General features: G+C 38.8%; 2 protein-coding genes across 4 annotated transcripts; one reads left to right on the forward strand and one right to left on the reverse strand.

Annotated features, from left to right (window-relative positions):
* Positions 1-1,567: 1,567 nt before the first annotated feature.
* Positions 1,568-74,201, forward strand: LOC136879052 (glutathione S-transferase). Of its 3 annotated transcripts, none has more exons than XM_068228938.1 (5): positions 1,568-1,747; positions 2,051-2,189; positions 31,894-32,061; positions 42,345-42,487; positions 73,780-74,201. In XM_068228938.1, exons 2-5 carry the CDS (start codon positions 2,054-2,056, stop codon positions 73,945-73,947), a joined length of 615 nt encoding a protein of 204 aa, XP_068085039.1. In that variant the 5' UTR covers positions 1,568-1,747; positions 2,051-2,053; the 3' UTR covers positions 73,948-74,201. The 3 variants fall into 3 exon arrangements, with proteins under 3 accessions (XP_068085039.1, XP_068085038.1, XP_067008891.1); XM_068228937.1 differs by having other exon boundaries at positions 1,569-1,736; XM_067152790.1 differs by lacking the exon at positions 1,568-1,747 and adding an exon at positions 1,765-1,940.
* LOC137501861 (uncharacterized) lies at positions 63,138-64,076 on the reverse strand. Its single transcript, XM_068228968.1, has one exon. The coding sequence runs from the start codon at positions 64,074-64,076 to the stop codon at positions 63,138-63,140; it is 939 nt and encodes a 312-aa protein (XP_068085069.1).
* Positions 74,202-117,455: the final 43,254 nt, after the last annotated feature.

Genomic DNA, 117,455 nt, shown 5'->3' on the forward strand with positions numbered 1-117,455 from the left:
ACACAGTTAATGACAAGCAAATCACCACACCATTAAAAAACGAATTAGCGCATAAATTAAAATGCTTGTTCAGGACGAAGTTACAGCGAGAAATAACTTTGTTCTTGTTTCCATTAAATTTCTGCTCGAAGTACGAAAAGGTGCACAAGAATGTCACAAATTCCAAGATTTGTAAACACAATTTAAATATATAATCATCACACTACACAATAAAAAAATAAATTTACTAGCGCATAACTAACAGATCTCAATATCAAGCCAACAAGCACCTCATTGCAAAAACATTGCCAACATTTACGACAGCAAAACCATATAAATAAAATTGGAAATGCGGCAATTTGTGATATACAGCTTCCTGTCAGTGGGTAGTAGGCCAGCGGTCCAGCGGCATTACGGTGAAACTTTCCAATTACAGCCTTAAGCCCCATTCACAATGCAAACGTAACGTAACGTAACGTAAACTTAAAATTAACGTTAACTTAGAAGTTAGCGGCCATCTTATCTAATGGATCCATTCACAATGCGCCGACGTAAACTTAACTGCGAGTCCGTAAAATTAATGGATTGCAAACTCCAAGCTCTTGCGGTTAATTTTACGTTAACTATAAGAACCAGCCAATCAGAGCAGAGGTAAACATTGTGTGTTGTGCACGATATAATGACTTCTTTCGGCGAAACACTTGTAATTCTCTTTCAAAATAGTCTTTGTGTATACGCTATGTATGATAGAAGGAAAAAGAATTACAAATACGCTGTACCGAAAAATAATAGGTGGAAATGAATATCCTGTAGTAATGAAATCTGACAATAAAAGGCGGGGGACAAGCTCGCAACGCTGGCAAACGGACGAGAGACAATCCCTGTCATAAATAAAACAGTGTCCCTGTATATTTCTTAACATTATGACGGACTACTAGTTTACGAAAACGATATCATATAAACAACTAGATCCAAACATCTTATCGGGGTGTGATAGATAGGGTCATAGATGTCGGTAAAGGATACCTTACATTTCTTTTTTATTACAAAAGGGGAAGCAAATCGTAAGAAAGGCAAACAGTTCAAGTTTCATCCGCATGTCCAAAACGAACTGATGAGGGTCATTTCTTACAGTAGATTACCGAAATCGCCCTGAGATAACCTTTTTTGCTTCAAGGGATGAACCCATTTTCTGCACCGTTGTTTAGATCGCTTTTTCAGGTACCGTAGGCCTACACAGCTCCCAGGAGCAAAGCAATAGATGTTTGAAGTAATAGGAATTCCGCTACCACGTTGTTTGATTCCATCGAGGTATTGAAATATAAAACTGCGAGATAGCCCAAAACCTGACTTCCGTACTAAATAACATGGCAGTGTTTTGATTGGCTGCTGTGTACGCTTTACGTTAATGTTATGTTCCTCCATTGTGAATACCACAAATTTTACGTTAAGTTTACGGTTACGTTTGCATTGTGAATGGGGCCTTATGCTGGGCTTCACAAGCGATTGTCAAGGCCGGTATTTAAGGAGCGCAGCGAGGGATCCAGTTGGCCGTGGGGTAACATTTTGTACCGGTACCCAAGAACCTTGGTCTTTCGTTTCAGCACTTCCGGTGTCCTGTTACACTGCCCGTTTATCGCTTGTTTCGTTGCTGTTATTCTCTTTGATTTCTGTTATAGTGACATTTGTTCAAGCCGAAGGTATTCGTTTGAACTAAACTTGAAGCGTTGTACGATACAGATTTGGGTACCTAGTCGGTGAGTAGCAGGTAAAGATTTAAAATTTTCGTTCTGGCAGTCATTTGATGTAGATGTGTTCCCGGCAATTTGCCACACAAATTTGCCGACGTAGTTCATAGGACGAGCGGGGACTGGTCAATTTAGTTTCAGCTCCGATCAGCCGCATTATGGTTAGGGCTTGACTGCCTGCTACGGGTGTTTAATATTCCTGTATACCAAGAAGTAAGTTTAGTAAACGATTTCGGCACCGTCATAAGTAATGCCAGTATCAGTAATTTCAGTCCCGTAGAATATATACGTCTGTATTGAATTGTTCTCTTTTTTTTTTTCAGACAATGGCTCCTAAATACAAGTTAACTTATTTCCCTGTGAAGGCACTGGGTGAACCCATTCGATTCCTGTTGTCCTATGGAGGAATGGAATTTGAAGATTATCGTTTTGAAGTAGAGCGCTGGCCAGAATTGAAACCCAGTAAGTGTAATTGTGATTTTAGTTATCTAATCTAAGGGTATGGCAGGTGTGTCCCTGGCTATCACAGTGAACACATCTATTCTCTACAAAGTATTCTACGTAAGATTTATACTATTTCATATCCATTATGATGCAATTAAACTTATGCTGCACATATTGAATTTGTACCTGAAATCCATTTCCAACTGTCGATTTTATGAAGGAAAAACAACAGCATTATCAGTCTTTCCTCTGCATATTTTTTCCACATGTGAGTAACTCACTGGATCCGGTTTATCTTGAAAAAGTTTGTTTAATGTTTCTGGGGTCGTCGGCGGCTGTAACTCGATCTGGGTATATATAACTTTTCCTGCATACATTGAGCAGTTCGACTCAGTTTATGGATGTGTTTGCCATGACTAAACAGACCAATCCTGGCATAAAACATACGCCCATACAAATCACACTGAATGAATGAAGGAAGGAGGGCAGGGTTGTAATTGACAAGAGTTTTTTTACTTGTCGCTTGACCTCTTGATGTCTGCAGCATTCTCTTTCGAACAAGTTGATCGGTGGATGTAGTGTTCCGCCACAGTGAACGGTCCACAGCACATTCTTCCCATGTCTGTATATTTTTACCAGTTGCCTTCATGATGTGTTTCAGCTGGTCCTTAAAATGCTGAAGAGGGGCTTTATGAGGTCTACTGCCGGAGCAGAGTTCATCATAAAGAATTTGGCAGGGAAGCCTGGTATCACCCATGCGGAGAACATGGCCTAACTATTTCAGTTGATGAGCGATGATTGTTGCCTCAATGTTTTTTAGCTGCGCTTTGTCGAGAACTGGCATGTTGGTCAGATAGGCCTCCCACTTAATATTTAAGATTTATCTCATTGTTTGTTGGTGGAAGTGCTCAAGGTTTTTGATATCACGGCAATAGTGTCCATGTTTCACAGCCATACAGCAGCGTGGAAATGACAACAGCTTTGTACACCATGATTTTGGTATGCAGTTTTAGGTCATTATTCATGAAGACTCTGTGCATTAACCATTTGAATGCTGCACGAGCAGCCCCAATTCCTTTATCATCTTGTTCGCAGGTACACCATTTAGACAAAATGCTTCCAGGATATGAAAAGTGATCAGCCTGCTCCAGTGTTATGTCTAAGATGGAGATACTGAACTTGGGAAGAGTTAATCTTGGAGCAGGTTGTGCAAGTAACTTTGTTTTTTCGCATTAATTGCAAGACCAAAGTGGTCCCATGCAGTTTTAAAGCAGTTGACTGACTGTTGTAGTTCTGCAGGTGTTAGAGCAGGAGATGAGGTGTCATCGGCATACTGCAGTTCTGTCAGTCAATCACTACTGATCTGCATTTAGGGCAGTCGTCCAGGTGGCAGATTCCCTATGTTGTTTTCCTAGCCTTACAGCCGGCTATCGCCAGTTCACTCGTAGGCGCCGTCATATGCTGTTAAATATGTTCATTAGGGTACAAGGAAGGAGTAGAGGTGCGAAAATACGAGGTTTTTGTATTATTACCTGCCATATAGAACACTGAAGAAGACACTATATAGGACTGGTAGAGCACATGGCGACCATGTTTACTTGGTGACGGAGGGGTGATGACGTCATACCTGACGTCACAGGGTGTAAGAGAGAGACAGGGAATTAATATCCGAAAACTAAGTGCCCTAAATTGAGTCTAATGCGGAACTTTGAAGCTGATTGCTGGTCAATTTTTGGGAAGGGAGCTTCGTCTCAATTTCTTGCTGTTAGACTCCAGTTCTACTGTGACCCTGGAGGGGGAATGTTTGATGCTGCTCTATTTAGACTCGATTTAGGGCACTTTAAGCAAGCTCATAATAAATAACAGCTTACTTGGAAGGAGTGAAAGAAAAAGCATTCAACAACAATTTGAACAGTGTCATGAAGCCAATCATTTTTAAAACCTTTTAACTGGAAGACAGACATTTTTAATGTAACAAAGTGAAACTTTTAACAACTATTCCAGTGAATAGAGATAGATTTTAAGCTGACCAACTATGTAATCATCCAATCTCATTTCATTAACCCATAAACCCCCACATTGTTTTAACATCATTTTAATTTAAGTTGTATTCTAGTAGTCTTTAAGAGAATCAATGTACTTGCAAATAACGTGTTCAGAAACTTAGCGATTCACCTACGCTTAACAACAGCTGAAGATGTTTCCAAGTGAGAATGAAACATGTACTGTTTACAAATAAAAATTTGCTAAAAAGCAAATAAAAACTATCAAAAACGTGGAAGATTTTCAATTATTGTAACTCTCATGAAGAACCTGTCCAGACATGTCGTCATGAAGAGCTTGAACAAATTCCACTTAACATTCAGGACATCCAAAATGTCCTTTCTGCAAAGCGGGTCGTGATACCGAATTAGTCTTTTTCCAGATCATGGAAAACTAAATACAGAGGCTGCTCTTGCTCTCCGCATTTTTCCTGGAGTTGTCTAGCACAGATGATCATATCTGTTGTGCCTCTGGAGGTTCGGAAACCACATTGAGACTCTAGTAAAATCCTCTCTGAGATAACTTGGAGCCAGTTTAGTTGAATTCTTGCGAGAATATTACCTGCAATCGACAAAAGCGATATACCACAATAGTTCCCACATACGCTACGATCGCCTGTCTTGAAGATAGTGATGATGGTAGCATTCTTCAAGTTGTCAGGTACTTCTCGAGTATCCTAAATCAAGAGGTTGAGTGTGAAAAGTTTAGTCTTCAAGGGTATACCTCCATTTTGTATCGGTTCCAGAGGGATGTTATCACAACCAGGAACCTTTCTTGGTTTCAGTTGATTGAATGCGTTGGTGGAGTCTCTGTATATGGGTGGAACTTCTAAGGGACATTACGGAGAAAGTCCTCAGCGACATTGGAGGCACGATTTAGAAGCACAGAGAAATGTTCCTTCAATCGCTTTAAAATTTCTCCATTATCAGTTAAAATGATGGAGTTGTCAGCAGTGACCCTGATGAAGATCGAATTGGACCATGTATGTCCTTTATGCCACCATAGAAGTTTTGCAGGTCATGGGCATCAGATAGTCTTTGCAGTTTTTCAGCTTTTTTGTTGCTACCAGTTATTTTTGATTCCCCTAATTTGTGCTCGATATTGTCCTTTAAGTTCCAAGAAATGTGATTGCTTCATATTGGAAGACGGATCTTGAAAATGGGCTTCCCGTTTAGCATTGATCAGACATTTAATTTCTTCATTATTTTTATCAAACCAGTCTTGTCTTTTTTCCCTCACAAAACCAGTTGTTTTCTCTGCTGACTGGATGACTAGCCAGTTTGTTTGAGATTGCATTTCTGTAATCTGTAGCAATGGATTCAATTTGAAGTTAAGAATTATCAAATTTCTTTCTGGGCAGTTTCTGGATGGATCTTTTTGTTTTGCGACAGATTGAGATTCTCAACCAGCAAAAAAGTCCAGCAGTCATCGATCTTTCTTGTGGCCCTTGTAACAGACATCTTTTTTATCACATTGCCTGCCGGGCTGAGTGGCATAGACGGTTAAGGCGCTGGCCTTCTAACCCCAACTTGGCAGGTTCGATCCTGGCTCAGTCCGGTGGTATTTGAAGGTGCTCAAATACGACAGCCTCGTGTCGGTAGATTTTCTGGCACGTAAAAGAACCCCTGCAAGACTAAATTCCGGCACCTTGGCATCTCCGAAGACCGTAAAAGTAGTTAGTGAGACGTAAAGCAAATAACATTATTATTATTATTATTATTGTTACCTACCCCGAATATAACCAAATCACAACTTGAAGATAGAAATAAAATCATTCAACTCAAGCAGGCTCAAGCTGTAAGACTGCAAGAGAAAATAATAATTATTAACAATAATAATAATAATAATATCATTATCATCACATTGCCTGGTGATGATATAGTCAAGGATATGCCAGTGCTTTGAGCGAGAATGCATCCAAGTGGTCTTGTAGCGATTAGGCAGGCAGAACTGTGTATTAGTAATGAAGAGTTCATGTTCAGCACATAAACCAAGGAGCAGTAGACCATTGGCATTACAGTTGCCAAGTCCATGTTTTCCCATCACATTGCCCCATAATTGGTGATCTTTACCAACTCTGGCTTTGAAATTGCCTAGTAGTAAGAGTTTGTCTCTTGGTGGTACTTTGGTGATAGTAGTGCTCAGCAGGTTGTAGAATTGATCTTTAGCTTCTACATCAGCATCCAAGGTAGAAGCATATGCAGAGATGAGTGTCATAGATTTAGCTCCAGAAAGTGGGATTCGGAGAGTTTTAATTCTTTCGCTGGCAGCAGTTTGAGTTAGCTTATAATCATTCACCAATGTGGTCTTCACAGCGAATCCAACACCATGAATGCGGTGTCTCGCTCATCTTTTCCCTTCCGGAAGATTGTGTAGCCTGAGTTGAACTCTGTAAATTTACCTTTGCTGGACAGTCTGGTTTCACTTATGGCAGCATTATCAATGTTCATTCGTCCAAGCTCATGGGTGACAAGCACTGTTCTTCTGTCAGGTCTGTTATTGTCTTTCAAATCATGTAGGGTTCGAACATTCCAGGTTCTTATCAAAGTTTTGGTAATCGCCATTTTTCAACCGCATAAGGGGTGCCCCACCAGGTGCGGCTTCCCAGCTGGCTGAGAGTGTGATTACTGATGTTTAGCCCACATTTTCTAGGGCCTTCCCCGTTCATGATGGGCTGCGGTGATCCTAAATAGGCCTGCCCAAACACAGACGCAGGACCGAATTCCTCAGTAGTCACTGGGTTTCAGAAAGACGACCATCACACATCTGCTGCCAACGTGCAGGTCCGAACTAGATGCTTTCAATTTCACCCAAAAGCCTGCCTCCACCATCCGTATCCCCTCCCATCGCCGTTGGACTTGAGTTGAAGGGCATGACAGCAGGAAAAATTGCCACAAAATGGATCGCAGCTTGCAAGGAACTGACCCACACACTATGATTTTGGAACTCTACCTGCGGTACAAATGAAATGCGACGTGCAGGTTCTAGTATCACGACTGTAACAGACTGCCGCAGATTCAAAAACCCATTGAGTTGCACCTTCACAACCAGCCTCTACGACTGTTGAGAACCACAAAAAGGAGGTTCCTCCGTGCCGTTGGGCTTAAAATACAGATGATGGGTTCCAAGTGTCATTTCCTATACTGGGGTACCATCACTCCACGCAAAGGGGACACCCATTTCTTTACAAAAAACAATATGTATATGAGTTTCCACCTTATCAATACAAATTTATTTTACATTAAGCAGGTAAATATAGTCAAGACTAGTTTCGACCCCTAGGGGGTCATCCTCAGTTGACAAGCGTTAAAAATGTATTGTTTACAAAAACATCACATGTAGTGGTAAAAGCTTAAATTAATTTGAACCGATCATTAATGTTGGTATGTCTGGTACATGATTGACTGGTGTGCATCATCCATGAAGACACATATTATTTTTTATGCTACTACCATCCAATTTTTTAGGTTATACAATGTGGAATATACATGCATTTATGCAACTCAACAGTGGCAAGTTTAACAATGTACATTTAAAGTTGGTTCATAAATTACACATTGGCTATTGATTAGGACATTGGTTTGAACTGTTTTGTACACATAAATATTTTTACGGACCCATTTTATTAGAACACTATATCTAAGACTATTATGAAAAATTCGTCAACCCCATTTGTTCCAAAACAATGTACATGTTGCACCACATATCAATAACATTAATGTAATGTGTTTTTAACCAGGCATATATGACATACATATACCACTGTTTTAGCTATATGTCCATTTTGACAGCATTATTTAATGCCTATGCTAAGCAAATAGTTTTCATTTAAAATTTTAACCTTATACTAAGACTCAATCAAGAGTAACAGGCTTTACAAACTGATTTTAGCATCTAAGATATATGCCAGTAAGGTGTTACATTGATATTCTAGTCAAAAGTGTTCAAACCAATGTCCTAATCAATAGCCAATGTGTAATTTATGAACCAACTTTAAATGTACATTATTAAACTTGCCACTGTTGAGTTGCATAAATGCATGTATATTCCACATTGTATAACCTAAAAAATTGGATGGTAGTAGCATAAAAAATATGTGTCTTCATGGATGATGCACACTAGTCAATCATGTACCAGACATACCAACATTAATGATCGGTTCAAATTAATTTAAGCTTTTACCACTACATGTGATGTTTTTGTAAACAATACATTTTTAACGCTTGTCAACTGAGGATGACCCCCTAGGGGTCGAAACTAGTCTTGACTATATTTACCTGCTTAATGTAAAATAAATTTGTATTGATAAGGTGGAAACTCATATACATATTGTTTTTTGTAAAGTAATATCTATCAATACGGAAATGAAACTTATAAACAACACAAGGGGTCACCTATCCGAAGCCGTTGGCCCCTATGTGGGAGTAGAGTTATTTACTGCCGCTTGACACTTGGCGTTAAGTTTTTACAGCTGGTTGCCAAGCCAACTAACCCTCCTCCTCTCCCATTCTGGACTTGGGACCGGACAGTGGTGGAGTTGTTTGTGGGGTAAAATTCTACTAAAGATGAAAAAGAAAGGTTAAGAATCAGACGTGGAGAGACTCCCAACATCACAGTGCGCTATTCAAGGCTACCAACTGATGTCCATTGTTGCCAAATGGTTATGTAAAATCCTGCTGTGAAGGCATTAAAAAACTGCCAAATTACAACAAAAACATCTTGAGTTCAGATAATTTTTGTTTGAGTGCCCCAAAATTAGAAAACTGTCAAAGAAGTTCATTTGTCCAAAGTTGAAAGTGATACTTACAATAAATGCAGTTCAGGTTCCTCAGTATGAGATTCCAGTGTCTGACGTCGATGTACCAGGCGTCGAAATACTGTAGCCTAAGATTGAAGTGTATCTATTTTCTTTTAAAAGTCAGTAGGAACCCCATAATTGTAACAGCATTTATCCACTCTCCTGAGTTCCACTTAAACAGCAAAAATAACATGAAGATGATTGTGTCATATCGTTCCTACTCTGGCAAACTAGCGAATCTGCAAATTGTCAAAAGGTTAGAGGAGCTGAAAGAAGTTGTGATTACTCATGTCATATCAATTTTTATATTTAATTATTGGTTTCATGTGTTAGGCATAAGGAACAAGTTGCAGATGTGAGACTTTGTCAGAGGGTAGACAATATTTAACCAATAAAATCTACACCAAAACTTCAGAAGTACAGATTCCCTAGTTTGTCACTTTCGCTAGTTTGCCAGAGTGGGGACGATATCATATTACATGAATAGGTTTTATCCGGATTTATCAGGCTAAATGTTCACTCTACCTCAGTGTTTGACATGGTAATACAGGTGGTCTCTTTGCTAGACTTGAATGTTTTGCTATCATTATAATTTGAAATCTTACTCCACAATGAATTTGAACTATTTGTTTTTACAATGCTTAGTAAAGCTAAAGGTTCCACCTATTCAATACGTTATGGTAATGGTCTATTTAGAACATCACATATTTATTTTAACTTATCATAAAATACATCTTTGGGACCGGTTTCGGCAATCCACTATGCCATTATCAGCCATTGAGTTTTTTATAGCAAGGAACATTCAAAAATTTAAAAATATGCAATAGCAAGTCCTATTCTTACATGAAAAACATTAAAAATATAGCTAAATAGCATAGGCCCATTGTACTATACAAATAACATGTCTTTTTTGAAAAATACAATATTATTTAGTGCATCTAAAATTATTTTTTATATATAATTGGAAAAGTCTATGATTTGGTGTAGCTTATGTACAATAGAATCATGTAAAATTGATAAAAGATTCTATTTTTGCCATTTAAACCACAGTTTTAAAAACAAGAAGTCCTATTTTACATGGAAAATATTAAAAATTGGCTAGTTAGTATTAACCTTTTTTTATGTTATACAAGTAACATGTCTTTTTAAAAAAATATAGTATTATTTGGTGCATCTAGAATTGTTTTTAGGTGCTTAAAAAGACTATGGTTTGACATAGTTGATACACAGGAAATTTTCTATAAAATTGATGAATGATTCTATAAAAACCTCTGTCATTTTTTAAGCACAGTTTCTTAGTTCCTCATAATATACGACTTGTACTGTTTTAGATAAATATTTTTCATGTAAAATAGGACTTCTTGTTTTTAAAACTGTGGTTTAAATGGCAAAAATAGAATCTTTTATCAATTTTACATGATTCTATTGTACATAAGCTACACCAAATCATAGACTTTTCCAATTATATATAAAAAATAATTTTAGATGCACTAAATAATATTGTATTTTTCAAAAAAGACATGTTTTTTGTATAGTACAATGGGCCTATGCTATTTAGCTATATTTTTAATGTTTTTCATGTAAGAATAGGACTTGCTATTGCATATTTTTAAATTTTTGAATGTTCCTTGCTAAAAAAAACTCAATGGCTGATGATGGCATAGTGGATTGCCAAAACCGGTCCCAAAGATGTATTTTATGATAAGTTAAAATAAATATGTGATGTTCTAAATAGACCATTACGATAACGTATTGAATAGGTGGAACCTTATTAGCTTTACTAAGCATTGTAAAATCTTGAGTCAATACGGACAAAAAATGAAGTTTTTAATACTAAATAAATTTTAACTATTTACCGTATAATCCTGAATAAGACCCGCACCCTAAATTTGAGACGTCAAAATAGGGAAAAAATCAAATAACTTACATACCTATTTAATTTTCTTCAAATATACCACAAATATAAATTGAAGCAGCTTACTTCTTCCTTCTCTTTTCCCTTTATGCTCTCGCAGGCGTCGGGTCCTTCCCATACGAAGTCTGGTCCAGCGCCAATCTTCTCAGTTCTGCTGGAGTCTTTCTCCTCTTTCATGCCAGGTCAAAGACGTAGGTGTCCCACTCCACCCTTCCCCCTGTGGGTGGGGGCGGTAGAATAACACCCACGGTATCCCCTGCCTGTCGTAAGAGGCGACTAAAAGGGACCCCAGGGGCTCCGAACTTTGGAGCGTGGATTGGCGACCACGGGGACCTCAGCTGAGTCCTGGCATTGCTTCCACTTACTTGTGCCAGGCTCCTCACTTTCATCTATCCTATCCGACCTGGATTTTGGATAAATTAAGAGCCCTGGACGATGAGGTTCATGACCTCCTGGATGTCACCGCGTACGCTGATGACATAAGTACATGTGAGGAATACATAGAGAACGCCAAGCGCGCTATCATTCGCATTTCACATGGGATGGAGAAAAAACTTGAAAGCGCGATGTCGAATCTTAGACTCACGAACACACAGATGGTACCAACACTTGCCTTAGCTGTTCCCTCAACCACGTTAAGACTCCCCTCAATAAGACTAGAACCCTTCTCAGGTAATATAGAAACATGGGCACGTTTCTGGGAACAGTTTGAACAGTCATTCGGTAAGGACACGTCACTATCTACTATTAATAAACATACCAGAGAAATGGAGATACTCCATCATAAAACTCCTATACAAGAGCAAAGGCAAGAGAGATGATCCAAATTCTTATCGAGGTATAGCTTTGGAGAATACAGGGCTCAAACTCCTGTCCACTCTAATACTTAACCGACTAACAGCTCTAACAGACTCGCTGATACCTTATGAAGAGTTTGGCTTCTGGAAAGGGCGCTCAACCACTCATGCTATCCATTGCCTAATAGGAAACATTACTGAAGCTCTCCGTCTTCCAAAAGGAAAACTTCATGTATTGTTTATAGACTATGCTAAAGCAAACAAGTGTAGAGTGATATGGTTGAAGTGTAAAGTCATCTAGTTGTTTAATAAGTTGTAGTGTATTCTTTATAGATTTCTTAGACTGAAAGGTGTAGTGTTTTTTAAGGAATTGTTGAGTGAATTGTGCTGCTTTATACAAAGGACTAGGTCTAAAGTTTACAATAGGGCATATTGGGACATTAGTCTTATGTATTTTAGGTTGTGCTTTGACGGTGGGAAGTCCTGGGTTCATGTTAATAATATTTTTTTTCGCTGTCGGTTAGGAGAAAGGATGAATTTTTAAGTGTCTGTTTGAGCTGTCGTTGGATAGCTTGGGTTGGATCTTTGTTAATTATTGTAAAAGTACTGTCCGTGAAAAAAAAAAAATTTGTTTTGGATACGTATTCTGTTTGATTCATTATTACAGCGGTATTTCCTTTAACGATGGTTTGAGTATTTTTTATTTTTGTTTTGGGTTGACCTGTTATTTTCTCCTGCAGTCTTACAGCTTGAGCCTGCTTGAGTTGAATGATTTTATTTCTATCTTCAAATTGTGATTTGGTTATATTCGGGGTAGGTAATATAAAGATTTTCTTTAATTGTTTATTAGCTTCGTGTCTGAGTTCATCCTGTATATCGTAAGGAATCTTTTTGATCGCTGCTTCTGTTTCTATTTTTAGTTTTTTAGCAACATTTAATGGGTTATAATTAGGCCAGTTATGTTTAGGGCCCTTAGACCAAATAGCAATCTCTTAGTCATTGAATGTTGCGTTAGATAAGTTGATGAATGGGGAATGAAATTCGGTTATGCGGTGACTAGCAGTGTTCGAGCTGATCGAGTTATTCGATAGTTTGTTGGTTGTGGTAGATTTGTTAATAAGGGTTTGAAACTTGTTATTTAAGGTGGATTGTTTTTGGACAAGTAAAGTGGATAGTTTGCTGTATACTTTTTCTTGGAAAATATTCCATTGTGAGTCTGATAACAACGGAACACGTAAATGCAATTAAATACAGAAAATTCTCCGCAGTAGGTCAACATATGCACAACTATAAACACAAATTTTATGGCATAGACCACGATATAGACATCATTGAAGTAATAAACAAAGGCCCTATACTTGATTTAACTGAACAGTTTTACTTTTCACTCGATCAGTACCATAATCCAAATTTAAATCTCAATGACCTCTCTGAAAAACCTACGATTTTGTTTGATACGTTTATTAAAATATTGAATAATCTTAAAATACCCCAAAATCAATCAATCTTCGAAACAACTCATAACACGCTTACATATTACCCCTACCGCCGTCCGCGCCCACCCGATCATAGTCCTGCCTCCACCGCTCTTCCCCTTCCCCCTACTTAGTAACTCCGCCCCACCTTACTCCATCCGAATGTCCGCCTCTCCACATTCAGACTGTTAGTTCTTCTCCGATATATCTACTATCAACTTGGCACCTGAGGTGAGTCTTTCATTTCGCTAATATTACCCTTTTTTATTGATTTTCATATAATTCTAAATCGCGTTTCATTTCTTATAGGTTCCGGCTTGGTTCTGGATCTTTCTAAATCATTTTATGTATCTACAACTTGCATCATAAGATCTTCTTTAGAGTCTCCCCACAAGCATATATCATCTGCGAACAATATACTGTAACTTTCATTTTCTTACCTCCAATGCAGTGTTCTACCCAGAAATTTTTGTCAGCTGGGTGGCAGGAATGAGTAGCCGGGCGGAGAATACTACGTAAAAAATGAACATGCTAACATTTCAGTTTATTCCTCCCAGGTATTGACAATAATATCGGACAGGTATACATTAACTGCAAAATATAACTATTTTAGTGTTATTATCACGAACAAGATATAAGAATACTTCAAACTTCTAGCGTTCTACTGCTCGCTCTTTTTATATTTGATTTACAAGTTGCTTTACGTCACACCGACTCAGATACGTCTTATGGCGACAATGGGATAGTAAGGAGCTAGGAGTGGGAAGGAAGTGACCGTGGCCTTAATTAAGGTACAGCCCCAACATTTGCCTGGTGTGAAAATGAGACACCACGGAAAACCATTTTCAGGGCTGCCGAAAGTGGGGTTCGACTACTGCTCGTTCATAATCATATAGGCCTAACACCGGGGCTTACCACTCGGTTGCTGTGGAGTGCCATACGGGTTTTGTGACGTCGTGCGAAGTCGAATGCACGCATGCGATTCCACGTTAATCTAGACAACTGCTAGAGTACTACACTACATGACAGTCAAGCTAAACATTTAACCTCCGATGTAATTGGAGCAATTATGCTGATAAAAGTGATATATCGTGTAAATAAACAGTTTTACAGTATGTACAATTTAATTTGGAGCAACCAGTGATTCAAATATGTATAAATATTATGTAATTAGCAATTACCTAGGTTATGTTAGCCGGGCGGCCTGTAAAAACGGCAGGGCGGTGCGCCCATCAAAAAGGTCCTAGGGAGAACACTGCAATGGTTTGGTGAACTTTTCTCTGGATCTCGTTCATCACAGTGATGAAAAGAGGAGGAGACAGAACACCACCCTGTCTTAACCCAGATTTTATATCAAAGGTTTCAGTCATTCCTACAGGTGTTTTGACTTTACTTCGGGTATCTTCATACAAATTCTTGATCCGGTGTATCATGTCATCCTTTATTCCAATTTCTTTCAGTGCTTCCCACACCTTCTCTCTATTCACTGCATCAAATGCTTTCTTGATATCCAGAAAGGCTAACCACAAATCTCGGTTGTGTTCATAGTATTTTTCCATTAACTGACGGACTGTAAAGATTAAACCAGTTGTTGATCTCCGCTTCCTGAATCCATACTGTTCTTTGAAGAGGTTCTCTTCAATAAGGGGTCTGATTTTACGCTCTATAATTCTTTCATAAAGTTAACCAACTTGAGATGTTAAAGTGATGCCTCTATAGTTGGAACATTTCTTTCTGTCTCCTTTCTTGAAGATTGGAATTATGATGCCTGTTTTCTAATCGACTGGTATGTCCCCTTCTTTCCAGATCTTACGAAAGAGTCTGTAGATCCCTTTTTTTCCAGAAATGCCCATTGCCTTGATCATTTCTCCATTAATTTCATCAGCCGCTGCTGATTTTCCAGTTTTGATGTATTTCCAGGCATATTCTGCATCATTCCATGTTAATTCTAACCTATTGTCAGAGGCAGACTTGCAGGAGGTAGTACCGGTACTGTCTTTTTGTGTAGGCTGCATGCAATTCACATTTAGTAATTCATCAAAGTAAGTCCTCCAAGTCTCTTTGATCTCATCTTAAGTGATCAGATTTTCATTATCTCTTAGGTATTTGGAGTGTTCTTTATATCTTTTTCTATTTTTCATCCCATATAACATTTTCTTATTACCATTAACATCCTCTTTCAATTCATCACTCTACTTGTTCAACCACTTCTCTCGTTCTTCTGTAACAACTTTGCTTGTTTTTTTAGCAACCCTGTATAGTTCCTTATTATGATCAGTCCGGTTCTTGAAATATTTTCTGAACATGTTGTTCTTGTTCAGGACAGCAGTTCTTGTTCTGTCATTCCACCATGGAGATTCCTTCCATCTTCTTGTGCCACTGGTTCGTCCACAAACCTTCTCAGTTATCATTACTAGATTTTCATTCAGATCCTTCCATTCCTCCTCAACTGTTCTTTCATCTGTCTTTGGTATCACTGATTTGATGTTTTCTTGGAACTGTATCATTGTCCTTCAGCTTCCAGGTCTTGAGTTTCTTTACCTGTGTGGTTCTTACTTCTTTTAACTTGTTAAACTTTAAGTATCCAATGAGGAGTCTATGATCACTTTCCAAGGAGACACTAGGAATCACATCAAAGAAAGGACGATAAGTTCCACCTTTTCAATACTATATATTGTGTGAAAGTTTTACATTTTTGTTAAAACATCACAATTTATGTATATTCGGTACTGGTTTCAACAGATTCTCTGTCATCATCAGCCAAGAACAATGATACAAAGACAAGTTACATTGATCATGACTCTTATGTTAAGATTTCAATAGTAGTTATATACATGATATGGTTAAAATAGTATTTACATATATAGATTGGAGGTCAGTAAGATAAAAAAGTCGTGTTTCTATAGGTGTACACCTTAATATTTCTAAGTAAAAGGATTAACTTGTTGAAAGAAATTCTGTTCTTGTAATATAAAATTGTAGTAGAGTGTGATTATTGGCTTAAGTCTATAATGCTTTTAACTGATGACCGGCCGATTCATTTTTGAAGGCATGTAGCCATGTTTGACACATTGAAAAAGTGAACAAACATTTAGTCATGTGTTGTTCCGCATAAAATATGCACAATAAAATTATATACAAAATTCGAATGGGGCTTGAACTTGGACTTGAGAAAGAAGATTTATATTAAAATGTTCAATGCAAACAAAAATAGATGCATTAATTTGTCACTGCATGTTGATGTTGACAGTCAAATAGTCCATTGAAAGTTCTATATATCGTCCAGAATATTCTTCCCTCTAGTTGGTTCCATCACTTTCTGAGCCAGCTGTCCTTCCCATATCAACTTATTTACTAGAGCTGATAGGACTGCATTTTGCTGATTTACGTACTTTTTTAAAATTTTCTTACATAAGTTGAGGCAAATGTAATGGAATAGTATAACTTAGAAACAGTTCTCTAACTCATGGGTAAATAATGGTAATTTCGAGCTGACTTATTGGTATTATTATTATTATTATTATTATTATTATTATTATTATTATTATTATTATTATTATTATTATTATTATTATTGTTGTTGTTGTTGTTGTGACTTGGGAGGTGTGGTTATAAAGTTATTTACATCTATTAGTATTAGTATTATTATGTAGTTATGTACAAAATTGATTTGGTATAAATCGTGATCGTATTATGTGTGAGGTTATGTCATGAAACATCTGCTGTATATGTATTAATATACGTTTATTTAAAGTAAGAACACATGATTAAATGATTTATTAGGCCTTCCTGTAAGTATAATGTATAAATCCAGCATAATGTTGTAAAACACACTGTAATAGTTCAGAACAATGCAACTTGCCACTGGAATTGTGTAGGAAACTCCTTTCATGTAAATAGGTTTTTGGAGGCTATCGAAATTACACGAAAACATTTTGTCAAATTCTTCTAGAAGCCTGACCAGGCAGTGTATATGAAGGGGCTGTCTTGGGAGTTGAGTTGTTTAACGAGGCTTGTAGTGGAAGTCGTTGCCGAGTGTTTGAAGTATGTGAACTTTGTTGGATTCGTAGTTGGTTGACATGCAAGTGTTGCAGTCTTCTTCTCCTACTTCGTAATAGTGTTTTGTTCAAGAAGGCAGTTATTAGTCGTGTGTACGTGTAGGATGTGTATATAATTTGTAAATAAAAACAGCATTTCGTATGTGCGTCTTTGTAGTTATAACAAAGTAGGAATGCTTATAGGGCAGGGCTGATATGTAGTTTTAACCACCACACGGCACTATAACCTGAAAAAATAGTGGACATATTTTATCAGCACATGAACACTACAAACACTTAAATAAGATAAGAACATTAAAATGCACATGTGAGGAATGATTTTAACATTAACACTAGAACGGCCAGGGCAGTCATTTTGACCGTTAGCGAATTTCAAGGTATTTCCACGTTCGTAATTTTTTTACGCACGAGTTTGTTCTTTTGTGACTTAATCTTTTAGGGTTATGTACATTCACGCCAAAAATTACATCCGTAGATAATAAGGGAACACCGATATTGTCCCTTATACCTAGGAAGGCCATAAGCTGTCATTTTGACCGCTTCACTTCCTTGATACGGAGAGCTCTATTCTGCTCACTGCTTGCTTCCTGTGATATATTTACAAGTGGTGCTATAGGGGCGTATGATGTAACTAAATAGTATGCCTCTAGCAGTGGTTGCGAGTGGACGAGTTAGTGCCCGTCCCTTGTGTCGTACAGTGCGTAATAATGGCTCGGCAGCAAAAACTTACTCCTGTTCAATTATTAGCAGAACTTGTAAAGCTAGGAGAAGATGAATTAGATGACGAAGATACATTATCAGATATAGACGCAATGAGTGACTATGAGGATTTTATACCTCAACAGTGTGATAATATGTCGGATAGCGATGGTGATTCGGCTGATGAAAATATGCACACAGTGGACTTCGCACCTACGATAGACGCAGTTACTCCTTCAACCATCCGTGATCAATCTTGCAGCAGAGGACAATCTCTTAGCAGCAGGCTTGACCAACTTTACATCGGTAAAGTTGCTGAGAGACTGCCTTGATATACTGTGAGAGTAGTGTGATCTTCCTTCTGAAGTACGACAGTCTTGTACAGATTCAAAGTATAGATAAGAAAAGTGTTTTTCCACCAATCAATACACAATTTATTTTAAATCGATTAAACTAGTACCGGTTTCGGCTCTTTAACGGCCATCATCAGCTAGTACACGATTTGTTTCAACCATTAGACAATTCACAAGTTGTTATTGTATTAGACATCCGGATGTCTAATGGGGGATGGAAATGAATACAATAGCATGTAATTAAAATATCAGTAGTCAAGGTAAAAAGTTACAATAAGTTAGAACATGAGTATGTAGGACATATTAAAACATATGGGTCATAATATAAAACACTTAAAAAGTTTTAACACATTAAAATTTGGTAAGTATAGGTAGACACTTGTTAAAAATTTTTAGTTCATGTTACATAGGTTCCATTCTTCTATCTTCTGTGGAGTTCCATTGCTTTTATGTTGTGTTGATTTTAGCTGTGTATGGTAATCTTCGAGAAATTTCTGAAGCTGGTATGCGTCATATTGATAAGGACCTTATTCCAATTTGTGATGTACTCTGGCAAGTTTTAATATAGTAAACAGCGGGTCTTGAGTTTGAATTAGAAGTAGTTGGTGGCAACACCTCTCTTGTCTATGTTTGTGGTTGTAGTTTTAGTTGTTGTGGAAGTCTTGTGCCGATGTGTTTGAAGGCTTGTTGTGTTCTACCTTGCGTCTGGGGCTCATATTAGCTGTGGAGGGGGATGTAGGTGGAGGGGAAGAACGAGTGGCCGTTGGGGAAGTAGGGGCGGGGTCGGGCTTGTGATTCATTGGTTTGTTGGAGCGTGTGTTTACTATTTTGAGGTAATCATTCTTTAATGCCAGAATGGCTTTGTCAAAAATAATGCTGGTTTTATCAGTAATATCATTAATGTTATGATTGGGGTTAGCGTATTGGTCTAAAGAAATGTAGAAATCTTCGGTTATGTTGAGCAGTGGGCCCTTGGAGTTTATGTTTAGTATCGTCATGTCGTTATTGATGTTTGTGAAACTGTGCTTGGATTCTTCTACATGTTGGCCTATTGATGAGAAATGGTTATGTTTTACTGCATTTATATGTTCATTGTAGTGGATGGTGAAGTTTCTGCCTGTACTTCCTATGTAACTTGTGTCACAGTTGTTACATTTGATACGGTAGACACCTGATTGGTTGTATTTATTGTTATTATTGACTGTTTTTAGTGTTATGTATAATGTTGGTACTATTGTGTGTGGTTTTAAATGCTATTTTCATGTTGTGCTTCTTGAAAATATAGTATATATATGGGTGTTGTTAAAGGTAAATAAGGCAGTCTTTTTTGGGTTTGGTTGTTTTTGCTAATTTAGTTTTAGGTTGTGATTTTATTTTGTGAATGATTTTGTTGACCATTTCTTTGCTGTATCCGTTATGTTTAGCTATGTCGTGGATTAACTTCAATTCATTGTTTTGGTCTTCTGACGTCATTGGGATGTTAAAAGCTCTATAAATCGTACTATAATAGGCTGCTCTTTTTTGTGTATTGGGATGGAGTCATTTTTTATGGTATTTGAGGTGTGTGTGGGTTTCCTGTAGATCTTGTAAGATAAGTGGTTGTCGTGTCTGGTTATTGTTAAGTCTAGGTAATTTAGTGTACGATTATTTTCGGTTTCTTTGGTGAATTTAATTTGGGGATCTAGAGTGTTAAGTTTGTCTAGTATAGCTTGTGCGTCAGTGGATCTATTATCTAAAATTACGAAGATATCGTCAACAAATCTGCACCAAAAATGTATATTATCTATTTCTTTGATTGACATGTGTTCTAAGTAATCTATATATATTTCTGCTAATATTCCGGAGGCAGGAGACCCCATAGGTAGGCCTTGTTGCTGATAAATGGTATCGTGAAATCTGAAATAGTTATTGTATATGGCGAATTCAAGTAAGTTTATGAATTCGTTTATTTCTAAGGTGCTCAAATTGCTATTGTTTTTTAGGTTAGATTCTATTATTTTGATTGTTTGTTTAACAGGAATGTTAGGGTACATTTTTATTATGTCAAATGAAGCAAGGGTGTGGTGTTCGATCTTTAGCTCTTTGGTTCTGTTGCAGAAATCTATTGAGTTTAGTATTGTTTTGTTTGCTAAAAATGTATAGTGCTTTTTTAAAATTTTTTGGATGAATTGCGATAATTTGTAGGTTGGACTGGCTCTGTAGTTTATAATTGGTCTCATAGGTACGTCTTCTTTATGTATTTTTGGGTAGGCTTTCGCGGATGGTAATTGGGGGTCCATTGTTATGAGTTTAGCAGATTCAGTTTCGGTGAGAAGAAAGTGTGTGTTTTTAAGTAAAATTTTTAAATTCCTTTGTATGTTATTGGTTGGATCTCGGCGTTTAATAGAAAAAGTATTGTCTTGGAAACATTTTTTAGTCTTTGTTATGTATTCATTTTTATCCATTATAACCGTAGTGTTGCCTTTGTCGGCCTTCGTTACTAGTAAATTGTTCTGTTTTATTTTATTTTTAAGTTTAAGTTTGATCTATTGGTGGTATTCATGTTTAGGTTATTATTGTGAATGTTGTTGATGTATTGCGGGATCTTTCTGCTGATTTCGTGTCTAACTTCGTCTTGTACGTCATATGGGATCCTTTGTAAAGCAAGTTCTGTTTCGGTAATGGTAGTTATAATATTCTGGTAGGATGATGCATTACCCCAGTTGTGTTTGGGTCCACTGCTCAACATATCCGTTTCTACGTCAAATACGGTTTGCGTAAGATTTTTTATAGGCGGATGGAATTTATGTTGGGAATTCTTGTTAGAAAGAGAGGGATCCTTGCTTTGGATTATGGTTAGTGGCTTTGGTTTACTTTGTTGTTTCAGTGTTTCCAGTTTTTTGTTTAGTGTGTTTTGTTTCTTTATGGCTAAGTCTTCTATTTTTTCTCTGGAAATTCGTTGAAAGTAATTCCAATAGCTGTGTGGGAGTTCATGGGATGCTTCCAGGTGTGTTGAGTAAAGTTCATTATTAAGGTGTTGTTTCTTACGATATAGGAATTTTATTTCTTCTTTTAACCAAATTTCATTAGTCCTGTTTTGTGTTTTGCGTGTCTGAGCAGTTCGTCTGTGTTTATTATTGTATTTCTGGAGAAATTTCGGTGTTAAGTTGTTTGAAAGGCATTCCTTCAAAAAGGCAATGCTTTTGGTTGCGTTCATTAGTTTAATTTTCAAGTTCTGATATTTAAATGCCTTACGTTTTGCCTGGTTGGCTTCCGTATTATTATTTATAAATTTCATTTTCCGTATTGACAGATTCAAAGTATAGATAAGAAAAGTGTTTTTCCACCCATCAATACACAATTTATTTTATATAGATTAAACTAGTACTGGTTTCGGCTCTTTAACGGCCATCATCAGCTAGTATATGATTTGTTTCAACCATTAGACAATTCACAAGTTGTTATTGTATTAGACATCCGGATGTCTAATGGGGGATGGAAATGTATACAATAGCATGTAATTAAAATATCAGTAGTCAAGGTAAAAAGTTACAATAAGTTAGAACATGAGTATGTAGGACATATTAAAACATATGGGTCATAATATAAAACACTTAAAAAGTTTTAACACATTAAAATTTGGTAAGTATAGGTAGACACTTGTTAAAAAATTTTAGTTCATGTTACATAGGTTCCATTCTTCTATCTTCTGTGGAGTTCCATTGCTTTTATGTTGTGTTGATTTTAGCTGTGTATGGTAATCTTCGAGAAATTTCTGAAGCTGGTATGCGTCATATTGATAAGGACCTTATTCCAATTTGTGATGCACTCTGGCAAGTTTTAATATAGTAAACAGCAGGTCTTGAGTTTGAATTAGAAGTAGTTGGTGGCGACACCTCTCTTGTCTATGTTTGTGGTTGTAGTTTTAGTTGTTGTGGAAGTCTTGTGCCGATGTGTTTGAAGGCTTGTTGTGTTGTGTTGGAATAAGGTCCTTATCAATATGACGCATACCAGCTTCAGAAATTTCTCGAAGATTACCATACACAGCTAAAATCAACACAACATAAAAGCAATGGAACTCCACAGAAGATAGAAGAATGGAACCTATGTAACATGAACTAAAAATTTTTAACAAGTGTCTACCTATACTTACCAAATTTTAATGTGTTAAAACTTTTTAAGTGTTTTATATTACGACCCATATGTTTTAATATGTCCTACATACTCATGTTCTAACTTATTGTAACTTTTTACCTTGACTACTGATATCTTAATTACATGCTATTGTATACATTTCCATCCCTCATTAGACATCTGGATGTCTAATACAATAACAACTTGTGAATTGTCTAATGGTTGAAACAAATCGTGTACTAGCTGATGATGGCCGTTAAAGAGCCGAAACCGGTACTAGTTTAATCGATTTACAATAAATTGTGTATTAATTGGTGGAAAAACACTTTTCTTATCTATACTTTGAATCTGTACAAGACTGTCGTACTTCAGAAGGAAGATCACACTACTCTCACAGTATATCAAGGAAAAGTTGAGCAAGAATGTGCTTCTGCTAAGCACTCTACACCCAAGCGTTCAAGTCAGTGAAGATAAGAAGCTCCCTAGTAATACTGAATTTTTCGACATGATTATATTCTTGAAGTAATACAAGAACTAAGATCTGATTTTGTGAAGACAAGATCCCGGTTGATTGAACTCCCTACATTTCAGCCTGAGCCTCATATTCAGGTTCAGTGTGCAAGTCGTAAGGGATGACAATGTCAAGTGAACTCCAATTGTAAACAGATAAAAACCTCTGACACATGTTCTTTGTGCAACAAAGTACTCGGTGGAAAATGTTCGTGTAAGGTAATAACTTGCATAAATTGCTTGTCATGTGCCTAAATAAGCTTGTAAACAAATACTGTTATTTTTATCATTTTTCACAAAGGCATTCAATAGCAAGTCCGAAATATTTCATTGTTACCTATTAGAAGTGAGAGAATATGAACAATTATTATTTAACAATGGATTGATCTGTACACAATACATTCTAATGGTTAACTGTTGTTTTAAAATAAATTATTGAACATTTTCATGTTTCCCAGATCCTGGATCCTAGGTATATGTCAGTAAGCAGCAGCGGTCCAAATGACCTCCTGCGGCCTTTATAGGTATGAGGAATGTTCGGCCGTTCTAGTGTTAATACATTTGAGAGAAAGATCTGTGGAAGCAGTAATGATATTTAAGATGAATCAAAACAAAATTTAGGAGTTCGTAGAATCACCACAAGATGGCCGAATATATAAAGCTCACAGACATCAGAGCGCAATATAAAGGAGATCTTCACACTTGAAGGTTGTATGATCCTGCAGGGTGTTGTGTAATTATATTGCCGAGAAGAATGCAGCGGGTACGTGTAAAGTTGTTGCATAAAATATGGCATCCTCTTGTCAAATAAATGTTCGCTTGTTCATATATTCCATACTAACATTTTCTTATATGCAAAATATTAAAAGGTTTAAAGATATTTCCTATAAAATGGAATAGCAGATCAATATTAAATGATTGGGTTGGAACTTGATTGAAAGAAAGCCGAGAGGTTAAATATTCGATAGGAATTAGATATTTTTGGTTTGAAGTTGTATTGGAAAAAAATTCTAGAAGGGTGTTGATTTTATCTGAGATTTCATTTAGATTAACAGTTGGGTTTTGTTCTTGGTCAGATTAAGGGTTGGGTTTTGTTTTTGGACAATGTTAATAAGTTTTTGTAAATATTGAGTAATTTGCCTTTATCGTAGTAAGGAGTTTCCATATCTTGATCTCTTGTAGAAAAGGAATGTCTATAATCAGTCATGTGTTTGCTCGTCATGGCTGAATATTTATGTGCAGAGGCGGTAAAATGTTCTAAATATCTTGTTGAAAAGTTTGTACCTGTGTGATCTATGTAACTAACATTACAGTCTTTACAGGTAAGTTTGTAAGTCCCTGCATATGAACATTTATTTGAAGAATTGGGGGGAAAATAATTTGGAATTATTATTATTTGTTTTAAAAGCATTGTTAATATAAGGTTTACTATACTGAGTTGATTATTCTTTGTTTTTGGTATGTGGAAGTTGCCAATACTTCGATCTCTTTCTGCCAACTTCAAATATTGACCCATAGGAAATTTTTTATATGTATTTTTCCACCAATGGAAATTGGGGGTGTGTAGGGCCTTAGCCCAGAGTTTTTGGGATCCTTCCTCTCAGGTATAAAAGCTGGCACATTTTTCGACCAGGTTGTCTTATTGATCGTCCAGTCTACTGAGTGTGTGTTAATAGAGGAGGTTGAGGCGTCTTGTCCATTATCAAGTTTTCCATCAGCTTAAGGTAATGGCAACCGGGCGAGTAGGCCGTGCGCATAGAGGCGCGCGGCTGTGAGCTTGCATCCGGGAGATAGTAGGTTCGAATCCCACTATCGGCAGCCCTGAAAATGTTTTTCCGCGTTTTCCCATTTTCACACCAGGCAAATGCTGGGGCTGTACCTTAATTAAGGCCACGGCCGCTTCCTTCCAACTCCTAGGCCTTTCCTATCCCATCGTCGCCATAAGACCTTTGTGTCGGTGCGACATAAAGCCCGTAGCAAAAAAAAAAGGTAATGGCAACCATTAAATAACTGTGATAGCCTCCGAAAGCTAGCTTGAGGGGAAAGTTTCCAATCTTTAATAATGTAACCTTAAATTTCCAAAAATGTAAATATCTACTTCTAATGTAAATTTCAAACTAGCCCAAAAGAACTGAGCTGAAATTAGGGAATAGAGAGTGCGATTCCCTCTTGTATTCTCTCTCAACTTGATTTTGAGGTGACTATGACTTTGTAATCGTTTCATATTTGTAACTTAGCTTTCCTTCATCTAGTTGCCTCAGTAGCATAGGCTTAGCCTCGGTAACTTTGGGCCTGAAGCCCAAATAGGGTTTTAATCTTTTAAGTGCAAATTTCAGGAGTTCAAGTGTCTGCCTGCACATCATTTTGATTTTTGGAACATTAACTTTAACCTGTTGTTTTCCCCCCTCCCCTCCCCCCCACAAAGGCTTTTGTAAATTGACATTTATAAGAGCAATAGTCTTTTTTATTGGCATGTTAAGAGTATTTTTTAACGTTAAGAATTTCATATTTAGATTCCGTATTGAATCAAGATTTACATCAAAGAAAGGACGATAAGTTCCACCTTTTCAATACTATACATTGTGTGAACGTTTTAAATTTTTGTTAAAACATACTTTATGCGGAATAACACATGACTAAATGTTTGTTCACTTTTTCAATGTGTCAAACATGGCTACATGCCTTCAAAAATGAACCGGCCGGTCATCAGTTAAAATATTATAGACTTAAGGCAATAATCACACTCTACTACAATTTTACATAACAAGAACAGAATTTCTTTCAACAAGTTAATCCTTTTTAATTAGAAATATTAAGGTGTACACCTATAGAAATACGACTATTTTATCTTACTAACCTTCAATTTATATATGTAAATATTATTTTAGCCATATCATGTATATAACTACTATTGTAATCTTAACATAAGAGTCATGATCAATGCAACTTGTCTTTATATAATTGTCCTTGGCTGATGATGACAGAGAATCTGTCGAAAAATTGTGATGTTTTAACAAAAATGTAAAACTTTCACACAATATATAGTATTGAAAAGGTGGAACTTTGATGTAAATGTTATAGAGTATCCAATACGGGTGAAAAATGAAATTCATAAGTTATTAGTAAGGAATGTAAAGAAGGGGTAGTTTATATGTTTAAATCTTTAGTGACACCGGTATTGCAAAAATCAGGTGATTTGTTCTTCTCCTTTTCTTCATGGGGCCTCTAAAAATTAGTTCCTAATTAGCGTCAACCTCCAAGATCTTTTGCTACCCTGTTTTTCCTTCTTTCCCATTTAGATATACCTGCTCCCTTCACAGAGCTGCAGGTTGTCTTGGATTTTCTCTCTCTCTTCACTTGGTAGTCCTAGAGTGGACAGCCTGATTCTACCCAGCGCCTCACATTCGAAAAGTATGTGTTCACCTGATTCCTCTGCTTCATTGCATTTCCTAGATATGTTGTTTCTTATAACTCCTACATATGTTGTTTCTTATAATTCGAATTCTATGTTCGTATTTTTTTCAGATGGCAGTGTCCTGTCAACAGTCCTACTACCCATCTTATGTATTCTCTGCTGAGTTTCAACAGTTCTTTAGAATGCTTCTAGTTTGGTCCTTTCATCAGTTCCTTTGGAAGCCTGCATCCTGGAGTATTTTTCCAGTTTTCCATTTGTTTCTTTTGTACCCATTTTCCTATGTAGTATCGGGCTTGTCCATAGGAAATCCCGCATACAAGTTCTGGGCCTACAAAATGTGTTTCTGGCCAGTTTATCTGCCTTTTCATTTCTTTCTATACCTGCTTGCCCTGGTATCCATGTTATTTTGACAATGTACTTTGAGAGCTTCAGGAGAAATGAGTGGCAATACCAGACAATTCTGGATATTATCCGGACTGCCTCTAGTGCCTTAATGGCCGCTTGGTTGTCCGTAAAAATGAAAATGTTCTTATTCCTATAGTTCATTTTCAGATTTTCTTCAAGACATGTTGTGATAGCTATCACTTTCACTTGAAAGACTGGAGTGTGTTTGCCCAGGCTCACCTGGATTGATCTCTCAGGTCTTATGAGTCATATGGGAGGTATGTAGAGCTTATGGTTATTTCTCTGGGACCTTCCCAATTTCCAAGTTTTATCTTGGCTGCCACAAAGTCCTTTGAACAATGTTCCTGCAGCAGAAGGCATTTTAGTTTTCCGCTCACAAGTAAACATGTTCTAGGCATATTCAATGTAGTATCGTACATTAGCTTACCTCTAGATTCCGCCAGTCCTGCTACTCTGCCCTTAAGTACCCATGGCCCTTGTATAAGAGCCACATCGATAGCCTCGGACTTGAACTTCCTGGCAAAATTAGCTACAGATAATTTTTTATGTTGTAGGTTGGCCTGTAGAACTTTCATTACCATATTTGCCATTGCTGGGTTTTGTTTTTCCCTTAATTACTTGAAATTTGTTCTGCCCAAGTCCAAGCTTGGCCTTAAGGCCTCTCTTCTTGAGCTCTTCAAAATCTTTCTTTAAGGGCCAAAACAATTGTCCTTCCTGTGTCATCAGTAGTTGTTGCGTTCAGCACTCTCCACTCTTTTGTCGGAAGTTTCATGTCATGCTGATGTATCCTGACAAGCACATCATCAACCTTCATCTTGTCAAATGGAGGATGAAACTTGATGACCTTTGTAGTATTCAGCACCTCCTTGGCTTCTGCCACCTCCAAGTTCTCCATTTTCCAAGGGTTGCAATTGGCCACTGTCTGTTCCAGCCAGCTTTTAGTTTCTGGATTTGCACAGATCAGTACCATTGCTCCACTTTCCAGCCTTGGAGACTCAAGGAAGCCTGGAAGGCATCCGTCCGACAGCGGTTTCATTTGCGCTATCAGAGCAGTTGAAAGTTCCCTCACGTCTTCCTCCTTCAGTTTCCTGTCTGGAAAGGTTTTATTTATTATTGCTACCTTGATTGAAGTTAGTCTTTCCAAAAAGGACATGACCGTCTCTTCTTTCTGTTTCTTGGCGGGCGGTTTTGTAGCCGAACTTGAATGCGTACTATCTCTCGACCTTGGCCTTTTGGGCGTTGTCGGAGGGGTAGCCTCTTACCGATCCCGTCAAAGTTCCAGCTGCTATTTTGGTTTCCTTTCTAGCAGGTGATTTGTTAATTATTTTATTGTAAAATTTGTAGAGTTTATTAAAAAAGTGTCTATATTGAGATAATTTGTATGTAGGGTTATTCTTGAAACTGATGATTGGTCTAATAGGCATACAGTTTTTATGAATTTTAAGGAGTAGCTCTGGCTGTGGAGAGTCTTGGGTTCATGATAAATAACTTAGAATGTTCTTGGACATTTGAGAAAAGTAGAATTTTTTTAGAATTTCTTTTAAGTTTTCCTGATTTTAGTGGTGTCTTTTTTCTATTAGAAAACTATCATTGTTAAAAAATGTTTTGGTTTTCCGATGTGTTTGACAAGTGGTTGCAAGTGTTTGTATTGTTTGTCTCCAAGAGCTGAAACATATCCATTTTTTTTTTTTTTTTTTTTTTTTTTAAGCAAGAAAGGTTATCAAGGAAACACTCTCCGAAACAATAGCCAAGATAAAGTTTGTGGGTGAATTTAGTCACAAATTCAAATAACCGGGGATAAACTCTTTTCATTACTTTTGAATTGTGCTCTTGAAAAGGTGGCCGTGAATGGGAAGAGAAGCAGAAAAGCAGGTGCAGCATCTCACCATTTGGGACTAAAGATTAACCGTCTTACTAATAAAAAGTCCTTATACAGTTGTTTAACTCTTGTTTAGTTAAACAGTGAATAAACCCTGTATAAGCGTTTTACATTTTTCTTACTAATAAACGAGGTATACGCATTGTATTACTATACAGCACGTATACACTCGTTCCTGTAGTTCACTGACGTATTTTGCACGTTCACCGCCTTTATGATCGCTTCTGCTGGTTATCTACGAGCAAAACTTTCCGGAAAGTCGCACAGTAGCACGGCATATCGAAAAGGCAGTTGCAACACTAAGCGAGACAGCTGGAAATTGGCTTATACTGATATCAACATTTCTTCAGCTTGCTTGTGTAATGAACGCCAAAAAAAAGAAATGGAAAGGCTTAAGAAAAGATCAATAGCTCCTAACTGGGATAGTACGTTTTTTTTTGCTAGTTGCTTTACGTCGCACCGACACAGATAGGTCTTATGGCGACGATGGGACAGGGAAGGGCTAGGAGTGGGAAGGAAGCGGCCGTGGCCTTATAATTAACACGTTCAGTACCTGCTTCTGAGCGGGACACTTGAATGCCTGGACCGGCCATTTTCATGCCCGGCCCTCTAGACGTGCATCACTTAATACAATTTACAATTACTCCTAAACTATAAATGTTAGAAAAATACTTTGTGCTTACCTGTAGTAAATATTTAAGGTGTGATATCTGGTGTGACAGGTTTCAAAATACGTCTAATTTTATACAGCCTATCTGTATTTTCGGCATAACGATTACTGTCACCGAAGTGAAGAAATGAAAGAATATGAAGGAAGCGTATTCGGAACATTGTTTTAGAAAATATCGTAGTATGAATAACAGGGTCTTCGGTCCAGTACATTTTTATATCAGGATTTTGGACTAATCGGTTTCCACGATTGCATGATCGAATTCATTGTGAAATGCCGGGGCGCCGCACTTATCACTTGACTCGCGTATCGATTGGTCTGCTCACACACATACTGATAAAATTCGTCATTCATGAAAATACGTACGGTAACTCAAAATATCCTGTTTATTTTCTATTTGAACGTTTATATCTGAATTCTCTGTAAATTGTGGAACGGGTGGACAATAACTAGAATGATATGTATCATGCACTTCACTTTTCTCTATAGGCCTATAGGATTCGGGAATCGCAATTTCCTCGTCACTCTCACTTTCACTATCTGAGTCTATTTCAGGAATAAGTTCATCACCAGAATAATCATTGTGAACAATATCTATTTAATCTTCCTTAAGAAACTTTGTATTATAAGACATTATACTACACTCGGTAAGGACGACACGCACTGCACTGGAATCTCAAGTACCGTCTTGACGCGCGAGGAAGTTGAGATTTTCCAGTTAATACTGCTGAGATAAATATGAGCCCACTCAACGCGAGGGTTATCTCAACAAGGTCAACCAACTTCCTGCTACAACCAGTAACGCTGACTAAGGTGAAAGAATGCATATATGACGAATATAAACAGCATTGCTTCGCGCGGAACATTAAACGTCTTACGCCGTCCACGGCCCGCAGCATAGAAGCAAGCTTGAACGTCTTACGCCGTCCACGGTCCGCAATGAGTTAAGGAACAGCCCCAGCATTTGCTTGGTGTGAAAATGGGAAACCACGGAAAACCATTTTCAGGGCTGCCGACAGTGGGGTTCGAACCTACTATCTCCCGAATACTAGATACTGGCCGCACTTAAGCGACTGCAGCTATCGAGCTCGGTACGGAAAACACAAGCAATTGTAATTGAATCGGCGAGTTGAAAAGGGTACACATTCCAAAATCGTTACTTTTCAGGAGAAAGGAAAACCTGTTTTGAAGCTAAACGAAAGGTTTGATCAAAAAGTTTCTATTAGGCATTTATACATCATATTTCTGCGTATTCAACTACAAAGTATGGAAATCATATTACGTATGGTTTTCAAGTTATGCCATTTTTTATCTCGAGGAATATGTCCCATTTTATAGGTACGGTACCAGTACTTAATTTTGAGAAAGATCTTTGTAGGGGCAGATAATGTATAATAAACTCGCAATTTCAAAAGTCTATTAAGCAGTAATACATTATTACACAAACATACGCCCAACCATAATTTCTTTTATAACTTAATTATTCATAGTCATTCCATGAGACAGCTGGAAATTGACTTATATTGATACGGTATCAACATTTCTTCAGCTTGCTTGTGTAATGAACGCCAAAAAAGAAATGGAAAAGCTAAGATCAAAAGCTCCTAACTAGGGTAGTACGGAAAACGTAAGCAATTGTAATTGAATCGGCGAGTTGAAAAGGGTACACATTCCAAAATCCTTACTCTTCAGGAGAAAGGAAAAACTGTTTTGTAGCTTAAAAGAAAGGTTTGATCAAAAAAGTTTCTATTAGGCATTTATACATCATATTTCTGGGTATTCAACTACAAAGTATGGAAATCATATTACGTATGGTTTTCAAGTTATGCCATTTTTTATCTCGAGGAATATGTCCCATTTTATAGGTACGGTACCAGTACTTAATTTTGAGAAAGATCTTTGTAGGGGCAGATAATGTATAATAAACTCGCAATATGAAAAGTCTATTAAGCAGTAACACATTATTACACAAAAATACGCCCAACCATAATTTATTTTATAGTTATTCACAAATCCATTCTTTCAATGTTAAATGGATAAGTTGAATATTTCACCTCGATCATATTACTGTAGACAATACATACCACGAAAATAAACTGCTCACTCGTTTCTTTTTCCGCTACTCGCTGCTATACAACGCTTATACAAGGGTCCTGGTCTGTATAAGCAATCCAATGAATAACTATAACAGATGTATACACAGGAGGCTTATACACGGTTTATTAGTAACAAATTTCACATAAACGGTGTATAAACCTTGTATAAAAGTTACACACCGTTTATTAGTAAGACGGTAATCGTATTAAAATTGACTGTCTAGCCTTTGTTGATAATATGGCACTAATTGCCAAAAAATAACTTGCTATACTAAAAGAACAAGCATATATTGTACTAGCCAAAACCTGTCAAGACTCGACGGTCATTGGGGGTAAATATTTATTGAAGGATTTCCTTTTATACGACATTCATGTTATGCCTGTTATCAGTAGAAATGCTACTGCTCATATTGTGAGTACAGAATGATTTGTGTACTCGGAAATGTAATGATAATAATAATAATAATAATAATAATAATAATACTTTCTTTTTTAGAAATGCCATTTGGTCAGACTCCAGTCCTGGAGGTCGACGGGAAGATGATTAACCAGTCCACTGCTATAAGCCGCTACTTGGCAAAACAGGTTGGTCTGGCTGGAAGTGACGATTGGGAGGCTCTGCAGATTGATGCTATAGTTGACACGATCACAGATTTTAGACTGAGTGAGTTTTACAATACATTTTGTTTTGTTTCAAAGGAAGACAGTTGTATATTTCCAGATATATTGAATTTTGTACTTGTGCCAAGCATTGCTGCTGGTGTGCAGACTGCTTTAATGGCATCATTTCAGGAAATTTGCAAGCTGATGCTTGGGATTAAAAGATCACCACCACTGCCAATATTTAACTTTAAAAAATATATCAGATTTAAGCTTTCTCATCAAAAATATTGAAATATTGCTCCATTATAATTGAAATATCTAACATACCAGGGCTTAAGAGTACGTCATGTTATATTGGGTCCTCATAGCAAAAGTGATTGATTCAATTTTCAACAGTTAACAGAAGAAAATAAATGAGTAAAAAATGAAAATCAATCGATTTGCTGAAATATGTTCTCTTCATTTCATACCCTCTACAATGAATACTGTCTTTTTTTTTTAAACTTCAAACTTCTATCTTGAAATCTTGCTCATTTTTACTTATACTCCAGCTGTGACGTGAAAGATATATTACAATTCATACATCAGATATGCATTTTCTTAATATACTATTATGCTTTTCAGCTTTCAGTTGTTCAGTCTTCAGGCATCTGTAAATTATGAAAGTGCCTCCACAATCCTCTATTTGAAATTAGCTGTGTGCCCTCATTAAGTTTCACATCTCTTGATCTTAAATCTTTAAAAACTGTGAACCCATTGTCTCCTTGGTCTTCCTCCCTTTCTCTGCAGGGTCAAGTCCGTTATTTTCCTATGTAACCTCTTCTCCATTCACCTCACATGGCCACCTTCAATTTGGTTTGTAGGATATTTATTTATTGATTTATCTTTTTATAACTCTAAGGGTTGCTTGCATAAAAATTGCTTACTGTGGTTCACTTCTGATCGACGTTCAGAAATGAACTTAGTTTTATTTTCTATTGGCGTTGTATAACTCTAAACTTTGATCGTGTGAACTAGGTTTAGTCCTGATCTGAGATCGCAGAAAGATCACAGCACCAAGCAGGAGTGAAATGTGGGAGCAGTGTAATTATATTGCATTGATTGTCGGTCCTCTATATTCTTTGATCCATTAACTCTTAGTTTTGCCTAGAGATTTTATTTATTCTTTGCACAATTGTGCGCATTCCCAGTAATAACAATAATCTTTTATCTTCTTACATCTCGATTACATACTGTTGCATAAATGGAAGCAGTGATGAATGGTGCACAGCAAAGTTTGAAAAAGAAGTGAGAAAAATGTTAATCAATCTTGTTCTCAAACATAAAACAATAATTGAGAATAAGAAAACTGATAGCCTCACGACCAGAAGGAAAGACAGTGCTTGGAAAGAAATTGCTGCTGAATTTAATTCCAGGAATTTAATTTCAAGAGATTGGAAGTGTCTTAAATTGTGTTACAAAAATACAAAGAAACAAGTAGAGAAAGCAATAATGTTAATGACAAAGTTCAGTTGTACAAAATGGGAGGGGGTAAGTATGTGTCTCCTTCCTTGGATGGAAAACCCCTCCCTTGCGGGTGGGGGCGGTTAAGTAAGACCCACGGTATCACCTGCCTGTCGTAAGAGGCAACACTAAAAGGGGCCTCAGGAGGGTTTGCGAACATGGTGTCCTGGCATTGCTTCCACTTACTTGTGCCAGGCTCCTCGCTTTCATCTATCCTATCTGACCTCCTGTTGTCAACCCTTGTTCTTTTCCGACCCCGCTGGTGTCAGAGCATTCGAGGCCGAGGGAGTCTTTATGTTCACGAACTTCGTGGCCTTTGCCCTTCTTTGGCCGATAACCTTCATTCTTCTAGGTGTCAGACCTCTTCCGTTTTTCCTCTCTGATTGGTGTTTAATAGAGGATGGTTCCCTAGATGTACTTCCCCTTAAAAAAAGTAATCAGCACCACCAGCTGGGATGAAAGCGGGCAGAAATTATTCATGGCGCTTAATCTTCAGTTTCTTCCAATTGTATGTGAGCTGTATGATTATGTAGACTTCCATTCACAAGCCGTTAATGATGTAAGGGATGCGGAAGACGTGACTTCAGCTTCAGGAATAATTTACATGGCCAGTGAGAACGAGAAGAGTTCTGATCATTGCCTGACAAGAGGTGACTGGAGTGCTTGGAAAAGGAACGTGTTAAAAAAATGAAGATTCTGAATTTTGAACTAGAAATTGAAAGAAGCTCAAAACTGAGAAAATTGTTACTTAATGAAGTAATAAAATTTTACCTGAAAGTGTTATTAATTAGTGATGACTAGAGATGGGAATTTGCCTATTTTATTCCTGTGCTCAGAAACGTAGGCTTTTGAGATATAAATCCGTTTTAGGGTCCTTTAAGCTAGATTTCGTTAGTTTTATTGTGCTTCATCATCATTTCCCTTTATCCAGCTGTAGCCGGATAGGGGCAAATATGGCTCCTCTCCACTTTCTTCGGTCTTTCCACCCCTCCTCCTCCAACACTGTGTCCCAGTCCAGGTTTCTTTCTATAATGCTGCGTTGGATGGTATCCTTCCATCTCAATCGTGATCGTCCACGGCCTCTCCTTCCTTGGATTTTCATTTGCATCACCTTTTTTGGCATTCTTTCGTCGCTCATTCTCTTTATGTGCCCATACCATCTTAGTCGGCTCTTCTCTATTCTATCATTCATTTTTTCCACTCCAATTTCTTCCCGGATTTTCTCATTCCTTATTTTGTCTCTTCTACTCTTCTGTATCATACTCCTCAAGAATTTCATTCCGGCTGCCTGTATCGACTCTCATCTTTCTTTGTCATTGTCCAAGTTTTTGCTCCGTAAGTTATTGTGCTTATAAATGCCTATTTCAGGGGTTTGTGTCTATTTGGAGTATAACTGCCTATTTGATGCCTTTATAATCTACTTTGAAGAAGCCAATTTTCTTCCAGTGCATTATATTGTAACTGATGTGCTCGGCAGAATTATTTTTTCATGTCTCAAGATCTGTTTATCCCACGAACAAAAATGGGAATTCTCGGAAGTCACCAGAAATAGTTCTTGGGAAATTTTCATCAGGAGAAACAAGGAACAATTTGACCTTGAAGCCTTCAACCTCTCCAAACTTCTAAGACATATAACCAATCAACTTCGAACTACGTTGCACAACCCACATCCCTTATACCTCCTTCTTGATGTGAACTGTTGTATGCGTACGCTTTATCTTCAGAACGTGTTGTGATTTATTGTGAAGAAGAAGTGTGAACGTTAAAATAAGAAAAGTTTACACCCCCTTTCCAATACTTATCTTTCCTTATATTTAGGATATAAACATTACAACAGGCGTTGTAAGATGGACATGTTTCGCTTAACTGTCGTAAGCATCATCAGCCGAAATAAATCTTAGCCTAAAGTTAGGTCAGGGCCCCGAACCTAGTGTCCTTAAAATATATGGCACCTTAAGATTCAACGTTTACAATATAGAAAATCAAATAGACGTAAAACTAGTGTGAAAAAACATTGAATGTTCATCATGGCTAAGAGAAAAAACATACTCTCGTGTTGAACAGAGGTTTAAAAACAAGAAGTATAATACATAGCTGGTAGTGAAATATAGGATATTATTATTACCAGTCAGTCAATTAGAATATTCCTACATAAAACAAGTGTGAAAACATAAGTATGTACATCATGGCTAAGTGAAAAACACGCAATCGTGTTGCCAGAGGTTAAAAACCTAAGGTACAACATAGAGCTGGTAGTGTAATAATCAAGTATTGGAGAGGTGGTGTAAACTTTTCTTCTTATTGTAACGTTCATAATTTGATGTCCAGATTAATTACTTGTAAGAAGAAGTGTGTCTGTGGCAATGACCAAAGAAAAATCACCGGGCGAGTTGGCTCTGAGCTTGCATCCGGGAGATAGTGGGTTCAAGCTCCACTGCTGACAGCCCTCGATATGATTTTCCGTGGTTTCCCATTTTCACACCATGAAAATGCTGGGGCTGTACCTTAAGGCCACGGTCGCTTCCTTTCTGCTCCTAGGCCTTTCCCATTCTATTGTCACCATAAGACCTGTCTGTGTTGGCGTGACGTAAAAAATTGTAATTGCAAATAAAAATCGACGAAGTCCTATTGGCTTAAGTGGTGGATCATAGGGGATCCCAATTTCGCTACGGATGGAAAGGTAGTTTTCTGCGAAGCTTGCTGTAAGGAGGTAGGTTCGTTTGTTCCTTTTATCTTTATTGTGACAGAACTACGATCACATTTCATTGTAGCACGTATGGGCCTATTAATTTACGTATTGTGGAAAGTTTTGTTGTAATGCTGTATTAGTCGTGAACTTTCAGTAACTTATATTGCTAAAATGTAAATAATCATTTGATTACTGAACGAGGAGTTACAACGCCAGTGGTCTCTTGTCACAAAGTGGATGAAATTTAAAAATCGGTATTTTGAACTGTAATTCATTTCTTGTGAAAATAGAGATTTACAACTGAAATATTTCTTTCTTTCTTTCTTTCTTTCGTAGTCTCTTTACCCTCCAGGATAGGTTTTTCCCCTCAGACTCGGCGAAGGTTCCCACCTCTACCGTCTCAAGGGCAGTGTCCTGGAGCGTGATACTTTGGGTCGGGGATAAAATTGGGGAGGAGGACTAGTACCTCGCCCAAACAGCCTCACATTCTGTACTGAACAAGGGCCTTGTGAAGGCATGGGGAGGTTGGAAGTGACAGGCAAAGAAGAGGGAAGGAAGTGGCCGCGTCCTTAAGTTAGGTACCATCCCGGCATTTTCCTGGAGGAGAAGTGGGGAAACCATGGAAAATCACTTCGAGGATGGCTGAAGTGGGAATCAAACCTACCTCTACTCAGTTGACCTCCCAGGGTTGAGTGGACCCCGTTCCAGCCCTCGTGCCACTTTTCAAATTTCGTGGCAGAGTCGGGGAATCGAATCTGGTCCTCCTTGAATAGCAGCTAATCACGCTAACTACTACACCAAAGAAGCGGACTACAACCGAAATGTAATTTTTTAAAATCGTAACTTTCACCAGCGCTATGTGTAGATTCTAATGAATTCTATTACGCTTTCGGTAAGTCTTCGCGAAACACAGGTTGAAGATCCAATGTGATGCAGCTAGGACAGTGTCACAGATGCTAGACATACAAGATGGCACAGCTTGGACGATGTCACAGTGTGTTTTACAAGGCTGCGGAGACTATCCTTACAAGACGAGGCTAGTGAAAAGACTGTTTGTCAGGATTGGTGAGGTCCAGTTAGTAACTGTTGTCCTGGGCGGGAAGGTGGGTGGCGGCAAGCAAAGAAGGTCTGGGGGGCGTGAGCTCTAGCATCCCCTCTAGTAGAGTCTTGCTAAATTGTGACAGAAAGCAATGTTATGGGCGCATGACACGACAATTTCAAATCAAGCGGTTTTCTAATTTTTCTGCGAGGGTGCCAGCCTTGTGGGCACCCATGATGCAGGATCTATTGTAGGCAACAGAAAATAGTCTTCATGACAGCTGACCCAGCTGACCACAGCCAGCAAATTGCAACATAAAATTTTCACAAATCTGAGATTTATAGTGCCCCTGTTTTAATTCTTCTATATTCGTAAGAATACTGCTAGGGGCAGCTTGGTGAGTCCCTGGCAAGCATATAGGAAGGATCTCTTCTCTACCCTGGTCAGGTATCGTGAACTCTACAGGAAACTGCCAGATTATAACTGAACATTTTTGAGGACATATTTCCATGTAAATGACGAATTCTCTTGTTCCTACTTTAAAGTGTTGTACTTTTAGAAACATCACCTTTAATGGTCTTTTTCTTTTTTATGAAACAAATGCGTGTTTATACTAAGCATTATTGCCAACTAGCCCAGCTGTAGAAATTTAAGATATAGGAACATAGTAATTTAAGTCAATTTTATAATTTTTCAGATCAAATGTGAAAAGATACCTTATGGATCAACATAGAAATACTGCGATGCATTTGACACGAGTACAGAAAGCTGTGTCAACACAGCTTTTCTACCAGTCCACTGTGAACAGCGACCAAGAACATTTTTCGATAGACCTGTGCACTGCAATGGTGGGAGCTAATACCCCCCTTCATAAACTGGAGCATCTTCAAAATTCAACAGAGTTGGAGAAGAGTGGCTTTCTCATGGTGGAGTCATTTAGAGTTATGGAAGAAGTCAGGGAAAGTATTGACTGAACCTCTCGGAAGGTAGCCACTGTCAGCAAAAGTTCCATAAGAGTCCTGCAGCAGAATCCATGATGGAAAGCGATGGTAAAAGTAGCCAGGGTACTACGAGGTGAGGTAGATAAAGCAGTTGAACTTCAACCAGATGAAGTGGCTTCAATGAACTTTTGTCCAGGCACGTCCTGTGCTGTTGAGGGATCTTTCTCTCTGTACAAAACGTTCTGCCCGACAGGAGAACAAGATTGTTACCGGAAATCATTGAAAAGTTGCTTTGCTTATTGTAAATTCCTTTTATAGTAATTGAGTGTGTTATTAAATTATAAGTATTTTTCATGCCTATTTTGTTGCCTATTTTACGCGTTAGGTGCCTATTTACATGCCTATTTTGGCTAATTTAAGAGCCTATATGCCTGCCTATTTTAACTGTTTTTAGTGTGTATAATTCTCATCTCTAGTGATGACATTTGAGGCTTTAAATTTTAAAAAATGCTACAACTCTGTCATTGGCTTTTGGCACATTAAAGGACTGTTTTGGAATTAAAATTTACACACCCTGACATCAGTTAAAATTCATAGTGTTTGAAAGAACATACAAACAAGTAACATTATTTTAATCCATGTGGCCAAAGAACAGAATTCAGTTGGTAGTTTTTATAAACTCCTACAGTTAAAACTTTCTTTATTATAAAGCAGCTGGTTGGGATAGTATTGGGTACATGATGATTGTAAGGTTCGAATAGAGGCGTTGAGGGTGCTATGGGAAGTTATTCTGAATGTGTAGGGTGGGTACCTGCTGCATTGTAGTGCAGGTATCAATATCCTGTTATTGTCTAGAAGGACAGAAGTCAGTGTTTTCAGTTTTGCTTTATGTTGCATATGTAGCGAGTGTTTTTGTAAACACGAATGTACTCATCCATTTGCTGAAGAAACTATCTAAGCTGGAGAAGCACTGTTGCAAACCATCACAGCAACTCGTAAGGCCAAGTGGACAACCTGGTAGAGAACCTTGACATGAAGTTGAATAGTTGACAGGCCTGGAAACTGCTTAAAAATCTTTGCAGAGACCCTGTAAAGCCACAGGAGAACTTTACCAGAGTGACAGTTAATCAAGTGGCAACTCGCTTCCTGCTGAATAGTAAAACTAAAGGGAGGGTGACCAAAGAAGCTCTTCATCATGTGATGGAAGCAGATATCCCTTCTCCATGGTTGAACTTGAAGCTGCCATTTCCAGCTTGAAGATGTTCAAGGCTGCTGGTGTCGATGACCTATGAGTTGAACAGATAAAGAACTTTGGCCGTAAAATATTGAAGTGGTTACTAAGCCTAATGAACTTGTCTCGCCAAGTTACACATCCCTAAAATGTGGCAAAAATCTTGAATCATCAAGCCTGGTAAAGAACCAGATGACCCAAAAAATTTTAGATCTATTTCCCTGCTATGCCATACCTTCAAGATACTGGAACGCTTGGTAACTTAACCGAGTCAATATTATCCTCGAAGAGAACTTCATCCAACAACAAGCAGGCTTTTGTGCTGGCAAATCATGTTGTAGTCTGATTTTGAATCTCAGCCAACACATAGAGGATGGTTTTGACCATGGTGAGATAACTTGAGTCGCTTTTGTTGATTTAACAGCTGTATACGACACTGTGAATCATAGTACCAGTACCTTCCTTCAGAACAAAAGTTTCCAAGTCTCGCTACAGGGTAAGAGGAGAACAACGGTCTCCCTCAGGGCAGTCTCCAGCACTGTACAAAATCTACACAAATAATCGGCCAATTCCAGCAAGCACTAGGCTCTTCATCTATGCCAATGACACAGCGGTAGTTGTTCAGGGAAGTAGAAGGAAGGATGACTTCAGCTGTGGATGAACTCTCCAAGTACTGTGATGCCGACCATCTGAACATGATGAGAGGAACGATTGAAACATTGCCCTACAGCATTTTGTCTAGGTGTCACCGCGCTCTAGCATACAGGCAGCAATGTCTGAACACAAAACAGAAGGTCGTTCTCACAATGGCATACTTAAGAAGCTGATCGGTAGCATCTGGGGTGCCAGTCCGCATATCCTGAGACCTTCTGCAGTTGTGCTGTGTCTGGCAGCTGTTGAGTACGCTTCAGTTCATGCTAAGCAGGTTGTTACTGCGGTCAACGATATTGCGAGGATAATCTTGGAATGCCTAAAGCCAACACAGAAACTGTACTCGCCTGTCGGAGTAGCCTCACCCAACATCCAGAGGGCCACTGCTGCAAGGTCTCGCCTCAGATCCCGCAAAAGCTTCCTGCCGCTGGAGGAGCTCACTGCCCACAGACGTCACCAGGCTGCAAGGTCTCGCCTCAGATCCCGCAAGAGCTTCCTGCCGCTGGAGGGAACACCAGAGACTGCCCAGACATGTCACCATGGCGCCGACCAACCTTACCCTGTATGGAGGTCCCTCAACCGCTTAAGAGTGGGGGATCCTTCCAGCATACGCAGACACCTCTTTGAAATCATTTGAGAAAAGACTAGGAAAACAGTTGATGGGAAATCTGCCACCGGAGTGTTAGCTTCAAATGTAGATCACTAGTGATTGATTGATTGATCATATTTTGTGTTCCTCCTCCATATGTTTCCTTCCCCGCCCCCTTATTATTATTATTATTATTATTAGAATGTTTGTTTCTTTGTGTTTTTCTTTCCTCATTTTGCTAGGGATCTTCATTGTATTCCTGATTAGTACGAGCTTGATAACCAGGTGGTATTAAAGCTTATATCGTGTCTTAAATCATCGTGCGTGTATAGTAATTGCCACGTAAGGAAATACCCCAGAAAGTAAATATCGCCGCCCGATGCTCTTCTTTTCTCTTTTTTGTAATGGCTGATCACTGCTGCCAACCTGCCTGGTTACATATTAAAATCATCAGACATAACCATAACAAACTAACCTCAATGTAAACACCGATAATGAATGTTTCCCTACCCTAGTAAATGATAAAAGATAAGATGAAATAAATCAAGATAATTATGAATATCTCCTCAGTGAGGAATTAAGGAAATAAACACACTTTCTCACTTAAATTATCTGTCTTTATTTTGATATACAGTAGGCGTACTATAACCATATTCTTGAAAAGAGGGGCGTGTTAAACGATGCAATTTAATAAGTCTTTGCAGTGTGATTTTCGAAAATTCCAGACATCCAATGACTTCCCTTTCTTTTGCGCGAATATTTCCTTCTCTCTTCAATACCGGTAACCAGTAAGGAGAGAGATTATTGGGCATATTTTCAGCCTGCAGGCTGGTTATATCTTCAAGCTTATCAGGAAACATATAGGAATACTAATGTGCCAAGCTCCGTGAACGGAATTTAGGTCAGCTTTCAAGTTCACTGCGGATTTGAAAATAATAATGTTATAAGTTCTACTGCCAAAATTTCGTCCCGCAAGAGTTATTTCATGTACCGGTAGATCTAGACATGAGACTGACGTATTTGAGCACTTTCGTCATTTCACACAAACTATGTTATTAAATGCATTATCCGAACATGCCACAATCCTACTTACCTGGTATTAGCCAAATAGATTTACAATCCCACAGAAAAAGAAAATATGCTTTAAATATTCTCGCAAATGTATCACTAGTGACTTTAACGGCGATGCGGTGGCAACACGCACTTCACGCTAGAGCAGTGATTGAACGTTGCCAACGTGCCAGATTAACGGTAAATGTAAGACGTCGTATCGGCAAGTAGGGTCCCTAAACTGTATGGTTACCGACACTGAAAAAGACCCAACAGCAAGAAAAGTAACTATAAATCAATATCTTAATATTACAGGGGAGAAAGGGTAAGGTTGCACCCTTAGGGTACGTCCTTACACGGAGAGGACTATACCATTACAATTCACAGTATGTTGCAAGTGTGTGTTTATGTATGCATTGTGAATGTGTATAGACCTTGCAGAATCTCATCTTGTAATTTATGGATCTATTTTTCTCCAACCTGAATTCATATATGCTACACGTCAGTTATGATTTTATGTTGTGGAACTTATAGAATTTATATTTCCTGCAAAAATTCCTGGAAATTACCTCTATCATAGTATTGTTGCATGTGCTGTAAATGTTAATCTTAAGGTGTGTTTTTAGAAAATTGGTGTGTTCTTTTCCCTAGAAATTGGAAACTACCATTATGATGATGATCCGGCCTCAAAAAAGAAGAAATATGAGCCACTTGTGAAAGAGATTATCCCTTACTACATGCCAAAATTTGAAGAAGTGGTCAAGAACAACAATGGATATTTTGTCAATGGCAAGGTAAATGTTTTAGTTCTTTGTTGGAAATGTTCTCTTTGTAATTCTAAAATGGTGATGCAGATCATTGTTACAATGTACCGGTATGTTATTCAGCCAGTTTCTCCGGTACGCTTATGGTGTTTTCATAGCAATTGAGGCGTTATAAATCATATCTATACGCAGTTGTCCAGGAGCATATGATAGTCCCGACATTTCACTGGAGACTGCGTTCGGCATTTTCTAGGGTTCCAGCTGATTTGGATCACTGCGAAGCTCAGGGTGGAATGCAGTGGTGTTGCAATTCCATCTCATTATATATTTCAGGCTGTGCTCCGCCGTGGTGGATAGCGGTCACTGATTGGTTGTCCTTTGGCAGGCAATAGTGTGCTGCTTTGCTGTTAGAGGGGCATTCTGATTGCCTGTTCTTCGGCCAATGGTGGAAGCACTAAGGAGCGCAACGTTGGTCAACCTGCCTTGGTGGAGACAGGCAACCTGTTGTTTTCTTTTTTGCCTGTCACGGCCATCAGGATTTAAGGCCTTCAGGGCTGGAAACTGTGCTTTGTTGACTGGTTCCAATTCCTCCTTATGGTTGAAGCTGTTGGCATGCTTCAGGATTTCAATGGCTTCCCTTTGTAGTCGGGCTTGATAAGACTTGGAATTTGATTACTTTTAAGTTGCAGTACTGTATGCCATGGCCTGCTAGCAGCGAGTGTTCAGCTCTTGATGACCTTTCTGCTTGAACCAGCAGACTGTGTCCGTTGTGCTCCTTGAGCCATGTGGCAATGCTCCATTTTGTAGCTGCTGTGTACACCTGGTTGCAGCTACACGAGATCTTATAGTCACCTCCTCTGAAAAGAGGATCTCGCTTGTCTTTAGCAGATCATACCAGTCCCTTAATTTTCTTCGTTGGTGTATACAGTGGAACCTCGATTCTCCGTTTTGGGAGGGACCACGAAAAGAAACCATACAACAGGGGAAAATGGAAAATCCTGGAACGAATGAACCATCAACAATTTGGCTAAACATCACAAAAATGAAATGTATACTTATAATCTTACAGACACCCCTAAACCAAATCAAACTACAGCCCCAATAGGCCTTCCACCCACCAAGCGACCGCCCGCAGTCCGAAGGCTTGCAGATTACTGGGCGACACGTGGTCAGTGCGATGAATCCTCTCGGCCGTTATTCCTGGCTCTCTAGACCAGGGTCGCGATCTCGCCATTCAATAGCTCCTCAATTAAAGGTAATCGTAGAATGACTGAACCTGGAATAAAAATGCCTGACCTGGCCAGTAATCAAACCCGGGCCCTCCGGGTGAGAGGCAGGCAAGTTAGACCGCGGGGCTGGCTTCAAACATTAATTACCGGTACACGACTTAAAAATCTCAAAACTTTACATTCAGTTTTACCAGGGAAACTTCGTCAAATTCCTTTGAAAAATTCTTTCACTTCAGCAACAAAATAGCAAAACTCTTCGAAAAATCCAATACCCCTAACGCCAAGCCAAACAACAATCGGCCACAAGTAGTTTTTAATTCTCTAATCTAATAAAATAAAGCACATTAGATACAAAAGCATCCAACATGATGCCAAAATCCTTTCTCTTTTTTTTTTTTTTTCTTCCATTGTAATTTGCTCACCGGTGTACTGTTCCTAGTCAGTTTATGGAAATCGTGTACTGCGTAGATTAGGCCTACATCCGTTTTTAAATGTTATGTTGAAGTCGAGAATATGGTTTCGATTAAGTATCAATCCTCATCTTCTCAAATGCATTATATTCAATTCTACCCGTCACTCATCACAATCAAATTAGAAAGAGAAAAAATATCATAAACACTTCCAAAATTACCATTATTTGCGACCTTGAGCTCAGCTGGAAAGTGCTCTCGCTGCACAAGTCGGTACGTGTGTGAAATGATACAAAGTTTTAAAATGTAACGTGCGCAAATAAAACGACTGTGGTTTTTATGACATTTTAACACAAAAACTTGGAATTCCCAGTCTTATATTAGGACCAAAACAGTAATAGGCAATCCCAAAACATCTCGTGGCTTTATGTACTGGTATGTAAGGTGCATCATCTGTTCTGGTCTCGATAGCATAATCGTATACGATAATATTAAAATACTAATTTGTGTTACTTAAGAAGGAGCAGTTTCGATTCCTGTCTGAAAGCCCAGCGACTTTACAGTGCCTGAGGGAAGTGCCGAAAACCTGTTCGGCGATACACTCGAAAAAGTATAAAAATAAACATCTAACCCTGGACATAATGTAGACGTTTTGCAAGTACGAACATTTGACGAAACTCATTCAGTCTTCAAATAGAGCTGTCGAAATGCGCTCTGTCTCCTTCCAGTTGTTGTGGGCAATCTTTGCTTTATGATTTCTGAGGATTCTCTAAACAGTAGTATCTGAATGCGATGCTAAGATGATCCCTTATGCAAGTTCAACACCGATCGCTTTTCCATTACAGTACTTCCTCAAATTACTGCAACGAGGGGACGTCAACACCAAGATCTATAAGTATACTGTAGCCGTCCTTTGTAACTAGTTTCGACCTGAAACATAGGCCATTTTCAGCCACATAATCTACATTATAAATAAGCTCACAGGACAAAAATTAGTTGCTTCTCCAGAAATCATTACAAGCATCATTTAACACTGTGTAACTGTGCTTGTGGGTTTAATTACAGTCTGGATTCGGTTAGGAAGCGAGTCCACAAGCTTGTGCAGGTACGTCACATCCAGGAGGATTCCACCGCACAATTCCACGAAATTGCAGGGATGCTGATGTCATCGTTTACCCGCTGTTTCAACTTGTCCCATAGATTTTCAATGGGGTTCAAGTCAGGTGATTTTGCAGCCCAGTTGAAATGTAATAGGGTGTGGGAGTGTTCCTAAAACTAGTCACGTATGCATCCAACCTGAGGAACTTTTTTGCTGTTGTCATCTTGAAAAATCAGGATATTATGCAGATGTTGACCCTGATCATCCAGAATGTTTAAATAAACACCTCAGTGAGCGGGCCCTCTGGCTTGAACCTGACCTTGCACACATCCAGGATGAAATGCTTCATTTGGCCTTCGGTACACTCGATGACGTGCATTATTGGAACGCAGGCTAAATGTGATTCATCAGACCTCATTACGTTCTGCCAGTCAGCTACTGTCCATGTTCAGTGATTTCTAGCTCATTGAAGATGTGCAGCTTTATGTGCCTGTGTGAGCAATGGCCTCTTGCGAGGTGACTAACTCCAGATGTTCATTGCAATGTTCTCTCGCTAATAGGTTGGGATGAACCTCCAGTCACTGACTGCAGTAATTCCTGTTGGGTTTCGAAGTGATTTTGATTCACAAGCCATGAAACATGTCTCCAGTCCCTTTTAGTCATAATATTTTTCCGACCACTGTTCTGACTTGTTTTGTGGTCATGTGTAGCACACCCCTGTTTGTAGACATGTTCAACAGTCCACTGCAAAACACCAACAAATCCAGCAATTTCACGCACCGTATTGCCATGGTCACGTCCAAACACCATTGCCCCTATTTGGCACTCTTGTTACATACCTGCCAACCTTTAAGATTTACCCGGAAACTTTCCGGTTTTTAAGTCTTCCGATTTTCCGATTTATATTTACTTCTTCCGATTTTCGACTAATATAACCTCTAGTACGGCCAATACTCTTCTCCTACGATACGTGCTTGTGTAATTTACGTAACCTCATTTTCAAGCGTATTTATTTGATACTTTATTTCGTTAGTGTTTTGTCCGTCACCTTCGTGCATCGTGTTTCCTGCTCACCACAGCAGCGTGTGCGCTTGATACAGCTGGGGATTCGGGGCGGCGATCATCCTGTAAGCAAGAGGCTAGCGCGCTCTAACGACTCAATTAATCGGGTCGAAAGAATGAGTTTGTTATTGTGTTGTTCATGCTTTGTTAACATCGTTTCTGTGCGTAGTTTCGTCGCAGTTATAGGCCACGCGTTTTTTCTTGCATTTCTATGCTTTCCCCCTCTCAGTCGTACCGGTATGTTAATAATGTACAGGACACATTGAATTGTTTTGTATGTGGTAGTTTTGCGTATTTAAGTGCATAGTTTTAATGAATTGAATGTTTTTAAGGGGGTTCGTGTCGGTGACAGTTTCTGGCATTTTCTTTTCTCGTTATGGCCAAAAATGTAACAAACGTTATCTCCAAGTGTTCAGAGATACCTATAAATTTCCGTTCATTTTACTGTCTGATAAAGGAAACTACCGTATTTTCTCGCGTAATTAACACCCTTGCATAATTTGCGCATCCCAATAATTTTGGGTCCCAAATAGAGAAAAAGAAATGTTCACGTATTTGATACACCCACAACTTCGAACATCCAAATCTCAGCTCCGGATGTGTTTCGGAATAAAGATATCGACTACTCGCGTAGCAGGCTTCCTATCGCGAGGCGGGCATTCCAAACGCAGGGCAACGTGTTGTTATTAGCCGTCAGGAAATCCCATTGCACTAGTTTCAAGAGTGTTTCGGGTACGGGACATTCTGTGATCTCAAAATTGTTTGTCAGTCCACAGTATTGGAGTAATACTGCATCATACAAACTCGCGGTGATCAGTTACATCAAAACATACGGGAATAGAGACACGGGCAGCAAGTATTCAGTGTCCAAATGAAACATGCTCTACCACGGTAACAGAAGTGCACTTCAAGCGGCCAACAAGTCTCACAAGGCATTTCGCGGACGAAAAAGCAGCAAGTTTCCTCAAGTAGAGGATTATCTGCTTAAATATATGATTTTGTTACGCAATGTTGGAAACTGCGTTTCTCACAAAATGCTGTATTTTAAAGAATGAGAAATAGCCGTGGCACACGGAATCAGTGTCTCGGATTTGAAGGTTAGCCGAGGCTTGATTAATTTTATGAAGAGAAATGGACTTTCTCTTCGACGAAGAACAACATCATGTCAAAAAATCATGAATGATTTCAACCATTTTCATCATTTTGTGATTGAGAAGCGTGAAGTGAAGGAATGTTTGATCTCCCTTATAGGAACCGCAGGTCAGACACCAATCAGTTTCCATATGCCACAATGTTGATAAGAAAGGAACATACAGTGTTATCGTACGCGCTATCGGAAGCAAAAAACGATGTACCGGTACTGCAATGCTTGCTGTAACAGCTGATGGCAGAAAGCTTGCACCTTATATTGTTCTAAAACGAAAAACAATGCCTAAAGCAAAATTTCCGCGAGTGATCCACGTCCGTATTCAAGAGAAAGGGTGGATGGACACGTCACTCTTACAAGATTGGATACGAACGGTTTGGGGTAATGTAGCAGGGTCCCTACTTCGATGCCCGGCCCTTCTTGTGTGGGATAGGTTTCTTTTTCTGGCGGTATGTCATTCAGGTCATATTTTCAGCTCTTAATAAGAAGAATATTTTCTGGTGTCGGTACTTCAAACCCACGTGTCTAACTTACCTGATGTACCCTATTCTGACTTTTCAGAAAAAAAATCTCACGCCGGAATTGTACGCTATATGACAATAACCGCAATTGTGTTTATATTACATTTAATGTATCTTTTAAATGTAAATGAATTGTAAATAATTTGTAAAGATCTGAATTCCTTGAATAATTTACGCATCCAAAGTTTTCGCCTGTATTTTTCGTCAAAAAAGTGTGTTAATTACGTGAGAAAATACGGTATTATGCATTTTGTTGTGTGTGTGTCGGTATTACAAATATTATTTGTACGTAAGTGTCATAAATGAGTGATTAGGTACATTTTCGTGTAACCATTTTTAGGTTTTCTTAGTTTAAGATTTTAAATTTAATGGTCAATTCACATTTTAACTGTAGATATGTATGCTTTTTATCCTGACCTATTTTCACGTAGACTGTGGTGAAATATGTGATGAAATACAATAATTAAAAAATCTTCCTATTTTTGGTTTCTAAAAGTTGGCAGGTATGTTGTCACCTCCGTACATCTACCTATGTTGACATACACTGGCCGCTTGAAACATGAATGTCTCGCTGATTGCTAGTGCCTTATGCTCATATAGAGGCAGTGCGAGTGCGGTTGAGTACAGGCTTAATGATCCATCTGTGCGTGCACACTTGGTGACTAATTTTTTGTAAGGTGAACTTATGTTCACATGTTTTGTTCCTTAAAACAATTATGAAAATCAGTCTTAAAATGTAATCGAACATGGTGTATTAAAACATAATGCATACCTGCCAAGTATTCCGGTTTTTCTGTAAAATGTAGGGATTTGAGTTGTTTTACGGTTTTACGGATGAACGTTATTGTACGGATTTTGAATATCCGCTCTTGGTTTCGCTTTCTGCGGTCAAATCGGATTTGTTTGACTTTCGTTAGTAGCTGGTAATACGAGATGCAGTGTTTGAAATTCGACCGGTAAATGTATCGATAATCACATTATCATTTATCACCATGCTTTTGTCGCCTGTTCGATCTCGACTGCTACTTCATTCACTGAGATGTTCTCAAACAAGTAGCAGGCTGTAATTTTGAAGAAAAGAAATCTGTTAAAAGTAGCAGGCTGTGAATTTAAATATAACAACTTTAGTAACTGTCGTGCTTCGTAGAAGCTGTGAAAGGCTTTGTGTGTGTGTGGGTGTGAGTAACATTGGTGGTAGTTCTGAAACTTGTGGAATTGTGTGACGAATTTGTAAGCGATTTTAGTATTTCTAGTGGTGTTCGTAATGAGTTCAACTGAGAAACGAGAAATGAGTTCAACTGAGAATCAATATTATCAGTCTTTCAGGGAGGCATATTCTGCTTAATTTCCTTGTTTTATACAATCACTGAAAGTGTTCCCATTGTTAAGCAGAAACAGATGAGCACTCATCAAGTTGTAACTTTGTGTAAGTATTTAATTTCAGGGGTGATCATAACATATATTTGGCTTACATTAGTACTGTTTATAATCTTACTGCTTGCCGTCCTTTTTCATTATGTCTCAAGACTTGGCGACGCATACACATGTTGTTAAAAAATTTCCGCTTTAGGATCTTCCGGATTTCTCTTGTTGAAAGTTTGCAGGTATGATAATGGTTTATTCCATTAATAACGGTAGTAAAAATTAAACTCTTTCATAATAACACATGGGTGACGGGCCCCGAGAAATCTCGTTGTACGCTCGCCAGCGGTAGGTGACGGGCCCCGAGAAATCTCGGTTTTATTCACGACATTGTTTTCGGTCTTCCTGTGACATCTCTTGACCATATCTTGAATTGTTTCAGACGTGCACATTGAGTAGAATAAATCGTAGATGTATATCTGCTACTTTTCTTTTATTCACGGCCTCTTTTATTCTTTGATTTAGTTTCGAAACGTCGACTTTCTTTCTGCCGGTTCAGTCAATGACAAGATGGAGCGCCCGCAGAATACGGTGTTAGCTGACGACGATATTTTAGAAGAATTATATGCCGATGATTGTTCAAATGGAAATAGTCTAATGAATTAGTGGAAACTGAATGTGATAGTGATAGCGGAAGTGATATTCAAGCCTCTACAGGCCGTAATTTACCTAGTGTACTTATTTATTCAAGTGATTCTGATGACAACAATGTAAACATTAATTATGTGTTAGGAATTGACACTGAATATGGTTTTGTAAAGGCAGATCCACTATTACTAGGGGCATTGGAGAGTACCCATATCAACTTTAAAGATAAAATATTGACTGGTTTAATATTTATTTACATTTTTATAATCAAGTGCACCCTAGTATGCTTAGTAGAAAAATACCGGTGCACAGGGTATGTGACAAGCTCAAGCATCCGGTCAGCAATGTGTCTATTACGTCTATTTGCCATAATATGCTGAAAATGTAATAAATATTGTGATTTATCTCATCAGGGAACATCTTATTGTTTGAATCATAAGAAATGAAGTTCTTTAAAGAGGATTTGTTCAAAGCACGGATCTGGTGTCCCGTTTGAAGCACAATGAGATGTATTCAGTGTCTTAACATAAAATGCAACGGTCTATGTTAGATTGGTCCAATCAGACCAGCAGTATAGTTATTTATTAATACCTGTGCTGGTCTGACCGGGCCTACAACAGCTGGTTGGTAGGTAATGTGAAAAGGAACTATTATACGCATTCTAGCATGGAAAAATACAAGGTACAAGAATCTCAACAAACTTGATAATCCGATGATGGAACACTGTCGCCCAATTCAATTGGCTACGCAGCATAGAACACTTAAAACGTGAGTTAAAAATAGGATTAATCTTTTTCAATATGCAATGTTAACAAACTTTAAAATTAAACTACCATATTTACCCAAACGAACCAGTGGCACAAGAAGATGGAAGAAAACTCCATGGTGGAATGATGCAACAAGAACTGCTGTCCTGAACAAGAACATGTTTAGAAAATATTTCCAGGATTGGACTGACCATAATAAGGAACTATACAGGGTTGCTAAAAAATAAGCAAAATAAGTTGTTACAGAAGAACGAAAGAAGTGGTTGAACAAGTGGAGTGATGAATTGAATGAGGATGTTAATGGTAATAAGAAAATGTTATATGGGATGATGAAAAATAGAGAGATAAAGAACACTCCAAATACCTAAGAGATGATAACGAAAATCTGATCGCTGAAGATAAGATCAAATAGACTTGGGGGACTTACTTTGATGAATTGCTAAATGTGAGTTGCATCCATCCTACACGAAAAAACAGTACTATCTCATACAAGTCTGACTCCTGACAACGGGTTAGACTTAATATGGAGTGATGTAGATTATGCCTGGAAATGCATCAGAACCGGAATATCAGCTGGTGCGGATGAAATTAATGGAGAAATGATCAAGTCTGTGGGCATTTCTGGAAATCATTGAATCTACAGACTCTTTCGTAAGATCTGGAAAGAAGGGGACATACCAGTTGATTGGAAAACAGGCATCCTAATTCCAATTTTCAAGAAAGGAGACAAATGTTTCAACTATAGAGGCATCACTTTAACATCTCAAGTTGGTAAACTTTATGAAAGAATTGTGGAGCAGAAAATCAGACCTCTTCGAAGAACAGTATGGATTCAGGAAGGGGAGATCAACAACTGATTTAATCTTTACCATTCGTCAGTTAATGGAAAAATACTGCGAACACAACCGAGATTTGTGGTTAACCTTTCTGGATATAAAGAAAGCATTTGATGCTGTGAACAGAGAGAAGGTGTGGGGAATACTGAAGAAAACTGGAATGCAGGATGACATGATACACAGGGTCAAGAATTTATATGAATATACCTGAAGTAAAGTCAAAACACCTTAGGAATGACTGAAACCTTTCATGTAAAATTTGGGTTAAGACAGGGTGGTGTTTTGTCTCCTCTTCTTTTCATCACTGCGATGAACGAGATTCAGAAAAAAGTTCACCGAACCATTGGAGGTAAGAAAATGAAAGTTATCTTGTTCACTGTCGATATATGCTTGTGGGAAGACCTTCAAGAACAAATAAACTCCTGAACAGAAGCTGCTAAAGAATATGGACTCGCCTAAGCCAAGAGAAAAGCGAGGTTGTGGTCATAAAAAGATACGGACAACCAGTAGGACACATTGAAATGGAGGGGAAACAGCTACAGATGAACCATTAATTCAGGTATCTTGGAAGTGTTATGTGATACTGGTTCTATAGACAAGGAAATTTCCCACAGAATTCAGGCAGGTAACAACTTTCACAAAATAGACGTAATATGGAACAAGAAAATACCAACAAAATGTAAGAGTTGTGTATGAAATTATTACGTAGCAGTCCTGACCTATGGTTGCGAAACATGGACCCTGAGGAATAAAGATGTTAGTAGAATCCAGGCAGCAGAAATGAGATTTGTCCGTAGCATGATCGATAAAACACGCAGGGACAGAGTCCGTAATGTGGAAATCCGCAAGCGGGCTCAAGTTGTAAGATTGCAGGACAGAATGACAGCGACTGATATGGTATAGACATATGCGACACATGGGAGATAAGATTACCAAAACAAATGGATGATCTAAAACTTGACAAAAGACCAAGAGGGCAACCAAGACTCAGGTACAAGGACATGGTGAAGATTGACATTGAACAGCAAGGACATACTTTGGAAAGCATGGAAGGAGAGAAGTCAGAGACTGGAACTGGTGGAGAAGCTCGTTCGCCGACCCATCGCTTAAGATGGAGCGACGTGGAATACGGATGTATGTATTTATGCGAATAATTTCTGCACCCCAATTTTAGGAAGGATCATTTTGAAAAAAAAAAATGAAATGAACTAAAATCCTTTCCATCGAAAGAGTATCATAAGCATAAAGAAACATTTCATATCACTCTGCGAGGTCCACATGGTCTTTACACAAATATGAACGTGGCTATAAAATATACTTGCAATGAAAGTTAGCAAGAAGGTCTACTTAACGTGACAGGTATTTCATTAGTCTGAACTTTGCAATAGCCTCGATTCCATGTAGATCAGAAGATTCGTTGTCTCTTGCATCACTAGTATCCTCTCTTAAATTACTTACAAATTCGTCATACTCCATGTCTAAAACACTTCTCCCATGAGGTCTCTTTTTACTTGGGTATCAACACTACTAGTGGTGGATAATTGTTTTTGAAAGACACACTGTCAAACTCGGATGTTAGTTGAGCGGTACAGTAAAATTTCATTAATTGGATGTCATCAGGGCGTAATAATCGTACTTCGAATGACGTGATTTTGAATTAACGTCAACTCGTAATTCAGAAATGCGAATCCTTACCGCATTACAAATTATTCTAAGACCCGCTATTGCATGCAATTAACATTGATTGACAGTTTAAACCTTTCAAAAGCCATGGAAAAAACTATTTCGAAAATATATCCAACAACGTGCACTTACGTTATTCAAACAATGTACTCGGGTAGAGTCCAATTCATTGGCTGAATCGTCAGCGTTTAGGCCTTCGGTTCAGAGGGTCCCGTGTTCGATTCCTGGCCGGGTAAAGGTTTTTAATTGTGTGTCCATTCTTCTGGCCCGGGAACTGGGTGTTTGTGTTTGCCCCAACACTTTCCTCTTCATATTCAGACAAGACAGTACACTACCAGCTACCACAGAAACACGCAACAGTGATTACACCCCTCCATGTAGGGTTGGCGTCAGGAAGGGCATCCGGCCGTAAAACGCCCGAATCCACATGTGCGACACAGTTCACAGCCGTGACCCTGCAGACGTGGGGAAAGCAGTGGAAGGAGATGAAATAATGTACTTGGGGATAACTCACTGACATACATAACCTCACGCAACGAACCTCCTGTGCCAGTGCTTTATTTTTAAGATTACTGTACCGTTTTGCAGTTTTTAGATGCCTTGTACTTGCATGGAAAGTACCCGATGCCCTAAAAACATTGTGGCTTATCAAACATTCCTTTGACGAGGGGAGGAAGTAGGAAGTCTCTCGCCATTGCAACACAGGACAGTACAAATGTACGATTTCCCGCCACGGCACTTCTCTCATAATTCAGAAATGGCAACCCTTGCCGCATCACAAAGTATTCTAAGACCCGTTAATGCATGTAATCTCCTTGATTCACAATTTAAACCTTTCTAATGCCATGGAAAGAACTATTTCTGAAATGTATCCAAGAAGGTACATTTATAGTATTCAAATAAGGAACGTGGATAAATCGCTGACAAACACAACTTTTCACAGCGAAAGAAAAGAAGGAAAACTCGATTCAAAGACGAGGACAAATTATGCTGGCTCCCCCGTGCAAATGCTTTATTTTATGGATTACTGTACCGTTTGCATTTTTAGATGCTTTGTATTTGCATTGAAAGTACCAGATGCCCTAAAATCATTGTGGCTTATCAAACTTTCCTGTGACGAGGGGAGGAAGTCCATCGCTTCCGTCTGCATTGCAACACCCTGTTCTAAAACGGTGAATACAAAATTATTATGATATCACTCGAACTTGGCAACTATGAAACACACTGTAGACACACCGAAGTGAGTAAAAGCGTGGAAAGCTATCCCAGCACGTTCCAGAAGACGCATTCTGTTGTGACAGGGAGACATTTTGAATTTATATTACTCTGTCAAATACTTTTTTTTTTTTAATACAAGGGCAGTTTTAAGTTAAAAGGCTGAATTGTTTTCCGTTTAGATATGACATAGGGGCATTTTTCTTCCACCTGTGATTACACAAAGCATAACTGTACACCCAACATTGAAAACTAGTTTAGCCAGCGGTGTATTGCCAACCTTGACCCAAATAAAATTGGCACCCAAATTTCATGCCTCAAATAAAAAAGGAAATGTGGGGATTATCCATGTAAATATGGTAGTCAGTATGGATCAAAAGATGATTTTCATCACATGTAGTAAAAACACTTTAAAATGATGCAATATGTGACATTACTGATTGGCCTAATCGGCTCAACATATGATTTTACATAGTAGTGACAAAGGTGAAATTGAGAATTTGAATGAATTATTTGATATTACAATGTATTTCAGTAGGGAGATGCGATGATGGATGATGGACCCAATTTCCTGTAGAAGGCCTGCCAGTCGGGTGAGATCCTGTGTTCAGAAGTCTTAAGGAATTTTAGTTGGTGGCCAGTTAGCCGGCCAACGGAGCACTCGTCGGTGGTGTTTCTACGACGCTCAAATTTGACTCTCGAGCTAGTGAGCTCCTTGGTTGCGCTCATTTTCATAGACACTAACACATAATAGACTTTGACATAGTGAAAATACGCTAACAATGTGGCGTGAAGTTCTTGCGCCACATCTCCCACGAAAGGCTAAACAATGGCTGGTGTCCAATCGGGCCAGCCGTTCTGTTTCAAATTCTTGTAATGACTGAAAGTAAAAATGCCGACCTAATCGGGACGGTAGTTATGAACTCCAGAATATTGATTTTTGTTATGGTTTATTACCAGTACACATGCACATTAAAGTAAGAAGGACCTATGTTTAATTAAAAAATGAAGGGCTGCTAACATGCTAATCTATTCACTCCCAAGTTCTTTTGAGCCTGATGCATGTCCCATCCCAGATTTTTCTGTTAGTTTTGACAGTCTCAGGCTAAAAATATAACTTGTATTTACACAGCTACTGAACACCCCCTGGCTCAGTCCGGTGGTAATTGAAGGTGCTCAAATACATCAGCCTCATGTCGGTAGATTTACTGGCACATAAAAGAACTCCTACGGGACTAAATTCCGGCAACTTGGGGTCTCTGAAAACTGTAAAAGCAGTTAATGGGAGACACAGCATCATCATCCTTCCAAGTATTGGGCCACGTGGCCCATTACGGTCTTGCATTTTATTTCCATCACTTCATTGGACATCCTATAGATCTGTGTCCTCTTGGTTGGTAGCGTAGGATCTCCTTTGGCAGTCTTCCAGCATCCATCCTTTGAAAGTGATATTTTCTTGATAATCATAGATGTAATTGATTACTGGTTTCACATTCAGTCCCTTAAGCATATCTTCATTTCTTTTACGATTCCGTTTAGTATAGCCTGCTGTTCTGCGCATGAACATAATTTCACGTGCTGTAATTCTGGAAATGTCTCTCGTTCTTATTGTCCATGCCTCACTGCTGTTGGTGTGGCTAAAGTGTTATAAAGATGCGAGTGTATTTTTGGACAAGAGATGGCTTCATAATGTGATTTATAATTCCTATTTTTACTGTGAAGTTGGGTTATTTTTGCAGAGATCCTCTTGGTAAGATACATTGTATTCCTGATAATTGAATTCATTGACTCTTTACAAAATTTTATTATCTAAACAGATTTTACTCGGGATAGGGTAATTCCCCTTAAAGGCCATTATTTTGCTCTTTTCTGGTGAAATGATCATGTTGAATTTTGAAGAGACCTGCTGAAGATTAAATGCTACCAATGCAACATCAGCAAAGAGTATGGCATCTAGATGTGTGAGATATCTGCTAAGTGGGATTGATTCATGCCTCCATTCCTGCATTATGCTGTTCATATGCATTATGAACAATAAACGAGAAAGTCCATAACCTTGTCTCATACCTCTGCTGATCGGTTCCCATTCAGTCTAATTTTATTGCAATAAGATTGTCACTGTATATGTTGTATATGTTATCTGTTAACTGTTGTGGGACATTATCTCCTGCTAAGATATTAAGAAGTCTGTTCCTGTTAGCTAGGTCAAAGGCTTTCTTAAAATCAACAAATGCTATGCGAGTTTCCAAGTTTTTTTTCTACTAAGACCTTCATCGTAAAGTAAGCATCAGCGCATGAGCGTCCCTTTCAAAATCTGTGTTGTTCATTTCAATCACATTTTCATAATGCCTGAATAATTTTTCTTTGACAATATCAGGGTAAATTGTGTAACCTGAGTTGAGTATACTTATACCTCTGTAATTTCCACAATCTTTCACACTGCCCTTCTTACGAAGAGGAATTCTCTGATTCTCTGATGGTTTGTTGCCATTCCAAATTAAATTTATGAAATTGAGAAATCTTTGCTTGAAGATGTCACTGAAGTACTTGAATAGTTCTGCATTTATTGAGTCTTCTCCAGATGCTTTTTCATTTCTAAGTTTTCTTAGTACTAGCTCCAGTTCATAGAGTGTAATGGTATCCGAAGATTTGTTAAATGATGTTGACAGAATAAATGGCTCGATGTTTGAACGCTTCCAAAGGTTCTGAAAATAAATGAGCCACTCCGTTAGAGGTATTGCATTACAGTAAAACCTCGTTAATTTGTAGTCGTTGGGACGCAAAAATCGGACTTTGAATTATGTGGTTTCGAACTAACCGCCAACTAATAGTTCAGATATGCCAACCCTCGCCGCGTCACTGTTCTTAAGACCTGTCACTGCATGCAATTAACCTTGATACAGAGTTGAAACCTTTCAAATGCCATAGGAATAAACTATTTTTAAAATGTATCCAACAAGGTGCATTTACAGTATTCAAATAACACACTTGGATAACTCACACAAACATAACCCCACACAACAAAAGAAAAAAACAATGCTTCAAAGACGAAAAGAAATCTATGCTGGCTCCTCTGTGCAACTCCTTTATTCACTGAATTACTCTAGTGCAGGGATGGCGAACCTTTTCCAACTAGTGTGCCATTTTACGTCTGGTTTATTTTTCTCAACTGTATACTGTGCCACTCGTTATTTTCCTTTGGAATAGCTACAACCATCCCCCCAACCCACCACCGACTTCCGTCCCTAATTCCAAATTATGTTTCATAATATGTTATTACACATACACCGTAAAATAATACATTCATTGCATATTCCGTGGTCGTATTTTGCCAATACCGCAAAAATACATTTTTTAATATGTAAGTTTTAAGAATACCTAACATTATTTTTGTTTAAATATAATAAGCGCCCATTGTAACACACTTTGTCATTGAGTATTATTGGATATAGAAATCAAAAATACTAATATTGCCGAAGGACGTTAAGTGAAATGTCGTTCTCAACTTTACACACAGGAAGCACTTAGGTCTGAACTAAGACTGTTTCTAACAGTTGACTTCACACGTTCATTGCATAAAATAGCTGTTCGCAGGCCTATGATGAACCAAACAAAGTAACTAACGCTGTAGCAAGTTTATTCATATCCGATAACATCTGTGGGAGGCTGTTCAAGTATTAAGTTCTCTGGCTTTTGGAAAGAACATTCATCATCAACAGCGCACTCGATTTTCACCAATTCTTCACCAAGTTGTAGGAATTTGTTCACCGATGTACTGCTTTCTTGAAATTCAGTCAACTCCATTTCTAAACTATTAATATCTAACCACTCCAAGAATTGGCCTTAATAGCACCCATTTGTGCAATGTGAGGTTTTGAAATAAAGTGCGATAGTTTCTCCAAATCTCGAAGTTGAGATAATCTCTTGGCAACTATTTGTCTTACATTCGAAATAATAAACAGTTACACACTACGAATAATTACGCGATGCTGGCAACCACACACAAGCCAAACTTTGCTAATTGGCTGATGTAGGTGAAGGAATGGTTCGTCGGACGCATCTGACATTTATCTCACTTGACTTCCGGACCTATCAGTGTTGAAGTGTTGCCATAATGTACGTCCGAATGAAACTAGAATTTAGATTTTCGGTATATATTTCTTAAACCTGCAACACTGTAACTATACCATGAATGAGATATGTATAGTCTATAGTACAAGACGTACATAGAAACGTTAATATGTGCATGTGGTGTGCCACCGAAATCATGTTCGCGTGTCACCTAGTGACACGCGTGGCATAGGTTCGCCATCCCTGCTCTAGTGTATGCATTTTAGATGTCCTGTTCTTGCACCGAAAGTACGTACCCGATGCCCTCAAAACATCGTGGCTTATTGATCTTTTCTATGACGAGGCGAGAAAGTCTCTTGCTTCAGTCTGCATTACAAGTTTACAGCACAGTACAGTGACTCTATCCTTGTACGATTTCCCGCTATGGTACTTCTCTCGAAATACTTTTTGTAGTTGCCGTGTCACAAAGTATTCTGAGGGCCGAATACATAGACAGCACTTATACATAAGTGCCCCTTATAAGCTAGGTTTCATTTCATATTACCTACTTAAGTGTCCCACTTATTGCTATAAGTGGACCTCCCACACACACTTAAGTGACTCACTTATGCTGCAGCAAGATGGAGGATAATGATTTTGCTGAATATGTTGCATTTCATTCAGAGTACTTTCTACCGTTTAGTCTACAATCCTCTGAGTTAACTACTGTATGTCTCTTGAAAGCCCTCTTATATCAATAAGCTCTGTGGTTTCGTTTAGTTCTACACCTCCGATCTTTAAGTGGTGGTGGTGGGGGTTATTGTTTTAAGAGGGAGTGCGACTAGGCAACCATCCTCTATATAACACTAATCAGACAGAACAAATGGAAGGGATCCGATACTTTGAAAAATGAAGACAAGGAAGAAAAGGAAGACAAGGGCCATGAAGGGCGTGGAAATGAAAGACTCCCTAGGATTCGCAACCTAATACCGTCAAGGTCGAAAAGAACAAGAGTTGACCAAGGGAGGTCGGAGAGAATAGATGAAAGTGAGGAGCCTTGTACAAGTAAATGGAAGCAATGCCAGGCTCAGCTTAAGGACCCCGTGTGGTTGCCAACCCATGCTCCCAAGTTCGGAGTCCCTGGGATTTCTTTTAGTCTCCTTTTATGACAGGCAGGGGATGCCGTGGGTGTTATTCTATCACCCGACCCACAAAGGGAGCTGATCTTTAAATCCCTTAAAACTCTGTCCAACCATCATTGTCTTGGTGTCACCCTACCTCTCTTACCCTCCATGACAAAGTCCATCATTCTCCTAGGAATCATCCTCATCCATTAGTTCCTCCTATGGTTGGGGGCAATGGAACAACACCATGATATCCCTTGTCTGTTGTAAGAGGGGCTGTGAAATTGGGAGCGTGGGTTGGCAACCACAGGACCCTTAGCTGAGTCCTAGTATTGCTTCCACTTACTTGTGCCAGGCTCCTCACTGTCCGTGCTATCCGACCTCCCTTTATCAACTCTTGTTCTTTTCCAGCTGACGGTATTGCATATGGAGGTTTAGAGTGTCTCTCATTTTCCCACCCTTTGCGGCCCTTTTCCTTCTTTGACACGAACCTTTATTTTTCGAAGTGTCAGATCCTTCCATTTCTTCTCTCTGATTAGTGTGGATAGAGGGTGGTTGCCTAGTTGTACTCCCTCTTAAAACAATAACACCTACCATCACCACTCATCCATTAGTCTTACATGACCTCACAACGAAAAGCTGATCGTACATAAAGTTCAGTCCTAACTTAGTCTTCTCTCCTTGTTCTGAATAAAGTCCTGGATTGGATCGATCTGATTTTCATATAGTTGTTCCTATACATTCCTTTGCTGTTTCTACCATTACGTACCTGGTATACCACCCATCCATCCTCTTTCTTCGTCCTGAACCTGTTGGCTGTCTAATCCCTGGAAATTTTCACAAATCTTATCCATATACTCCTGTCTAATTTGTTCGTTCTAGTTTTTCTACCCTTAACCGTCTGCAGATGGACTTCACTTTCATTATCCTAGATAAAATTATGTAAAGAAGGGTGTTAACCTAACCTTACTAACACATAGTCCCAGTGAGTGAAAATACTTCCCTCTAAAGGGTTATGGGACTACCGCTGGATTTTATAGTCCTAGCCGCCTGAGCGCAAGGAGAGCCACTACTCAGAATATGTCCGAGATGCCCACTCCTCCATAGCAACTGGTATCCCAACTCTCAGGACCACTTGCTAGGTCACTCAACCGTTGCACATGGTTCACGAACTAGGACGTGACTACAGGAACCCACACCATGAACCATAAATATATACAGTAAAACCTCGTTAATTCAAAGTCGTTGGGACTCAAAAATCGGACTTCGAATTACGTGATTTCGAATTAACCGCCAATTCGCAGTTCAGAAGCACCAACCCTTGCCGCGTTACAAAATTTTCTAAGGCCCGTTACTGCATGCAATTAACCTTCATTCACAGTTTATACCTTTCAAATGCCATGAAAAAAGAACTATTTCCAAAATGTATCCAAGAATGTACATTTACAGTATTCAAATAATGCACTCGGGTATCTCACTGGCAAACATAACATCACGCAACGAAAGAAATAAAGAAAGAAAGAAAGAAGGAAAGAAAAAAAAAGAGCGCGATTCAAAGAAATCTATGCTGGCTCCCATGTGCAAGTGCTTTATTAATTGGATTACTAGGTACTGTATGCATTTTAGGTGCCTTGTATTTACACAGAAAGTACCCAATGCCGTTAAAATAGAATTTTGCTATGACTCTATCCTTGTACTTTTTCCCGCCATGGCACTTCTCTCGTACTTCAGAAATGTAAATACTTGCCGCGTCACAAAGTATTCTAAGACCCATTAATAGACTACATGTAATCATCTCGATTCACAGTTTAAACCTTTCAGATGCCATGAAAAAAAACATTCCGAAATGTATCAAACAAGGTGCATCTACAATGTTTAAATAAAGCACTTGGATAAATCACTGACAAACATAACCTCACGCAACGAAAGAAAAAAAAATCACACAATTCAAATACGAGGATAAATTATGCCGGTTCCCCTGTGCAAATGCATTATTTTTTGGAGTTCTGTACTGTTTGCATTTTTAGATACTTTGTACTGGCATGGAAAGTGCCCGATGCCCTTGAAACATTGTAGCTTATCGAACTTTCGTATGATGAGGGGATAAAGTTTCTCGCTTCCATGTGCTTTGCAACCCACTACTATGACCTTCACCCCTACCCTTGTACGATTCTCCGGCTGGCACTTTCTCCTTTAAAACCACAAGACCGTTTGGGCTCGCATTAAAATAAGGCAATGAAGTTTCACCGGCAATGACAATATTGTTCGTTGCCTACGAATGTATTATATGAGCCACTTTTTTTCGCCAACTGTCGGCATCGCCAGTGTTCTGTTTTTCCGCACACTGCCTGTTGCGTGATATTACGGCGTTCCTTTAAAGGTTGAATACAAAATAATTCCGATTTCATTCAAAGCAATCATGAAGCGCACTGTAGACCCACCGAAGTGAGTGTAAGTGCGGAAAGGTACCCCTCCGCGTTTCGGAACGCGCGTTCTATTATGACGCGGAGCGGATAAATTTCGAGTTAAAATTACTCTGTAACATACTATTGTTTTAAAATGTAAAGGCAGTTTCGAATTAAAAGTCTGAATTTCGGTAATAGGGCCAACATTGTACTTCTAATTACGAATTATCCGTATTTCGAATTAATTTAAATAACATGCAAAACTGTATCTCATGTTTCCGGGAACGAGAGCTTCTTTGAATTAGGTGGGATTTTGAATTAACCGATTTCGAATTATCGAGGTTCTACTGTATACAGATAATATAAACCACTCAAGTCTTAAAATACCTGAGCCTACATATGACAATATGTAACCTAATCAATGAAGGGCAAGCAGTATACAATACGCTATACACATATAATACTGTACTTGCAACCACACAACTCTTAAAACGAAATTACCTAGGCCAACATATGGCGAAGCAAACCCAATTGACCAAGGAAGAAAATATCTTGGTGCCAGCAAAAAGGACAAGTACTAGTACAGTCTATACAAAAAACGCTTACAACTATACAACTCTTAAAACTAAATTAACTAGGCCAACATACAGCAAAGCAAACCCCAATGCCTAATGAAGAAAATATCTTTTTGCCAGCAAAAAAGGACAAGCAATTCAGTCTATACAAAAAATACAACCACACAAGTCTTAAAACTGAATTACCTGGGCCAGCATATGGCAAAACAAACCCAATTGACCAATGAAGAAAATATTTTAGTGGCAGCAAAAAGGACAAGCAATCATACAGCCTATACAACTACACAAGTCTCAAAACTACCTAGGCCTATATATAGCTAACTTGATAATAAATTATAGCAAAAAGAACATGGTTTGCATGGTTTACTGGGATTTGAATTTTTTTTAACTTTTGTCATGTCCAGCTGAATACTTCCTCTTGACCAAATGTTTACAATCTCTTACATACTTGTAAATGAGAAATGGTATAGCCACCTGCAAAATTACATTTTCGAGACAATTTTTTCTACAAAAGGAATAGTCTGGCGTAGAGAATACACCTTTAAAACTATCTTCTAATGCTCCTGTATGACCATATTTGTTGGTCATGAATCTGAAGCAGAAAATCTTTCAGTTCACTGGCATACTGCAAGTTAGTTGATGAACTGTTTTCTTTGAAAGATGTAAATAAATGGCTTTCAGTCAAGTTAGGTGAATACAGATTTCCCTTACACACATCACACTCATTATTTACATTTAAAACTTTCAAAATATATCCTGCTACATATGTCACAGCTTGATTGTCTTCCAACAGTTCAGAGTGGGATTCACTGGTCTGACTTAGACAGTAATTTATACCTTCACAATCAACATAGCCAGTGCTGCTTACTCCTGAATTGTCATCATCAGCACTCTTCAAAAACTGGCATAAATTGCTAAGCGGAAAACAATCATCACTCTCGCAGTTACTCATAGTCTTGAAGGGCAAAGCCATATTATTTACGATACAGGTTTTTAGAGCTGCTATAAACTGAAAACATGTAGGATTTGTGTTGGAAATGCTGTGCTGTCGAATGCAACAAAATGCATTCTCCAAGGGGTCCTGATTGAGAGCTTTCAAATTAAGATATTTGAATCCTACTTTCTTCAACCTATTACACAAAAATATAACAGCTCTTACAGTGATCTGCCACCCATCAATAAAGCTAAACATGCATGTCTTATCTCTACCAGTTTTCAGGTCTGTTATCTTCCAGGTACCTATCTCTTTCAGAAAGTTGTTCCAAAATTCAATGTGTGGAGAATTTCCTGAAAGGGCACATCTATACAGCTTACTTTCATGGGCATTCTGGTTACAACTGTTCAAGGAATCCAGAAGGTTGTCAATTGTTTCTACAAATTCTGCTGTGTATATAGCTTCTGAGGGCAACACTTTAGTAGCTACATATGTTTCAATTACAGCTGCCACAGTATGGCTTAACTGTGTAGCAGCAACTTTAACTTTCATTTTTGCATAACTATCCTGGAAGTTGAAATGTTGTTTTCTCAGTTTGGGCAAAGTTTTAAATCTTTTCTCTTGGTCTTTATTGAATACCCTCTCAATGTATTCAAATTTTACCTCCTTATGATCATTAACCTGAATCTTATTTTCTATTAAAACATTTCTGGTATTTTTTTAGAAGATGGGGAACAACTGGTTCACTATTCACAAGAAAATGGAATGGGCTGGGTCTATCTAAATTAGCTTGACAAAGATTTCTCAATGCTCTCTGATTTGTTGAACCTTGGTCACAAACTGTGCAAACAACTTTCAACCCAACTTCCTGTAATTTAGTTATAATAAACACAATCAGCTGTTGTAAGGCTACACTACTTACTGAATTTGTGGTGAAATAATAGGCAGTTATTTGTTTCCAAGTTCTGTGAATACCTCTTAACATGAAAACTAAAGCATGATTTGCTCGAGAAGATGACCTTCCTAAATGACCAAGATCTTCATACCCACATATGCGTTGTTTATTAGCCTCATAATATAACCCCTTTTCTAGTGACATTTCATCAAATAGGAGGGCACAGTATTTGTCATTATCAGACATTTTAGAAACCTCTACTTTGAGCACTTCAACTATGGATGGATTAATACCAGTGTCGAAAGGTATTCGAGATAGTAAAAACTTCAAAAGCCTGACAGAGGGAAGATAAAAGTGAGTAGCCAAATATCTATATAAGCGAGGCCCATGTTTATAAATTGAAAGTGCCATAACTTTATCCTCAATATTCCACCCTATAGCAGATGGAGCTTTGTTAGCGTTCCATAACTGAGCATTGATAAATGATTTGCTGACCTCATTTAGATTTTCCTCAATATATTGGAATTTCTTGGCTTCATACAAATCTTTCAGCACTTTTATTTCCTGTCTTTAACTTTTTAACACCTTTCTCAACTTTGCTAACTTTGCAATTGTGTTTCTATGAATAGTGTATATTCTTGACTTCTTAGGTGTCAAATCAGATATTTTTACACCTGACCCTAAAACACCACACTTCTGTGTCTGTTATGGGTGAAGACAAAAAATCCATATCAGATTGTGTTTTTTCTCCAGTTTCAGTCCCTTCAACATCACTTAGCACTGAAAGATCTGGATTACAGAACACAAATCCTGCTTGTGAAATTACTGAAATTTCATTTCTATTTCGTGAAATACTATTACCGGTACTTGACATGGGTATCTCTAAATTACAGGATTTATAGGGGATAAGTTCCAGGTGTTTGGGAACATCATAATTTAATCAGTGCCTAGTGTGGTTAACAAAGTCCTTCTCAAGGAAATGATCTTCACATACAAAAAAACTGGAACAATTTACGCTATCACTCACATGACAAACATGCTTCCACTGCTTCAGAACGTCCTTTGTTTCCTTAAGAAATGTATAAAAATGCTTGTTCTTGATTTTGAGGTTGCCAGTCATATCGACATAATAACCACTTGTACATGCTGGAAACTTGCAGGAGTACTTTAGCTTCGCGGTGTTACCGGTACCTCTCTGAAATAAAGAACATGACGTTTGAAAACAAAGTTTAAGTACTGAAAAGAAAGAAATGGAAGGAATGAAAAAGTATAATTTAATACACTATTTATAATTATATTTCCATAACTTACCTTCGCTGTACTTAGCATCATTGGGCAGAAAATAACAATGTTTATGTTCTGATTGCATGTAGCTTCCAATGAAATTGCAAAACTACAGGACTCAAACATACAGCAACACCTTGACATTAAGCATACCGTATCTAAACGCTTTAACCGGTTCCTTATTCGTCACACCTTCTTTCCATAACCATACAGAGTTAAACAGTATTAAACAGTACAGAACTGAGTCGCCATTTTCCAATTTATGGCTGTGATTACGAGCATAGGCCTCTTCTTCTCGAAGCAAGCCAGCCAATCAAGATGCGACTCTACCCCTTGCAGCGCTTCCGAGTGGTATGGCCCTGAAGTACGGCCTGTTGTAGTTTTGTCGTATCTCACCTTCACCCCCATGGTAGAGATGGAAAATCCTGTGAAATGTAATGTGACCAACAGTTTAAAGAAGGTTTCGTTTTAGTAAAGTGAGGGTTATGAATATTCTTGTTCCTTTGAGAGAGTGACTCACTATCTCACTATTAATGAGATTTTGTTTTGAGATTTTATGCCACCTTTTAATTTCAGGTTGTTGTTATTATTGTTGTTGTTGTTGTTATTATTATTATTATTATTATTATTATTATTATTATTATTATTATTATTATTATTATTATTATTATTATCATCATTACCGGTATTTTGCTTAATTAATTGGAAACGTGTTACAAGTTGATAAGTTATCAAGTCTGTAGGCCTATGGAATAGTAAAGAACTATACTGAGTTATAAGTAAAATGAACATGTTGCACTACTACCATTTATTTTATTGTTGGTTTGTGCTAATTATATCTGGTTAGGGCCGGTTCTACCACCTACTGGTAAAGTAGCGCGTAACTTGCCCTCCGCGTAAAACGATGTTTCCGTTCGACCACTCCCAGGTATCGCTATCGGCAGCATAAATCATCGTTACCCGGCGCGTAATTTATCGGCCACTTCGAGTACCCGATAAGACTACCTGTCGGGCAAGTTTTGAGAGCTGAACTTTCTTAGTCGTATTTCTGGTGACATACAACTCAAATTAGATTAGTATACTGAAAAAAGCATTATACTGTAACAGTGATCGATATTGCATTGCAGGATTTTGAACATTAATGCTTCCTAGAGTTGCAACGGTCACACCAGCCTCTCGCTTTGATAGCGTACGGAACACAATTTATACGTCAAGCTTTCGCAAAGAAACTCTAAAAGCATATAAAATCGAAACCTATTCGGAAATAATTTCAAATGAGATTTAATATTTTAGTCTTTCAGTTTTCAAACACCAGGTATAACTTATTTCTATGTATCCATATTACCCCAAGCTACTTCGTAGCGTAATGGCTAACGCACGCAGTTCATACGAGGTTTGCAGGTTCGAGTCTTCATTATGACAAATCTTTTTTTTTTTCATTATTAGCGTTGTATTCATCTGTATGCCTCTATTCATACATTCTTTTGTTAATAATATATTTCATTGAAATGTTTAATCACAATATTATGTCTACTAAAAAATGCTTTATATGTGTGCTACTTATAGAAAGTGATGTTACGATTAATATAGCATACCGTATAGGACTGTCGCCCAGGTAGCAGATTCCTCATCAGTTGTTTACACAGTCTTCTTGTAAATGATTTCGATGAAATTGGAAACTATTCCATTCCTGAATTCCTCTTCCTATGATGAATATTTACCCCGATTAGTTCTTTAACAGTACGGCACCTTCCAAATTATAAATAAATGGAAGCGTGTGGAACTAAACGAGGTCACAGAGCTAGTTGCAAATAGAGCATCGTGGAGATAATCAATTCACAGAAGCCTGCAGATAGTGCTCAAAGTCAATAAGTCCGTAAGGAAGATGTTGGGTGTATATGCGTATATGGAAGCGCGTGAAAAGGAGTTAAGAACAACGGCAAGGAACGAAAATATTTTTTTTAAATGTAAATTAGAAAGACGATGAAAACCTGCGTACCTTCTATTACGTAGCGAGCGACTTGACCAATCTACTACGAGAATACTTTCTAAAAACGCTGCCTTACATGCCAGGTTATAACTGGCATAAGAAAATGTAATCTCGAGATTTTAATCCCAATTAGGTATTGATTTTGAAGCTCATAGATTAAAATCACGAAAGCTTGACATAAATCGTTGTCCATAACTCTTAAGACTCCCCTTATTAGGCTTTATGAAGATAATCAACAGATGCAAGCACACGAAAATAAGACAATCGAAATGAGCTTCATCCATCTGACGATAGATAGCACCACACTTGAAAGCGAGAAGTCACTGAAAATCAGTCTAGCCAACTCCGTATATCGGTGTCTAGCTCCTGGTAGCTACCCAGCGCTTGCGCGGGGGTGGTTGGACGCAACGCAAAGTACCAGCTGCTTTACACCCCCAGGTAGTGTACCTCCCGGGCAGCTGCCAGCCACTTTACTAGCAGATGGTAGAACCAATTGTTTGCTGGATTATACCAGAAGTTTCTGAAATTATGGCATCGCACATCAAAACATACTATTTACATTTTATTGGGGAAGTAATTAGGCTTATTGTAAAGTAGCTGCTATAGATATATTTTGTCAAATCATTAAAAGCGTTGTAAGGCTAGATATTCTACATTTGGATGAATATTTGTATAGGTTTGAATACCTGGATAACTATAAACACATTATATTAAGAAGATAATTAGACTGGGCATTTTTGTAGTTTGCATTGTCCACAAGTTTTTCCCATGTCATTGATATTCTGATGAGAAAGTTCGTCGGTCTACTTATTCTATATTATGTGCACGTATTTCGACACAAGTTCTTGCAGGTGCTGTCTCAGCTCACTGTTTTGTTATCCATTCTGATAAGCAAATACAATATAGATGTTTTAACCTTAAAAATGTTGTGCGCGGTAGTGCATTGTCCTTTGATAAACCAAACACAATAGATCATCCCACTATTCGCTAGCCACAACTACATGATTCAGGAAGCATGGGCATAATATACAGCATTGCCACATCTCGAGTCGTACTGTATCAGTGAGTGACTATGCTGACTATGAAATGTTAACAATATTTAAAAATATATAATATTAATGAAATGTTAACTCATATAAGTGAATACTTATTATAAGTGATCCCTTATTACTTAAGGGTTTCACTTATGTATAAGTGCTGACTATGAATTTGGCCCTAAGACCCATTAATGCATGCGATCACCTTGATTCACAGTTTAAACTTTTCAAATGCCATGGAAAAGGCTATTTCCAAAAAGTATCCAACAGTGTGCATTTACATAATGCACTTGGATAAATTACTGGCAAACATAACCTTGCACAATGGAAACACACACAATTCAAAGACGAGGACAAATTATGCCTGCTCCGTTGTGCAAATGCTTTATTTTTTTTGTTTACTGTACTGTTTGCGCTTTAGTGCCTTGTACTAGCACGGGAAGTGCCCGAAGCCGTTAAAGCCTCGTAGCTTATCGAACTTTGCTATGACTAGGAAAGAAAGTCTCTTGCCTCCATGTGTGTTGCAACACAGTACAATGACCCCCACCCTTGTTCGATTTCCCGGCTGGCACTCTGGGTTCTGCATTTTTTTTAAAAGCAGTTTTATTGGCATTTACAATTGTGTTCGGTGCATATGAACGGATTATATGCACACTTTTTTGCCAACTGTCGGCATCGCCAGTGTTCGCGGATTCTACTTCTCCGCACACTGCCTGCTACGTGATAGTGGCGTTCCTGAAAACGCTTAATACAAAAGAATTATGATTTTACTCGAACTTAGCAAATATGAAGCACACTGTTAAGTGAGTGAAAGTACGGAGAACTACCCCAGCAGGTTCCGGAAGACGCATTCTATCATGACCCGGATTAATTTTGAATTTAAATTACTCTGAAAAATACTAACTTTTTAAAATGTTGAGGCAGTTTTGAATTAAAAGTATGAATTTCGGTAATGGGGACCGACACTGTTCTTCGAATGACGAATTATCCGTATTTCAAATTAAACTGTTTAAATAACATGCAAAACCGTACCTCATGTTTCCAGGGACGAGCTGCTTCGAATAAGGCGGGATTTTGAATGATCAAGGTTATACTGTAATGTGTATGTCTTCTTTTCCATCATCATTCAGTTTCTTGAGTATTTTATAAGGTCTGTGGTTGTGGTATTGCTATATCAGTCCCCAGGTGTGAAACAAAGTTTTCCCAACTCTTTCTGTGCTTTTTCTGCACTTCCCTTTTGATATCGCTTTCTTGCGGTGATACTCTATTTTATCTCCTAATTTACTAGTTGACAAAAAATTTTATAAGCGTTTCTTTTGTCTGAAATAACTTTTTCACTTTGTTCATCCCAGATTCCTAAACCCTTTTTTCTCTGCCATTTAGTCCAGCTCCATGTCTAAAGGTTAGCATACTGGCCTTTGGTCACAGGGGTCCCGGGTTCGATTCCTGGCAGGGTCAGGAATTTCACTCATTGGTTAATTTCACTGGCACGGGGGCAGGGTGTATGTCATCTTCATCATTTCATACACATCACGGCGCGCAGGTCACCTACGGGTGTCAAATCAAAAGACCTGCACCTGGCGAGCCAAACATGCCCTCGGACACTCCCGACACTAAAAGCCATTTCCACGTCAATAACTGGTGTCGTCTTTGTAAGATTATTAAGTCTGTTCTGGTACAGCCATTTTATACTAGGGTCTCTTGATAGGTTAACCTTGTAAGAAGTTTTAATTTCTGGTGATGTTTGTTTCTTTTGTACCATCTAGGCCTCAGACGAATAGGTGCTACTAATAGATTACGAATTATATAATCAATAATTGATTTCTGATTTCGTGCAGAGTACGTGTACTTGCGACTGTCCTTGTGTGGAAACATTGTGTTTATGATCTTTAACTGACTGAAGACAGTGAAACCTATTAATTTTGTTCCATTGTTATTATGGGTTGTTTCTCCATGAATTCCAATGTTATTCTGAATTTTCTCATTAACAACTCTAGCATTGAGGTCTCACAGTAATAGTAGCCTATCTTATTTGTTAATTTTATTGACTATCTTTTGCAGATCATTATAGAACCCATCACTTTCTGTTGAATTGCCGTGCACTGGAGCGTTTACCCGTATAACTGTAAGATAACCCCTGGATAGTTTGTCTTAATTGGATTATCCTTTCATTCCAAAAAGTATAGCTATCAGTTGTTGATCTTTTGTGTACCATGAGAAGTACACCTACCTGTGCTCTAGTATATCTGTCAACCCCACTGTAAAATTGTAAATAATTTACAGTCTCTTTTGATCCCTGAAGCTTTCTTTTTGTTCCTGAAATTGGCGCGATTATAATGTCAATGTTGTTGTTTTTTTTTTTTTTTTTTTTTTGCGAGAATGTCATCGAGCTTGTCATCTAACACATCTAAAAATATTTTCTTCTTATCTCTGTCCTTTTCTTTGCCAAGTTTTTCATCTTTATAATACGTCCAGTTTTTCTTTCTCTTGAAAAACTTGAAAGCAACCAAATGTCCTTCTGACGGGTTGTTATCCTGAAGGAAGTAAGACCATTGATGGGATTCCATCTCTAGCCCATGGCTTGGCTGTAGAACAGAATTTCCTCTGTACTCGATGTAACGGTTATCCCACCATGACTTGGTCACCAGAGCCTTGTCTGTGGAAACGGGTTAGTTCACCGCATGAAGGAAAGGTTGGCATTTGGGTAGGCACGTCACTACCCCTTGAATTCACAAAGCTACTGAATAGTCATGGAACGACAACAGCTTGTTTTACTTCTCTTTACTATACTCATAAGTCAGGCTCATCATCATTCCCTAAAATTTCTAAAACATAATCTTCTTTACGTGCTTTTTTCATACATCTGCACACTATCTTAGAAGACAGCTATGAAAGAAAAACACGATTATCGTCAAAATACAATAAGGTGATTTATGAATCGTCCATGTGATTAACAACTGAACTCTGAAGTGCAGGAGAGCATATTGCTTGAAATCAGTCTATTAATTCGTGTTTGGGACAGTGGGAGACATGTTGGCATCTGAGTTAACTCTCACATGGGATGGAAAAGTTTAAATATCATTCAATAGAAGAAAAGTATTCCAGCTGGTACAATTATCACCAGTTCGTTGTGGGCTGCCATATGAATATCCATCACAGTGACTTAGGGTCTTATATTTCTTAATCCTATGATCGGTTAATTGAGTTTTCACTTGCATCTGAAATTTTTGAGCATTTATACCGTGGTAGTCCTAATTTCTCTTCAAATTTGTTGCAAGTATAAAATCACCACCTGCAAGAATTTTGAGATTCAGGTCTCTTAAAAATATATAATAGCCAAAAATTGTGATTTGTGTTGAATGACTGATAAAGATGTCGTCTTTTTTTTTTTGCTAGGGGCTTTACGTCGCACCGACACAGATAGGTCTTATGGCGACGATGGGATAGGAAAGGACTAGGAGTTGGAAGCGGCCGTGGCCTTAATTAAGGTACAGCCCCAGCATTTGCCTGGTGTAAAAATGGGAAACCACGGAAAACCATTTTCAGGGCTGCCGATAGTGGGATTCGAACCTACTATCTCCCGGATGCAAGCTCACAGCCGCGTGCCTCTACGCGCATGGCCAACTCGCCCGGTATAAAGATGTCTGATTTTAAGTGAAAGACCATAAATGCAGTAAAGTAACATAAAGTTGAAGTGTTCGAATTACTAGCCTACCATAAAATCTGTACTTCAATCACTATATTGAGATTGGAAACCCATGATCACTTGTAAAAAATCAGGCCCTAAGAAATCGAAGGTAAAGGTCTGGCAGGCAGCAGGTGAAAAATTCTCAAATACAAAACAAACCTAATAAGTACAAGTAATTTCTGATTGCAATCGGAAATACATTGGGGAAATTTTCATACATTTTATCATAAAAAAAGACAGTCCAACATTTTTTTAATGAATTAATGACAGATGTATCAAATTGTCCGACTTATTGGCTGAATGGTCAGCATTGAGGACTTCGGTTCAGAGGGTCCCAGGTTCGATTCCTGGCCGGGTCGGGGATTTTAATTGCATCTGATTAATTCTTCTGGCCCGGACACCAGGCGTTTGTTCCAACACTTTCCTCTTCATATTCAGACAACACACTACACTACCAACCACCACAGAAACGCGCAATAGTTATTGCATCCCTCTATATAGGCTTTGCGTCAGTAAGGGCATCCTGCTGTAAAATAGGGCCAAATCCACATGTGCGACACAGTTCACACCCACAACCCCACAGGTGTGGGAAAAGCGGTAGAAAAAGGAAAGTTATAATAAATGTGTTGATGAGATGGAATAAAAACTCTTATTCTTATAAAGTCATACCAACCAATGCGGGCCTAGTATGAAAATTATTACCTATATATACATATAAAAAAACCTTTTCAGTCCGTCGAACACACAACAGCATACCTGTAAAAAGACCCTATTAGACGAAGAATGACGTTTCATTCTTAAAAGAAAGTCATCAGATTCTATCAAGTCTGCTCAATATTTGGAAATACTTGTTTATTTCTGTCCATACATCTAGGATTTTAAAATTTGGAACTTATCAAAATGAAGTCCTGCTTCGTCTCCACTCCACCGCACAATGCCAGGCATGTCAAAAACTGTTGCTCTTTCGAATCCAACCGGTTGCCAGTGTGCTGACCCTCCATTACATCACAACTTCCACCTGGGTCAGGTCGATGACACACTGCTTCTCCTTCCCCTTCAGGTACTTTATCGCTGTTGTTCCCCTAGTTGTAGCTATTATTATTTCTCATATTACAATAATTTTTAAAAGCTATTCAAGGGGTCTTAATGAGCATGTAATGGTCTCCCTATTATACTTGTAATTTTATTTTTATTAACACTATTTTTAAATTATAGTTCTTGTAAGGCGTTATTTTTAGTCATAAAAGTTAATCTAAAAGATTGTCTCAAGTGTCAAAATTTTACTATCCTCCATTATTTATTTCTCTGCATTATCAGTAAATGTGAAGATAATTGGCTTAATAGCAGTTTTTCTGTTGCAGCTCACATGGGCAGACTTATATTTTGTCGCAGTGCTTGACTACCTGAATGCTATGGTTGGTAAGGATTTGCTTGAGAATTGCCCCGGTCTTCAAGCTCTTAAGGAGAAGGTACTTGCTATACCATCCATCAAGGCTTGGGTGGAGAAACGGCCTCAATCAGAATTTTGAGATGTTGATTTGTGAAGCTGGCATTATTTCCCGAGTATTAAAAGATATTGGCCAGCATATTTTTATTAAAAATATATATATTTACTGTTAAAGACTAAATAAATATTACCCTTTCTGCTTATTCCAAAATATGCGATATGTAAGTAAAATGATAATTTTTGGGGAATATCCTGTGCTATGCTATTTTCTCTCTGAAAATGTATCATATTTTGTATTTTCACATTATAGTATAAATAAATAATTTTCAGGGCTTTCATATTCGTTTCATATTGATAGTTTCCTTGATATTTATTAAAGGAACAATCCTTTGTACCATTGAGGTTTGTTCCTGTTCCATGCTTTTATGAAACTTGGTAGTATGCAATATGTCCATGCAACAGACTAGTATACTAAGCTAGGAAATCCTTGAGCAAGTGTTCAGTAATCACTATTTTAAAAAAAAAAACATATATGAATTCATTGTTAACTTACGTGTGTTTTGTGGATAATGCTAAAGCCTTTGATTATATAAATTGGCATCAGACTCGTTGGCTGAATGGTCAGCGTACTGGCCTTCGGTTCAGAGGGTTCTGGGTTCGATTCCCGGCTGGGTCGGGGATTTTAACCTTCATTGGTTAATTCCAGTGGCCCGGGAGCTGGGTGTTTGTGCTGTCCCCAACATCCCGGCAACTTGCACACCACACATAACACTATCCTCCACCACAATAACACGCAGTTACCTACACATGTCAGATGCCGCCCACCCTCATCGGAGGGTCTGCCTTACAAGGGCTCCACTCGGCTAGAAATAAGCACACGAAGTTATTATATGAATTGGCATAAATTATGACAAGTACTTGAAAGTATGGATGTTCCCCAACAGGTCTTCAACAATTTGCTTTACATTGGTATAGATAGCTCTTATGCTGATGATGATGAGATAGGAAAGGGCTTGGAGTGAGAAGGAAGCAGTCGTGGCCTTAATTAGAGTACAGCCCCAGTATTTGCCTGGTGTGAAAACCATTGTCAGGGCCACCAACACTGGGCTTCGAACCATGTTTTCTGAATACAAGCTCACAGCTGCGTGACTCTAACTGCATGACCAACTTGCTCGATCCTCCAACATGTTTTTTGGCTGATACAGAACTTACATGAGAACAATTCCATAAAAGAGACTTGGTCAATTTGGTTCCTTCAAAAGACATGCAGGTGCAAGAAATGGCTGCATTATAATACGTCACAGATCACGAGACCAATTCTCTTGTACTGTGTCCTGGTAACTAAGAGTGTAAGATTGATACTATATCAAAAGCAGTTATTGCGTGAAATGAAGTTCTTATGTGGAAACGTGTGCCGATAAATTTTGTCAAAATCCTGTAAAAGTACTGCATGTTGAACTACGAACCCCTTAATGCCATTAACGAAAACAGAATGTCATTATTTTAAACTGATCACAACTTATTTGAGGTGGACATCTTGGCTGAATAACTGTAGACAGAATATCTCGCAATTATTGTTGACAGAGTAGCTTCTGATGTGTACTCTGCGATGATTCCCCTTCCCTTTAAGTACCAGGTCATCGCAGAAGTATTTCTGCTGACGTATTTTACTTTTGAATAAACAACACAGGTACCCTGCCTTTATCGGCACCCCTGCCTATCCCTTTCAGACCTGAAAGAAAACTGGCGGTGTGAATTTTTGTTTGTACGTCAAAAACTGACTAAAATGCTCTTAAATACATATATTTTTAGTTTATTCTACAAAATAAAAATTAACATCTGAAAAAAAAAGCACCCGCACAGTTGTACGTGTCAGGACTTAATTCACTATTTACAAAAAATAAAAATAACCTCAGTGCATGTGAATATACATATGTACATGATCAAATGTTCCATTTTACAGTGGGGAATAATTTAAAACAATTAAATCTTTGTTCAAACACAAGTAAACATTACATTTTCTACATTGAGGAAGAGTTTTGCTTTTACTGCCCTTTTGGCAGCAGCAACTTGTCGTCAGACCTGAAAGAAATCTGGAGGTGTCAAAACGTCAAAAACTTACAAAAATGCTCTCAAATAGATGTTTTTACAGTTTATTTTACAAAATAAGAACTATCGGCTGAAAAACAGAACCCACACAATTGTGCGTGTGAGGACTTCGTTCACTACTTGCAAAAAATAAAAAAATTCAACTCAGTACAATCTTATACATTACATTTCTCATGTAGAGTACGATTTTTGCATTCAGTCCTTTTTGTGACAGCACCGAACACTCCTGCATGCATTGCCTGCAAGGAAACCTAGCCTGCACATATGTGCGTATCAACATTCAAAACCTCATGGTATTACGTACGATGTAAGTTCACAATTTGCACACTTCATTGATTATATTCTGATATTCAGTAAAGCTTCTAGATTAATATGAATGCAATAAATAAATACTTTAGGCATTACTGCTTCCTGCCATCTTGCTAATGAACTGTATTTTAAAACTCTTCTTCCTGCCCCCTGGTGGTCAAGTATTAAATAAAAACAGCTGAAGTACATGCTATGTGTCCCGCACAAGCACTGCAGTCTGGTCAAGCATCAAGAAAACTTCAAATAAGCTCGGACATAAATAAAATACGAATCCGCAGAATTGTGCGTACACGGTCTGAAAGGGCTATGTGAGTCCTAGAGCACACTGACCCGGTGTGTAACATCTGGTAAAGGGTCCCAGCTCAGGGCAACGAGTGAAGACCTCAACGGCAGCAAAATCGAAGAATGATTCGGTACAGTGGAGCTGGCGGAGGAGGCAACCCATTCCTCTGGGGTTGTACAGATGGAACCCACTACCTTGTGGGATGGGGAGAGATCCTCAAAGGCTAAGGGAATAAACCCCGAAAGAAAATTCTCAATTACTTTAGGCCTAACAAGCCAGTAAAAGAGGTTATTTGTAGTTGCTTTCAAAACACACAAGAGATTCAGAACGCACTTAACAATTAAGATGCCAGCATGAGCAGACTCATATCAGGGAGGATGGTTTATGGCCTGATGATAGACAGGGTCCTGCAAAATTTGCAAAAATCGCGGAGGAGATTAACACGGATTAGGACCATCAACTTACTCGGTTTCACAGGAAAATATGAAGAACTAGTGGACCTTATGGAAAGGAGGAAATGAATGATCCTGGGGCTGCGTCAAACCCAATGGAGAGGGAAAGGAATGAAAAAATTAAGAAAACGGTATACACTGTATTGGCATGGAAATGACAGAGATGAGGATTGGTGTTGAATTCATCATGAGTAAAGAACTAGGAGGAGTTGCTGACATTCAGTATGTTAATGAGAGAATAATAAAGGTGACTGTGCATATAGAGAAAGGCAAACTAACTTTTTTACAGGTGTATGCACCTCAAACTGGATGTTGTCAAGAGGATAAGAACCAGTTTCTTGATTTGGAAAAGGTTATTAGTAAAGAGTAATCATTATAGGAGAGCTGAATGCACAGATTGGGATGGATAGACCAGGATACGAGAACGTAGTGGCACCTCTTGGATTTGGTGGATAAAATATGGAAGGTGAACATCTCCTTGACTTCTCTATGAGGAATGGGTTGGCAGTGAAAAATAGTTGGTTCAAGAAGGGACAGAGCCATAAGATAACACGATACAGTTGGGATGGACTACAAAAGACTAATTGATTATGTCATCTCAGATGAAGAAAGGAGCAGAATGATAACAGATGTCAGAGTAATACCCAGCAAGAGCATCGACAGTGACCACCGTTTATTAGTAGCGGACATGAGAAACTTCTATGTGTCAAAAGTACAGAACATGAAAATGCCAAAAATCAAAGTATGGGAACTCCAGAAAACAGATCAGAGAACTGAGTATCAGAACCAGCTAAAATCTGTTACCAAGAGATGAAAGGAAAAATAGAGAGGCAGAATGGACCAGACTGACACATTGGTTAAGGAAGCAACTGAAGTTTGTGGAAAGATAAGTATGAAAACAAGGGAGAAGGAAACACCGTGGTGGAATGAAAGAGTGAGAGCAGCAATCAGGGAAAGAAATCTCTTGCAGAAAGAAAGGGATCGGGAGAGAAATAAATTGGATCTCCCTAGAGACGAGGCAAAAATCAGAAATCTCGAACAGTTATACCGAAACAAGAAACTGAATGTTAAAAGATTAGTTACAGAAGAAAAAACCAAGGCATGGAATACATTCACTCAAGAAACTGGAGGAAGACAGCAGAGGCAATAAGAAACTACTGTATAGTGTTATCAGAGGTAAAAGGAAACTAATGAATACCATAAAGGCACTTGAAGATGGAAATGGAAAACTAATTAAGATGGTGCTGGTGATTATTGTTTTAAGAGGAAGTACAACTTGGCAACCATCCTCTATATAACACTAATCAGAGGGAAAATAGAAGGGATCCGACACTTCGAAAAATGAAGATATCGGCCAAAGGAAGATGAGGGCCACGAAGGGCATGAAAATGAAAGACTCCCTAGCCCTCGCAAACCTAATAGCGTCGGGGTCGGAAAAGAACAAGAGTTGACCAAGGGAGGTCGGATAGGATAAGTGAAAGTGAGGAGCCTTGCACAAGTAACTGGAAGCAATGCCAGGACTCAGCTAAGGGCCCCGCGGTCGCCAACCCACGCTCCAAAGTTCAGAGCCCCTGGGGCCCCTTTTAGTTGCCTCTTACGACAGGCAGGGGATACCGTGGGTGTTATTCTACCGCCCCCCCCCCACAGGGGTAACTAATTAAGACAGAAAGTGACACTAGAGAAGTCCTGATGAACCATTTCAACCACCTATTGAATAGACCGCCGTGCGCGTAGAGGCGCGCGGCTGTGAGCTTGCATCCGGGAGATAGTAGGTTCGAATCCCACTATCGGCAGCCCTGAAGATGGTTTTCCGTGGTTTTCCATTTTCACACCAGGCAAATGCTGGGGCTGTACCTTAATTAAGGCCACGGCCGCTTCCTTCCAACTCCTAGGCCTTTCCTATCCCATCGTCGCCATAAGACCTATCTGTGTCGGTGCGACGTAAAACCCCCTAGCCTTGAATAGACCAGTTCAAGAACAAAATACAGAACTGGAAATCCCAGCCTGCAATGAAGAACCTCCCATCACCTGGACAGAAACTGAGACAGCCTTAAAATCTATATCTGAAGGAAAAATCTTCGGGTGCAGATGAAGTGAATGCGGACATGATAAAGGCAGCAGGCATCCAGGGTATACAGACAGAGTACTAAATGCTGTATGGACGGACAACAAAATACCTGCAGATTGGAGCAAGGGTGTTGTAATTCCCCTATTTAAGAAAGGCAGCAGACTGAAACCCACCAACTATGGAGGAATAACCCTGCTGTGTCATGGGCTAAAAATTCTATAGAAGATCATAGGAGTTTCAGATCCATCATTGAACCACAGTTAGAGGAGCAATATGGATTCAAAATAACAGATCAACAACGGATCTAATTTTTAGCACCTGCATGCTGGTGGAAAAGTATTGGGAGAAAGAAATGAACCTGGTCATTGTATTCCTGGATATAGAAAAGGCCTTTGATAGTGTTATAAGATATAAGATCTGGGAGTGCCTGAAGGACTGGTAAGGAAAATTCAGATGTTGTCCAGACTACTATTCTGTGTACAAATTGGGGAAGGTCGATCATCATGGTTTGAGATTAGTGATGGGCAGTCTGAGACGAGGACTCGAGAGTTCTCGAGAGCGTTGTCCCCGCCTTGTGCGGCGAGCAGCGTATCGGAGGCCTACAGGTAGTCGGAGCTGAATGTTGTTTTTGCCGAGTATGCGAATAGCCAACCACGATCCTTCTCCATTTCGTAAATACGTATCAACAAGCGACTAGGGCGTTCATTTCGACCGAGGTCTATCTTGACGCAGTATTCTGGCATTGTATGCACTGGTAGGTACACGAATGAGTGGTTTAAGTAGAGAACTTGACGGCCACTGTAGGTACACGTAACTGGATACTAGAGGCGTGCATTGGATGCGCCCTGCTGCATATACAACCACCATTACGCATGAGTGGAATGTGTAGTCTAAAATGCTTGAGTTTGCTCCAATTCTTTCGACAGGTAGGTGTGCATCGTTATCAGACCCCACATGCAATAACATAGTACTACTGCTTATGTTTACCGATATTTTGGTGACGAAGGAAATAATTCTTTACAATGTTATAGAATATTCGCGTCAAAATTAGGTACTTCGATATATTACTGTGCAATGTGAAATTGTGTCTAGTTGTACGCGACAACTTTGAAGACGATGTCCGAAACGCAACGTAAGTGCTGGATGTCTGTTATTTTGAAGAGATGTCACATAGCACAGCCCACTGTGTTGCTTGTTCAAGAGAAGTAAAATACGTCGGCAGAAATACTTCTGGGATGATCCGGCACTACAAACTCATTATATCAATGAAGAGGAATCGTCACAGAACACCTACGGCCCGGTCTGCATCACAAGACGCTACCCCGTTGACTAGTGATGGGCAGTCTGAGACAATATTTCGTAAGACTAGCGCAGACACTTTCTCGCGAGAAATTTCAAGAGATCTCGAGAGCGTTGTCCCCTCATTGTGTGGCGAGAAGCGTGTCGTAGGCCTGCAGGTAGGCGGAGCTGAATGTTGTTTTCGCCGAGTATGCGAATAGCAAACCACGCACCTTCTCCATTCCGTAAATACGTGTCAACAAGTGACTAGCGCGTTCGTTTCTAGCGAGGTCTATTTTGATGCAGTATAACATCATTATAAAGGTTATGCATTCTGGCATTGTATACAGTGGTATTAATAATTTAATATCGTGTGGCTATTTGTAGCCGAGTGCAGCCCTTGTAAGGCAGACCCTCCGATGAGGGTGGGCGGCATCTGCCGTGCGTAGGTAATTGTGGTGGAGGATAGTGTTACGTGTGGTGTGTGAGTTGCAGGGGTGTTGGGGACAGCACAAAAACCCAGACCCCGAGCCATTGGAATTAACCAATGAAGGTTAAAATCCCCGACCCGCTCGGGAATCGAACCCGGGACCCTCTGAACCGAAGGCCAGTACGCTGACAATTCAGCCAACGAGTCGGACTACAATGGTATTGTAAGTACACGAATGAATAGGCTAGGTACAGAAACTGACGGCTACTGTAGGTACACCTACCTGGATACTAGAGGCGTGCATTATTCGAACTCGAAACGAGGCAAGATGAGTCCTACTGTCTATGCAACCACCATTGCGGATGAGTGGAATGTGTAGTCTAAAATGATTGAGTCTGCTCCAATTCTTTCGACAGGTAGGTGTACTGTACATCGTTATCAGATCCCACATTCAATATCATATTATGACCACTGCTTGTATTTACCGATATTTTGGTGACGAAGGAAATAATTCCTTACAATGTTATAGAGTATTCACGTCATATGTACAGTTAGCATAATTACCCAGCAACAACAAGAGTACAACAAGCAATTCCATGGGAAGGAAATATTACAAGAAATACTACTAGTTTAGTATTCTAAATCCAGCATCATACATAAATTCAGTATTTCCAGTGCTTAACACTACCGCTTACAATACTATAGGTGGAACTTATTACTAGCTAAACACTACAAGTTAAAGTTAAAACATAACTACCCAACAACTACAATAACACGAGTACAACAAGCAGTTCCATAGTGAGAAAATATTAGAAGAAATACTACTGGTTTAACACTCTTTAATCCAGCAGAAAATCACCAATTCAGTGTCCGTCATTTACAGCTTTTACTTTATACTAGCACTAATCATTTTCTTAAACGATTTGATACCGGAAGAGAATCTATCAAAGACTGCTGCAGGTAATTTATTCCAATCCCTTATGGTCCTGTTAACAAAATAAAACTTGCCCACATCAGTATGCTGGTTATTATTATAGTGTTAGTGACCATTGCCACCGGGATATTTCCTATTTGCGATGTATTTGTTAATAATAATAATTAGGTGCTTCGGTATATGACAGTGCAATGTGTAGTTGTATCTAGTTGTTCGCGACAACTTGAAGGCTGTCCGAAATGCAACGTAAGTCGTGGATGTCGATTATTTTGAAGAGATGCCACATAGCACAGCTCGCTGTGTTGTTTATTCAAAAGAAGTAAAATACGTCGGCAGAAATACTTCTGGGATGATCTGACACTTAAAAACACATAATATAAATGAAGAAGAATAGTCACAGAACACCCCCGTCCCGGTCTGAATCACAGAAAGCTACCATGTCGACAACGATTGCGAAGCATCCAGGTAGGTTTTCATCCTAATAACAGTTATTAACAAATTATCCGAGTTATTCAGCTAAGAAGTCCACCTGAAATAACTCGTAAACAGTTTAATATACTGGCATTCTGTCTTCACATTCGTTAATGCTACTAAGGAGCTCATTTCTCAACATGCAGTGATTTCCTAGACTTTTGACAAAATTTATCGTTACACACGTTTCTACATGAGAACTGCTGCTGATAATCTATTAAGCTTACACTCGTAGTAACTGGGACGTCGCACAGCTCGCAGCGCACGAGGATCGGTCTCGAGAGCGTTGCCCATCACCTCTGCTGAAAGAATTGGAGCAAAGTCGGGTATTTTATATTACAAGTTCCACTCATGTGCAATGGGGCTTGCATATGTAGCAGAGTACATCTTCCCCGTCTCAAGTTCGAATAATGCACGCCTCTAGTATCCAAGTTGGTGTACATCCTGTCTACAGTTATTCACAAATTATGCAGGATTATTCAGCTAAAATGTCCACCCCAAATAAGTCGTGAACAGTTTAAGATACTGACATTCTGTTTCCCCTTTAGTTAATGGTATTAAGGGGTTCATAGTTGAACATGCAGTACTTTTCCAGGCTTTTGACAAAATGTATTGGCTCACACGTTTTCATAATATGAGAACGTTATTCCGCGCAATAACTGCCAATGATACACTATCAAGTTTACAGTCGTAGTTACTGGTACGTCGCATAGTTTGCAATACAGGAGGATTAGTCTCGAGCAAGAGCGTTGCCCATCACTATTTGAGACCAAGAGTGGAGTTGAGCAAGGAAGTGCACTGTTCCCACTACTATTCATCACTGTTATGGACAATATAATGAAGAACGTCAAGGAAATGTTAGGTGAACTGAATGCAGTGGCCTTTGCTGATGATATGATTTGGGGTGAAACAGAAGAAGTACAGACCAGACTCAACGTATGGAAATCCCAGTTCCAGGAATATAACCTCAACATCAGCGAGACCAAGACCGTGGTATTGGCAGTCAAGAGAGAAGGGCGTCCAGCAAGTGTAAACCTAGGAGATCACCAGCTAAAGTGTGAGGATAGTTTTCCTTACCTTGGGAGTGTAATGTCCAGTGATAATTTGGTCAGAAAGGAAATTACAAACAGAGTGCTAAAGGGATCAGATTTCTACCAACAAGTAAGAAAACTTTTATGGGATGACATGATTTCATAACCAGTCAAACTTTTGATGTTTAACAGCTATTTCATATCAATATTGTCCCATTCAAATTTGGCTCATAATAAGCATTTTATTATGTGTTCTTAATGGCTAATGCAGTGGAACCTTGATTCTCCGTTTTTGGAGGGACGACGAAAATAAAACATACAACACGGGAAAACGGAAAATCTGGGAATGAATTAAAATCATCAACAATTCGGCTAAACATCTCAAAAATGAAATATGTATAATTATAATCTTACAAACACTCCCAAACCAAACTACAGCCCCAGTGGGCCTTTGCCTGCCAAGCGATCGCTACTCAATCCGAAGGCCTGCAGATTACGAGGTGACGCATGCTCAGTGTGACGAATCATCTCGGCCGTTATTCCTGGCTCTCTAGACCGGGGACGCCATCGCACCATTAGATAGCTCCTCACATAAAGGTAATCACGTAGGCTGAGTGGACCTGGAACCAGCCCTTATATCCAGGTAAAAATGCCTGACTTGACCGGAAATTGAACCCGGGCCCTCCGGATGAGAGGCAGGCAAGTTAAACCGCGAAATTGGCATCAAACATTAATTACCGGTACACGAGTTCAAAATCTCGATACTATACGTTCAATTTTACAGGGGAAAATTCGTCATTTTCCCGTGAAAACTGAACCAGACCCCAACCGCACGGAAACTGCCCGATAAACAATAAAAACAATAATATCGGCGGAATATAATACGTGGGTACAAAACCATGGACCATGACTGGGAAAGGCCGACAAACTAAGGCCCCGAGCTGGAAATCGGGCTTTTATCTTAGTGTTTATAAAGAGTCCAAATGCTACTTGAATGAAATGCGAATGGTCAAACAACAAGGTTTATTCAATCAAGGCGAATCAAATTAAAAGAAGGTGAATTAAATTAAAACAATAATATTGACTGAAGCAAATACATACGTAGTACTATCGCCGGCGTTTGGATAGTATCCTGGCCATTCACAAACTAACATCCCAACATGTTTCCACATCGTAATTAGAAATTATTCAACGCAATCGCACTGAGGGGTAAAACCTTTCTTTTTTGTTCAAAGACAATTTCTTAGTAATTGCAAAACAGAGCCATGAAGGTCACACTTTCCTGGGGATATGTTATTCTTCGAAAACATATAATTCCATCCACCAGCATATATCTTATCATTTTCTCTTTTTTAACAATCTCCACCTTCGTTGTCCGCCCCCGTATCAAGGAATAAGCAAAGGTAATATATGTCCCGAGAGCTCCAGGAAGTTTAAGAAAAGGTAAACGAGCTCGTTAATCAAAGACCGAACAAAATTAATGACTGTGGTCAAAACATTGCGAAAAACGATGGCAACAAATAAATTAAACGAGTTGGCAATAAAAAGAAATAATATAGTGAGAAGCCAACACGGGTACAAAACTACAAGCCTAGAATCGGCATAAAAAGATAAAATGGAAATGAATAATCGAAATGGGTTATCGATATGACACATGTACTCCAGGGGCGGCTTTTCAGGTGAAGTAGGTGAAGTGCCACTTCACCACTTATTTTTACCATAATGAATTACTTAAATTTATTTTTCTTATGACATTTGTTGGTTTTACGGAAAGAAAATGTTTTATTGTACGGCGTTTGGAGCACGTCATCACCTGATGAGAACCAGGGGAACTCACGAAAGCGCCGGCTGTCGGCCACAGTACGGAGACTGAGTGAAGACGAGAGATTCTGCAGCTGCCTCTACCTCCCAAGTGCTCCCTCCTAGCGCTTGGCCTTGGCGGTTGCCATGACAACCGTGACGTCACCCGCGTACTTTCCACATAGCAGAATATGCTAGTGAAGTTGTCGGAGGATCAGAATGTTTCGTCTTCCGTGCGTCATCCTGTGTGAAGTACGAGTACTTACGTTCGTGCTTCATTCGTAGTGTTGTGCTGTTTTATTTAAACATGTATTCTATTTATGACATAGTGTGTATTTTATTATAAACACCATATATAATGAGACAATGTAAAGAAGTAGAAGAAAGAATGGAGAAAGGAAACATGGAAACTGCTTATGAATTGATTAAGAAACAATTCAGAACAGTCACTGGCCGTAGTAACAGCATATTAAGTTAAAATGGGAAACTGTTGTCTGAGAGTAAAGAAGTGGGAAAAAGATGGAAGCGATATATAGAAACATTATATGAAGATCCTACTGACATAAACGACCTTGAAAATGAAGACAACATTACAAGTGATCAACTGGGACCCTCTTTAACAGTAGAAGAATACCTTAAGGCTGTGAAAGAAGTGAAACCTAATAAAGCGCCAGGATGCGATGAACTAACTGGAGAAATGATACAGAGACTGGATGATGAAACACACGGCTATATTTTTAAACTGATCACGGAAATATATGAAACCGGAGAAATTCCAGAAGATTTTAAAACATCTCTCATAATCCCTCTACCAAATAAACTTGGAACTCTAAAATGTTAAGAACATCGCACCTTGAGTCTTTTGTTGCACATGTCAAAAATATTGACAAGAATAATATGTAACCGAATAAGCAATAAAATTGAACCACACTTGGCTGAAGATCAGTTTGGATTCAGACGAAATAGAGGCACACGGGAAGCTATTCTAACATTACGACAGGTTATAGACAAAATGCTAGAGGTAAGAAAACCTTTGTTTATTGCATTCGTCGATTTAGAAAAAGCTTTTGATAATGTGAAGTGGAATATGTTAATGAAGAGTATGACTAGTGTTGGTCTAGATTTTAGAGATAGACGAATAGTATATGAACTCTATAACAACCAAAGAGGCATCATAAACATAAATGGTGAAGTATGGGAGGGTTATATAAAGAAAGGAGTACGACAGGGATGTAATTTGTCACCAGTGTTGTTCAACCTGTATACTGAGAAAGGCATTGAGGAATGTAAAGAGCAAATGGAAGGGATAAAGGTAAATGGAGTGGAAATCAAAATGATAAGGTTTGTTGATGACATAGCTGTGATAGAGGAGAACGAAGAGAAACTACAAAGTGCATTAATAAAAATTAATAAGATATTGAGAGATAAATATAACATGAAAATTAATACAAAAGACCGAAATTATGGTATGCAACCGCCAACATATTGCAGGCAAGTAAATGTCTCTACCTATTTAGGAAGTAAAATCACTCCAGATGGCAAAAGTTCAGTCGACATAAAGAGCAGAATTGCCCAAGCAAAGATTGCTTATTACAAGAAAAGGATACTACTTACATCAAAGAATTTAAATGTGGAGACTAAGAAGATATTTATTAAGTGCTATGTATGGAGTGTGGCCTTGTATGGCTCTGAAACGTGGACTATTAGTGCATGTGATAAGAAACGTCTGGAAGCATTTGAGATGTGGTGCTGGAGGAGGATGGAAAAAATCTCATGGACAGCAAAACTCACAAATGAAGATGTTCTTCGACGAATAGATGAAAAGAAGATCCTTTAAAGCAACAATAAGAAGGAGAAGAGACCAATTAATTGGCCATCTCTATAGGCACAATGATTTCATAGTTAATGTCAAGGAAGGAATCATTCAAGGTAAAAGAGGAAGAGGAAGATCTAGACTGCAATATGCAAGACAGATCAGAGATGACGTAGGAGCAGGCTCATATGTGGAAATGAAGAGATTAGCGGATTACAGAGAAGAGTGGAGAAGACGAATTGCTGTCAACCCATCTTAGGATTGAGAATTAAGAGAGAGATTTTCACGTTGGAGAAACGAAGATCAGAATGAAGTTCTACGTTTTGATCACCCTACTGAATCACTGCAGATTTGTGCTACAAACGAAGTGAAACATTCCGGTAAATCTTACAATCTTAGTTTCAAACGATCGTGGTTTAAGAAACTTCCATGGTTGTGCTCCTCTCCAGCTCTACAGAAGATGTTTTGTTGGGTCTGCTTGCCTTTTATCAATAAAAATAACGTTTGGAATAAAGAAGGAGTTTCAGCCCTTTTGAACATAATACGTTCTTGACATAAGTACTCAGACTCTGCAGAACATAAAATACAGCAGCTAGATGTGAAGACATTGGAAACAAACCAAAATACGATCTATGATGTCCTGAAGGAAAATGCCAGACTGTATATTGTAATTGTACAGTTCAGTGAAAATGTACATTTAAATAGGCTTTTCCTTCAGTTGGTAATTGATGCAGTGCTGCTCTATTTAAGTAAGCAAGAACTAGCTTTTCGTGGTCATGACGAAACATTAAATTCAATAAATCGTGGTCACGTGCTGGACCCTCCGCCAATCACAAGTACGAGGTACGAGTACAAAACAACAAAAAACAACACGTAATTCCTAAATCTTGTCCGCCTCTGTGGTGTAGTGGTTAGTGTGATTAGCTGCCACCCCGGAGGCCCGGGTTCGATTCCCGACTCTGCCACGAAATTTGAAAAGTGGTACGAGGGCTGAAACGGGGTCCATTCAGCCTCGGGAGGTCAACTGGGTAGAAGTGGGCTCGATTTCCACCTCCGTGGTTTCCCACTTCTCCTCCAGACAAATGCACGGCCGCTTCCTTCCCTCGTCCTTGCCTGTCAATTTCCATCCCTGTTCAGCATAGTAGGTGAGGCCGCCTGGTCATTCTCCCCAGTTGTATCCCAGACCCAATGTCTCACGCTCCAAGACACTTCCCTCCGAGGGAAAAACCAACCCTGGAGAGTAAGCAAATAAAGAAGTTCCTAAATCTGTCGCTCGAAACTGAACGGGTTATAGCTCTTCACCATACTTTACAGCCACGAGCCGCCACCCACGCACTCACCCACACAGGAACGTGCTGGAGGAATACGGAAGTAAGACCGTGTAATCCAAGTATTCCCATCATGACCGCGATTCGTACAAGGCAAGAGTGTTCTCACGATGACACGAAAGGCAGTCACAATCCGATGGTTCATAGCAAGTGTATACCGTACTGTATATGCTGGACCATCTCATAATCAAAAAGCATATCAATCAAGTACCGAGATCACATGCACACAGTCCGTTCATATAACGGAGTAAACACTGCATATCGAAAATAAGAAAAAGCCAATATTAAATATAAGATAACTTACAAACACAGGAGCTTTCAGGGAGTCAACGAATACCTGGAGCTATCAAGGACTCAAACAGAAAATTGAAAGGTAGTTGCTTAAAAACATTGATAAATCAGAAACGCTACCGGTACTCCAATGTGCAGGGAAGCCATTTTTATTGTTGCCCCCAAAAATAACAACTACCATCACAGTCAAGGAGATAAAAGATTCCCAGGTGGCAGGAAGTTTGACCTTCGGCGACCAACACCGAGATGTCCGCCATCTGTCGTACACACATGGTACTATTCAAGACCGACTCCGTTGCGCAAACGACGTGCTTCTCGTGAAGTAGGATTATAGTTCTATCCTCTTTGGTTACAACAGTCCGCAACACTCAGTCTCTTTGTTATAAGCTACGAATACAGTACCGGTACGCGCACGCGTCTCGTTCTCTCTGCACTATACGGTACTAAAATTTAGTCAGAAATGGAGTCGAGCAAGGAGATTACTCTGGACTTAACTAATTAATGATATAATAGAAAGGCCTTGTTTGTGCGATGTCAGAAATGGAGTGGAGCAAGATTACTTTGGATGTCTCATCAAAGGAATACAGATATAAAGCGAAGAAAGCCGGCAGTTTCCAGGAACTCAAAATTATCTAAAATTACTTTTGACATCATTAATGATATAATAGAAAGGCCTTGTTTGTGGGATGAGACATGTTGATGGTGTCACCAGTTAACATTTAACATGTTGTTGCTAAATGTATACAGAGATAAAGCGAACAACCGACAGTTTCCAGGAACTCTAAATTATCTAAAATTATTCCCCGAGTGCATCGAAAAAAAAACTAGCGTCCCTCCGCTCCCAGTACAGTCGAGTACCGTATTAAAAAAAAATCACAAGAGTCGGAAGTCGGGGGGCGGGAGCGGACGAAGTTAATACTTCAAAGAGGTTTGCTTTTGAAGAAATGAGCAGGATGAGGGGAGGAAATGTGTCTAATAAAGCTGCATTTCTAAATCATAAAGGTCTCCACTGATTAACATTTAGCAACAACATGTTAAATGTTAAAGTGTTAAATGTTAACTGGTGACACCATCAACATGTTAAATGTTAAATGTTGAATACGGTACTGTTTCGTTTAACATTGTGTCCACACTTAATAAACATGTTAAACTTTTTCTATATACAGGTAATTCATTATATCAATTTGTGGTAATACATTTAGGGGGTGTCTAGTATTTTCAAACAAGGGCAATGGACTCAGATGAAGAGGATTACCGGGCGAGTTGGCCGTGTGGTCAGGGGCACGCGACTGTGAGCTTGCATCCGGGAGATAGTGGATTCGAATCCCACAGTCGGCAGCCCTGAAGATGGTTTTCCGTGGTTTCCCATTTTCACACCAGGCAAATTCTGGGGCTTACCTTAAGGCCACGGTCGCTTCCTTCCAAATCCTGGGCCTTTTCTATCCCGTCGTCGCCATAAGACCTATCTGTGTCGGTGCGACGTAAAGCCACTAGCAAAAAGAAAAGATGAAAAGGATTTGGCCTTCCTTATTGCCACTGTTGCTTCTTGTTATGATTTAGAAATGCAGTTTTATTAGGCACATGTCCTTCCCTGATCCTGCTCATTGCTTCAAAAGCAAACCCCTTTGAAGTATAAAGTTCGTCCGCACCCGCCCGCCGACTTTTCTGAACGGTTTACAACATTCTTGACTGTACCGGTACGGTACTGAGAGCAGAAGGACGCTAGGTTTTTTTCTTTTTCTTTTCGATGCACTCGCGGGAACAATTATAGATACTTTTGAATTCCTGGAAACTGCCGGCTTTCTTCGCTTTATATCTGTATTCCTTTGATGAGACATAGCACAAACGAGGCCTTTCTATTATATCATTAATTAGTTAAGTCCAGAGTAATCTCCTTGTTCGACTCCATTTTAGTACCGTACCGTGTAGTGCAGAGAGAACGACACATGTGCGCGTTCTGTATTTGAGTTTATAATAAAGAGAATGAATATTGCTGAGTGTTGTAACTATAATCCTACTTCACGAGAAGCACGTCGTTTGCGTCGTCTAGCTATATGTTGACATGGAAACAGCAGGGAAGTTGCCGACACTTTCTCTTTGGTTGCCGAAGCTGTGCCGGCATCTCACGAACAACGAATTGACTTGACATGCTTTCCACCTGGAGCGGAAAACACGCCAACATGTTAAAAGTGTTAACCTCAACATCTGTTCTGGTCTCGCTAACATAATCGTACCGGTATACGATAATATTAAAATACTATATTTGTGTTAAGAAGGAACAGTTTCGACTCCTGCCTGAAAGCACAGTGACTATACAATGCCGTGAGGAAAGTGCCGAAAACCTGTTCGGCAATACAATCAAAAAAAGTAAAAATATAAACGTCTAACCCTGGATATAAGTGCGAACATTTGACGAAACTCATTCCGTCTTCAAGTCGAGCTGTCGAAATGCGCTGTGTCTCCTTACAGTTGCTGTGGCCAGTCTCTGCTTTATGATTTCTGAGATTCTCTAAACAATACCACCCGAATGCGATGCTAAGATGGTCACTTATGCAAGTTCACCGCCGATCGCTTTTCCAGTACACTACTTGCTCTAATTACCGCAATGACGGGGCGTTAACGCCAAGATCCATAAGTATGCCTTAGCCGTCTTTTCGTGAGATAAAGTTAGATTTCTGGATGGTTGATCCGGGAAATAGTTTCTTCGAGGAACGGATAATGTGGGATTTTTACAACGTGATTTAATTACGATGCTCGCGGGACCACGTAATTTGAACGCATTATCCAGGAAAACGTAGTTTCCGGGAACGGATAATCGAGGTTCCACTGTAACATTCTTTCATTGGGAGTGCAGTGTAAAGTTTTATTTGTGAATAGCTGTATTCTCCATCAGAAAGTGGTTTGACCAGTTTCAGAAGAGGGCAGTTTATTGATTTTTCCAGTTCAGCGATCGATAACACGTTAGTCATGTGGCCGACCAGGAATATTTCAAGGTTACTTCCGCGTGTCGAAGTCGTTCAGAACCCGGTAATTTCTAGAATCATTACAGCCTATCACAGTACGTCAAGATAACCAATTATATGGTCAAGAAAGTGCCACACCTCCACGGCTGTGAACATATAAAACTCGATACAAGTGAATAAGACCCCTCTCTTCTATTCTCATTCCGTACTGCTACAGATTTTCATGAGCTCAAGTTAAGTGTCTTCGCCACGATATTTATTCAACGTGCTCATACTTGATAAATTTTCTAAAGCTGTTTATGTCAGTTTCAGCTACCATCGAACTTAAAGAATAAAGAGGACTTTTACAATTCATAATCATCGTCCACACTGCCCCATTCAACCATCCACATTGATTTTAATTATTTTCACTTTTTAAATTCACATAGATTTTAAGAATAACATAGTACTTATGAAGATGTTTTTTAAGAAGATAAATATACTTTGTAATTTCACCTATGCATTGTAATATACCGTAGCTGAAGATGTTCCAAATGGAACAACACATGTGCTGTAAAAGATGAATTAATTTGCTTAAAGCAAGTATAAGTATCAAAAAGGTGAAAATTTACTGTTATTGATTCAATGTGAATAAGATTTGATACGTGAAGTGAAGCTGATTTCTTGCAATAAGCGGTATGTTCCGAGCTGTCAGTGGAGAGATGGCATGGAATGACATTAGTAGACGAATAAGTTTGAGTGGTGTCTTTAAAAGTAGGAAAGATCACAATATGAAGATGAAGCTGGAATTTAAGAGAACAAATTGGGACAAATATTCATTTTCAGGAAGGGGAGTTAGGGATTGGAATAACTTAGCAAGGGAGATGTTCAATAAATTTCCAATTTCTTTGCAATCATTTAAGTAAAAGCTAGGAAAACAACAAGGGAATCTGCTACCTGGGCGACTGTCGTAAATGTAGTTTATGATTGACTGATTGATTGATTGACTGATTGGTCGGTTGGTTGGTTGAGCAAAGAGGATGTATCAGGACGTGCTAGGAGTAAGTGATATTCGGGTAAGGGTAGATAACGAGGAAGATTATTATTAGCATATGGCAAGGGAATTATATCCATAATATACAATATATACACAATAACAAAAACATTGATTCACTTCAGGCATTAGTGTTATCTCTTATATCTGAATGTCCAACTTTTCAATCCACTGTAGTGCTTCCACTGTTGGAGATAGGAAGTCTTCCAAACTACCTGGATAAGCCTGCAGTTGACACTCGCATACAATGTGGGGAATAGTCTGGCGAGGGCTCCACAGTCACATTCTGGGGATGGTACAAAGTTCCACTTATAGAGAGATTATAAAGTGTACTTGAGGACTGTTAGAAAGGCAAGGGCAGAGTCTGGGGTAGGGTTCTTTATCACGAATACCATTGTACGCAACATAGTTTCTGTTAGGCACGTAAATGAGCAAATGATATGGGTTGATTTGGGAATTGGAGGAATTATAACGAGAATTGTCTCAGTGTATTCACCATGTGATGGTGCAGATGAGGATGAAGTTGACAAGTTTTATGAAGCATTGAGTGACATCATGGTCAGGGTTAACAGCAAGGATAGAATAGTGCTAATGGGCGATTTCAATGAGAGAGTTGGAAATGGAACTGAAGGATACGAAAGGGTGATTGGTAAATGTGGGGAAGATATTGTCCCTTTTATTCCTGGTCGGCTCAGCCGGAGAGCGAGAGTCCCAGTTGTGGACCGTTCGCTGTCAGGCTTTGCTTGTTTTAAAAGTGCAGGTAAGACTTAAGGACTGATGACAATTGAAAAAACGAACACTTAAAACTACAGATTTGACATTTATTACAACTAGCACTTCATATAACACAAAATAACAAAATTTAACAATTTAATCTTGATGATATTTGTTCTAATATCTTCTTCCTAGGTTGTCTGAATCTTTACAACTTCCTTCTCAAATCATAACGAAGCCTGCGCTTTATTGCAATGGAAATAAAATAACAATTAGCCCACATCTGGCTTGAATAAAAAATAAAAGTTATTGTGGGAGAACCTCCTCCTATCACTGGTTGAATTATCAGCAAGTTAGAAATTTTTAACAACAATAAGCTATCCCATATTAAACTTTCCTATGCTATCGTGATAGCATCTACTTTTACACAAGAAAATTCATAAATTTTAAATTAATGCAGAAAATTAATTTATAATGGTGTCATTTAACTTTGCAAATGAAGGGTACACAGGAAAAAGGGGGAATCTCATATCTTCTACAAACTGAGATAATTAATCGAAAGCGACTTTCAACCTATTAGGTCGTGTTACGTACATTTAGTACGTGATGAAGAGATGTTAAGTACAGAACAAAAATGGCCAACCAGACACCAGTGGGATCCGAACCCACAACCTCCCGATTTCGCGTCGGTTGCTCTACCAATTGAGCTATGGTGGCCTAGGCCATCTTTGTTCTGTACTTAACATCTCTTCATCACGTACTAAATGTACGTAACACGACCTAATAGGTTGAAAGTCACTTTCGATTACAATGTGGTCGTGAAAATTCAATATTCATTGACTTGGCCCTCAACGGGCAACTTGAATGCACTCTACAGTGTGATGGTAGTAGTACCAGACCTGTAGCTTAGATCCTTTCCAACAGAACAAAGATGGCCTAGGCCACCATAGCTCAATTGGTAGAGCAACCGGCGCGAAATCGGGAGGTTGTGGGTTCGGATCCCACTGGTGTCTGGTTGGCCATTTTTGTTCTGTACTTAACATCTCTTCATCACGTACTAAATGTACGTAACACGACCTAATAGGTTGAAAGTCGCTTTCGATTACAATGTGGTCGTGAAAATTCAATATTCATTGAGATAATTAAATTTGAAAGTTTCAATCTTTAATACTATCTACAATAATACATCTACATAAATTATTATATTATGTAACGTTAGCCTAATGTAATGGTATTGTAAATAGATAATAATGAAAATATAGAATTAAGTTTTATAATTGAAAAAAAATAAAATAAAATGAAGTAAATACACATTTGTCACGGAAATAAAGGGGAATGTCACTTTTAACAAAACTTAACAAATAACCTGTCAGTGAATAGTCACAGAAAAATATCACTAACTACTGCACACATTCCACACTCACACAAATGACTCACGATTATTATTTACATATCTTACAATCAGATTCTGGAATTTAAATTTAAGTTTTGATTTTTATTTTCCTATCCATGGAATATTCAGATGACGGTATCTGATAAATCGTAGCACTCGACACTCATAGAAATGTGATTGAATCTGGGCAATCACTTGGAAAGAAAAATAGCAGAGTTATCACAACGTTGATCATCTAGAAAATCAGCAATTCAATATTCAGGAGAATTGGTCGACAAATACCACGCACATAAATATTAATCTTAATGTCATCGAACATATGGTTCATGAGTTGCGATAAACTATTATTACTCCTAAATCTCATCCACATTATTTAACAAGTGCTCCAAATTCACAGAAGGCATGGTTCTCTAGACACATGCTTCACCAAATAAAATTACACAATTAATCCCTCAGGATCTACCGTATTCCAGGCTCATAATCCACTAACAGAGCACACATCAAAAATAACACAATAATAGCAAATAACATTTACCACTCATGAGCATTAAATTTCAGTTTAACCTGACCTTCAACTTTATTATTATTATTATTATTATTATTATTATTATTATTATTATTATTATTATTATTATTATTATTATTATTATTATTATTATTATTATTATTATTATTATTTTTATTCTACCAAAAATCTGAATTTGTCACTGAAACTGATGACACTACCTTGCATAAATCCATTGAAAAGCGTAAGGTGAAATATACTCTGAAATTCAACATATCAGATACGACGTAATTTTGTCCCACACAAGTTCTTACATTTGAAATTAATCTCACATAAAATTATCTTTTATCGGAGAAGTCTAGGATTTTTAAATAGCATTCTAAGCATTTGGAAGGACATTTAAAACAATATTAGAAGACATTCACTGACTAACTACGCTAATAGAGTCCAACAAATCATTTACACACAATGTAACAAAACTACCATTACCCCTTAAGAAAGAAGAATGGAAATATTGCCAAAAGGCTCTAATCTAACAGAAATACTACCATCATTGAATAGGATCGTACTACTTCTACAAAGATGAACGTAGAAATTATTATAAAAAGGTACTTAAATTTCTGATGAAATTGGATCTTGCCATCAATGAAGGAATCTGCTCACATGGTGATCAGCTTACATGGTAATCTGCGTCCAGTCGATATCTCCCCCATGTCAGATGGTGCCTATATTTTTAACACTGCATGTTGACAGCAAAGTCCATTTCCAATTTCACGTAGATCACTCTTCCAGAAGATGGATGAGACATCCTGGTGGAGATATTGAGTATGTAAAGGTCCTCTTCTTTCTTGCCTCGATGAGAGTTGAAACTGACACAAAAATTTTAGAATGTGATCACACACACACGACCGCGTGGAAATTATTGTAGAATAATACGTAACTTGTCCTCGAAAATCTGCTTCACTTGGAGAACATCGCAATAGAAAGTCATGTCGAAGAAGGAGAAGAAAAAGAAGACAAGCACGTCGAAGTAGCAGAGAGCGTTTATCCCTAAAGCACAAGTATTTAGCATTTACACTTGGAGGAGTGGTCTTACATTACATCGTAATTGGACATCGTACTTTCACTTGATAGGTTCACATAATTCAAGAAAGTATTACTTTGTGAACATTCGCCATGTGTTATCGATTGGAGCGGCCTTGAGAAACTCCTGACTGGTTACATGACTACGACGAGCCGGTTGATTGAAAAATCAATACACTGTCCACCCTACCTGTTCAAAATTGTTCTCAGCACAAAGACACAACTGGGTCATAATAAACTTGTACCGAGCTCGATAGCTGCAGTCGCTTAAGTGCGGCCAGTATCCAGTAATCGGGAGATAGTGGGTTCGAGTCCCACTGTCGGCAGCCTTGAAGGTGGTTTTCCGTGGTTTCCCACTTTCACACCAGGCAAATGCCGGGGCTGTACCATAATTAAGGCCATGGCTGCTTCTTTCCAACTCCTAGGCCTTTCCTGTCCCCTCGTCGCCATAAGACCTATCTGTGTCAGTGCGACGTAAAGCAAATAGCATAAAAAAATAAATAAACTTGTAACATATTACACTCCTGAAAGAATGATACCATCCATTTATCACATTCAATAAAATATTCATTATAGGCCAAATTTGAAGGACACAATATGGAAGCTAATGGGAGTGGGAAGCATTTGCAGGACTTCTGTGATAATATGGGTTTGGCAGTTACGAATACATTCTTCAAGCATAAGGCTATTCACCGCTACACATGGGAGGCTAGGGGTACCAGATCCATAATGGACTATATCTTAACAGACTTTGAATTCAGGAAATCTGTTAGGAATGTATGAGTTTTCCAGGGATTTTTCGATGATACAGACCACTATCTGATCTGTAGTGAACTAAGTATCTCTAGGCCTAGGGTAGAGAAAGTAAAATCTGTTTGCAAATGAATAAAGGCAGACAATCTCCAGGACGAGGAAATTAGACAGAAGTACATGGATATGATTAGTGAGAAGTTCCGAACAGTAGACAGTAAGCAGGTTCAGGATATAGAAAGTGAATGGGTGGCATACAGGGATGCTGTAGTAGAAATAGCAAGGGAATGCCTAGGAACAACTGTGTGTAAAGATGGGAAAAGGCGAACATCTTGGTGGAATGATGAAGTGAGAGCAGCTTGTGAACATAAAAAGAAGGATTATCAGAAATGGCTCCAAACAAGGGCCGAGGTAGACAGGAATTTGTATGTAGATTAAAGAAACAGAGCGAAACAAATAGTCGTTGAATCCAAAAAGAAGTCTTGGGAAGATTTTGGTAATAACCTGGAAAGGTTAGGTCAAGCAATAGGAAAACCTTTCTGGACAGTAATAAAGAATCTTAGGAAGGGAGGGAAAAAGGAAATGAACAGTGTTTTGAGTAATTCAGGTGAACTCATAATAGATCCCAAGGAAATACTGGAGAGGTGGAGGGAATATTTTGAACATCTTCTCAATGTAAAAGGAAATCATCCTGGTGGTGTTGCAAACAGCCAAGCTCATGGGGAGGAGGAAAATGATGGTGAAATTACTCTTGAGGAAGTGGAAAGGATGGTAAATCAAGTCCAATTTCATAAAGCAGCATTAATAGATGAAATTAGACCTGAAATGGTGAAGTATAATGGGAAGGCAGAGATGAAATGGCTTCATAGAGTAGTATTAACATGGAGTATTGGTGAGGTACCTTCGGATTGGTCAAAAACAGTAATTGCACCTATCTATAAGCACGCGAACAGGAAGGATTGAAACAACTATCGAGGTATCTCATTGATTAATATACCAGGCAAAGTATTCACTGGTATCTTGGAAGGGAGGGTGCGATCAGTGGTTGAGAGGAAGTTGGATGAAAACCAGTGTGGTTTCAGACCACAGAGGGGCTGTCAGGATCAGATTTTCAGTATGTGTCAGGTAAATGAAAAATGCTATGAGAGGAATGAAGAAGTTGTGTTTATGTTTCGTAGATTTAGAGAAAGCATATGACACGGTACAGAGGGAAAAGATGTTCACTATACTGGGGGACAATGGAATTAAAGGTAGATTATTAAAATCAATCAAAGGCATTTATGTTGACAATTGGGCTTCAGTGAGAATTGATAGTAGAATGAGTTCTTGGTTCGGGGTACTTACAGGGGTTAGACAAGGCTGTAATCTTTCACCTTTGCTGTTCGTTGTTTACATGGATCATCTGCTGAAAGGTATAAAGTGGCAGGGAGGGATTCAGTTAGGTGGAAATGTAGTAAGCAGTCTGGCGTATGCTGACGACTTGATCTTAATGGCAGATTGTGCCGAAATACTAGTTTTGGAACTTGAAAATAGGTGCAATGAGTATGGTATGAAAATTAGCCTCTCGAAGACTAAATTGATGTTAGTAGGTAAGAAATTCAACAGAATTGAATGTCAGATTGGTGATACAAAGTTAGAATAGGTCGATAATTTCAAGTATTTAGGTTGTGTGTTCTCCCAGGATGGTAATATAGTAAGTGAGATTGAATTAAGGTGTCGTAAAGCTAATGCAGTGAGCTCGCAGTTGAAGGAAGTTGGCTCCCAGACGAAACTATCTTTACATCGGTCTGTTTTCAGACCAACTTTGCTTTACGGGAGCGAAAGCTGGGTGGACTCAGGATATCTTATTCATAAGTTAGAAATAACAGACTGTAAAGTAGTGAGAATGATTGCTGGTACAAACAGGTGGGAACAATGAGAGGAAGGTACTCGGAATGAGGAGATAAAGGCTAATTTAGGAATGAACTCGATGGATGAAGCTGTACGTATAAACCGGCTTCGGTGGTGGGGTCATGTGAGGCGAATGGAGGAGGGTAGCTTACCTAGGAGAATAATGGACTCTGTTATGGAGGGTAAGAGAAGTAGAGGGAGACCAAGACGACGATGGTTAGACTCAGTTTCTAACGATTTAAAGATAAGAGGTGTAGAACTAAATGAGGCCACAGCACTAGTTGTAAATAGAGGATATGGCGACATTTAGTAAATTCACAGAGGCTTGCAGACTGAACACTGAAAGTCATAACAGTCTATAATGATAATGTATTTATGTATGAAACTAATATTAGTTTTATTTTACATACGAAATAAGTCCTTTTTAACGTCAATACATAAGAATAGACTATTTTTTTACAACACTCACGGCTTTTGAAAATTGCAATATAATGATCTGGGTAAATCCCATAATGACTACATTAATGCCACCGGACATCTCCAAGCTGACAGATTAAAATGTGTGAAAGAACTAGATTTAGATGATGGAGATTCCATGACATCTAAAATATCTACTGACGTACGGAGACATTTAAGAAGAGACAAATTTAAAACTTGGTGTCACCTACGTACAGATTGTAAAGGTGCCTCTTTGGTAACAATCAATCAATCAATCAATCAATCAATCAATCAATCAATCAATCAATCAATCAATCAATCAATCAATCAATCAATCAATCAATCAATCAATCAATCAATCAATCAATCAATCAATCAATCAATCAATCAATCAATCAATCAATCAATCAATCAATCAATCAATCAATCCTGATCTGCATTTAGGACAGTCGCCCAGGTGGCAGATTCCCTATCTGTTATTTTCCTAAACTTTTCTTAAATGATTTCAATGACATTGGAAATTTTTTGGACATCTCCCATGGTAAGTTACTCCAATCCCTAACTCCCCTTCCTATAAATGATTATTTGCCCCAGTTTGTCCTCTTGAATTCCAACTTTATCTTCATATTGTGATCTTTCCTACTTTTAACGACACCACTCAAATGTATTCGTCCACTAATGTCATTCCACACCATTTCTCCACTGACAGCTCGGAAACATATATTGTTTATCTGTATTATCACTGAACATTGCTTTTTTTTTTTCCATTGTAATATGTTTAGTTTGTATCTTAGCGTTTATATTTTAATTACTGATCAGGTACCTGATTTATGCCTTGAGGTGGTAGTATGACTGATGATGCCCTCAAAGAAGGGCGAAACATGTCTCAAATGGAAATGGTAATAAATTCCTAAATTTTTATAAATTTAAATGTATTGAATAGGTGACACAATAAACCCTTTAGCATCCTACACATACCACTTAATCGAGCAGCTCGTCTTCTTTCTCCCAGTTCTTCCCAGCCCAAACTTTGCAACAGTTTTGTAAGACTACTCTTTTGTCGGAAATCTCCCAGAACAAATCGAGCTGCTTTTCTTTGGATTTTTTCCAGTTCTTGAATCAAGTAATCCTGGTGTGGGTCCCATACACTGGAACCATACTCTAGTTGGGGTCTCACCAGAGACTATAGGCCCTCTCCTTTACATCCTTGTTACAACCCCTAAACACCCTCATAACCATGCACAGAGATCTGTATCCTTTATTTACAATCCCATTTATGTGATTACCCCAATTACCCCAATGAAGATCTTTCCTTCTTTCCTAACAGAGGGATGGAAACAAGAACGGGAGTCAGCTGTTCTGAATGGAGAGATGCAGTCAAACTACAAGGCAATGTCACTCCCGTAAGGGCCTTCCACGGTCAAAGCCTGGATGGAACCTACTGCAGACACTGTAATGAAACAGAAACCTTAACACACATCCTAGGCTCTTGTCTGCACTGTGAACCGTAACACTCACCACCATCCAAATAGGAGCAACATAGCAACTTCTTTTTCAGTAAAGAATTATGAAGTTTTTAAGGAAGTCCACTACATTGCTGACAACGGCAGTACAAGAAGAGTGGACATTATTGTAATCGACAAGGAAAACAATAATAAATAACTTGTAGATTTTATGAAGAAAATTAGAAACGATAACCTCATAATAACTAAAACCGACAAAGGGAATACAACTGTTATCATGGATAAACATGAATATTTAACAGACCCCAACAATTTTTTTTCAAACAATACTTTCCAATTTATTAAGAATGATCCTACCAACAAAATTCAGAGAAACCTCAGAATAAAACACGGATTCCTCCTTAATGAATTAATTACAATGAATCCCTGACTTCCCACAGCTAAGGCTGATGAGACACCTGAGACCTAGCCCTCATCATCATCATCATTTCTTCACTCCAGCAAGCCGGGTGCGGTTGTGTACAAGCCTCCTCCAGTTTGTTCTATCCATCCACAGATGCTGCTCATATAAATGACACCAGTTCACATCTCTAATTTCAAGGTCCTTCATTATCTGTTTTTCCCAAACATCACGAGGTCTTCCTCTTGGTTTCTTCCCAGGAACATTGTGGTCAAAGTATGTTCGAGGAGTCCTGTGAGGGTTCATTCTTTTCATGTGACCATACCATTGCAATCTCTTCACTTCTAGAGTCTCCAGCAAGCTTCTTTCCAATCCAAGGTGTTGTCAGATATCCACATTCCTTATTTTATCCATTTTTGTTTTCTGTAGACAAGAACAGAGGAATTTCATTTCTGTTGCTTGAAGAGGACTCTTTGTTGGTCCAGTAAGTGTTGCTGCTTCCAGGCCATACATCAATATAGGTACTAGATATATTTTGTACAAGCTGACCTTGGGAACTAACGGAAATGTTTCATTCCAAAGTATTTGACGTACAGTGTGATAGAATTTGGAAGCTTTCTGTATTCTGTTGCTAATCCCTTGATGTATGGTATTGTCTGATGACAGAACACTACCTAAATACTGGAAGTTGTCTACAATATCCATCTCCCAATCTCCACTTATTCTTAGATGAACAGTGGGAGAGTTTCTACTCATCACCAAGCCAACTGTCTTAGTTTTTCTGATTTTGAGACCTAAGGTTGTAAAAGCTTCATTCCAGAGATCTAGTCAAGTTTGTACTTCTGCTTCTGTCTCACCCCATACCATTACATCATCAGTAAAAAGCAGGCGCTTTTAAAAACTTCATCCATTATGATTATGAAGAGAAGTGGTGAAAGACAACTTCCTTGCTGGACTCCACTCTTTGTTTCAAACCAACCTGACCTTCATCCTGGACCTGGACACAACACTTGGTTTCATCATATAATCGTTGTACTCGTGCTATGATGTCATCAGGCACTTTGTTATGTCTCAAACATTCCCATATATGCCCGCGTGGTACATGGTCATATTTTCTCGATGTCCAGAAAAACACGCTGTCTTTTTGTCAAGGATACTAAAAAATACCATAGAATTTTGCAATATTACTAAGAACTTAAAAATTCAACCTTATCATTCATTAATTTCATATGACATCACTAATATGTATCCAAATATTTCTGTATGAAAGCTATAGCCTTACTAGAAACTAATTTGAAACAACATAGAAAATTAAGTTCCATGGAAATAGAAGAATTTCCAACTACAGTATATTAAAATTTGCCCTCAGTAATAATTACATTTGCTTTAACGATAATATTTATCATGAACATTGACTTCCCATGGGACTGTTGGCTTCGTGGCTCTTGGCAGAGATTTATTTAGATAACTTAGAAAATTCCTAAATTAATAAAATGAATAAATTTTTTTTTTTGGGGTGTAGATATGTGGCCGATGTTTTAACAATACTAATTACCAATGGTAATTTCATTTTAAATCAATTATTTATTCAAAAGGAAAAGGCTGTGGAAAGTCATCGTTTGCAGGTAGAAACATGTGGTGAACACGCTCCATCGATTAGAACATCTGAGACATGGTTTCGACAATTGAAACATGGTGATTTCAATGTGAAAGGCAGTGTGCGCTCTGGTAGCGATATTGTGTATTATGAACTCTGGAAGCCTGGCAAAACCATTAATGCACAACGCTATCACCAACAAATGATTAATTTAAATCACACGTTGATCAAAAGTTGACCGGAATGGGCCAGAAGACTATAAGTGATTTTGTTACAGGACAGTGCGCCGTCTTGCACAGCAAAACCAGTGAAAGACACCTTGAAATCGCGTGGGTGGAACATCCTTCCACACCCGTCACATTCCCCCAACCTGGTGCCATCTGACTATCACCGCTTCGCATCAATGGGGCACGCGTTCGCAGAGCAGCACTTCAGCAATTTCAAGGAAGTTGGAAAATGGTTGAACGAATGGTTTGCCGCAAAAGACAAGCAGTTTTTCTGGCATGTTATTCATAACTTACCTGAAAGTTGGGCGAAGTGTGTAGAAGCCAATGACCAATATTTTGAATTAAAAAAAAAAAAAAATCCCTTGCAAAAGATATGTGGTTTCTTTACCACAAAAACTGGGAAAAACTTATACTTACACCCGGTAAATGCTATAAAATGGGTCTCTAAACACCCCAACTCTAAAAAAAAAAAAGAGAGCTACATTCTATAGTATAGTTTACAGAGCTTTCAATATTTCATTATCTCTTGTAAAACTTAATAAAGAATTAAAAGTCATCCATACAGTAGTTAGAAGTAATGGTTACAGTAAATTATTTGTGAATAAAATAATTTCCAATGTAAAACACTTAGTTAAAGACAAATTCTCAACTTTTGGTTTTAATAATATTAGTTCTTCCTATCTTTATATATATATTTTTTTTGTTCTTTGACATCTTCCCATGTGAATCTCTTTTCCTCCACCTCCGATTTCTCATTCTTCATCCAACATTTCTTTAGTCTTTTTCCTTCCACTTTGAGGTTGAAGTACACAATTCAAAAAAATCAGGGGAACATGTTTTGTAACATCTGGTATGTGAACGTTAATTTGGTAGATGGGGTTCCAATGGTTGTACAGTATACCTTGAGATCTTAGCTACTCAGGGTATGTCAAATCGAAGTTATACTCCATCTGTATGTGTAGCCATGCATTAAAATGTCAGGTGACCCCTCGAAACAAAGTGAATATCGGTGCGTCCGCGTGTCGTTGTGAGCTACACAGACTACTGTGGTTATTTGAGCACATTGTATGTCATCCATCACATTCCATGAGACATCTTAACGAGGTTCAGTCGCAAGGGCCATCACTTTGATCCAGGAAGGATGGACTTTTCATCGCGTTGCTGTCGATTTCAATGTATCTCCGTCAGTTATTCACCGCTTGTGGAATTGCTACAGTGAGGCAGGCCACTTCACAAAGAGAGTTGTACAAGGTCGTGGATGCATGACAACCCGACTGGATGACCGATACCTGACCCTCTATGCGTTGCAGCGTTGTTCAACAACTGCCATAGAACTGCAGCAGGACTTCAGGAGGGTCACTGGCGTCACGGTGCTTGAACAGACAGTAAGGAACAGGTTAAGAGAAGTGTCCATACGACCCAGACGTCCTGTTCGAGTGCTCCGTTTAACGCAGCAACATCGCGCAGCTCGTACCCACGTCAACTGGCAACTTCACCAATGGAGACCTGTGTTGTTCACATGTTCCCCTGACACAGCGTGATGGAGACACTGCGGTGAGCAGTACATGCCAAATGTTGTCCAGGAAGGCGACTGATTCAGACAAAGTTCTGTGATGGTGTGGAGTGGCCGTACGGATCTTGTTGTCGTCTGCGGGATACATCGAGCAGATACTGCTACAGCATGTGTTGGTTGCCGCATACGGTGTTGGCCCTGAAATCGTACTCATGCAGCACGCATCACGAGAGCTGTCTTACGAGAACTGGACATTCAAGGAATGGAATGGCCAGCAGTGAGTCCTGACCTTAATTCCATCGAGCATGTGTGGGATAAGCTTGACAGAAGTGTTCGTGGGCGTCCTGTTCCACCACAGACTCTCCAAGACCTTGAACAGGCTCTCATTGAAGAATGGGACTTGATACCGCAACGTGACCTCCGTCAACTTATACGGAGCATGCCATGCAGGTGCCAAGCTGTGATAAATGCTTGTGGAGGACATATACCATACTGAAGCTCTCCAACTGTGATAAAAATCCACCCTGGAGGACTGTTATCACTCTTTTTATCCCTATTTGGACATTTCCATTTGTGTTCTAAAAATGAACGGAAATCCATTGATGTTCTTCTGTACACTTTAACGGTAAAGACTAAATGTTTAGTTGGTATTACTGTATACCTGGGTGTGAGGTATTGTTTAGTGGAGTATAGCATATGTTCAAAAACTTGTTCCCCTAATTTTTTTGAACGGTGTATTTCCTTGCATTTCTCTCATTGTCCATACCACTGAAGTTTATGTTTCTGAATAACACTGACATTAGGAATAAAAAAAGAAAAGGAATCCAAATTCCTACAATGGTGGGAGAAGGGGGTGAACACTATTTATCAGACACTGAGAAAGCAAGCCTCTTTAGTAGGGAATTCAGAGATTCAGTAGATGATTGTCAGGAGTTCGAAACTGAAACAGAAGATAGAGAGGGAGAGACACAGAGGGAAACGAGAAGCTTCTCATTCACAAATGCCGATATTTTCAGAGAAATCCAACTGCTTCAGCAAGGAAAAGCAGCAGGAAGTGATCAAATTACTGGGGAGGTATTAAAGACAATGGGGTGGTACATAGTGCCTTATTTAAAATTTCTCTTTGACTATGTCATAAATAATAGTGTAATACCAAAGGAATGGAAGGAATCTATAATAATACCAATTTATAAAGGAAAGGGTGATAAAAGGAAACCAGAGAACTACAGACCAATCAACCTGACCAGCATAGTTTGTAAAATACTGGAGAGTTTAATATCAAAGTACATCAGAGGGATATGTGATGATAAAAATTGGTTCATGAGGAGCCAGTATGGATTTAGAAAGGAATTTTCTTATGAGGCACAACTGGTGGGATTTCAGCAGGACATATCAGATCAGTAGGATTCAGGAGGTCAGTTAGATTGCATAGCCATAGATCTTTCCAAAGCCTTTGATAGAGTGGAACATGGAATATTACTAAAGAAATTGGAGGGAATAGGTTTGGACGTAAGGGTTATACTTTGGATAAGAACATTTCTAAATTCAAGGGTTCAGAAATTCAAAGTAGGAAGTAATGTATCACAGGAAGAGAAAGTTTGGAAGGGAATTGCACAGGGTAGTATAATCGGTCCATTACTTTTCTTAATATACGTAAATGATTTAGGGAATAATATAACATCAAAAATAAGATTGTATACAGGTGACATAATTGTTTATAGGGAAATAAATACCATTGAGGATTTTTCAGAATTACAAAGGGACCTTGAGAGTATCCAACAATGGGTTGAAGAGAATAATATGAAGGTTAATGGAGGCAAATCAACTGTTACAACATTTACAAACAGGAGCTTTAAAACTGAATTTGATTATACTTTGGATGAGGTAGTTATCCCAAAAGATGGCAAGTGCAAATACTTAGGTGTGAGATTTGAAAGTAATTTGCACTGGAAGGGTCATGTGGATGACATTGTTGGGAAAGCATACAGATAATTACATGTCATAATGGGGCTACTTAAAGGATGCAACAAAGAATTAAAAGAGAGAAGTTACTTAAGTATGGTTCGTCCATTATTGTAATATGCAAACAGTGTTTGGGATCCTCACCAAGAATACCTAATAAAAGAAATAGATAGTGTGCAGAGGAAAGCAGCAAGATTTGTAACAGGGGATTTCAAGAGAAAGAGTAGTGTATCAGAAATGTTAAAGGAACTTGGGTGGGAAACTTTAAGTGAGAGAAGGGAGAAAACTAGACTTGTAGGATTACATAGAGCCTATACAGGAGAAGAAGCATGGGGAGATATCCATGAGAGGCTTCAGTTGGAAAACAATTATATCGGCAGGACTGACCACAAATATAAAATTAGAAGGAATTTTAGCAGAAGCGATTGGGGTAAATTTTCATTCATTGGGAAGGGCGTGAAGGAGTGGAACAGTTTACCAGGGGTAGTGTTTGATCCTTTTCCAAAATCTGTACAGATATTCAAGAAGAGAATAAACAGCAACAGAGAAAATAAATGAAATGTTAGAGGGCATTCGACCAGTGCAGGTTAATGTAAATAAAAAATATGTGTGAATAAATTAATTCCATCCCCTGGTCTAAGGAGTTTGGACAGCCAAAGTAGGGGACTGCCTGTAGGGGTGAAGTACAGCGGGGACTTCGAGGACCCTGGGACCGCTACGGTAGCTGTGAAGGCCCTTCAGGAACTCTGAAAAGTGGTGGCAAAAGGGGCTCTGGTTAAGATGCAGCAGGTTGTTATGCTACTTAGGTTCCAGAATGGGTAAAAAAAAAAAAGTAAATTAATGCAATGTAAATTTTAATCTTATACCAGTTGTACAGTATCTTTTGAAGTAATTCCACATACTGTATATCAGTTGACTATATTTGTAAGTAGTACAGGAGATATTATAAGTAGAATTTTGTAAACAATATAAATTTATTAAGGATGAGCTGTTTAATAGCAAAAAATGTTAGCGTAAATTGTATAATATTGTATTATAGGAAAATTTTCTTCTGTTGTTAATTTAATATTTAGTGCTTGACGATAATGTATTTTAGTGTACCATTTGCCACCAAGGTAGACACCTCATTTGCAAATAAAGAGATTTTGATTTGATTTTGAAATGAGTCATTGTATCTAATCCTTGATCTTGGCTTCCTTTTCACTTAATTTCTGATATTGCACCTTCTGGTCTTTTATTTCACTGTTCTGATGAATCTCAGTTCTGTTGCTTGAATTCTGCCAAGGTCTTTATGTAACGGACATCATGCTTCCAAACAATAGATGAGAGTTGCTACAGAACAGTTGTGGTACATAATTATATTGGATTTCTGGGAGATCTTAATATCCCAAAGTACTGAAAAAACTATGATGTACTTGTCACTTTACAGAAAAGCCATTGTATATGAAATGTAATTATTGTGTTGCCTTAAAAAAGTATGTACTGTATTGGCCCTATCACGAGCCAAAGGCTCATGGGACCTTTTGTCACCAATAAATAAAAAAATAAAAAAAATTCTGACTTGATTGTAAGAGTTAGATGCTTTCTGAGTTCTGCTTGGTGGTGTTGTCTTCAAGTGATTCTAATTTGATTCTCTCCAAACAGATTTTTGAATTCGTTTCTCTTCTCTTCATATGGTCTTTGTTTTACTCATTTTCAATTCAAATTCCTTAAGTTTCTTCCAAAGAACCAGTTTCTCGTGTACTTCCTTATCTGTTTTTCAACAACCAAGGTGTTTGGTTTATTAATAGTTGACCAGGAGTACGTGATGAAAATAAATACATCTAAAAGAATAATAATAATGGAATGAAGTGAGGTTGATGACTATTGTTATTTGGGTTATGACAGGACTACCTCAAGCGAAGAACTTTTCTTAAAGGAAGAAATTTTCGTATCTGAAATACAAATATGCATATTAGAAGGAAGAACAAAGCAGTGGATGGTGAAATAAGTGGTTACAGAAAGAAATGGAATAAAAGCCTCTGAAGTGTGATGGGAAAACGTTGAAGGTGAGTCGGGTAGATTGGGTAACAAATGAATAAACTTCGGGAGGAGAGAACACCTTGGTGGAATTTAGCCAGAAGAAATGGGGTATCGTCTACAAGTTCAGTTCTGTCCCTTGGTGAGCGTTGATGAAAATGAGAGGGAGAAGTGGATGAAGATGAGGAGATTCTTGTTTCCTCTTTCTATTGCACCAGGCTGAGTAGCTCAGACAGTAGAGTCCAACTTGATCCAGGCTTAGTCTGGTTGTATTTGGTTCGTCAGCTCCTGTTGGTTTATTACTGGTAAGTGAAAGAACTGCTGCAGGACAACATTGTGGCACCTATGAGTCTTCAAAAACCTGTTATTGGGTCATAGAACCAATGCTTAGGTTATGCTTATGCTTAGGTTCTCTTCTCACGATAAGTTTCTCTAATGGGGGAAGGACGATGGTGGTGAAGTGAATGTAGCTGATGATGTCTGTACTATGAATGATTTTATAAAATTGCCAAAGGCAAATAAAGGTATAGATTAGGTGGTTAAACATTTCTTTGAATCTTAGATTGTCATATCGATACGGACATGAACTGGATAGTCTGTAATGTATCAAACGAGTCGATGGACTGATATCATCATCATCATCATCATCATCATCATCATCATCATCATCATTGTCAGAACATTTTCCATGGCAGAACGTTCTTCCTGCCTGTTATGCTGTTTCAAGATGTCAAATGTAACTGTTTTATTTACTGTAGAAATGTCTGAAATAGCAAAATAAATACAGGTGGTGAAATACTGCTCATGTGCAGAAATAACAACAACAACAACAACAATAATAATAATAATAATAATAATAATAATAATAATTTTTTTTTTTTTTTTTTTTTTTTTTGCGAGGGAGTGTGGAAAATCTTTCATAAGATGCTTGTGAGGGTCCGCACTCAACAAGTGTGTGGAGATTATTACCCACTAAAAATCACACTCCCTTTTCCCACGAAGTTTATCTCCGCCCCGGAAACCGCTCTCGCATTACTTCAGGACGGATGTCCTGCTTAATGCATCTTGTGCTTCATCTTCCTTCTTCTGCTTTACTGTCTGTCATAATCATCCAGGTCCTTCTTCTTCTGACGCAGAATATTTTCTACGTAAACTGCCACCTGGTCCCAAGATTCTTGACTTCGTAGCATTACTGACACAATCCCTTCTGGCGTCATTTCGCCCTGCATAACTTCTAAGCATCTTCTTTGTGGCAGCCAATGAACACACACAAAGAAAGTATGTAATACGTCATCGATATCACCGCAGTATATGCACGCCGGACTAGTTGCTAGCCCTAGGTTATGAAGAAATTTTCGGAAGTATCCATGACCTGTCAAGAACTGTGTGAGATAGTAGTTCACTTCACCATGATTTCGGCCAACCCATACGCCCAGAGAAGGTATCAGTCTTTTAGTCCATTTCCCTCTAGAATCATCTTCCCATCTTGTTTGCCATCGTTGCATTCTGCGAATAAGAGCCAAAGCCTTTGCCCTTTTCCTTCCTAGCTCTTCTTGTGTGAGCCAAATTTATTGTCTTTCGAAGGCCAACAAATCAATAGGAGCTACTGCTGTTACTACTAGAATCGTGGGTTCTAATACTGTACGATATGCGCAAGCAATTCGTAAAGCTGCTCTCCGTTGTACAGCCGCAATTCTTCTCCGATATTTCACAATTTATAACGATTCAGCCCAAATTTCCGAACTGTATAACAGTATCGATTGAACAATCGACATGAGAAGCCGCCTTTTACTAGATTTCGGCCCCTTGATATTTCCCATAAGTCTACTCAGTGCAGTCATGGTTTTCGCTGCCTTATCTGTTACCCGTTGGATGTGGTCCCAAGATGTAAGCTTAGTATCAAGCGTTACACCAAGATATTTTGTGCTCCTAGTTGTTTCGATGGCTATCTGCCCGATCTGCATCGGTACAACAGTATTAATCCTTTTCCTCGTCAGAAGGATAATTTCCGTTTTATGATCTGTGATTCTAACTTGTGCTTTATCATCCATTCTTTGACACGTCGCATCACCTGATTCAATTTAAATTGAGCCAGCTCTAGGTTACGAGTTACTATCACAGCAGCCACATCATCAGCATAACCCACAACTTTTACATCTTCTGGCATCTCCAGCCGTAACAAATAATAATAATAATAATAATAATAATAATAATAATAATAATAATAATAATAATAATAATAATAATAATAATAATAATAATAATTGTTACGGAGTTATCCGTGGTAGTTAGAGGTGAAAGAAGGTGCTGGGATGAATAGGTCTCAACTTACGAAATTAAAGTTAATTTAAAACTTTAATAAAAGTTATATTTTCTTTTCAAGATCAAGAAATAACAAGTATTGCAGGAACTCAGTTGTATATCAACAAGTTAAGAATGTACAATTACAGTTTATTAATGGATTTTGGGCATCGAGCCCCAGATTCACAATCCCTGAGCAATGAGCCCAACTTTACTTATACACAAGGTTCAACAAAGGGGCAGAAAACCCCAATCATGCCTAGGAGCATTTGCTCCCAATTATGCCTGCTCGAGGCACGCAGAAAATACAATTCAAGAAAGAGCAACCCGCTCTCAAAGTTCAAGCCTATTCAAAGGCCACACAAAACTCTACCTTCAAGCTGCCCTCCAGGCACACAAGAACAGGGGTAAAAATACCCAACCTACTGAAGCCTATTCAATAAAGAAACAGTTCAATTACATGGCCCCAAAATACCAATATGAGTGGAGGCGTAACTTGCACTCCTAATACACCTTTTTAAAACCTATTTGGCTCTTAGGCCGCTTATGCAAGGGCTAATCCCATACTACGGAGGTGACACGATAGGAAAATTTATTACATTATGAAGCTATGAAAACGTAGTCACCTCAAAAACATTATGAGAGGGAGTTCGAGAGGGTTAGGCACTCTCTATCCCGATTTGTAGTTAAAGAGACGGAATTTATACCAAGTGTCTTTTACATTTTAAAGGAAGGTTACATGATAAAAGTTTCGAACCTGCCCCGAGGGTTAAACTGCTGAGCTAGCAAGAAATGAAGTTATTAGAAGGCCATTATCTTATGGAAGAACTGCTGCCCGAAGGAAGAGGCGCTTCCCGCCCCCTGCTACATAATCACACTAGGAAAGATGTTACTGAAGTGGCCCGGAGACCAGAAAATCAGCAGTTTAAATACCCTCGTGGAACATTCGAGACCTTTCAAGAATGAGAACCCACACCCCCCTCAACTTTATTGGCTAGGATCAAGCAACATATCCATATCGGAGAAGACGTACGTTATTGGTCAAAAATTAATTAGAGAAATTCGGGATTGGCTAAATTCAAAACAAACGGAAAGAGAAGGGTTATACTGCCAACCCGAAAAAATGACTGAAAGAAATTTAACAAAGAACAAACTTATGAACACAAAATTTCTCAAAAAACAGTTCCTTCACTTCGCACCAGGGTGCACAATTGTAGTTCTTCAGTAGTGCCATCTAGAAGAGAATGTTCACACTTCTCACTACAGACAAAACAAATATAAATCGAAAAAGACACAGTTCAGAACTCTTCAAAATTTACAATAGCGACATCTTCTGAGAAACTTTAGAATTAACATGGTGGTTAAAGTTCAGGCTTCCTCCAGTAGAGGAGTTTCAACTGGCGCAATGTTTGAAATAGCGGCGCAGAGGTGTACCGCCCGGTACAGACCTCCCTCCCCAAAAGTCCTTCCAAGGGGAGACACCTAAGAATGCCAAATTTTGTTTTAAAACCAGGTCCAAGTTATGATGTTGATATAGAAATTAATTGCAGAAGGATTTACAAACAAGTTTTCTTAAATAGGTTGGATCCAGTTTCAAAATTCTTTGTAGTAGCTTTTGATGGAAACTATTTATGCTTGTAGTAGTTGAATTCAGAAGGAAAAACTTTTAATTCTTGAAAGGAAATACATTTTTTTCTAAGTCCACCAAATGTTGCAGTTGAATCCAAAAATGTAGTAATTGTTGATATGAAATATCCATGTAGCTGATTAAGTATATTACTTGATGGCGAAACCAGCCGCAGCAACTTGTGTCCACAGGAGGCCGCTCGGACCCCTCAAGTACCCTGAGATACCGCTCTCCTGCACCATGAAAGGGGTAGTGGTGCTGAAGCACGCCGCACACGCGGCGAACGTATACAGACCGCGGGCAAGTTGCTGGTGGTGCGCCGCACATCAGCCTTGGCCGGGAGGAGGGCTCCGGTTCGCCGTACACTGGTTGACCTCACTGAAGTTGATCGGACCCGTGCTCTACTCCAGTAGCGGCACGGCGCCGCGCGGCTGCGGGGGCACTGAAACGTTAAGATCTCGGCGGCAGAATTTGTTGGACCATAATGATTTTCGGGTACAGTACTTGTGGTGGAGCTGAGGGGCCAGCGGCGTGGAAATATTTATTTCATTTTAATTAGCCACTGTGTGTTTGAGCAGGAGACGGGAGCGTGGTAATGGCCATGGTAAGGACAGGATAGCAGTTTAACTGGTCGGGGGAGGTTGTACAATGAACATTAGGAAACAAAGAAGATAATTCCAAGGGCAGAAGGCCTCAAAATGAAACCAAAAATATAACCTTCAGATTTCTTTCAAAATGTAACAAAAATAAAAACCAGCTAAGTTAGTGCGGAAATTACACAGGTTTCACCTGGGACAGGTGAACCCTAAATATCCTCTCGGTGGCTGGATTGCTTAATAACAACGTGACCGGCGTAAGAAAATCTACAATTATGCACGGCCCATGAAATCTGGCGGCAAGCTTGCCTGCGGGAACAAAATTCTTGACCATCACCTGGTCACCTACCTTCAAATTGGTGAGTCTCCGTCCATGATCATATCTTTCCCTAACCTTTTCATGAGACACTTTAAGATTGGCTTTAGCCTTCTTCCAAAGATCTTTAATATTATCTGGATCTATTGTCTCAAGTAGAATATCACTAAGAGACCAAAGGTTAGAGAGCGGCGTGTTGTATACAAACTTGAACATCAAGGAAGCTGGAGTAAACTTATGAGATTCATGAACCGCCGAATTCAAAGCAAAAGCTAACCAATGCAGGGATGTGTCCCACCTAGAATGATCGTCGTGATGATAGGCAATAAGGGCCGATCTTAGATTACGGTTGACCTGTTCCGCTAGAGATGGTTGAGGATAGTAAGCAGATGTTGTTACATGCGATATGGACAGGTCAAAACAGAATTTACAAAAGAGATTGGATGTGAAAGCTTTAGCATTATCAGACACAATATATTGTCACGGACCGAAAGAAGCAAAAATGGAATTTAAACAAGTAATGGTGCACTGGGCGGTAGCCAGCTTAGTTGGAAATAACCAAGAAAATCTTGTAAAACCATCTACACATACAAGGATGAACTTGTTAGGATTCCTCTTTGACTGGGGATACGTTCCATGGGGCGCAATGCTTGATGAGAGGACAAAAGCCCTTGCTTAGTTGACATGGTAGGTTTACTAAGCCAGCGTGATTTACAAGATTTTACCAATTCATGGATTTCTCCGTCCATACCCTTCCAGATGAACATTTCACGAATCTTTTCACGGGTTTTGGAGATGCCTAAATGCCCCCCTAATGGGGTCTCATGATAGTACTTGAAGATCATTGGTACAAGAACAGCTGGAACTACAACTTTCATTTTTTGATCATGCCTCGACGGGCAACATAAAACACCATTCCTCAATACATAAAGGACGACATGTTCCCCAGAAGAAAGGGTTTCCATAATGGGAGCCAGCACTGGATCTTCACGCTGATATTTCTCAATATCCCTAAAAAGCATGGGAGCATCTGTTAAGATGGCATTAACCTCAGATAGTATGGACACGGGAGGTGAAGAACTTAGCTTTACGAAACCATGAAAAACAAGAGTGAAGGTCTGGAAGGGGCACAGATTGTAACACCACCTTCCGATTGAGAGCCCTATAGTCAATCACAGGCCTGAAGCCACCTTGGGGTTTCGGGTTAGAAAAATAGGCGAAGAATATGCCGACTTAGAGGGCCGAATAATACCGTCCTTCAGCATCTGATCAATGATTTCTTTCAGCGCCTTCATTTTAGGTGGAGATAGCCTATGAGGTGGAAAACGGACAGGAATCGAATCCGTAACCTCAATCTTGTATTCAATAAGGTCAGTAACACCAAGAGTATCCGAGAACACCTCTGGAAATGACTGACACAACTTACGAATACAATCAGCCTGCTCCTCAGGTAGATGTCTAAGATCTAACAACATCTCATCCTGGGTAGGCGAAACAGATGAACATGTTACAGAACTACATTTTAACAAAGGGATTTTGGAATTACTATCGAATTTGAAAGAGCATGACTTGCTCTGAAGGTCGAGCACTAGACTGGTGTGAGAAATGAAATCAGCTCCCAATATAATGGGGCAAGACAAGTGCTTGGCCACAAACAGTTTAAATTTCCAAGTAAATTTAGATATACGAATTTTGTCATACAGAAAACCTAAAGTTTCTAATGGAGAGGAATTTGCGGAAACATATTGAACCGAAGTCGAACAAAGTCAGGAAGACTACAAACAGTTTTCAATTTGGAGTACCATTCAGCCGAAATAATAGAACACACACTACCTGAATCTAATAAAGCTGTTACAGGTTCGCTATTTAATTCAATTTTGAGAAAAGGAACCGGTGCGGGGGTATCCGCCGCAATCCTAAGACATTCTTTGGGACCTTCGAAAGATAAATTTGAAGACAGAGTTTTCCCTGAAATTTCGGCATGATTACTTGGGGCTGAGCCTCGAGGAGAAGGGTTCGCCGACTCAGCCGAAGCCCCTAGTCACTTATTATTATTGGCTTTGGTGGAAGTTGCACCAGAAGTTGAGCAGGAGGGAGTGCTGTTAGCATTAGGGCAGTTCTTGGCAATATGTGAAAACGCGCCGCATTTAAAACAACCTTGGGATGAACTTGCTCCATTATTTGTCCTACTAGATTTGATCAATGGACATTTATTGCGAAGATGGTCAGGCGACCCGCAAGCGTAACATTTACGGGGTGTGATGGGTCGGCGAGGTGGAGGCCGAAAACTACTAGAGGATGGAGGGGGTTCTTTCGCGACACACAAGGTATCGGCATATCTGACTCCTTCGGCTGAGACAGCCATAGCCTCTAACTCAGCGAAAGTTTGCGGACGCGACGCAAAACACAAATATGATCTGTAAGGTGGTGAAATACCTTCTACAATGGCCTGAACAATTTGATCTTCAGGGAAATGTAGGGCAATCACCTTAGTGTAAAACTTGATGTCTTGGATGAAGTCTGCCAAATTCTCATCCAACCGTTGCACTCAGTAGTAGTACTTTTGAATGAGCGATGATCTAGCTCGAGCGGGGATAAAATTTGCCAACAGATGGGCATGGAAGTCTTCTATGGATGACTGTTCAGTAACTGCCCTAACTATCTTGTCAGAGAGAACACCAATGGAATAAGGTTAAATTATCTGAAGGATTTGACATGGAGAAAGAGAAAAAACAAGGGTATGATCTTGGAATTCAACTAAAAACCTTAAGAAAGCAATAACATCAGTAGTGGAGTTAACAGAAAACTTGGAAATACCTCTAAGTAACATAGCTAATGAATGGGGTAAACTGCTGAAACCAGGTGACATAGTAGAAAGGGGCTTAAGTGGCGGAGAAGCAGATTCTGAAGGTGCCATATTTAACACAAAGGGTGGAATGGACGTGCGACGATCGGACTCGGTTCCTAATGGGGTAGATGTTCGTTGTGTAGTCGCCTCAGTACTACTTCCTTCCTCTTTAGAGGAATCCTCCCCACTTACAATATTTACTACCATAGGCTGGTCGACTTTAGGAATAGCAGATCCAGATAGCAAATGGCTAACTATGCTAGACATTTTAGACAAGTTTTCGGCAAGGGCACTAGCTTCCTTACCCTGGAGGTCATTTAACTTCAGAGACAATAGATCACACACCCTATTATAAAAATGGTACAACCTAGCCTGTACTCTTTTGAGTTGATTAGGAGATGGATCACTTACTTCAAAAAAACTAACTACAGATGCTAGCTCAGTAGTATTATCATTGATCGTGGAGAGAGCGTCGTCAATCTCTTTCTCTCCCAAAGTCGGGATGGTAATACGCAAATCAAGGGAATCTTTTAGCTTATTGGAGTCGACTGCAACCGTGCCTCCAGATTGAACGTTTCTGAGAGATAGTTCATAAATTGATTCCTCCTTGCGCAAGTAGCCGGGGTGGAGGAATTCACGAGAGCCGGACATGATGACAAAAAAAATTAAAAGTTTTGAAAAATTAGAAAGAAAAGTCCAGCGACAGAGAAAATTGTTAGAGTTTGAAAGCAAAGCAATGTTTAGCCGTCAAAAGGCGCTAAATTGAGACCCATTCAACCACACTCTGCTACCACTTGTTACGGAGTTATCCGTGGTAGTTAGAGGTGAAAGAAGGTGCTGGGATGAATAGGTCTCAACTTACGAAATTAAAGTTAATTTAAAACTTTAACAAAGGTTATATTTTCTTTTCAAGATCAAGAAATAACAAGTTTAACAGGAACTCAGTTGTATATCAACAAGTTAAGAATGTACAATTACAGTTTATTAATGGATTTTGGGCATCGAGCCCCAGATTCACAATCCCTGAGCAATGAGCCCAACTTTACTTATACACAAGGTTCAACAAAGGGGCAGAAAACCCCAATCATGCCAAGGAGTATTTGCTCCCAATTAAGCCTGCTCGAGGCACGCAGAAAATACAATTCAAGAAAGAGCAACCCGCTCTCAAAGTTCAAGCCTATTCAAAGGCCACACCAAACTCTACCTTCAAGCTGCCCTCCAGGCACACAAGAACAGGGGTAAAAATACCCAACCACCGAGCTCGATAGCTGCAGTCGCTTAAGTGCGGGCAGTATCCAGTATTACAAGTAATGAAAATCATTTTATTTTCCGTATTGAAAGAATCTCAATAATAA

This window comes from Anabrus simplex, chromosome 8, assembly GCF_040414725.1.
Source record: "Anabrus simplex isolate iqAnaSimp1 chromosome 8, ASM4041472v1, whole genome shotgun sequence".
NCBI classification, from domain to species: domain Eukaryota; kingdom Metazoa; phylum Arthropoda; class Insecta; order Orthoptera; family Tettigoniidae; genus Anabrus; species Anabrus simplex.

What these genes read in the sequence shown, in the direction of transcription:
- LOC136879052 (XM_068228938.1), top strand. Translation starts at nt 2,054, where the DNA reads ATGGCTCCTAAATACAAGTTAACTTATTTCCCTGTGAAGGCACTGGGT. An exon ending in CTGGCCAGAATTGAAACCCA is followed by an intron (nt 2,190 to 31,893) that starts GTAAGTGTAATT and finishes TTTCTTTTTTAG; the next exon opens with AAATGCCATTTGGTCAGACT. An exon ending in GATATTTTGTCAATGGCAAG is followed by an intron (nt 42,488 to 73,779) that starts GTAAATGTTTTA and finishes TTTCTGTTGCAG; the next exon opens with CTCACATGGGCAGACTTATA.
- LOC137501861 (XM_068228968.1), bottom strand. Translation starts at nt 64,076, where the DNA reads ATGAAAGTTAAAGTTGCTGCTACACAGTTAAGCCATACTGTGGCAGCT.